Consider the following 115,470-nt stretch of genomic DNA (forward strand, 5'->3'; position numbering starts at 1 on the left):
TCACACAGAAACGTGCACAACAGAGATTGTATGCCATATGCAAACTAAGATCACTGTATGTTGCCCCCCATCTCCTTCTGCTACTCTACAAAAGCATCATCCAACCACTGCTACTCTATTGCTCCCCCTGTTTCTTCACCATACTAAATGTCACCAGCAAGAACAAACTCATTAAAATCTCACACTTAGCATCCAAGATTATACAGCTCCCCATCCCCAGCCTCACTGATGCAAATGTGACAGCCACCACACGCCTTGCACGCACCATAGCAAGCAGCCCTGACAACCCCCTGACCCTTCACCCTACTCCCATCTGGCCGCAGATACAGAGCCCTGGACTAGAAAAAAGCGCACTTTAAGAAAAGTTTTGTACCCTCAGCAATCACTGCACTTAAACTCCTGTGACAATCATCCATCCCCCCTATTCTTTTGTGTTTGTGTTGTCTGTACTGTCCACCTTTTTGCTTATTTGGTGTCGAGGAGGGAGGGAAACGTCAGGGGGTGTGTTATGTTTTATGTTATATGTATGAGGCTGTGGACATCCTGCATGGAATGTAACAATGATATGTGTGAAAAAGAATATCCTTATAGGACAATAAAGACTCTATACTATGTGAACACAGCGAGGTGAAGCACACACTAATCCTGACGCAGTGAGCTGCCTGCTACAGCGGCGCTCGGGGAGCAGTGAGGGGTTAGGTGCCTTGCTCAAGGGCACTTCAGCCGTTCCTACTGGTCGGGGTTCGAACCGGCAACCGCTATCCAGTAGGCCACGGCCTGCCCCCTCAGTGCTCTGCAGAAAACATATGTTCAACAGAGTAGGTTATTTAATATACTCTCCCAGTTGTATTGCACTTTAAACCTGATAGTTTTTTTTTTTTAATTCCATTTTTGTAGTGGGTTCATTGGCTTGAAAACAGCCTCTTAAACTTGATTATTTTCTGGTTTACTTCCTTCTTTATGACGGTAATCTGAATAGTTTTGGTGTGTGAACAAAACTCCGCATTTGAGGAAGTCATCTTAGGCTTGGGAAACACTAAATAGCATTTTTATTTTACTATTTCTGGACCATGGATAATGATTAATTGAAAAGATTTTCACAACCTATAAACATACACCATTAACCCTACAGACACTGACTTACCCTAACACTGAAACACCCTAGACGTTCTGGGAAATCTGCTCTTCCTGCTCTTTCTGGAATTCAACAAGGATGTCCACTTTCTGCACTGTAATACAAAGATGAGGATTAACTTGTGGTTTATAAATTTACATATTTATTTTATTAAACCAGCGGAAAAATAACCCCGGCCTCTTGCAACTTGTTACATATTTTTCTCATTTCTTTCCACTGTGACAATTACAACATGTCTCAAAAACATTCACACAAATGCACTTTCGCAAAGACAAGTGATTCTCTTTTATTCGGAAATATTTACAAATAATTCCACCGTGTGATTGAGCCTCGCCATTAGCCAATGAAGGGCTGGGACTGGAGGGGGTAATCATGGGACTGATGAAGGCACAAAAGTATGTTTCTCTCCCTACTGGCACACGCTTCTGTATGTTCCCTTCTCTTATTATAGAGCACGAGCAAGATAAAGTCCACTGCCAGTTTAAAGTAGTGGTTCTGAAATCGTCAAGTAAACGGCATAATGAGACCTGCGTGGTGAACAGGGGTGATGTGTATCAGCATCTGTTCTCTGGAAGTTACACTTGTGAGCCAGTGGTTTGTTTCTGAGGCGTAAGGTCAAGCTGGAGATAAATTCAGTCAGTCAGATATTCATTCAGAATTTTGATGGTTCATTTGTACACTTCATCTACAATCAATAAAAAAAGTCTGATCAAAAATAGCTGTTTGAAAATATCGCTTTAGTAATCATTTTACTTTGAGGCATCCATATTTCACCATATTTTGGTGAGTTTCTCTCAACGTTGAAAACAAACATCTCACATAACTGTTGCTGCCCTTCAGCTGCTCTGCCTGTTCGCTCAGAACAAGATTTCAAGTATGATCTTCAAAATCCCAATGAGGATGGTCCAGAAGATGGACTCTTCCTCCTCCTCAAAGTCCTCCTCTCCCCCTCCCTTAGGGTACCTGGGCTGGCTTTGGGACCCCTCTTCTGAGGGGTACGCATCCCTCTTGAAAGGGTCCTCGGACAGGGCAGTCTGGTCGTAGAACACCTTCATTTCAAACTCGCTCTCCTTGTGAGACGGGTGGCCATAGATACCGATACCCACCGGCCGGGTGAACTCCCCGGGCACCACCACCACGTCATGCCCGCACGTAACCGACTGCAGCTTGTAGGTGTCGAAGCTGGGCCGAAGCGTCTTGTCAGACACATAGAGGTCGGCGTCACCCTTAAGGCTGCGCATGTGCAGGATGATGCGCCCATCGTGGTTTAGACGCAGGTAGCTGTAGTTGCCCGCACCGATGTGGCCCTGCACCACGTGGAGCAAGACCCACTCCTTCGGCACGGCAAAGGCTGACGAGGAGTCATCATCGTCGAAGTGCAGGAAGCCTTGGGCCTGGGACAAGAGAAGCACCAGCGGTACCAGGACGCTCCAGCAACAAGGTACCATTCCGTCACGAGCAATCACAACCTGGGAGACACTGTGCCTCTACCATCCAAGGATAACCTTGGGTGGTAGGCATAAAGGACAGACCAGAATTATTATTTGCCACAAAAGGATATTCAGTGAGGGGGCCATGACTGCATCAGCATATTAAATCCAGTGAGATATGTGGACTACCACTCACTTTATCTCTACCCATATATCTATACACATAGTAAAATGACACCTCTTGGGAGGCATCATGATGACTGATGACAAACTTGCTAAATATACCTCAGTGGCTTTTGCACAGGGCTTTTCACTGGGACAGAGGCATCCGCCACTTGCAGTCAAGCAAAGTAGCCTTGCCTAACATGTAACATGTAAAATGTATAATGTTAAATGTAATTTTATGTTATTTTTGTGACACATTATCAATACCCGGTCACCAAATATCAATATTTTACAAAATTCTTCATATTCTAAATGAACTCATCCGCCAATTTATCATACCAAAGTCACTAATTCACGCATGAACATACAGTAAGCATAAACACTGAAATATGCATTTTAAAAATAAATGTTTTTGTTATGTCTTGAGAGACATATATTTTGTTCTTTAAAAAATCCTTTGTAAAATGCAATGTATATAAGTTACATCACTCCAGCTTTTTGCCTTTTTCTTCTGCTTCACTAACGTTAAACAGATGTGTACTGTAGATTCCACTTTTGCAATGTATGGAGTAGTTTGTGGGTTTCCTAATTTCACAATCAACTGAACACGTGTAAGGGGAAAAACTAAGCTAATTTTCCAAGCAAAACTACAATTTTATTATCATTTACTATGACATATCGCTAGTCATCATCTAACTTCTAGCTTGAAAATATCACACTAGAGTGACTTGACAAACCTGCTAGACAGCTGACAATTTTGTCACAATTTCGTACGGACGACCAAACAGCTTTGTGTTGCACTTTTGTCTCACATTAGCGAGGGTTAGTGCATTCAATAGCAAAGACACTTGTACTAAACCATCGTCACTGCTTTATCTGTCACCCGAACAGGTGGCCAATTGACAAACTGACATTTGACAAACTGTTAGCTTAGCAGCAACAACATGAGTCAAGTTGACTGGGCTCGCTAGCATCCTGAGGCAAAACAGGTTAGCACCTTGGACCATTATCTCACACGAAGTTTAACTTAGCTATTGAAAGATATGGACGAGTATTTAAACAATTGACAGAAATACAGTCTCGTTATGTTTAAATGATCTTTTTTAGATTTCAACTTACCTAACCATAACGTCTGAAGAGGCAAGAATAACTATTTGTTATTTTAGAGGCGACAGCATTTCTCTCACTTGGTGTTACCGCTCCTTCTGCAGTTGCCACTTGCTTATCATAGTGCCATAGCGCCCCCAGCAGAACAGGTGGACAAATTGCACAACAAATCTCGACTTTTTCATTACAAAAAATATAGCTGACCTACATTACGCAGTGTAGGAACCTTTTGTCACGTTTTACACTTTTTGTTTTGCATTTTAAAACTGGAATACTGATTGTACAGTATTAGTATGAGGCCTGTGCCTACTTTCTTTTCAGTGTACCTTCATTGTTGTGGGTCTTTAAGAATTTGAATTGATTAAATCCAAGATGTCCACTGTCATAGTTGTTTTGCGTCATAACACTCCTCACAGACATAGCAGAAGTAAATGGATTTTTAAGCATCTGCCATTTCAGTAAAAAACATAATATCTACTTATATGGCTTTGGGAGATTAATTTAGATATTATGCATGAAATTCCATGGTAAGGGGTTCACATTATTCTTGAAAGGCAAAATCTGTAGATCTCCAACAGCCAGTGGCACTACTCTGGATTGGCAACTCCCCATATTGTGCAACACTGTTGTGGTTTAGAAGGTTAATTTAAGTTCCGCTTCCAAATGAGTAATTAAGCCGCAAACAGCTACTCATTCACCCTCAGTATGTGCTCCACTGAAACAAGGACGCAGGATAACATCTAAATGAACTATTGGGAGTTTACCACACAGATGTCTTATGATTAATGCTTGACATTTGTTACTCATACAGCTATGCAAGATAGACCAATTAACACTGTCCCTGGCTCTTCTAAGCACAACATTGATTTATGATAAATGTGTGACATTAGTTATTCATAACCTTATGCAAGATCAGATGGACCCATCCACTCGGTCTTCGACTCTCATAGGTACAAACATGCCTTGAATAGTTTATGAATAGACCAATAAACTATTCTTGGGTTTCAAGTCTGTATGTAAGGAATTCATGTTTAACTGAACCTCACCACATGGTTGGTAGTGACTATGTTCTGATTGAGGGACCAAGGGTGTCTGTTAGTGCTGTAGTGTGTCTAAGTCAGAGCCAGGGGGCAGTGTGCTGCATTGTTGAACAGTAATCAGCCCAAAGAAACATTTCTCACATGGCTTTGTATCAGCATATTTTTTTTTTTATCATATATCCGCTTGGACAACAGTCAGTGCCAATTTTATCCATGCTGAATCAGACTCTATGACACGAACAAATGATGTTTGAATAGTTTTGATATTCAAATCAGATCGACAGATCCTCGACTCTTTCTGGTCGCTACCACAAAGCATAGAACATCATCAGCAGAGCTTCTGAATAAGAGCATACATGTGAAAACAAAAACAAAAACAAAAAAATCCTTTTTTTTTTTTTACTTTACAGTGTTACATCCCTTTGGGCTATTTCAACAGTACCCCAGTCTCCATCTTCAGATCAAATAAACAACATTTTCCCCCCCCCACGATAACCTACATCATATAATGTATTTATCTACAGATGTATTATATTGTTAAGTATTGTATGAACGTTTGATACAGCATTTTATTTGTACTAAATGAATCTCACCATCAATGCTGAATGGTGAATTGCTCATTGTGAATGATCATAGAAAACAATTGAACCAGATTAGCAACTGTTAACTTATATATCAAAAACTTGATTTCAGGCATGCACTTTCACACCTCACACATAAAATCAACGGTACTAATTTAACATCATTTTTTAATCATTTTTTTCTTTTTTACTTTTAATGAACACCAACTGCATTTCTTTTTTAACAAAAGCACAACAAATGTTTCTGGGAAAGACTGTCAATTGATTGAATGATCACCTTTAAGGTTCAAAGCCACATCAAATAGTAAATTCTATAGACAGATATATCTGTTCGACAAGGCTATGTGGAATCCCATGACACTTAAACACTTGGTGGAGATAGGCTACAATTAACCACTTTGAATAGTTATTGCAAACTTTTTTTTCCTCAAAACCAATTTTAAGGCCTTAAAAGTACAAGGTGTAAATAATCACTTCACTTCAATATTTCAAAATGGGCCAAAATATCACTAGATTCTCAAGTAAATTAATCCTACAGGCCCACAATTTCCCTATTTGTACTCCCGTACAATTTACACAAGATTAATCACTGAATATATACTTTATAAAAAGTTTTTCTTCAAAAAGCTTTCTTTCTGTTTACTGTGTCAGACATATATAGATGCTTGGATATGTAGTTTGCTTTGTTTGCTTTGGCCTTTTCTTTATCCTTTCTCATTCCTTTCAACCATTCTTTAGTCCCCAGATGGACTGTAGCAACAGGTTGTGTGTGGTGAGTGTAATTGGACAAGTGGTAATGTTTGTTTTTCTCTCAGGGAGTAAAAGTATACAAGAAACCATATATGAACCAGGTACATCTCTTGTCAAGATCATTCATAGAGGTGAGTGAAAGGGGAGTGGGGTGAGGGTGGGAGGGGGAGGGGTGACAAGACTCGCGTCATACAATAACATACAGTACCATGCTAGCTCTGATCGGTTGCTGCTAACCGTTATTAGCGATGGAGATCAGTGTCGTTGCCGTTAAGTCCACAATACCATCGGACGCCAAACCATCTGGCCCCATTCTGCCCGCACGCTTTTCACCTTTGTGTCATTTCCCACGTCTCCATCCTGTGTGAAGATATGCTTTACAAAACGCAACTTGTATCGGGAAGTGAGGAAAATGCAGGAAGTAACTCTGTCTGTGCAGAAAACAAACATTGAACAATAAAAACATAAAAACATCTAACCTTGGAGAAGTGCTGTGTCTCTCTTTTTTTTTTTTTAAGGATGGACTGAAGGTACAAATAGACAAAAAAAGCAATTCACATTTGTTGTACAACTGTGTGCAAGTATATAGAAATTGCATGAAAGACAAAGCCTCTATAATGCATGTGTGCAGTGTGTGCGCGTGTGCTGTGCATGTGTGCTGTGCGTGTGTGTGTGTGTGTGTGTGTGTGTGTGTGTGTGTGTGTGTGTGTGTGTGTGTGTGTGTGTGTGTGTGTGTGTGTGGTGATATTCTTAAATCAGCTGGAGAATCCAACAATTCCTTTTCAATCTCAGAAGGGCAGAATGCGGCTCACTACATTCCTCGTCAAGACTAGAGCGAATTTGGTAGGTTTTGAAGTTTATCTTGAAACACTAAAATGGAAATGGTTGCACAATTATCAATATTGATTGTTATCTTCAAGACTAGTTTTTTTTTTTTTTTTTTAATTCTTCTTTTCATCTTCTTCTTGTTGTCTGCCGCTTGGTTGATTTTACAAAAAAGAAGCCCAGTTTCTTGTTTGTATAGTTTGCTGGGCCTCCAGTGTTAGTGGATGGGCTGGCGGAGAGAGGCAGCAATCACTGCTGGGAGGTCTGAAGTGGGAGGAGCAGGATGGAGGATGGGGTCAGGGGTCAGACGGGCGGGGCCTTGCGCTGCAGAAAGTACTGGTGGATGTCCTCGGCGTCACGCTTAAGCCACGCAGCGTTCAGGAGAATGTTCTCGCAGCACTGCTGTACCGTGCGCTCTGCTGCCGGCGCGTGGTGGCTCTCAAAGAAGCTCTGGAACAAACGCACAAGGTGTCGTCATGTCATGCCCATCATGCATTCATTCATTCATTCATTCATTCATTCAATCAATCATTTAATCATTCATTCATTTAGTCATTAATTAAATCATTCATTTAGTCATTTGTTGTGTTCTCAGGAATGTTAATATTCAACCTGGGGACTGAATTGAAGTCTATAGCAGAGAGAAAGATATTGATACCATAAACACATATATACACATACTGCAATATACTGCTTGTTAATCTGGACAGTTTTAGGTTTTTTAGTTGCTTTAAAACCAGTTGAAGTAACAAACATGCACACAAAGCATGATCAATATATTTACACGTTTATTCCATTATTCCCTTGTTTTGGTGATTTAATAGATTTATTTGGGAGTTTGTTCACTCTTTCCGTAATTTATCAAAAATAGCATCTGTTTTTTACACAATAAATACATGTCACTTAAAAAACATTACTTAAAACCCCTAAGTAGTGACTGAGGGCAATTTGACACAGACCCATTTTTAGCTTGCATTAAGCCATTAGCCCAAAACTGTGCAGCAGAGTCGGAGTAGATTAATGGACAAGCAGCACTCACCTTCACCTCTGCAGCCATTTTGTCCACCGCAAATCCATCCACAGTGAGCTAGGAGAGAACATGCAGACATTTATTACAAATCCATCCACAGTGAGCTAGGAGAGAACACGCAGACATTTATGATGGCACAGGCGCTCTTGATCTGTTGTTTTGAAGGGACTCGCATGTGCCATAAACTTTTTCATTTCCACTAATCACTCTATCTGTTAGGAATGACATTCAAAATAGAGCTGGCTCGGAGTAAACAGGATGCTGACTAACACGCTGACACGCAGCATGTCCAGGTCAATTAAACATGATTGCCCCTTGTAGAGCATAGGTCAGTCCAATATAAGAATCCTCCTATTAAATACTCGTCTCACAAATAAAGGTAGCGCGTATACGACGAAAGGTCTACTTATCTGCAAAGTAACAAAGTGGCCTAATTTATCCAGCAGACAGCAGCCAGAAATAAAAGAGCTTTAGTCATTTCCATATTGTAGATAAAGGCACCGCACTGACACTCTGCTGTCTGACAGTCTTTGCGTTCAATAGAAGACTATCTTGCTGGCTCTTGTGGCATGAAAAAGAGCAGATTGTCGTATCATAATTGTCATTTCTGAAAGAAGCAGGCCTTTGAAACTCACACTCCAGACACATGCTTATGTTCCCATGAGCAGGCTCGGCCAGTACACATTTCTGTTTCACATGAGAATCATGTGTCTGAACGCCGCTCCAAGCCAGGAACAGAGGCCAGTTAAACAGCTCAATTCTGACTCACATAGTAATACAATTACGATAATCCAAACGCACAGAATTGTGCAGCGCTCAACATGAACGCGTCATGAGGGTGGTTATGACTGACTCATTACAGCAGATGCACAGCTTTGCAACGGATCTGACAAAGAAATATGGAAAAATGCTACCGTCAATGACTTACTGACAAATTGAGCCAACCCAAAAAGTGAATGTGAAAGAGCATGTGCAAAAGTTTGTGTGTGCACTCTCATGTATGGCTGAGCGTGTGTGTGCGTACAACATCCATGTACACTTAAATGATTGTGGCTGGCCATCTGCTTGTCTGTGCACGTACAAGTAGTTATACGCATGTCTCTGCATGACGGGTGTCTGTGAACTGCAGACACACATATGGCAGTTGCGCCCGCTCACCTTGATGAGTCGTGATATGAGGAAGCCGCCCTGGTACCGGTTGTGAAGCTCCTCCCAGTTGTCCTTCACGAACTTCCACGCTGCTTTCCGGCCGTGCTTGCTGCTGCCTGCCACGCCCCCGATCACAGACACCGTGTCCTGAGGACGCACCTCCTCCTACGCGGGTCACATGACATGCTTGAGGCTGCGCCCCTCCACAAACACACAACAGGAACGATTCCATACACACATGCCCCTCCCTCGTCTACAGTGGCAGGAAAAATCTTAATCTTTATTTATAGTATTAATGTATACATGTGCAATATCACATATATGCTTGAACTATCACTGTATGTATACAGGGCCTGGAAGCCGATGTACACATAGCCCTTAGGATAGACTAGAGTTGCCATAGACACGTACACATAGCCCTTAGGATAGACTAGAGTTGCCATAGACACGTGCAGTCACATTTGATGGAGTAAGTAACCTGTGTAAGTAACCAAGAGCTACCTGGCTAACCTCTCCATGGTAATGAGGAAGAACAGCGACAAAGGACTATTAAAGTGAAACTACTGGGACTGTCCACTGTCCAGTATGCACAAGTGAAGTAATGGGAGATAAAGGGGGATCATACCGAGAGGGCAAAGGTCAGGACCCTCTGGATGAGATCGGGAGCAGAGATGGCCCCCAGCACCCGCTCGATACGATTCTTCTCCTCCTGCATGTCCGCCTGCTTATGGAGCTGCAGGAGAGGGGGAGAGAGAGAGAGAGAGAGACATGAGTGAAGAGAGGGAGAGAGACAGAGGGAGAGACAGAGGGAGAGAGAGAGGTAGAATGAGAGCAATCCAGAGGCCGAGATATGGATGTATAGAGAGGGATATGATTGGGTGCAAAATACACAGGGGAGTGGGGCAAATAGACATATTGAATACAAAGAAGGGCAGAACTATTCTCTCCATAGCTTGACAACATGGAAGAAACAGCCTGGAGGTGAAATTGTCAAAGAAACAATGAGGGGGAGGGGTTAATTTACCTTAAACATTGTGTCCAGCGTTGTACTGTCTCCATGCTTAAGGACTGTAAGATATACCTGAAAGACAAACACGTTTTTCACTTTTACAGAATCAGGAACACTTTGTACATAAACTCAAAGACAGAAATGACAGGGACAAATTTCAAATAGCATTTATAAGTTGTGTTTAATGAGAACTAAATCAAATCTTTCTATTCCTACTCCTGTAAAGTCTCGCTCCCAAGTCCTCTCCATCCCCTAATCCTGTAACTCTTTGCAAGCATCAAGTCTTACATAGGACTTCCCCTTAGTTACTCAATCAGTGTTTAACAATTCACACAGTGTGAACTGCTTAAAGGCCATGAATATCAAGTTCAAGAGTGAGAGCGAGAGCGAGAGTGTGTTTGAGAGGCTGTGGTCCTGTGTGCTTGTGAGACACTGAATTTCTGTGTCTAAAGAAATTTGTATGCACTGCTTCTATAGGACTGACAGTATATGTTTCTGTGTGTATGCATGTGCATGTTTGCCTGTGGGCATGTAGCATGCGTGCCTGAACAAACTGTCAATGTGCCTGTGTGTGTGTGTGTGTGTGTGTGTGTGTGTGTGTGTGTGTGTGTGTGTGTGTGCGCACGCGCATGTTTGTGTATGTGTGTCAATCAAGTGTCCCTGGGCATAAGAGCCTCCTGGTCTCCCACCAAAATGCAAAACACAAGTGACTCCAACTACCCTGTGTTCTTCTTGCATGTAGGACCTGAATAGTAAAACTGCTTACAGGGAATCTGACTTGGTGCTAATGTTTGCATTCACATCAACATGTAACACTTGTGACAACAGCACACATTGAACACTGCTATAAATACATACTCCAACTGACTTCACCATGGGAGCCATAATCAGGCAGGTGGGGGGTGAGGGCTCTCATAGTCCCCAGTCCCCATGTAAAAGAAACATCCACGCACAGCAGGGGGCAGCCGTGGTCTACTGGTTAGGAAATCAGACTTGTGACCGAAGGATGGCCCGTTTGACCCGGCTGGTAGGAGAAATGTGGTTGAATATCGCTCTCCCTTGTCCACATCCACGGCTGAGCTCTGTGTGTGTGTGTTTGTTGTGTGTGTGTGTGTGTGTGTGTGTGTGTGTAAAAACCATGGATGGGTAAAATGCAGTCGGATAGTACCTCGGGATCAATAAATATTGATCATCAATCTGTCTAGCCAGCCCATCGTCTCACAACACTTCCTGCTAAGAGTATCTGAATCCAAAACCAGGTGAAGCCCAGCTCACTGGCTCGGCTGAGAGGATAAATAAATGATGTGGAATGAGTCACAAGACAGACAGGTGAGTGTGAGCATTTATCTGTGTCAATACACAGCTAAGAAGCTGGGCCCAGATTCAGAGTAATACCCAATAATGCTTCAGCTCCTCCACAGCCTTTCTCCAGAGCTGGCTCTGTGTTATGGCTCTGCTTCTCTCACACATGTCTATATTGCCTTATGCGTGCTTGTGCATATGTGTGTGAGTCTGTGCATGCATGTACATGTCTGTGTATGTGTGTGTGTGTGCTTATCTGTGTATACGTGTATAGGCATGTTTGTTTAAGTATATTCCTATGTATGTGCACGAATATGCCTGCACTGTGCAGGCATTTACTTGTATGTTTTTATGCATGTGTGTACATGCATAAATATGTGTGTTTATGTGTGTGCATGTATATAAATATGTATGTGTGTGTATGTGTGTTTATATGTGTGCATCATGCGTAATGTGAGAGTGTGCAGGTGTGTGTGTGTGTGTGTGTGTGGAGACGGGCTGTGCAGAGCTTACTGGGCTCCTGAGGTCTGCCGAGAGGATCTGCTTGCCCTCCACATGGTCCTTAAACCTCCGGCGGGCCTCCTCCAGCGTGGGCTTATGGCCCGCCTTCCCAAGCTTACCCAGAACCAGACCCCGCAACAGAGCATCCAGGTGGCCTACACACAGGGGAGGGGGGAGAGGAGAGAGAGAGAGAAAGAACATTAGGCAGAAATGAAAGGGCAGAGAACGAGGGAAAGGGGGAGAGATAAGGAAAAGAGGAGAAAAGCAAGTAAAGGTAGAGAGAAGGAAGGTGTGAGAAGAAAGAAAGAAAGAAAGAGATATATAGAGAGAAATCAATTAGGGGAGAAGTAAGGAGATGGAGGAAGAGAAAGAGGAGAGAAGAGTGTGAAGGAGAATGCAGAGAGAGAGAGAGAGAGAGAGAGAGAGAGAGAGAGAGAGAGAGAGAGAGAGAGAGAGAGAGAGAGAGAGAGAGAGAGAGAGAGAGAGAGAGAACATCATTAGCACTCGGTTTCACAGTTCACAGAACAAGCACCCAGGAGAATAAGGCCACATTGTCCCTGCTTCATTTGGTCCCGTCTCCACCAACAGAGCACCAACAGAGCACCCAACAGAGCACCAACAGAGCACCAACAGAGCACCAACAGAGCACCAACAGAGCACCAACAGAGCACCAACAGAGCACCAACAGAGCACCAACAGAGCACCAACAGAGCACCAACAGAGCACCAACAGAGCACCAACAGAGCACCAACAGAGCACCAACAGAGCACCAACAGAGCACCAACAGAGCACCAACAGAGCACCAACAGAGCACCAACAGAGCACCAACAGAGCACCAACAGAGCACCAACAGAGCACCAACAGAGCACCAACAGAGCACCAACAGAGCACCAACAGAGCACCAACAGAGCACCAACAGAGCACCAACAGAGCACCAACAGAGCACCAACAGAGCACCAACAGAGCACCAACAGAGCACCAACAGAGCACCAACAGAGCACCAACAGAGCACCAACAGAGCACCAACAGAGCACCAACAGAGCACCAACAGAGCACCAACAGAGCACCAACAGAGCACCAACAGAGCACCAACAGAGCACCAACAGAGCACCAACAGAGCACCAACAGAGCACCAACAGAGCACCAACAGAGCACCAACAGAGCACCAACAGAGCACCAACAGAGCACCAACAGAGCACCAACAGAGCACCAACAGAGCACCAACAGAGCACCAACAGAGCACCAACAGAGCACCAACAGAGCACCAACAGAGCACCAACAGAGCACCAACAGAGCACCAACAGAGCACCAACAGAGCACCAACAGAGCACCAACAGAGCACCAACAGAGCACCAACAGAGCACCAACAGAGCACCAACAGAGCACCAACAGAGCACCAACAGAGCACCAACAGAGCACCAACAGAGCACCAACAGAGCACCAACAGAGCACCAACAGAGCACCAACAGAGCACCAACAGAGCACCAACAGAGCACCAACAGAGCACCAACAGAGCACCAACAGAGCACCAACAGAGCACCAACAGAGCACCAACAGAGCACCAACAGAGCACCAACAGAGCACCAACAGAGCACCAACAGAGCACCCATCAGCTTCAGCACCTCCACCGTGCTGATCATGCCGGCCCGTGCCTGCAGGGGGCGACGGAGAGACGGGGGGGTAGAGGGAGCGAATATGTCATTCACAAAACGCCTCTGTTCTAGTCTTCAAAAACGAGGAACTGCAAGAGTGGGTTTGATCAGGTGCAGTTTGCCAAAAGGATTGCAACAGTACGTCATTTTTGAAAATCGGGCACATGGATCAAATACTACAGATCAGAGAGAGATAATAAAGATGAAAGACAGAGGGCAGAGAAAGCGTGAAGAGAGAGAAAGGGGAAGGGCAACAAAAAGAAAAAGAAGAAAAGGGGAGGAAAGAGTTGGAAAGAAAAACAGGACACAGGCATCATAAAAGGGGGTTGGTCAAAATAAAAGGAGTTGAAGAGTGTTATACTGCGTGCGTGTGTGTGTGTGTGGGCAAAGGTGAGGGAAGACAAAAACACAACAGAAGGTAACGTACGCCAGTCATAAATGTCACAGTGATGACACCACAGCTAGAGTCAATCATTGACACGTTTAACTACAGCTGCTTCTAATAGTGGCATGCCTCTCCTCCCTTCTTTATCTATGTTAATATGGGCAAACCAAGAGCTCTTCAGCTCTCAAGAAACAACAAGGAGGGAAGTTAAGGTTGCCATTGCAGAGATAAGAGACCTTCACCTACAGTGACAGCAGTAAAAATAAAGTGATGAAACCGCACCAAATGTACAGTAAATGAGCATGTTAATGGCTCTTGTGTGTGTGTGTGTGTGTCATGGGTGATTGTGCGGGTCCTACACGCTGACCTAGTCGTGAAGCAAAGCCTGCCACTGACCCACGTGTGAGCCAGCGCAAATACAAAAGCAACATTGCACAACTTGCCCAATGTCAGCACTCAGCAGCTAAGAGCCACGGAGAGCTAAGCTGTATTTAGATTAGCTCTACGTAGCTTAGCTTGGCTGGCCCCATTGCTAACCTTTGCTTTGTTTCTACTCCCCCGGCCCACATTCAGCTCAAGCTAATATCTGATTTATGGCCGCGGCGGTCCCTCAGCCTAGCGACGCCGCGGCTAGCCCCTCTCGGTGGCTCACCAGAGAGAAGAGGTCGTTCTGGAGGCCCAGTCGGTCCACAGGCAGCAAGGTGAGGTCTCGGACGCCCGGCAGCAGGCTCTCCAACATGGCCGAGCTGTACTGGATACGGTAGAAGCCCACTGTGCCTGGGTTAATCTGCAAGAGACAAAAAGAGACTATCGGGGTCTGGAGGGATGGACGCTAGAGTGGTCAAAATGGGGATAAAAAGAGAGAGAAAGAACAAAGCCAACTGATATATGTTTATATTATTAATTGCTGCTGTAACACCATAATTTCCCTTTAGGGATGAATAAAGTACTCTATCCATCTCTCTAAGGAGAGGGGTGTGGTGGGGGAGCCGAATTCCCTTTTAGAGACACATGGGGCTTTTGACTACTTTTAGCCACCAGGGAAAGCATTTATGAGGGGACGAGCGACTGAAATTTCCCACCAGCAAGCTGCAAAATTCAAGGACCGAGAGAGATTATGCATGCTTTGGCTCAATTAAGGGATCATGACCCAACAACAAAAAAACATTTGCAACACTCTGGACGGCATCCAATGCTTCCAGGGCACATTTCCTGTGCAGCATTTGTGAAAGGGTCTCTGCTAGCGCAAGGTTTGCAAGATGAACATGCTGATTCAAGTGTAAGTTTGTGTAAGGGTGTGTGTGTGTCCTTCTTACAAGCACTTTTGCAAGGACCAAGTATACTATACTTTACTGCTGCAAAGACAACTATACTATTTGAATCAACTGTGCGAAATGCTTACAGGCTTATCTTGATTTCATACAACCTTTTACTTTACATCAGAATAATGAAAGCATTTCCAGACTTCCCAATAAGAGATTTCATCTCATCAAATGACTCAACTGAATTGAAACATAAACAAACAAAAAACAAAGCTACTGGCCTGACCTTAACCCACTGCTCAGGGCTGATGTTGGGAACGGTGACTGTGGTTTCGGGTTGGTCCAGGAGCACTTTCATCTTGGTGCAGGCAGGGTCCTCACTCGAACAAATACTGATAGGAACCATCCAACTGGGGCAATCCTCTCCTGCAATCACAGAGCGAGCAGATAACCATCAGAACGGCTGTGTAAACCATAGATATCTATAGTGGCCATTTTAGTTGTCCCAGCATGCAATGAAAATAAATGGCACCCTGTAATTTGCCATTATGCTATTTGCCACTGCAGATGACTGGAGGACCATTATGACATAAAATGCATACACATGACATGTGCATAGAACACATTGCTTTAATATTTTTTTTTTTTGCTACATAAGTTTACTCTGCTAAAATTGCTCCTGAAATCCACAAGATGGTAGCCTGACGTAGTCATACTCAATTCTAGTCAGAATATGAGTCTGATACTGCTCTATTGGGATGTAATTATGGGGTGTATTTCAACCGATACAGGGAGGAATGCCTCTGCACTCAATTGGATAGACCTAATCAATCAGCGCAACAAAATAGCTTACCATGAGGTGTAGGAAGAAAACACACAAACCATCCTTCTTCACCTATATCCCTCCATTTTTAAAAATAATTCTGAACAGTGATATGCTACAAACATGTTAAACAGCTGGGAAAGGCTGTCGCAAATCCCTCGAACAGGTAGTCAATCAGAGATTTCAATTGGCATTGGGCAAAAGAGATTTCACAATGCAACACGCTGTTTTCCCTTGATGAAAGTGAAACCACGAGTTTTCCCACATCTCAACTTTGGCCAAAGTTTTCAGAAATAATCGTTTTCAGTGATACAACCTCATTAAATAATATGAATGTTCCATATGGGGTCTTAAAAGCCATGTATCCTTCTAGCCACAGCGTTTTTGTTTCAAACACAAGCCTAATCAAAGCGTGCTCAGATGACGTGATAGACCAGGCGCTGTTGCTCACCTGTCCATCATCGTAAAGCCTGATTTGATTGGTCCGCCCGATCTAGGGCGAGCATACCAGATGCCAGACCGAACTTCCCGACCTCAAATGTTGTGGGCAGGACTAAGTTCGGAATGGCACCCATGGCTAACAAGATGGTGCAAGACCTTGTCTATCTCTTGAGTCACATCGAATATAGGAAAGGACAAATTTACAAGAACTAATGTTGCAAGATGGCTGTAGGGACTCTCAGTGGTATACAAACCAATATATGAGATAAATAAATGTCCATGTATTGCAGAGTCAAATCGTACTACTTGTTCTATTGCAGTAACGATGTATCATGGCCCATATATTATTGTAATATTAATATAATTATAATATTGTATAGTGGACTTTGAAGCAATTCCCACACCCCTACTTCAGAGACTTTGGCAAATGACTATCTGTGCTATGCACTGCTTCCCAACCAAGGAATTCAAAGAAAAAGGAAACTGAGTCTTAGCCTCCCACTCAGCATAGCTGCCTGAAACAGTGATGTAACATGAAATACCGGTCTCAAGTCTTGACCTACAACTCCCATGAAGGCATTTGTACGTGCACACACACACACACACACACACACACAGCCCCCTCCCCCAGATCTCTCACACGATGACTGATAGAAAAAAAAGTCTTTGAACAAACACTATGTTCCCTTCAGGGTGAGTGTGACCCGTGAGTTAGTTGGGTGTGTACAGTTCACAGTGCTACTGCAAGCTCCTCTCACCGTTGTGTGGTCCACTAGCGCAGAACTTCTTCTGAGAGATCTTGAGCACACGATCCTCCCCTTGCTGAGAAAACAGAGAGCATTGCAAAAACTGATCAGCAAAATATGGGCACTCACAGAACATACTGCAAATGTCTCGCAAGAGTAACTGGCTGAATTACTGACTGTTGCACTGTTAATCAAAACAGTTCAGAAATAAACTACGTTCATTATTTTTTTAATATTCTCATGTCCAATTATTGTATAGTCCTGCTGACACAGAGAGAACACACACAGGGATAATGGCACACTGACTAGTTCTGACGAGTCCTCAATAGTATCAATAGAAAGGGCAGTTTAAAAACTCAAGTGTGTCAATAGAAAGGGACAGTTTTAGAAACCGGCTGCTGCACCTGTTCCTGGTCCACTACGATGATGGGGAAGCCCATCTGCTTGGTCCAGGAGTTCATGACCGCAGCTATGGGCTTCCCACTGGCCTGCTCCAAACAGTCCCACAGGTCCTCTGGACAGAAGGGCAAATGAGATTCAACATCCAGCAAACATCAACACTTTCAGACAGTCAAAAAACCCTGTTGTGGTTGTGGTGTAGTGCCTGAGAATTATTCAAGGTCAACTCTCCACCAAGGCAGGTAATAGTAGTACTCGAAACAAAACAAAACAACACAAAACAAAGCACATGGCCATATCCTATATTTGGCAAACTATTACCGTCTGCTTTTAAACTGATGAAGGGAACATTCATTTTAATGAAACTCATGTTGCAACTGAAGTGGGAGCTTTCTCCAGTGCCTCTGGCTCCGTAACGACGTTAAAGAGGCAAAGGGACCCTGTCCAGACCCACGTTAATGTGGTTCAAATGTCCACCGCTCCCTCCACCAGGCCTGGGGGGGCGGGGCGTTAGTCCAGGCTGATGATACAGCATTAGTCCAAGGTGCCATCCTGACAGACTGAGTTCCAGCCCAATCAAAGGCACCAGACCAAGACAGAGCCACTCGGCTCCACACTCACACACCCCGAAGGGCTTCAGATGTGTTTGAGAAGCGCTGCAGCCCTGCTACTCAGGAGGGAGGAGCCTCGAGGTAGAGGGCTGGAGTTGGCCACCAGTGGTTAGAGACCGTGTCCAGTGGTCGTTAGAGACCGTGTCCAGTGGTCGTTAGAGACCGTGTCCAGTGTTTGTTTACAAGTCTCTCACACCTTGGCCAGATAAGAGAAATGTTTAAATTCCCCCCAAAAATGTTCTTGATTTGTGAGAGGGCTGCTCAAAGAAGTGATTCAAGCTACAATCTACAAAAGCTTTTAACATTTGCAGTCAGTGCCTGAAACAACCCACTATAATAAGTTGTATCTGACAAACAAAGAAAGTTCAGGTAACAGGCAAAGATTTAAAGAGGTTGCTTTAATTTGCTCTTAACTTGTAAACATGTCATCTGGGGAGTGTTTAAAGGAACACGGCAACTTTTTGGGAAATGAGCTTATTTGCCGTCTACCCTAGAGTTAAATAAGAGGATATATGCCTCGCTCTGTGTGTGCGAATTAACTCAGTCTGAGTTACCATTAGCCTAGCTTAGCATAACTCATTGGATGTGGGTTGTTCCAGTTAGCCTATAGCTACCCTAGCCTATAGCTTAAAGGGAGCTCTACTACAACCCCATTTCCCCAAACGTTGGCGTGTTTCTTTAAGCACTTTCTCTGATGCCTTGCCATCATGAGTCATTTGATCAGTTTTGCAAACTCCCAAGACGACTGCCACAGATAATACTTATTAACACCTGCCAGACCTCAAAGCAAACAAACAAAAAAGCATGTTGGAACATGTTCAGAACGTCCACAGAAAAAAATAAAGAAAGAAAAATATCTCCAGGGCTCATTCTGTGCAAGAGAGATAGGCTTATCTATCTAGATCCATGTCCATTTGACACACGTACACACACCTTTCTCGCAACTTCTGTACCCTTGCAGAGGTTGCGAGACAACAAAGGTTAAAAATAAACACAAACTGTCTGAAGACATGTACAGATGGTGGAAGCCTGCAGCAGGAAAGCTGCTGTTTGGGTCTCTTACCACACACACATACATACACACACACACACACACACACACATTTGGCTTCATCAAACAAACTTTCCTTCTCATTCTCTTCTGTCTCTCTCATTTCCACCCACATGTGTGCGTACACGCGTACACACACACACACACACACACACACACACACACACACACACACACACACACACATCAATCTCTTAGAATCTCTTTGTCAGTGTATTGAACAAATCAACAACAGGATGTCTCAATTTTCTTCAGCTGAACAAAGAAAAAAATTATATTTGGTAAAAAGGAGGAAAGACTTAAGGCTGTGGTACGGTCCTGCGTCACATTTGCGCATGTCCAAGACATTTTTTCTGTGGACGTGAAGCATACTCCAACTTCTGCTGTCCTGAATGCGCGTTAGATTATTAAGGTTAGCGCCTGCGCACTACGGATTAACTGTGATACTCTGCCCCACCAACTGGGGGCGGTACGTCGAGCCTGAAAGTAGGACACAACCGACACAAACGACTGAAGAAAAGAAGAACGTGGGATGTGCGAGCGAAGGAAGAGCAAGTGAAGGAGTGTTCCACACGTGTGTGCAAAAGATGCGGCTGTTAGATGAGGAAAAGCACCACGAGTACTTTCGCCTGTCTGCTGGGAAGTTTGATAAGTGGGCGATTCTACCGAATTCGTGCAAATTGCTGTCCCAGACCCTAAAAATGTATTTAAAAAGCATTTATACAGAAAAATGTTACATATTTATAAAGATCTTTTTTATTATCTATTAAGAATTAAAACAATATTTGAGGTAGCATCAAGCTTAATATATATAAAATCATCATGTTTAGGGTACTTTCAATTGAGAGGTGGCTGTCCCAAATCCTAAGGCCTAAATCTCAATCATTTTTGTAATTTTTTCCACGCATGTTTTTATAAAGATCTTTTGAATACCTATGATAAAATCAATCGAAAAAATATTTATTTATTGCATATTTTTTTCAAAAATCATAAATCATTATGTAAAAAATGTTGTCCCGCATTTTTATGTCACAACCGAAACACTGTAAGGTTTAGCCCATAGGATGGTAATGATTTTAGCCACCAGCTCCATTTTGTATACACCTGTGGAAAGGGACCTGATGATACCCATGAATATAGAAACAAATTGCCAACATGTCTAAACATAAAGGAAAAAGTGGAGCAGAAAGACTGATAAAATATAGACAAATATTGAGGGATGACTCAGTGAAGTACCAAGAATATTTAAGAAAGAAAAGTGAAAGAAATCATTGTTCAACTGCATCTTTTTGCAGAAGTATTAGTTAGGAAGACTGAGGGCCCTATCTCACACTCAGGTGCGACACAATTGTTTTCCTGGTTTTAAGTCAGCACATTTTATCATTATTCCGCCAGACACCCATACTGTGTGATCCCCACGGGTGCATCGATTAAAAAAAAAAACAGGTGTGGTCAGGCATATGATCACAAATTGCTATTTTGACGTCACAAAAAATTATAACACCACTAACCAAGGAACGTGGTCTAAAGTTAAATGGGCATTATTTCAGTTATTTTGAGGGTGCACTGTCAGGAATCTAACAGCCTGGTAATAAGACCTAAGCCAGTGTTTCTTAAACTGGAGGTCGGGACTCCCAGGGGGGTTGACAAAAATATGGGAGGGGTCGCAAAATGATTGTTTTGAAGGTTTTCAGACCAACATGTTTAAAAACTGGGATATTCAGTAGACCTAGATATAGGGTTACAATTTACAATGTTTCCATAATGTTCCTCCGAATGTGGGTGCTTTGTTTTACGTAAACTCAAATCTCTACCTGCGTCTCTTGCAACGATAACTTTAAAGATGCTGCACATACGCCTACCAGTGACAGAACATTATGCAGCCTGTTCTTGCCACAGGACTGCCAGTTCTATATATTGTCAAAGGCTTGGTTTTGATGTTGACATGGCGTACTGATGAGAGAAAACATTTTCTGCCTCCAATGCCAGTCCTACAACATTTTCCAAAATGATACCAAATTTCATTGGCTGGAGAGAAGGGGGTCTCGAGACTTGGCCAATATGTTTTGGGGGTCGGCAGATAAAAACGTTTAAGAACCACTGACCTAAGCAACGAGTCCCTGGCAACGCAATTCAAAGACTGCTGGTGTGCTTGGATGAATGTCCTTAGCATTTTTAACATTCATTGGAATGTTATTGGGGTGTTAGGAAGCAAAGTACATGAGCGTAGACAGTACACAGACACAAACATACTCCATACACCTGGGGACACTGGTTTGCCTGTGTAATCTGTGTTGTGTTGGACCACGTGGCTCAGCCTGTCACTCGTCCGGACTCGAACCCGCAAACAGCAGCACCTCGGATAAGGAGTCGAGCATGCTAGCAATAGCAAAGCAAAAGCAAAGCAAATAATCAAAGCCCAGGCTGCAACACTACTCTATAGGTGTCTGCAGGGAGGTTTACCAACATACTGCACACCTACCGTTACACTCCTAATGCCCCCTAAACCTCACTCCTGATCCGGGTAATGGTCCAGAATTCCTACACAGTGGACCACCCCTACACCCTCGTTTTGTTTTCGTTGTTGTTGAACCTGGTCTTACATTTAAAAAACAAAAACTGAACTGCGGATTTGCTTAACTACTTGGGGTGTCTGAGTGAGTCAGAGTGAGTTTAGGCTGCCTATTACGAGGCAAACCGGCGTAGCCTGGTTTCAAGCATTCCAACAATAGTTCCATACATACGTTCACATTTTGTTTTGCACAAGAGTAAAAGAGTCTGCCTTCAGCAGATCCCTTCTGCAGAAATGTGTTTGCTTATCCAGATGGTGGTACTGTGCCATGGTACATGCAGTACTTGCTTCTAGGGAATGGAAGATGGCACTCTTATTGTTTTTCTCCTGATTGGTTATGGCATACCTTCCAACATTTAGCTTTCAAAAACTGGGTTTTGGGTTGCCAGGTTTTATGACAACAGGATTGAAATTGAAAGTAAGTCATTGTGTTGGCTATGTGTAGGGTGCATATCATACCGAATTAGGCAACCCAGGAAATGTCAGACTAACAGAAAAAATGAATGGATCCGTGAATTTAAAATTAAGTTTGATGGTCATGCAATTTGTCTGGGAGAAAAAACAAAACGGGTGGCCGCCGGGAGATGACCTTGAAATACGGGGGAAACCATGGAAAAATGGGAGTGTTGGCAGGTATGGGTTATACCTAACAAACATTCATGCTTAACCCTTAAAGGAGTACCGTCACACCGGTGTGACGGGAATGTTGGGAAATTAACATTCTAAAGAATATCTGGGTTCATTGAATTCAACATAGAATTTTAGAACTTTCAATTGTTGCGGAACTTAGAATGTTCAAAAACCTACACCTTTAAGGGTTAAAGGGATACTCCAGCGTAAAAACAATCAAAACAAAACAGCCTTACACTTAACTACAGATAAACAGAAGTATTGCAAACTTAAACCCTGGGTCATTTTTACTTTGAAGTAGCCCTTCAATTAAGGGGCGGGGGACATTAGAACAATCCTTTTGAACCATGCACCTGGCGTCTGATCACTTATTCTGCTGTCAAACTAGGAAAAGTGAACTAGACACTCCCTACATACACCTGAACCATATGCTTCAGATCATGCGTCTTAGATTGTCAAAAAAGGGCCCTGAAGGTAACAAATTGAACACTAAAATGAGATCTGGAGGTTATATGTGTTCTTTGAGCAATTGTTAACATGTTAGATACTTTTTAAATGTGACCATTTTTGAACACTTAATAAATCTTTCTTGAAGGATAATAAAACCAAGCATACATTTTCTATCTTGCATCCCAAACTATCCATCAGCTGTTCAGTAAAATATTAAACAGATTTCTTTAAAAAAAAAAAGAAAAATAAAAAAAAAAAAAATAATAATAATATCTATACACATGTCTGTTATGTGCTAGCTGCATTATGTGTAACATTTGACAAAATACTGACAGTCTGATGTAGTAGTCACTACCGAAACACTACCGTCACAACCGAACATGTGCCGTCACAAGCGAAACACAGGATGTTTTGTTAAAAAAAGAGTATATCTAATCATCTGACAAGATAACATGGTGGTGTTTGATTAAATATATATTTTTAGTAATACATCCTTAAATTTGAAAACGGTATGATCAACTTTATGCGTTTTACAAAGAAATATTGTTTTTAAAATGCAATTAATCTCATAAATGACACTTATTTTGTGTTAAAAATTATTATTGTTATCAGTTGAATCATGGAAATGCTTTAAGAAAATTCTAAAAAATATATTTAGAAGGTATATGTAAAGAAATTCCTAATAGGTTATCACAAAACTTCTTATTTTGTTAATTGTTATTGTGTTTCGGTAGTGACAAATTTTGGGAGAAGGAAAACATTCCAAAACTGTATAAAAAGACAATATGAAATTAAAATGTCCAATTATTAGAGATGTGTAACTTAGATGTTATACAATGTGTGTGAATTAAAAGTTTTGGGGGAAAAAAAGACACTTTTTTCAAAATGTTTCAACCTCTGAATTTGCAAGAAATACGGTAGAATGGCCCAAGTTGGCCCATCGCATCATCCACCAGAACACACACAGCACACCTGTTGGTATAGCCGAGAGACTTGCTTATAGCTTACTTGCTTATTAGGCTACGTAGCTGAGTGACTTGGTGCCGCGATACAAAGTAAAGAAATTTTTCTAAACACAGCAGTGCCATGGTAAGAAAGAGTTGTGCGTATAGATGTCCTCAATTAAATTTGTATTGAGTCTTCACACCTGCCTCATACCAAAAAGTATGAACCAAAAACCTGTAATTATGACGTGTCAATAAAAGTTTTGAAGTAGCCTAACTCTTTGTGTTCATAATGTGTTAATGTCTCACTGTGATAATGGGTGTATTTAGAGCGAGAGGTAGCCTAGGTTAATCCTTCAATTATTATTATGATAATGCATTATCCGGTGTTGACAGGCGAGTTTCGAGATTTGAATTCAGCATTGTTCAGGAGTAGGTGATAATGAATGCACCTGGGAGAGGTATGCTACATTCCCTTTATTATTATAATCATTATTGATAACGCATTATATACGGAACAGGCGAGAATGCATCTGGATCAACAAGTGTTACTAGGTTTCGCCTGAGCATTGTAGATAGATAGGCTACCTTTATATATTTTGATTTCAGCATTGTTCAGTAATAGATGCTAGGCTACGCTCAAGATGCATTTAATCCAAAGTCATGTCAGCTCTCTATGCAGGGAGTAGGGCTGTCACTTTTTATTCGAACATGACGTGAAATATCCGTATATACTATAAATAAACTATTCGGTTTTTAGTGCTGTGTAGCGCATTTCTATAGTCTATGATTAGTTTTATTTTATTGTTTGCCATCTCATTCAGGGCTCATGACCAAATCAAGCCAATATAATAGCCAGTAGCCACAATGAGCCCATGCAGCCACCCCGTTTCAACAATAAAAGATAACGCACAGAATGGCCAGCCTGAGCGGACAATTACGTCCCCAACATCTAAAATGTGGTGTCTTGAAATACTTTGGGTTCTACACCATAGATGGTAAAGTAACCGTTAAAGATAATGTTAAAGAATGTATCTGTGGATTGTGGCTTTACATCGGTCGAAGTTGACTCCATGTCGTGGTGTTTCACGTAACTCGGTAGCCAGACAAGCTGAGAACAGGTGCTCTGCTCCATCGTCGTTATGATAACCAAACAAGCCTACTTCTGTCTAGGTTTTAAGTGTTGTTCTTCTATGTGGTCCACCTACTGGAGGGGAGTGTTTACAGCAGTTCCGTTTCACACATTGACGCGCGGTCTTAAATTTCGGTCGACTCGTGACGCGCTCACCAGTGCCGCGTGCGCAGGACGCAGACGCGGGAGCGTACCATAGGCTTTAGGGTTGCCACTCTCCTTGACACAAAAGGGTTGAAAGCAAAGGATACTGTTACAAATGTTGGTGTATTAATTGACAGTGATCTACATTTCAACAGCCACATGAAAGCAATAAGTAAATCAGCTTTTTACCACCTCAAAAATAATGCCAAACTTAGAGGGCTGATGTCAAAATATGATTTTAAAAAATTCATTCAATCTCGAGCAGGGTTGATTACTGCAATGAGCTTTTCACATGCCTTCCTAAAAATACGATCAAACAGCTTCAGGTGATACAAAATGCAGCAGCTAGGGTTCTCACAAAAACTAAAAGAATTAACCAAATTACTCCAATTCCTAAGTCCCTGCACTGGCCTCTGCTTGTACATAAATCAGTAAATGGAGCAGGACCTAAATTTCTATCAGACATGCTTCAGCAGTACACACCTTCTCGACCTCTCGGGTCTCAGGAGAAAAACCTGTTTGTAAAACCTGCTGTTAGAACTAAACACGGTGAAGCAGCTTTTAGCTGCTATGCGGTTCAGCTTTGAAACCAACTTTCGGATGACATCAAAAAGGCCCAAACTGTAGCCAGTTTTAAATCTAGACTTAACACCAAACTGTTCTCAGATGCCTTCTGCTAACTGCACTTACAATGAATTAAGTTACAAATTCCAAATCTGCCTTTAAATTATTCTACCTTGTGTCTTATTTTGTCTTTTTAATTATTCTTTATATTTAAATGATTTTACCTTGTGTGTTTTATGTTTTCATTATGATCTTTACTTTTTAAACTGTTCTTTGACAATTGCCCTTTATGCTTTTATTTGCTATTACTGTTTGCTTTTGTTCATGTAAAGCACATTAAAGCAACACCAAAGAGTTTTTTGTACCTTAAAATAATGTTTCCAAAATCGTTTCAGTAGTTCATCATCTCATAACAGGGTGAATGGCACTTTCTGCATTCGCTTCGCAGCCCTCTATCGACTATAACCGCACTATGTTTGCCGGATCGGGTAGCGGATCTGTAGTTCGATGGAATGAGACATAACAGGGTATCTCCACGGCAAATAGATACATACGACAACTTACATTTTTTTTATGAAACAGTTTTTTTTTCTACTAATTTTAACCCCCACCCAATTTTGGATGTCTACAGAAGTTACGAAATATATTTTGGCTAAAGAAAAATAATTGTGTGATTTACCTTCACAGCTATAAATACCCAAATTTTAGGGTCTGGGCTGCTTGCTTTTGAAGCTGGCTGTACATATCTGGTTGTGCTTACTGGCTGAGACTGACTGTTCTTCACCTGTATCTGTAGTAGCCTATATTTCTTGCCAAAGACATGTGCACTGGACTGGATTCCCTTCAATATTTTTTTTCAAAGTTAGACTAAGCTATTTAAATATTTTAATAGGCCTACTTTATATAATTTCCTATGTGCATCTATTCCCATATGCATCATATGTCCCATATACAGCACAGCAAATTAAAGTTAATCCTTGTATCTAAACAAACCAAAGCTTGACTGAAACATTGTAAAACCATTGATTTGTTTTAAATTAATTAAGAGAGGTCCTCCTCGGATCCTGCTGAAAACTGCTGGTTTCATCTCAAGCACGCACGTATTATGAACGCACATTTTTTTTTTTTTTTTATGCAGCCAGTCGCCGACAATCAAAACAAAACTAAGTAGTACTAACTTTTGCGAAGTAGGCCTACTGGGAAAGGCTGGCAAGCAAGCTGCTGACAGATACTACAGGTATTGTAACTTAGACAGATATTTTCTTCCCTAGGCTAGGCCAGCAACACACGCTGGGAAGATGCAAACAATTGACCTTAACATATTTCCTTCTGATTGCGAAAATGCATGTCAGTCCGTGGTTCCTTCATAAATTGTGCAGCAAATTATCAGACGAGTGACAGAAGCACTGCGCATAATTTGACCAGCAGTCTTCGCGTCCATAGTTTGTGAAACCATGCTGTATCCGAGCAAAGATTCTAGATACCCAGCGCAACTCCGAAAAGGAGGACAAATGAGCGTCCGGCTTGAGGCTGCGCCGGACGCCGGACAGGGCTTTTTAAAATCCGGCCTAAATTCGAAGGTATGCCCACCCTATCGCTAACTGGCTTATCAACTTTCTCCCGCTCATTCTACCACTCACGCAGGCTACCTGCGTATCTCTCAGGCCTCGGCTACACCACGAAAACGTCAGGCATATTTGTACATATTATTACCGTTTTCACACCTTTAACCACACCCGTGAAAAACATCTTCACTCTGCAACCACTACACTTCCTCCCGTAGCCTTTTATAGTCACTTATACAATTGGGTTCGGATGGATGGAGACATTTCACTCGCTCTCTTGCGCTTGCTCACTCGCTGGCGGTCCCACACGCAAATTTAATACCTCCCTTTTGAAAATTCAAGAAATCCGACAATTTAAGACTTTTTTAGGCCTTAAAAACCGAAAGTTGTATTTAAGACTTTTTAAGGATCCGCGGGAGCCCTGCATAAGAAACTAAAATTTGACTTGCATCTGATGTCGCAATACATCATACTTTCATAAAATCATGCAACATGTTCTACCTTGTCTGTGGACATTGTTATTTGCAAAGCCGGTGCTGGATAAACAAATGGTGCGTGTGACAGAGGAAAAGTTCTTTGGTGTTGCTTTAAATTGCCTCTGTGTATGAAATGCGCTAGATAAATAAACTAGACTTGACTTCAAGTTTAAATCCAGCCCATATGATCTGACCCAGTGCAACCAAAAGCTTCAAATCAAGCCATCTGAACACTTGAGACAGCCAACGGGCTCACTTTCACACCTCTGTGGTCACTCGCATACTCCACTTGTGATGCGTGGAGATGAGCTGATAGAGCATCTGGGAAGCCTGGAGTCAGAGGCACGCCTTTAAAGCTCCTAGGCGCTCCATTAGACTTAGGGGTGTTGGCACAGACCAGGCATTCAGCATGCCCATGCAAGCCATCTCATTCTCGGTGAGTCACATTTGGGCCTTTGGGATGGCAACCGCTGGCAGGACACAAGACTGCAATACTGCAGACTTGCTTAGAAATGGACAGGGCACCCTGTGGTAGTCTTGTGGAGTACGGACTGACCAAATGCGCCCAGTTCTTTCCCACAGTCATTACAAATACTACAACTTCTATGACGTCTACATATCTTATATACATATATACAATATGCAAGGCCTACCTGTAGATGCATTTTTATGTTGAAACTTCAAAAGGTAAGCATTCATTCCTTTCCTAAAATCCTGCAAAACAAATGTCATAGAAGTGTGTTTACAAACCTGCACGGTACAAGGCGGCAAACGTTACATAACTGCAATTGGTTCTAATGACTCACTGGCTTATAAATACAAGGCCTATCAATGTGTTATCTGTGGCAGTAAAGTTTTCATAAACGTGCTGCTGATATGTGTGCCACTGGGAAGATATGAGATAATTTAGCCTAAATAAGCCTTAGTGGATCAATGAAAGCTCCAAGAACAGAAGGTGGTTGTGATAAATAAAAGTAAAGTTCAAAGTAAAAGTACATTTCCATGCCATCTATTGCTTCACCAGACTTAAAAGCTAGACACTGAAAAACAACTAAGTGTACCATTCATTAACAAAGCGAACCATGCCGAGATGGCCTCCCGAGGTGGTCTCAGTTTGGTTCGCTTTAGAGGGGTCCATTCGTTTGGAGTGCTCACATTATGCACAAAAAAATGCTGAGTCATAGATCTGAGTTTGTTTAGAGGGCTGAATGGGACCAAGTGTGTAAAAATCCATTAACTCGTTCAAAAGTGCTCCATACAAAGAATACAAATCTGCTCAATTGCAGTAACTTGGCTACTTGTGTAAACTGCAATGTGGCTCAGATGGCCTCTCAATCAGATCACAAATTGGCCCATACTCATACTGACTGACTGAAATGGACTTACAAAAAACACCAACCACCCTGATCACGTGCAGTGCTTATCTCCTCACCTCATCTCCTATGTAGTTGTGCAGCATTCTGATAACGGAAGCGCCTTTACTGTAGGATATGGCATCGAAGATCTCGTCAACCTCTGAGGGGTGCCCCACATTCACCTGCAGAGCACAGAGCACACGGAATGTCACAGCCATGATCTACTGACACAGAACATTCTAAGCCATGCTGACAATAGGACACGGAGGTATTGGATAGGGTCAACTGTGGACTTCTTCAAACTCCACTGCTTTTTTAAGAGGCCTTTTTTACTTTATTTTCCATTTAAGGAAGGTCCTCTTTTAAGGGCTTTATCCCTTGCGTACCTCTATGGGGTGGCTGTTGTCAAGTGCATCCAAGTCCAGCGCCCGCGTGTAATCAGCTGACACAAACTGCGTCCAGATGTCGTACTCTGGGAAACAGTGGTCCACGCACAGGTACTCAATCCATGACGCAAAGCCCTCATTAAGCCACAAATGGGTCCACCATTCCTGTTCAAGAGGAGCACGTTTTAAACACTGTATGCATGTACACAGATCTATTTGGCTGTACGATTACATTTGCATGCAAAATAATGCATTTGCATGCACAATGCTGACAAGCCTGACATTTTAAATTCGATGTCAAAGGAATCATAATAGGTTCTCAGTCTTTGCTACAAATCTACAATCTAAAATGACCAACAGCATCTTCACTAAACCACTTGGAGAGCGCATTACTGAGGGGTAGGAAACAGTTTTTTCTAGGGAGCAGGGGGTGTCTACACCCAGAACAGAGCCCTCTCTTTTTGGGAAAAGCAGCCTGGCCTCACCATGGTCACCAGGTTGCCGAACCACTGATGTGCCAGCTCGTGCCCCACCACCAGCGCCACCCACTGCCGTGAGGACGAACACGAGTTCTTCGGGTCAATCAGCAGAGCCGTCTCCCTGCGGGAGGAAGAGGAGAAGGGGTAGAAGGTCAAAGGCCAGCGCTCTGAAACAGCTGCACTGTACGTCCCCTTCTTCTAACAACAGCTATGAGACCCCAAACGCACAGGCACCATATGGTCCTTCTCAGACTGTGAGCTGAAATGATGAAATAAGAGAGCCCAGTCTTAGAAGTGCCTTGGCGAGTAATGTATGATCTGCCTATTAAGACGTGTGTACGTCAGCATACTGTATGCCAAATGAAGGCTACTTTCAGAGCTCTGTGTCCATAAAGCTGGCCATTCACTGACTTCTACGGCACTGATCCTATTTGTCCACTGTGACAGATGGAGGTTGTAGACCACTGTGATATCTACTGTGCAGAAATGGTTATTTAAATCAAAATACTTCATAATATATAACATAACAAATATTAAATGTGAGATTTAGGATATTAATATACCTTGGGGCTGGGGGGTCACCTGTCACATACACAATCAATCAAACAATCAAATAGGGTTCCTATATGCAGTACTAAATCAGGCAGATCTGTATGTCTTTGTATTGTCTGGCACACCATGCAAATCTGCTGATATCCTCTTCAATCACATCAGTCATCCCAGCCCACCCCAGACCTGGGACCTGTACTGCGACTCCCGCTCTGTATTTAACAAATGTCTCGTTTTAATCTGCGCTTAGGGCATCATCCATCTGATGGGCTTACCCACTTTATTTGCCGTCAAGTACCTCTCTCTCTATTGTGCTTACTGTTTCCCACTGTGGAGTGTTTGCAAAAATGTGCCGACTGGCCAGAGTGCAAAGTCTGAACGCCATGGTGAATTTTGTGCATATTTAGCCCACAAGACTCCCGTCACCTACCCACCTGTAAGTAACAAGGCCCCAGTTTTCCATGGCACCTAAATGGGAATGAAAAAAGAAATTGAGTTAGGCCACTTCCTGCTATTTACCAAATCAGAAGCAGGATAGATGTTTATGAGGAAGACGCCAGGACACTCACCAGCAGCAAAATCAGCAATAGCTATAAGATCGATTTTAGGCAACGGATAAGGAACATTGAAGTAGTCTTTGTAGAAGGGTAAAGTCTTTGTAGCAACCTAGAAAAAAACAGACATTAGTGTACAAATATTATATACTATATAATAAAATATTAACAACCAAAACCTCTAATGATTACGCAAGCAACAATGGCAACAATGAACCAAAATCTAAACATGGAATTCTCCACTAGTTTCTTGAGTATCATGCCTACTAGACACTGTTCACTTGGAACATCTTGCTCAATCCTCTGATCCACATGCACAAGAGAAGCGCTGAGGAGTCACCAGGGCATTTTCCCCTGAACTCCCCAATTCCACACTTCTCATTTCCTCTTCCTCCCCCAGGCCATTCAATTCGTCCTGCCTCCTCCCCACCGGCTCCTTGTCCGTGTCTTAACAGGTAGACCTTATCGGAGTATTATCCCAGGCTTAGGGCTGCATGCAGTGGAGCAGTGCGGCCAGTACCACAGAGCTGATGACTCAGTCCAGGAAGACACCGCTTACCTTACGAAGGTCTCAAGGTACCTGATAAGTCCCAGCTACCGAGAAGAATAAACTCGCCTACGCTCCCTTCCCGTTACATTACGTTGATATTCCGTTTTTTCAGATTACGACAGTGAGCGTGGTGCAGTCTGACATACCTCCAGTGCAAATTTCCCTTGCTCCGCCTTCCCCACAGGTGTATAGACGCGCACCATGATGCCGTCCGACGACTGGCTCTCCACAAAGTCGTACTCGCCGATGACAAACGCCACGAGGTACGTGGACATGATGGGTGTGGTGGCGAACTTCACCTCTACAAGGCTGTCATCTTCTGGATATGGCTTTCGATCAATGACATTCTGCAGAGAGGAGACATTCGAGACAAACTACGGGTTAGCCCATGAGGGCAAGGGTGCACACACACACACACTGCGCACACTGCGCGCACACGCACACTCACACTCACACTCACACAGAATCAGAAAACAAACACTGGCATTCCAGTCATAGCAGCCTTTGCCAGTGCCTTTCCAACTGCTCTTCCAAACTGAGCCTTTAATGCTTTCATTTCCTTGCCGGGCCCAAGACAGAAGGCCGACCAAAGCCACGGACAAATTCCGCTCGGTCATATGACGCCGGACTGTGGCAGTTAAGCGTCCCTGAGTTTAGAAAACGACTGAGCCACAATTATAGGAGTTCATAAAACACCAGGGAGCGCGCCTGCCAAAGCAGACACCACATCCCGAGAATTAGCCCATTTGCTAAAGCTCAACTTGCTTTTCAGCGGTATCTTCGCGTGTGTGGATCGCTGCAAAAAGAAGACGACACTGAAAAACCCACATCCACAGTTGGGACTAAAAGAACGAAAACTGGCCCGGGAACGACCGAGGCGCCCAGTAATGAGAGCGTGAAGCGCCCCATGGCTTTCCATGGGCTGACGGGCTTAAAGAGGCGGCTGCCAGGATGCTACATGTGGTGTTCTGGGCTTTTGATTTCTATCATTATGATCTCCCATGTCCCGAAGACTGCTCTCCGAGCCGAGGAAGAGAGTGACAGCTGGGCTACTTCAGCTGCAGGAGTCACAATGCCTTCTGGCCAGGTGTTACATAAGCTCTCTCTCTCTCTCTCTCTCTCTGTGTCTGTCTGGGAGAGAGGGAGGAAGGGAGGGAGGGAGAGGGGGATGAATAAACACAGATGAAGAGGGGGGGTGAGAGAGAGAGAGACAAAGAGGGAAAAAAGAAAGCATAGGAAGAGAGGGAGATAAAAGTGAAAAAAGAGAGAAAAAACAGAAACACATCATCAGACTGGGAAACACCTAGAGGGGCGGGGAAGGCAGAGCGAGAGAGACCTGGAGTAGAGTGGCGCAGGGAGGGAGGGAGAGAGAGACAAAACTGTGTGTGTGTGTAACGTGACTCAAATAGTTTTAGGGCCCTGACTCATGTAGGGGCCTGTATTCCCAGTTGCAGCCAGAGAAGCAGAGGTCAGACATGTACCATATTTGACAAGGCTACTCGGTCCTTGGGAACGATCAGGCTGATGTCGAAGGTGGCTTTGATGGCGGGTTCGTCCCAGCAGGGAAAGGCTCGGCGGGCATCCGTGGCCTAGAGAGTGAGTGGGAGAGTGAAAGAGAGAGCGAGAGAGAGAGAGAGAGAGATGCAGGGACAGAGATGAAAGTAGTTAGAGGTGACCAGAAGGAGTTCATTGGGAAAAACAGGACAACACACAGAGTACTTTAAAACAGCACATGCCTGAAGTAAGAACATGTGCCGAGCCTCTACAAAACACAGCCATACATATATGCATTGTGCATGTACACACACACATAATCACAGGCACACAGGGGGATATAGTATGTATAGTATTATTGTTGTTAATTGAATCCACTGACTGCATCTCTAGATGGAACAGCGCCCATTAACTCCCTCTATATAGATCTTCGTCCTTTCTTCCTGTTCACTCTCTACTCGCAGGAGTTAACCATTGCCAGACACTCAAGGTTTACCATTACACAGTCAGGTTTGCAATTTAGTGAGATGTTTTGAGGTCAATCCATAGTAGAGAAAGCCTTACAGCACAGCAACTGTGCAAGAGCCATGGCATGCACCGTGCACATTCTATGTAGTGTGTTTTGTCCAGGTGTCATGAGATTTGTTTGCATGTTTGTTTGTTTGTGTTTACCTCAAACTGTGTTACGGCAGCATAGCGGATTTCTCCTGACGCACTTGCATATTTACTCCTGTAGAAGCCTTTCATTTTGTCGTTGAGCTCCCCAACGAAGTCAATCTTCAATGAACCCGACCCTGGGGGCACATGGAGGAGGGCTTTATCAACACAGCCAGCTTGCACTGAGCAAAATAGAATAGCCACCGCATAACATGGACGCTTTATAACAACATGAGCCGGACAAAACAGGCACACAAAAAGAGGCATGTGTGTGTACCTACATATCAAATTGCAACCTATAAGGCTACTGCAGTTTCCTTGACAAGGCATGCATCTCTAGGAAGTACTTTCATCGTTTGGTCAAACTTCCACTTGCTGTGCAATATTATAACAGGACGGGACTGTTTGCATTGTGCACTCTGTGCTGGGTCCAGCCAGCTGGTGGTGGTTATGTGGTGAATGTGGTCTTTTGAAAGCTCACAATCGGCCGACCGCTTTACAAACTCAAACACTGAGAGACGCTCTTGTCTCGTAAATGGCCCCCTAACGAGGAAACAACTATGGCAACTGATGAGGGTGCTGTTGACATGGAGCTTGTTGCCAGCCACCATATTGAAAGGGCCTCATTCTATACGTTGACAGCTCACACAATGAAGAGGGGTGGAGGGAGAAAGGGGAAGGACGGGGGCACACAGCAGCATGTGGATGGAGAGTGGAAATTTCCGTTAAGTGAAGGTGCAAAATCTTAGATAGCCATTTGTTTTGAATGCGAGGTGGCTGCTGCTCAAGGCCTTTAATACTGGCACGATTGTTATTGTGTAAAGAGATGAGCGGCATAATAAACCCCCCACACCCACACCCCACACGCAGACTCACCTTTCTGGAGAACCCTGGGGAACGACAACGTGACTTTCTCATCCTCGTTCTGGTAGTTGAACCCTGTGGCGCTTATTTCTAGCAACGAAAAGGAAAAAAAATAAATAATTAAGTCATTGAGGCTGATGTGAGATCAAAGTGGTCAAATGAGCTCAACATTTGCCCTTTGGGTAAAACACAGAGTTTGAATGGACCAAGGAAAGAGGAGGACATTATTTTATGCTCACAGTATACTTCTGCATGAGTATATCTTAATAGAAGGTGACAGCGCTATGGCCCAGTTGAAATACATCATACCATACTTAACCAAAAAAACACCAACAAAGGCTGCTGTAAAGGCCTTTGTTATAGTTCACTGATATTCAAGATAGCATTAGCCTGTCATCTGGGACCTTCCCTAGTGTGACCTTGTATTATGTAACTGTGTCACTACTAGGAAGAGGAAGAGGAGGGGAAAGACGGACTAACGTACAAGTGACACTTCTCCCTCAAAGGCAAATCGTGGCCAATTCATTTAGCCTATTTCCAGATTGTGCAGATACTAGGCTAAGGCTAATGGGATACACATGCATAACCCTGCTAGATACATAGGAATTTCCCCTTGGGGATCAATAAAGTAAGTAAGTATGTATATATGTGTGTGTGTGTGTGTGTGTGTGTGTGTGTGTGTGTGTGTGTGTGTGTGTGTGTATCTATCTATCTATCTAATAAGATGGGGCTGATGTTTTGATGTGAGCATCTGTGTTAATGACACTCAAAGTTGTGCTGCCAACCACATTCATTTTATATGAGTTACTGATCTGCGCTGCATGCATAACAATAGCCTGTACTTCAGTGAGAGGCGGCAACTTTAGAACTGCTTTTTTTCCCAAAAGACACAAAGCATGTTTACCTTCCTGCCTGTTTGGTGATTAAAGTGAGTGTGCCAAGGACAGAATCAGTGAGATGCCTGTTAAGTGCAGGATGCTCTGAAGCACCAGCTAATGGTTTTTCCTGGCGAGTTACAGATACGCTCACCTCTTTCTATGCCCAGGGATGACAAACGGGAAAAATCACTACAGAGCTGGCGTGGTCTTTTTGTAAAAGTAAAAACAAGCTAATCCAAGGGCTGTGTAAACCTGATTAAATAAATGAAATGTTTATTACAACCAAGGCATCTATAACCAACACTCTGCCAAACACTCATAAACCTAAGAGCCTGGACAGTGTTTGTCACCGGCTGCCGTGACAACCGTTGAGTCGTCCCAGTACGCAGCTGTTTCCCCGGCTGGACTCACCTTCACCTCCTTCGGGCGCGAAAGACGCTGTGATGATGTCGATGTCTGCGCAGTTCATCACAATCTGATTTGTTCCTTGTACAACCTACGGGACGACAAGAGGGTCATCAGTCACGTCAGCGAGAGAGAGTGGAGATTTGGGGGTGGGGGTTTCAATGGTCTGCAAAATGCCAGCACTCACCACTCCTCGCTTGGTTAACTGAAGGTCAATTACGCGAATTCCAGATTAAGATCACTAATATTAATGGCGGCGCCAACTGCTGACACTGCGGCATGCCTCACTCAGCGCAGCGCACAGTTGGCACTCTGGGCCCTGGCTGCAGCTGTAGTATGTTTAGAGGGTGGGGAATGTCATGAGCGCCGGGCCAGGCCGCGCACAACAGATGTGGCAGAGAACCGGACACCTCTACGACAAGTGAATAAAGTGACCAAACTAGCCCAACGCTCTTCTGCTTTATTTCTGCCGCTGGCAGCAAAGCAAAGAAGTGAAGTGACCCAGGCTGTGAAGTGCGCTCCCACGCCGGATTTACAGCCAAAACATACAACAGTTGCCCTTAGTAATGTGCATTTCACTCCAACCCAACAACTACCAAGGCTACCAAGAAAAGGGCATCGTTGTTTAGTGTTCCTGGTAGTGTGGTCTGCAGGCTGGACGGCTGCTGCGCCTTCTCTCCGCCCGCTGCAAGGCAGATGAGTGTCAGGTCGAGCTGGCAGTGGAACAGGTGAGTCTGAACTGGTCAGCCTGGCCCCCACTACTCCCAAGTGGCTGTGTCAAACCAAAGGGCACGTAATACATGATAACAGATGGAGGTTTGTGAGATCACAGCGGACCTCTGGACACTCACCTAACTGATAGCGGAGCGAGTAGGGCTGTTTTGAAATGTATTTGATGTAAGAGTGAGACAGAGACAGATCTACATCAAAACCACTACAGCAAAGTCGGAGAGGTCTACTCGTGAGAGCAATGCACAAATTCACAAAGAACAAGGCCCTTTGTATAACAACAGTGCTGACCCACAACATCAGTACATCACTGCTCTGTATTCATCGAATGCTGAGAAAGGCCACAGCAGGTTGGGCAGGAGCATGCTGCTGCCAAATAGCCTCCATTAAAATAGCAGGTAGCACTTTACTCACAGGAAATCTATAGCGATAGACAACTTCACACGGTGGGAGAGCTTTGTGTTTTGGAAACCCGAGTCCACTCTTTGCTGGTGAGGTGAGGGCTTTCGAGTCTAAATGAGGCTTGTTGTGGCTCGATGTGACTTGGATGCAATGCGAGAGGCGCCCATGTGACCTGCACCGCTCCGGCCCAGGAGCACAGTGGCACACTGAATTTCCATGCGATGCCACCCCCCCCTCCTTCTTCATCGCTCTCTTTCTCTTTCTCTCTCGGTCTCTCTCACACTCTCTGTCTGTCTTGCTCGCTCGCTCTCTGCGTAGCCCAGTTCTGCCAGTGATATTCATAGTTTGCGGCATTGTGGGGGCTGTAGTTAATTTAACGGTTCAGTGACGACTAGCTGGCCAACCGGACATGATGGTGGTGGCGGAGAGCAAGTATGGAAGGGGCCGGGGGGCGGGGGGGTTGAGGAGGTGGCAACCGCTCCAACAGGACATTACACGTGATTTGTGGTGTCCCAAGGCAATGATTCCCAGGAACACATTAAACTGAGGTGGGCCCTCACAATCTCAGCTGTACAGTCATGGCGGGATAGATATCTGCACTGGAGAACAATAGAGAAATCAAGCTGCATCAGCAGCTTCCAAGCACATAGGACCTTCAATCATCTAAAATTCACAGGAATCAGAATCAACATTTTTGATCAAGATCACGCCTTCCCTACCCAGAACTGGTTTTGACTTCCAGATACACAAGCCAAACCTGTGGCACTGAACATACAACATTGGATTCCTGGAGAGACCATCAACTCAGTAAGAGGACTGAAGCTGCTGAATTTGGACCGATGACCACCAGGTTCTCCCCACCCTGTAAATTGCAACACTCCCCATCACCAAGCAGTCTGCAGCAGAACCCTTTTCCACTTTCTCACAGTGGACAGCCAATAAGAACCCACAGACAACTCATCTTGTGACTGGAGTTCTGATGGACAACTAGATTTGCAACGCACATCATCTGCAAGGGAACCGCATCACTGATAAGCATCAAACAGCACTAAAAGGCCTCTCAGAGTGTCCAGACCGAACAGCCTCACCCCTCCACCCAATGCAGCGTGACACATAGTATGTCAATTTCACAGAAGCATTCCAGGAAGTTGACCGTGTATAATGCTGATATCACACCTCTAAAAGACCCATGCAAATGGATCATGAGACCTAAAGAGGACACTATAGGATCCTAAAAAAGGAAATGTGAGGCACTGAGCGATACGTTGATCAACCATGTAGAAGCACAATATCACAACACCTTATAGTGTCCTGTCCAAGTATGGATTCTAAGTATGGAGTAACCATGAAGCTTCATAACATGCTCACAAACTAAACACACTACAGAACACTATTTGCAATGTTCAGTTCAGTTACTATGAGGACAAGCTTTCCAGACCACCACCTATGGCTAACCAATGTCAGCGGAAATCCTCATTTTGACCTCATGCTTCATTTTGTGACAAAATGTGACAAAATGTGTCAACAGGCCAATGTCGCCTCTTATATGGCATGAATGCAAATCTCTTTTTTGCATAAGCAATGCATGTGCACCTGCAACTTCAAATGTGATGGGGACAAGGCAAGACTTGGGGGGGCGGGGTTCAGTGTATTGACCGAAGGGAATACCAGGGAATTTGCTGTCACAACAAAACACAACAGCCAAACAAGCACATTTTCCCATGTGGCGCTCAGTGTCAAAAACTCGACATAATGGGATGACGGAACACCTTTAAAACTGCTTTGGTTGAAACAGAGAAACTACGAGTTGCAAAGGACAATGCAGGTCAATGAATATGTTTTCATTGAGAGCAATAGTACGTAGAGGTTAAAATAATACCGTAGGGTGACATTTCTCTGATTCTTCCGAAATCTGTCGACTTCGTGTGTTCATGCAATACCCTGGCCTGGCGCAATTATAATCGGCGGCTATTTCCTCAAAATCGCAGTATTGTATTTTGTTATGTTATGCATGCCTCAGAGAGCGTTCGCAGTTAAATACTCCCATTTTAAGTCGGAGGAAAACAACCAAACTTCTAAACGGGTCGCACTACGAACTTAATTACACAATTTCTTTGCTTGGTTACGGAGCTTCATCTCCGCGTGCGCCACTCAAACGATTCTGAAAATTGGCCATGCTGGACACAACATTTTTCATGTAATATCTTTAACCTAAAGTAAAACTTGTCTTGTCACTTAAAGTTATGCATTGATTAAACAATATCCGATCTTGTTCATATTCTCGTGCGTTGATACTGTAACGTTACTCAAACACTACAATTAATTCGGGTTATTCATTCGGCTGCAGTGAGCGCCCAATTTTTTCGTGACTTAAGCTCGTTCAGCTAAGTAGGATTTTCACCCAATATGAATGCCACTATCAATGAACTTCTTGCGTTCGCTAGCTGCACAACTGGTGACTGATGTGAACTTGCTACTAACCTCACCTTGGCTATGCATCGCCATTCGCAAACTACGATATTTCCCTATACGAGAGGCCAGCTAATCTAATAACAGAAGTGACCTACTGTCTAAAACAATCACACCAAACGATTGTCCTCCACAGACATCTGCTTTACCTCATAATGTAGCGTTAGATAGCAGGGACAGCTGCTAACCCAGACACATACGCTTAGCTAGAGTCATTACCAGGCTAACCGTAGGCTACCGCTCAATTGTGACACCGTTAGCTAATGTTAGCGCGTTGTAGCTAGCGACCACGGCATTTAGGCTGGGTAGTTAGCCTACTCGCTAGGTGGCTCAAAGACGTGGTCTAGGAATTCCAGAATAATATAGTACGCTGTTATAACATGTTCTGTATAACCTTAACCAAAATTCACTAATTTGCGTCTTTTATCAGTCAAACTTACCTCAATTCGCGCATCCAACTTGCCCTCGAAAGTGAAGTCGATTAAGTCGGGCTTCAAACATAACCCATAGTTGACAGGGTAGACGTCAGTGGGCAACCGTACGAAAGGCCTCCTCTCAGGCATAGTGATTATATTTTGGATGGTAGCGTTTGCAAAAACGGTGCTGAATGTCACTTTGAATTTGAATGTTCTTAAGTTAAGTGATGCAGGCTTCGAAAACAAAACCGGACTTCGGGGAATGACTTGCTTAACGAATGACAGCGAGACCTGACGGCTCAGAAGCAGCAACATAAAATCTTCTGTAATGCTGCTAGCTAACTATCCGTCCACCCCTCTCACTTCAGTTCCACCGAAACAACTAGATGTGTGTACGTGCGCGCGACTACAAGGAAATTACGTCATTGCGTTGGAGTGGCCCCTTAAATCAGGGGATCGCTCATATGGCCTGAAGGTTTTGAACTCATATTTGGCCCTTTCAGACATAAAGCTATGACCCAATTGTGTTGCACGTAAGACAAAAATGTTTACAATGGAAACACAATAATGAAAAGCATTGGCAAATCAAGAAGCATTTAAATAGATTAAACAGTGTCAGGTATTCTCCACAATTGGTCAACCAAAACCCCTCATTGACAGGAGCAAAATTAGAGTAACTGAATATTTTTGATTTGATAATGAAGACCGATGTCACTAAAAATAAAACTTAGGCTCTCAAGTAGCATGTGAGATGTGTGACATCAATTGGGTGTGAATAGATCTAATCATTCTACAATACAGCCTATGAGATCTCTGCAAAACAATATTTTTTGTCTGACTGATGAAAAAGCCTTATCACATCGAGAATATTCAATGAGCTAATAAGAATGGAATTGCCTGTTCTGAGATAAGAAATGTCCATTTGAACTCATTAGGTATTGTTTAATTTATATCAGCCTTTTCCACTGGAATATGTAGTTATATTTAGGAAGAATTCAGTCGTGTGTGTGTGTGTGTGTATATAAGTATAAGTATATATACTCTTTTGATCCCGTGAGGGAAATTTGGTCTCTGCATTTATCCCAATCCGTGAATTAGTGAAACACACACAGCGAGGTGAAGCACACACTAATCCCGGCACAGTGAGCTGCCTGCATCAACAGCGGCGCTCAGGGGAGCAGTGAGGGGTTAGGTGCGTTGCTCAAGGGCAAGTGCGTTGCTAGAGGTCTGAAGTGCTAACCAGTAGGCCACGGCCTGCCCCAACAATAACTGATGCCTATGTGAGAGTCCATTGCAAACTCTTTTACAGCCATTAGTGAAAGTGATGTGTTTTGCGTTTAAAGCTAAAAAGGCTGTCAAGGAGCAAGCTCTTGGTTTGTATTAGGCTGTTTTTTGTTATGTGCATGAATGTGGCCTGTGTGTATTCATTCCTAATAACAAATATAAACTTAAAGGAAAGGAAAACAATTAATAAAATAGTGTGTATAGTTTAGTTGCAATAATCACACATTATGCTCACATTAGGTAAAACATGGTCTTGCTTTGAGTCTTTTCAAGTTTGACGACATTGCAGTACTATTTCTGTACTGTGGGTGGTAGTAAACAGTTACAGGTGCCGTCAGCAAGACACGTTTTGGAGAAGAAGAATTGTCAAAATGGCGACTTCCATTTGTAGGACGTTGGTACCCCTTCATCGATTATCGTCTTGTGTTTCGAAGGTTGTATGCAACACATTTTGACATTATTGTTATTAATTCTGTTTATTTTTAACATTGTATTCTTTATGCATGGTGTTCTGTTCGTAAGCTTTTTCAAACAGGTATCAGTAGCTGTAGTCATCGAGCTAACGTTGGCGTTAAATAACGTGTGTGGTCATCCTCCTAAAATTGTTCGTAGCGAACTTCATACTGATATCAAATGTGTACATATTTCCAGTCATGGCAAATAATAAAGTTGCCCTGCAGTAGGCAGTAGGCTACGGGTCTTCCAGAAAGGGCAGGGAAAGAAGATGAGGGAGAGAATGTGGGGGCCTTATGTGAAAGATGGTGAAGTGTTGAGCCAGACAGCAGGTCCTGATAAATGCTCTGCTGTTGACCCTGTAAATGTATAGGCTACTCATGCTTATTAGTTCTCTCTCCTACGCACACAGACAAGTTATTTGCATAGTTGATTAAAGAATCATGGCAGGTCCAGTATGTGTGCTAAACAATATGACTTCAGTGCAGACATGGCATCTTAAATCTTACTTGAGTCTGCAGGACCATTAGGGCATAAACGCTTTTTGACCATGTGATAATATGAGTGCCTGCATTTCCACTAGTGTTTTTGGGAAAACTGATCAAATGAGCTATCCCTTGAGATTGAAGACTACAAAAGTATGTTTAGGAAATGGCTGTATCTCAAAACTACATCATATGCCTGGTACCACTGGATTTAAGAAAAGTTGAATTTTAGGATGCTGAATGTTTGCAACTTTTGTATAGGAAATGATAAATATTTGATTTAAAAAATATTTGTTTTTTTTATGTGAACTCATAACTCTGTAGGGGTTTCCTTAACATGCTTTTAAAGTCTTTAGTCTAAAGTTAAGAAGGATTTATTAGATGTATACCCTAAAGACTAGGAGTATTAAACCTTGAAAGGCTGTTTATTGCAGTGTCACTGGCCATTATGTCTGTTTGGTGTAGGCCTGCTGACCAAAACGTCAGTTTATTATTAATTTGGTTGCGCTGTGGAGCAAGCAGTGTTGCCCTTTCCTTTTCTCTTACTCGTATGATGTAGGCCTGCTGGAGAAGACATTGTAAATTAATTCCCCAATTTATTTTAAAACAGGGCGCTGAGGCAATAACACTACGAGAGACGCGATGTGCACTCCCAATGGTCGTCCCGATACGAACAAAGAAACGGTACTTTGTTCCTCCTTCGGCTCAAACCCAAACGATGTCCCAGACGGAACAGGAGGCGCGAGCTCGAGCAGCGGGAATCGTGCCAAGACAACAGTACATGGAGAGATCTATTAACATCTCATGCACTGGTAAGCTCTACTGTCACACTGAAGACGGCTTGACGCCAAAATGCGTTTGTAGTCAAGGGCATGGTGCAATAAATCCTTTATAAGTATAATACACAAGAGAGTGCGGTTTCCTCCACTTCAAGCTCTGCTGTCATACATGGAGAGATCCGTTAACGTCTCACGCACTGGTAGGCTTTACTGTACATGGAGAGATCCATTAACATCTCACTCACTGGTAGGCTCTACTGTACATGGAGAGATCCGTTAACGCACTGCCTCTAGACAAGACAACGGTACATATAGAGATCCGTTAACATATCATGTACTGGTAGGCTCTACTGTCATCATTTTGTTGAAGGTGGATTACAGCCTGCCATCTACTTAGTCAAATATCCTGAGAATTGATTCAGAATGTAATTTCTCTTTGTTGTTCCATCAGGATTCTTATTATACAAACTGTGTAGAAACATAAGGATTGTGGACATAGTAATCAAATGTATACTATATATACTGAAATGTACAATATATATGTATGTGTGTTTTGCTGGATATAGAGTAACAGGAAGTTGATCTCATGTACTACTCACTCTGTTTTGTCCACTGACAGCTGGCGTGTTTGATCCATATATCCCACCGGAGGGGGATGCTCGGCTCTCGTCCCTCTCGAAGGAAGGAATCAAGCAGCGCACAGAACAAATTAAACAGTCTGCTGCCTCACAGTTAGCGTGAGTTGAGCCCTTTTCTATTTACTTGTAACATGGGAGGATGCATCCATTGAAGAGAGTGTGCTGTCGGTGTTTTCAAATGCTGCATTTGCCATGCATTGGCATGATGAGTCAATATCTTAGTGGAGCATTTCTTTCTCAACAGGATTCGTAAAATCAAAGACTACGATCCTGATTTCAACACCAAGGACTTCGCTGGTCGAGCACAGGAGATCTTCATTGAAGCTCACCATGCACTTACAAAGTAAGGAACAGCTGTTTCTTCCCACAAATGATTTACGTTTTTGGTCTTGAAGTGGTTATAATTGAAAGGTGTTCTAACTTCTAAAATTCCTTCACTCTCTCCATGTTTACTGTGCAGTATCTGTGTTTAGTCCAAGTGACTGAATTAGTGTCCACATCAATGAAATGCTAGGATAACTGTATCAATGTTTGGAACATCAAGTGTAAGAACACAGACCTGATCGTGCAAACTCAGACTTTTTTCCTTATTCTTTCCTGTTTTTATCCCCAGCTTCAATAAGGTCAAACTCCATTCCTTGGTGACAGAAAGATGTTACCCTGTAAGTCCTACTGGTCATACCATAAAACATATCATAATATGTTTGTCATTGCAACGTTGCATAGATTGCTATTCACAGAAAAAGCCAACATACAGTGGTGAAACTGGTGTCTGGTCCAATCAATGAATATATGCTTTATCTTTGTAATATATGCCATTCAAGTCGACTGTAACTAGTTGGAGCCCAGTCAGGGACCCAGACATTTGCAGTATTTGACAGTTGGATTTTTGGACTGATGTGGACTTCAGTGAACAGGAAATCGTCCATAGCTGCATAGCATTCCCAAGCCCTGATGTCTACATAATGTTACAATCAGTGATACAGATAAAGCTGGCATGAAGAACATTGAGGAAAGTTAATGGGATGTTGCAACTGTGTCATGCCCTTGTAATCTCCCTTTTGGCGCTCCACAGGAAATGGTCAGAGGCAGCCGTTATAAAACGTTACGATGGCGCTTCATTGAGTCCCTAGAACCCCCGAGGGTGGTGCATACCCGGTGCCCAGACATGGTCAGCAAAGGCAACCTCTACGCCCAGGTGACGGTGCGCATGCACTCCAGACAGGTGAGCCGCAAGCCACGACACTGAATGACTTTCCACAACACTGTGGCCGTGTTTCTGGACACATTCATTCAAGAGTTTAAAGCTTTGTGTCTTTTGGTCAGTTTCACTGTCAGCAGGATAAATCACTACTTGCATAAATCACCAATGGACACCAATGTCCAATGTCCAATGGACACCAATGTCCAATGGACACCAATGGACACCAATGTCCAATGGACACCAATGGACACCAATGTCCAATGTCCAATGGACACCAATGGACACCAATGGACACCAATGTCCAATGTCTTTCTGGCAGTTTACTGTCTTTTCTCCATGCCATTCTTCAAAATCACATTACATTTTATTTGCCACATACAATTATACAAGGTACAATATGCAGTGAAATGCTTAGTCGTTTGACACCAATGACTGTGCATTAATGCAAAGATATATGTATGATTTAAAAAAAATAGATAGAAGATGAAAGATATGTATGCTGTGATGTGTGTACAAGTATTGTCTTTTCTTTTCTTCAGTCTCTCAGTACTGGCTTTTAGGCAGCGGTAACATTTGCACAGATGATTTTCTTTGGTCTGGTCTGACTTTTCCTGATGTAAATGTCCTGAGCTTATTATGCCTGACTTGCATATTATCCTCCTGCCCCGTCATGCTGCTTCCTGCTGTGTCAGACTCTGGCCATTTATGACCGCTTTGGGCGCCTGATGTTGGGTAACGAAGACGAGCCGAGGGACGTGCTGGAGTACCTGGTCATCGAGCGGCACCTGATCAACCCCTACGGCATGTGGAGGCTGCACGGCAAGATCGTGCCTGCCTGGGCCCCCCCTAAAGACTCCATTATTAAGGTCAGCACACGGATGTGTTCTCATGTACATTTGACATATTATATTTACTTTTAAGAGAATATTTTGGCAATGGATATAGTACAAAAAATTCCCCAACGTTCAGACAATACAATATCTCTTACTAAAAATCCATGCAGTACTAACTAATTTAGTTTGAATTAATTTGATTTGTATGTTGTTGTAATTCCCACATGATGTTTTCACAGACTCTTATGATCCCTGGGCCCACATTGAAACCAGAACAGGAGTTTGAGGACCTCCACTATGAAATTCCAAAACCCAAGGCGGTGCAGTGGCACAAGTAAACCAATGAGAGGCGCTGTGCACTAGGTCCACCAACATCCAGGCTGTACATTTCCCCCCCCTTACCCCTGGATTTTTCAAAATAAACACAATATGTGCAAACATTGTAATGTATCATTTTATTTCACAGTAACATAACCTTGTCAACTCACTTAAATGAAAGTTGATGGAAGTGAAAAGCCATTTCTGTTGTATTAAGTGTATGATTACTAAATATTAACACTAAAAAACACTATTACTATTTTTCCAAGGGTTTAAACTGCCCTGATGGAGAAGAGTTTACCTGTTTGAATTGATTCATTACTCCTGGAGAATTGTTCCTTAGATCTTGATGTAGTTGGCACTGTGCTCCACCAGCTCATCTATGTAAAAGCTTGTGTCTAAATATCCAACATTCTAAAAACAATTTTTGACACAAATGTTTCCTCAATGGTATCTTTGCAGATTTGCAAAAACCTCATTTGTGATTTGTAAAGTGAAACTGGTGTAGATGCTGGTTCAGATGACTGTGTCCAGATGGTGTCTTGACCACCCCAGCCAGATAATCAGACCACAAGGCAAGGTTGTACGTTTGATGTCAACTCTTTTAGAGCAAGCACACAACAAACTATAAGTGCAGCACAAACTGGTAATACTGTGAGGACAAACACTGAATAGTGGCAAAAATTTAAATACCTAAATATTGTCATAAAGGATGCATGTGCTGTAACGTTAACTCTTATTAGAGGTACTGAACCTCCTGATCGAAGAGCCCTTTGGCTTCATTCTTCTACCAACAAAGCCACGGACCTCATCATGAAGAAGATTAATAGCTTACTGTGAGTTAACTTGCTCAGCTTTTTCACTTAACCACATGCTTGAGATACCCCTGTGGTGGTACACATCACCATTGGACAGATGGAGGCAGTTCAGAGAAGTTTATTGTCTCCATGAATATTTCATAAACATCTCAGAAATACAAAAATAAAACATCCCTCAAACCTCTTCACTGTGGCATGGTCAGATGAGCTCTGTGACGTTTACATTGACTGCTTTTAATCCGACAGATGGTATCATACAAAAAAGGAATTACTTACAAAGGTTCATGCGAAAAACACCTCATCCATTCAAGGACCACAAAACACAACAAGTGAAATAGTAAATTGCGGTAAACATTTCAGTTCACTGAAATTAAAGGAGAATACACTTTACTGTCCATCCAATACAAAGATTGCAAAGAGGATGTGTTTTATTATCTGCATGCAAACATTTCTGCAACAACAAGCCTCAAGTTTAAAAGTAAGAATTTTAAAATAAATACTTAAATATTCACCGGGACATTAAGACAATATCATTGGGATATGAGATTTAAAAGAAGGGATTCATACAACTTATCTGATACACATACAGAAGAACTGACCACCTGTGTTCCATAGAGGATAACCTGGCCGCTACATGCCCAACATCCTCACTAACCTATAACAAAATTATCAGTATGGCACAGATGTGAACCCCCCTCCCCAAGATTGCATTGAAAATATAAATTAAAACAGTTCTACTTTTGTACTTTATATATAATTTTAAATTGCAATAAGAACAAATGTATCTAGCTGAAAGATTACTCAAAATAATTGAAACCCATAACTGACAGTTACATTATAGTGTTTATTCCTTATTTAGAGTTATTTTTTATAGAATCATATAATCATTAAATCATGTTTTTAACATTTTGTTTGATTGCAATACTTATATGGGCATGTTGCACCATTCCATGAAGGTCTAATGAAAGTTATCATTAGTGACCATTGCAAACAGTTTTCAGGGACCTTGCTGACAAACCTTTTTGTCATGACAACAATTCTGTACTATAATTTGTAACTGCGGGCATATCAAACAGTTTCAGGAGTTTACATTCTCACAGTATCTAAGATACAAGATTGAAATTATTCAGCTGACATTTTGAGATGTCTATGGACCTCTGAAAACACGACAATGTCATCATTGGAGTTCAACGCCTCTCACTTTGACCTCAGCATTTGGAGAATTTGGCTGCACAGACCAGAACATATGAAGACAGTGCTTTGAATCACTTTATGCTCTCGTTGCCATGGAATCACAAAGACAATTTATTTCAGAAGTCCTTCACCAGAGACGGCTAATAAAGTTGGTAACTAAAGAATCTTTGCCTTCACTCCTCAGTAGGATGGAATGTCCAGTGCATTCTTTTCTATAGTAGGCTATGTCACTGAGAACAACTCTCATTAAATGGTTTGGAAAAACATCTGTTAATAGCAACTGTTTTCAGGAGAAGCTTATGAGGAATTGTGACATATCAGAAAAAATATGATACACATTCTATGAGCACAACTTCCCCAGACCAATGGATATTTAGAAATCTCCGTTTAAGTATTTAGATTTTTGGCTAATGAAGCATTACATGAGCTAAGAAAGTGGGATACACTACTTCACACATAAAAGTTACATATAATATGAAGTTGAAGGGTAGAGGGAGTGTGGGGACTTGGGAGAGCCGTCTGGCCAATTATGTCCATTATGATGGTGTTCGTGAATGGGTGGGCTAAGCCACCCTGTCACAACCCTGACCTCTGAATCACAAACTGAGTGATCTATGTCTCTCATCATTGGCTTCACTGGCAGGCAGGCTGTTTGTGATGGCAAGGGTTTACAGTCAATGCTATGGCAAAATCTTAGTCCAAGTCAGGTGGGAAGACAAATGCTTCTGCTGCGCATTCAGCGTCCAGGTCCTCATCCTCCTCTGGAATGTTCTCCTCCCAGGTGAACACATCGGAGTTGTTGTCATGTTGTGACCTCTCCGTGGACCACGGGCACAGAGCGTCGCGACGCTCCAGGGGCGTGTTGCATCTCTCTGAGTCCAGCTCTTGTGAGCTTAGAGTTGGAGATTGTATATTTTCTTGTTCTGCAGCCGGTACTGCAGTTTGTTCTGCGTTCTCTTGGCCGGCGGTGGTGCCGGCGGCAGCAGTGCTGTCATCTGCCTTCGCTTCCTCAGTGCCTCCTGTCTCCCATGGACAAACATTTCCCCGAGCACTGTCTTGCCTTTTTGGTGTATCGGTTTCCCACGGACAGACGTCAGCGGCTACACTTCCTTGATGTTTGAGCTTGTCACCTGTACTTCCCTTTTCTGTGCTTTCTGTTTCCCATGGACAGACGTTAGCTTTGGCACTATCTTGTTGTGTTGACCCTTCAGGTTCCTGAGATTCCCATGGGCAGACATTCCCTCTGACGCTATCTTGTTTCGGGAATGGCTTAGCGCTAGCTTTAGATGAGGTGGACCCTTGTCTGGACGATGTCCTACTCACCTGTTTAATCTGAGTTGGTTGTGGCTCTGCGCTTTCGACCTCCCATGGGCAGACATTCCCTCTGACGCTGTCTTGTTTTGGGAATTGCTTAGCGCTAGCTTTAGATGAGGTGGACCCTTGTCTGGACGATGTCCTACTCACCTGTTTAGTTTGAGTAGGTTGTGGCTCTGCGCTTTCGACCTCCCATGGGCAGACATCCGCTGGCGGTGCAGGGAAATCCCAAGGACATGCTTCGGCTGTGTTTGTTGAATGCTTGGACAGTGTTGGGGATATTCTAGGGGCAGCTTTAACTGGACCTTTTGTTGCTTCTCCGTCCTTCGGTGTTGAGCTTTCTTCTGTTTCCCAAGGGCAGACATTTGCATGAACACTGTGTTGCTGTTGTAGTTTTGGAGTCTGTTTAGGCTCTGTTTTCGTATTTATAGACTCCTGGCTTGAATGGACCACAGCTGCCTGCTTTGACAATGGAGGTTTTGGACTATCGGCCTCCCAAGGACAAATATTTATTTTACCTGGTTCAGGTTGATCTGGGGAATCCCATGGGCAGGCTTCCACGTTAACTGTCACCTGTTTTGTCAGCTGTGGGAATTTCTTAATTACACTCTGTGATGTTTTTTTATCCTCAGCGGCGGCTGGTTCCCCTGACTCCCACGGGCACACATTCGCCTTGGCGCTGTCTTGCTTTTGCACAGGTTCCCCCGACTCCCACGGGCACACATTCGCCTTGGCGCTGTCTTGCTTTTGCACAGGTTCCCCGACTCCCACGGGCACACATTCGCCTTGGCGCTGTCTTGCTTTTGCACAGGTTCCCCCGACTCCCACGGGCACACATTCGCCTTGGCGCTGTCTTGCTTTTGCACAGGTTCCCCCGACTCCCACGGGCACACATTCGCCTTGGCGCTGTCTTGCTTTTGCACAGGTTCCCCCGACTCCCACGGGCACACCTCAGCAGGCACTGTCTCCTGTGTCTTTGGCGCTCTACCAGGCTCTGGCGTCCCCCCGGAGTGACTGACATAAATCACTCTCTCAGTTGGTTTTGGCACCCCAGTATTTGACTTGAGGGAACCTTCTCTAACCTCAGGTACAGTGGCATCTGGCGCATCCCAAGGACACACCATAGCTTCCGGGGGTTTTGGCACCTCCCAGGGACAAACATCAGCCACTATGCTTTGTTGCCTCCTGGGTGGCACTTGCAGCATGGATCTGCCCCTTCCATCAGAACCTATACTCTTCAAACTGCTCTGAGGTGTGATTACATTCTCATAGATCCTCTCTGGACCTTTGGTGTTGTTTAGCTCCAAGTCAGACTCCCAGGGACAGACGAGAACTTCAGGGTTAGGCTTTCTCCTAGGGCTCCTGTCTGCAGATTCAGTGGAGGAAAGTCTTATTGCATTCTGCTTCATAAGTAATGGTTTCAGGTCTGTTGTTGTCATGCTCCTTTTCTGGAGCTGCGGGGTTTTCTTCGCCACATCTACAGAAAGGGTCGCAGTGAGTTTGGTTTTATCAGTCGATAGGCCCCTAGCATGGAGGAGGCTTTTGGTGGTGGGGCGGAATGAAAAGACACGAATCTCCTTGCCAGTTGCCGATGGCGACACTGGAGCACTCGAGGAGATTGGAGCCTTCAGTCTAACGGAGTCGCCGTCTGAGTCCACGCTGTCGATGCTCTTTTGCTTCGTGGCCGAAGGCAGTTGCTCAACGTTCTCCCATGGGCAAATTATCAAGGTGGGTGACTTCTCGGCGGGCGCATCTTCCTCATTCTTATCGTTAGCTATAGAGATAGTAACATGTTTCTTGCTCGGTCGCCTCTCTTCCTCAACTTCCCAAGGGCAGACTTCAGCTTTGTCAAACGATTCAGCAAGAAGGGCCTGAGATGTCTGCTCTTTTATGCTGCCAACGTGTTTTAGTACTGGAGTCGTGGGGCCACTCTGTGCGGCTTCTTCCATCAGGGAGTAATAGTCTGTGCTAGTCACCACAGCACTCAGTGACTTCTTCTGCCTGCTGTCATCGGGATGAAGGAAGTTTTTGTCAACAGAAAGATTGTGTGCACTCGCCGACTTGCAGACCATTGGCGGTGCGTCCAGAGACTCCGCTTGTGAGTACTGTGAATGTTGGGAGAGTTGTGAGTATTGGGAATGTTGTGAATGTTGTGAGTACTGGGAGGCCCTCTTGTCCACTAATATTGGTGTTAAAGACCCAGCAAATGAAGGAGTTCTTGAAGGAGTCCTTGAAGGAGTATTGTCAAAAGCAGTCTGGGACTTGGGTACAATGTTTGGTGATGGCTCTTTGGAGTAATCCTCCCTGTAGGTGATGTAGGTGATTTCACTGGGCTTCTTAGAGCTGGCAGAAAACAGGCTTGGTGATGGAGAATGCGTTCCACTTCTATCCTCTCGGCTATGCTGCCGTGATATGGTCCCTGGGAAGTCGGTTATGTGCTTTATGATGGAACGCCCGATCCCCAGACGCGAGCTTCGCTTTTTAGAAATGTGGGGGTTGTTGTTCGCCATCTTTTTGGTCTTGTGGATTTCCAGCTGAGAGTACAACTTTTTCAGCTCATCCTGGTATAAAGGGAGGAACAAAGGCACAGTTGATGAAATGAAAGAAAAGAGGTTTGACAGGTTTAGAATACAGAGACACAGAATAATGTATGTGGAATGAAAAAGTGACATAAAGTGGGGCAAAATGAACATCAAGTTATAGAAATAAATAGTTAAGAAAATATATTATATTTATTTTGCTGAGTACTGTCAGCATTACACATTATTACTGGTAGTTTTCACATAATGTAGTTATGACTTCTGTTTAGGATTATTTATAGGGGTTATTACATCATGCTTTAAACTCTTGTTATTGTTTTGTGTGATTGAACAATGACTTATTTACAGAATGTTGGTGTCAAATTGGTGATGATTTCAGATACAGTATACTTATGATGTTAACTTCTGTTTAGTATCACAGTGACCACAAACACATTTTCGAAATGCACTATTATTTCAAAGCCTCCCCTTGTGAATGCAGTTATGTGTGGGCATAGCACTGGTGCACTAGCCACTAATGGGCTTTAAAGGAGTAGTAATGGGCTTTAGAGGGGTGGTAAAGTTTACCCGGATGTCCTCATGCTCCACATGATCACTCCAGGCAGAGACAAAGCTGCTGTTGAGGTAGGAACGTCGCAGGTCCACCTCATCCTCATACACCTCAGCTGCTATCACCTCCCGCCCCGGTTTGGTCACATGTAGGAACTACCACACACACACACACACACACACACACACACACACACACACACACACACACACACACACAGACAGAGAGAAACACACTCAGCACACAATGAACACACAGTGAGGTGAAGCACACACAAATCCCGATGCAGTGAGTTGCCTGCTACAGCCTGCTCGGGGAGCAGTGAGGGGTTAGGTGCCTTACTCAAGGGCACTTTAGCCGTTCCTACTGGTCGGGTTCGAACCGGCAACCCTCCGGTTACAAGTCCGAAGCGCTAACCAGTAGGCCACGGCTGCCCCTTCTGGCCTAGCTTTGAGGTATTAATTACTTGTATAATCACCCAAACAGGTGTGATGCACCTGTCGTCATCAATCTGTATGTTATGGTTTCTGACTCATGAAAATATGTTTGTTTAGCTCAATGGACTGGTAGCATGGTCTGGGCTGGAAATATGGTCCAGAATGTCACCTTTGGAACGAAGAGCAGTCCCAATGTAACAGTGATAGTGGCGTGAGTATGAGTGAACTCAAGCAGTAGGGTCCAGTCTGGATGGAGACTGTGATGGGAAAACCTGAGGATGGAGGAGACAGAAACTATGGTTCAGGTTCAGTTGTTCTCAAATATTTCACGTGTTGTCGTCACTCAAAATGAATAAAAAATGTGGTGACTTAAAATGGGGAAAGGGTATATTTGTCTTTCCAGTTTTACAGTTGTGGCCTATGACACAGTACACAATAAGATTATTCCCTCTCATAATAGAACAGTGATCAGAGTTAGTGTGGCAACTGTGGGTAACTGTGGGAGGTCTAGGATTAAGTTGGTACATTTTGAACGGTGTTCCGGCCTTACAGAAATCTCCGAAGCCTTTCACCCACCGGAGGAGATGAAACATGCAGGACAGGATCATCTCGTTGTGGATGGCGATGCTCATGTAGCGAGGCTCGTGGAAGGCCGAGGGCACTGGCTTCACTGCGCTGCACAGGAAGAGGCCCCAGCAGAGGAACAGGCGCTCCGCTGAGGCCATGAAGACGCAGTAGAGAGAAACAGAGGAGATGATGACAGGCCCTCTAGAATGAACGTTAACCTCACATCCAAAACTGGAGGGAGAGCCACTGTGTCCAGTATGTGCACAAAATTTAAATCAGTGATAAACTCTTTATGGTCTCTGGCTCTAGCTGGCCATTTCCAGACCCTGTACTTCATAAACATTCATCTGCATGACAGTCACACATAATATTGTCCTTTCTCGTTCTATTGAGTGCCAAACTCAATAGAATCACTTTCCTGTTGCCACCAAGTAAGCGCGCTCCATCTCCAGAGAATGCCCAATGAATTATATTTTCATGAGACTTCACTCACCCAAAGCCATCATATAGTCCCAGCGGTCAATGTCACACTGGTTGAAGGCCTGGCCATTCGATGTGGTGGAGGTGACCAAGAGCGGGACGTTGCGGTCGCGGTTCTGCAGGACACCGGCGGTCCATGCGCACAGGAACCAGCTCACGGTGGCCACCATGACTCCCAGCAGTCTCAGCAGGCTGGTGCTGGACATGTAAGGCACCCTCTGGGCTGTGCGCGACAGGAACACCTTCAGAACCCTGGGTGGAGTGATGACAGGACCAGAACACGTGTCATGCTGACATGCAACTGATACATTTCAGGTAAACTTAAGATGTTATTACTTAAGATGTTATTAACTTGAGATTAGTTATAGAGATGGATCAGTTTTAGAGGCAAGAGCAACGCTGTGGATGGGGAGCCCACCTGTACATCTTCAGGGTCATGGTGCCGTAAACGATGGCGAAACCCAGCAGTCGGACCCACCGAAGCAGGATACAGCGGAAAGTGCTGGGCCTGAAGAACAGGATGAAGACCTGTCCAGAGAAAGGGAAGAGGTGTTAGCAGGTCTAAAGTAAGTCTTTAGTTGTCTTTTGCATTGTATGGATAGGCTGACATACAGTCAGTGAGGAAAAGAGTGATGAAGTACAGTATATTTGTATGATAGAAAGAGAGAGGGAAAAAAAGAGAAAGACACACACGCGCACACACACACACACACACACACACACACACACACACACACACACACACACACCACAAAGATCTCCTGATCACACCAGATCAAATGTGTGTGGCTTTAGAAAGGTAGCGGCAGTCCCCTGTGGCTGGCCCGGCCAAGATGAGACAGACGGGGCCACCTGTGCCCTTTCCAGCTGGACTGTGGCCAGACTCTAAAAGGCTCCGCTCCGCCATGCAGACAGAGTGGGTGGACCGTGTTTGAATCCATCCTTTTGTAACATTTCACCCATTTTGTGTCTGATGCCTGTTACATATTTAAGCGCAGAGGTTTTCACATTCTGAAGCATTCTATTCATGTATCACCAAATTAGGTATAGTATTTCATAATCTGCCCATGTATTGTTAATATATCAGATCATGTTTGGTTTAGTCATTTTCAATATCTGTGTGATGAATCAGCTGAAGTCAAATGAATGTTTTGGTTATGGAGCAAAAACAAAGAGTAGTTACTTCTATACTCTTTGGCAAAAACTTAGATGCCTAGATATTGTATATTATAAGTAGAAACGCTTATGGATTTGTATCCACAGATTCTCCATGAGATTGAGAATATTCCTAAAAGCTTAGCCAAATATATGGTAATGCTTATTGCAATTTCAAAAACTAAAAAGTAACTGATGGATCGCAATCAATATTCTGTAATGGCACTTAGCAATTCCAGGTTATGCAATGCACCCTGCCCCCTTGCACCAGTCTAGGGCAGTCATTATAATATAATCCTAAATGCAGTGCACTAATCTGCAGAGAATGTTTTAATCTGGCACTCACTGGGAAATAGAGCAGCAGGGACCCAAACAGGATCGTCTCCAACAGCAGGAGACCCGACGCACGTATCCTCTGCAATAAGGAGAGAGAGAGAGAGAGAGAGAGAGAGAGTGGGGGCGAGTGAAAATGAGGGAGAGATGATGATGAGAAATCAAGGAGAAAATATAGAGATCATGAAATTAATGGAGGCGGAAGACTTGTGGAAATCAACAAATAATGACCACACAATTTATCATATTCCACATGTTTTCCATCCACATGGGTCTTTGCATGTGATCTTCGCAACATTCATTACACAACTCGAGAACATGAAAAATTAAAGACCGATAAGTTCCCCGGGTTATAAAGCGGGTTTGTAGAATATTTGATGAAAATACTATAATATGTACAACCACCCTCATGAATTAATAACAAAACTAATAAAAACACCAAGGCTTTGCGAGCAATTCAGCAGTAACAGGGTGATGTTCTAATGCCGTACTCCCTTTTCCCTGTCTCTATCCTGTTCGCCCAAATATCCACAGGACTTTAAAAATGCATGAAATTGCCAGATATCAAGAATTGATGGAATTGCCAAAGATACTGTATCTGCACACAGCTTATCTCGGTCCTCAGCGCACAGCATATGCAGTGGAGACTGGGTCAAAAGGGAATTGATGTTATGATATTGTGAGGATGAAACATGCTATTATGAGAGACCTGTGATGAGATTACTCCATCGTGTGATATTATATATCTGTAGCCAGATTCATAAACACCAGTGATGCGTGTGATGAGTTTGTTTACTTCGCTCATATTGCTGTCAAAGTTTGAGATTTTTAGGTCATTCTAATCAGATCTGGTCAGGTCAGATCAGATCTGTTTTCTTGAGCTTAAGGTGGCTCTGTTGATATGGAGCACATTTACATACATCACTGACTTACATGAGATGTCTAAATGCACATAGCCCATGAGATGTCTTAATGCACGTAGCCAATGAGATGTCTTAATGCAGAATCTAATTTATGGAAAGCATTGTTTCTAATGTTTCTAATGTTGTTATAAATCATCACCAAGCACAGCACCCTTCCTGTTACGTTTAGGTCAGGAATCTGATCACTACCAGAATGCCAAATGGACTGCACGCTGTCAAGGGAACAGAAAATGACGTGTACTCTCTTTCTTACTCAGCCACATTTTCATAGCCATCTCATAAAAAAAACAGGACCCGCTAAATGACATGTTTAAACTATTGAACCATGCTATCAACCACATCTTAAACAAATATGTACGTTTTCATCATCTGACACATTCATACCGAAGACAGAGAGCAGTGATGGCGGACTGATAAAATGTGTTCAGAGTGTCAGGATGGAAGTAGATAGGGTAACGCTGCAAACTCCTTGCTTTGCAGAGTGGCTTGTTTTGTCACATTGCCTCTTGGTTGCCAATCGACATGATCAAAGTTTCCGCCCACATGAGTCAGCCGGTCTACAATGTATTGCCAAGACTGAGCCTGGCGTGCTATAGGCGTTGTTGCTGGCTCTCAAGAATATTGTCGCTATACACACAACACACACAGCCTGTTTTCGTATAGAGCCACACTAGCGTGTCATTTTTCTCTCTCATTTATAGTGAGTACAAAATGTCTCCACTGAAAAGGACTTGTTTTCGGCATTGCCGATATCTGTCACAAACAAGCCATTCTATTCTGTGCTCCCATTTTATCAACACATTTAAGACCTTGATCTCATTTTGGTGGCCTGGAGAGAGGATGTTCAAACAGCCCACTGATCCAGAGTGAGTGAGTGAGCTCGTTTTTATCAAACTGGCCACATCTCATTATAAGTACACAAAGCCAGGTCAAAGCTGACGCACAGAAATGGATCCGCGTCTCAAACATTCTCACTGATATGCTCTGCAAATGTCATGCACATAATAATAAACCCTTTCACACAAAGGTGAGAAATATTGTTGTTCAGCCTGGGTCGTAATTCTCACTTGCTATATCTTTCCATCCAACCGGCCAACTATACGTTTACATCCGAGTGTGTTGTTATCATTTGCACCCAGTATCAGTGTGGGTATACACTGACTCCAGGATAGTTGTGACAAATGTCTGGCAAAGATAAGCATACATTTTTCTTATTGCTGTTAAAGCGATGAGAGCTCTTATACCCTTTCTGAATACTTCCTTTGTTGGAGCTGTGGAGGTTGCTAGTGCCAATCAGTTATGCGATATCTAACGCATCTGACAGCACAAAGTAGTTTTAGCCTTTCTCTAGGAATTTAATCTATCGTGTAGTGGCTAGAAGTGCTTCTGTCCACGCCTCTGTCCACTCTCATCCTCCAGTAATAGTGTTGATTGATGTAGTATTAATTGCTACCTAAGGTCTCCTCTGCATTGTAGCTTGAAGCTTATTCCTCATTTTTGTAAATCACTTTAGATAATAGCATCTGCTTAATGAATAAATGTAAATGTAAAGCTACTGTCAGCTGCCTGCCAGGAAGCACAAGTCTGATCTTTCTACCAGTCCTAGGCTCTCCTCAAACTGGCCTCTGTTGATCTCCCTTGATCTTGTACTGAAGAGGCAGGTAGTGTACAGGTCCAGCTGCTCTAGTATCGGAGCTACAGCTATATGGATAGATCCAGATCCAGAGCTCGACCTTCACCACCATCCCCTGCAGCTCCCCATCCCCACTTTCACCCATCCACCCATCCACCTCCACCCCTCCACTTCTCCACCGATCCACTCCTCCACCCATCCACCACTCCACTCCTCCACCACTCCACTTCTCCACCCATCCACCACTCCACTCCTCCACCACTCCACCCATCCACCCCTCCACCCCCTCCACTTCTCCACCGATCCACTCCTCCACCCATCCACCACTCCACTCCTCCACCACTCCACTTCTCCACCCATCCACCACTCCACCCTCCACCACTCCACTTCTCCACCCATCCACCACTCCACTCCTCCACCACTCCACTTCTCCACCCATCCACCCATCCACCCCTCCACTTCTCCACCCATCCACCACTCCACCCCTCCACTTCTCCACCCATCCACCACTCCACCACTCCACTTCTCCACCCATCCACCACTCCACCCCTCCACTTCTCCACCCATCCACCCATCCACCACTCCACCCCTCCACTCCTCCACCCATCCACCACTCCACCCTCCACTTCTCCACCCATCCACCCATCCACCACTCCACTTCTCCACCCATCCACCACTCCACTCCTCCACCACTCCACTTCTCCACCCATCCACCACTCCACCCCTCCACTCCTCCACCCATCCACCACCCACCCCTCCACTCTCCACCCATCCACCACTCCACCACTCCACCCTCCACTTCTCCACCCATCCACCACTCCACCCCTCCACTTCTCCACCCATCCAGCACTCCACCTCCACTCCTCCACTCCTCCACTCCTCCACCACTCCACTCCTCCACTCCTCCACCCTCCACCCTCCATCTCCACCCTCCATCCTCCACCATCCCACCCTCCATCATACCTGTCAACATTTTAGCTTTCCAAAACGGGAGATTTTTTTTGGGTCAGTGTTTATACCGGATCTGTGTTTTGCATATTTAACACGTTTCATACACGTGTTTCAACACTGCATTTGGGTCGTTGCTTTTACCTTTTACCTTACCCTTACGATGCCAGTTATGTATCCACCAGCTCCCCCTTGCAGCCTACTTCCAAAACTCCAAAGCTGCTTGCTGTCAGATTTGGTTCGAGGGAACAAGTTCAGTGTATCAACAACACTCAATAACAGTTTATGTGATGTGTTAATCAATTAAATTTCCAACAATTTCACAACAGCTAGTTCTGGAGTAGGCCATTCATCTAGCCCGCTTGCTTATGATGAGACTCAGGCTGCGCAGTTGGCACCCGCTTCCTAATTTGGGTTTTGGGTTGCCAGGTTTTAGCCTATGACAAAACAGTTGAAATTGAAACTAAGTGATCGTGTATGTGTAGGGTGTATTTCATACACAATCTTGCAACCTGAATGCATCAATGATTTTAAAATGAAGTTTGAGGGCCATGCAAATTACGGGAGTTTTCCGGGAGAAATAAGAAAACGGGAGGGTGCTGGAAGATGACCTTGAAATACGGGAGAAACCCGGGAAAAACGGGAGTGTTGACAGGTATGCCTCCACTCCTCCACCCCTCCACTCCTTCACCACTCCACCCATCCACTCCTCCACCACTCCACTCCTCCACCCCTCCACTCCTCCACCACTCCACCCATCCACTCCTCCACCACTCCACTCCTCCACCCCTCTACTCCTCCAACCCTCCACCCCTCCACCACTCCACCCCTCCACTCCTCCACCACTCCACTCCTCCACTCCTCCACCACTCCACCCTTCCACTCCTCCACCCCTCCACTCCTCCACCCCTCCACTCCTCCACCACTCCACTCCTCCACCCATCCACACCTCCACCCCTCCACTCCACCACTCCACCCCTCTACCCCTCCCCACTCCACTTCTCCACCCATCCACCCCTCCACTCCTCCACCCATCCACCACTCCACTCCTCCACCACTCCTCCACCACACTCCCAACTCCACCCTACTCCTTCTGCCCCACTCTCTCACCTTGCTCCCCCGGTTCTGGTAGGTGATGAGCATGCTGAGGAAGATCAGCACCATGAAGAGTGCCTGCACCGTCATCACGGCCCCCCGCAGCAGCCAGTCCACCCGGACCCGGCATGGAGAGCCGTCCTCGCAGTGAGCGCAGCCCGGCCAACAGGGCAGGCACACGGGCATGGAGGGGTAGCAGGCCTGGGTACCGTTGGCATGGCCACCTTTGGGGCCTAGGAGAGAGAGATGGAGAGAGAGAGAAAGAGAGAGAGAGAGAGAGAGAGAGAGATGAAGGGGAAGGTAGAAGAAAGGGAGCAAGAGATATTTTTTTTCAAACTGACACTGCTAAACAGAAGAGGCTGGCTGAGCATGTGTAGAAGGGGCCCCTTGGGATGTCAGCCTTGGGATTGTTGCTGCGAGAGAGAGAGAGAGAGAGAGATGAAGGGAAGGTACCAGAAAAGAACAAGAGATATTTTTTTCAAACTGACACTGCTAAACAGAAGAGGCTGGCTGAGCATGTGTAGAAGGGGCCCCTTGGGATGTCAGCCTTGGGATTGTTGCCGTGTAAGAAGTCATTTATAGTCTGGTTTGACACTTTTATCACATTGACATTATGATGTTCAAGAGGGTTTTATGGAACCAATAATTACTTGCACATAATTTTTTGGTACTTAAAGCCAGCGATTCCCAACTCATGTTAAAACAGATGTTCCAGCATGAATAAATTATTGATACATGGAAATAAAGAGATGAGCATTCCTGCAGCTTACTTGCTAAACACATTATACGAGAATCCCTCTGAAAATTAAAACAGGGAAACAGATGGCAGAACCATCAGGCTCTGAAAACAGAAACCTGAATTCAATTACTTTTACGATCAAAGTTCATTTTCTTAATTACGGGAGCTTGCTCATTGTTGTTGCGAAGATCCATTTAAATACCAGGCCTCTTCTTCCTCGCCTTGTCCGTGAAGTCACATATGCATAATGCATGAGAGGAGACCTGGATTGCCTTTTAATCATGTTATGCCATGCCTACCCACCTGTGGCCCGGGCAGCCTGGGCAGGGCTGTAGAATCCCTCTTTACAGCGGCAGCAGTACTGGCCCAGTCGGAACCCCTGACCAGGTATGGGCTCACACTGAGAGAGAGAGAGAGAGAGAGAGAGAGAAAGAGAGAGAGAAAAAGAAAAAAAGGAGAGAGAGAGAGATCACATTTTTTATTATCTTTGATCATGTTTTATTGGTGAGCTTATGAACTCACATCAAAGGAGAACTAAAAGTCTGGGAATGATGCATTTAGTACTGAAGTTTGATATGTTTTGGTCCCTTTGAGTTAAGAGATCTCGAAGAACAAAAGGATGTGAACACATGATGACTCGGCTCTGGGTATTTATCACCAGAGGAACCATATCTTACCCTGCTACTCATCTGAATAGTCTCCTCAGTATGTGATAATTAACTGACACTGCCCACTGACCTGGGATACATTGCAATCGAGAACTATCTCTCTGAAGCTTCCTTCTATTGAAACCATTGGTAACAACCTCAAGCGTAGTAGGAGTGAGTGGATCATAATGTTAATGAACACAGTGGCTGAATGTCTCTTTGGGGTAACCAGATTCTCTGCGGTGAAATTCTATCTATCTGTGCGCATTTACAGTCTGCTCACAGATAATTATATCAAGCCTGGACGAGGGCCGCAGACATTTTCTCTCTCTCTCTCCCAGTCTTTTCCCTCTCTCGCCCAGTCTTTCTCTCTTTTGTTTTTACTCCACTCTCTCTATTTTTCTATGTCTTTCTCTCTCTCTCTCTCTCACACACACACACGTACACACACACACACACATGCACACACTGTGTCTGTGTTAATCTATGTTAAAACGTAAATGGACCAGTAATACCTCTATTGAAAGGGCTTTATCACTCGCATCCCTGAGAAATCCCTGAGCAAAGGAACACACAAGCAAACCCGAATGCATCTATGTGTGCCAGAATAACACACATACAGTCTCAAGGCCATAAGTCATTCCCTTCCTTTCAGGAATTATGGAGATGGGAAGTCCATTTACGTGAGGCAGAAGATTACTGGCCTCCCTGATAAAAGACAACTTCATGTTCTAATAACTTGGAGGCGATCTCCTTTCCCAAGCCTTGCCATGCTTGCTGTCGTCCCGAGGGCTCTTACGAGCAGGTAGAGTTTGTACCTCTCTCTGCCACTCTGAACTGTCCGTCAAAAATAAGCCTCCCAGAAGCTTTTGGCTCTTAACCTCTCACTCCGATGTGTCCCTCTCAGACACGCACGCACATTGGATTACACAACTAGTGCAGGACATTAACATTATCAAGGTGGGTAACTCTCTCAACATGTATGGCACGTTTTGTAACATATTTACATAATATTATACATGTAATGTAAATGTAATTCATGATACATGCTCGCCAGACACAAATAGATAAACAAATTGACCCTAAAATAGAAAAATCCCTCTGCCTTTTTCACAAGACGGGGAATGTAAGGAAACATGATTTATTGGGATGAGTGTTGGACTGTTGATGTTGAGAGAGTGCAGGAGAGTGGGGGTGGGGTTTCTACTGCTCTCTTAGTCGGACAGGTCCGCCAGATGAGCATGGTGGTGGGATATGCCACCAGGGATGTCAGCAGCGCTGGATTATCTTAATCCAAACGATCGTCCCTCTGCCACCCTGTACAGATATCTTTAAACAGAAGGATGGACTGAAAGACAGGATGGGTATGTTGCAGCCAAGAGCAGGTTTGGAAATAGAGAGAGAGAGAGAGAGAGAGAGCAAAGATCTCTTGAATTCAAAGGAGGAGGAAGAGAGGGAGAGATGAAAGAAAGAAAGAGAGAGAGAGGGAGAAAACAAAAAGAGGGAAATGTATGGTCAGAGGGATGAAAGGATAGTGGATAACTGTTCCATGTTGGGCTCAAGGAAGACGTTAAAGAGATCAAGGACTTTAATACCCTGTGCAGCCTGATCTAAAGACATTATGCTCCGTTTCCTGGAAAGGGCCCGAGAGGTATATTGCATCACACAACATGCAACATTTGTTACAAAAGGCCTCCTCCATGTTTATTCAGAAGAGATAGTACGGCAAGACTGTGGAAGACACCTTGTACACTACACAGGATGGATGATGGCAATTAATGGTTGAATGTGGAACCCTGTTTTTCTTCCATCTACAATGTCATTCTCTAATTCTTTTTATAGGTGTTTGTTTGGTTTTAATCATATATCAATACTAACTCCACTAACTTAAAATATATAAAATACACTGTATGTCCAAGACAGACTGTTTTAAGTTCCCATCCAAGACACTGTGTTTTGAGTGTTTGAAATGATCATCTCAGTCATGCGTAACACTACGTGTGTCTGATGTCTGTGGTATCAACAAACGAAATATCATGTTTCAAACCTGTTGCTGATCCATAATGAGACATTAGGGAAAAGTCTGTAAAATCCATGTGTTCATTTACATATAGTTTATTAATTTAGATTAATTAGGGCTGTCAATCGATTAAAAAATGTAATCAAATTAATTACATTCTCTGTGATTAATTAATCTAAATTAATCACATATATAATTTTTGCTGTGAAAGTATTTTAAATATTTAAACTCAAATGAATCACTGAATAATCAGCATTAGTGACATTAAAGTTCAAAAACTCTTTTATTATTATTTTCACTGTTCAAATAATGGCCATAATAATCTATGATATGACCTAACATGCTAAGGAAATAAATTCAAAAGTGCTTTGGGAATAAGTTTTTTTTCCACATACAAGGCATTTCAGGCCACAGATATAACCTAGGGGACACAATGAAAACAAATTAATTCTCCGCTCTATGTCAACTCTATTTCTTAAAAGTAAAATGTTCCAATCAATGATGTAGGCAGCAAATTTTCTTCTCTCTCCTTTATTTTACAGTCTAATGGTTACTGACTAGAACGGCTCGGGGTCAAAGGTCATACAGAATCGATTAATCTGCGTTATTTTTTTAATCCGTTATTTTTTTTCAAATTAATTAATTGGCCCTTTCCTACACAGTGACAGAACAATTTAATATGGAATCATGGAATCTACATGCAAGCTCTTTACCCCAGGTTTGTTATTCCAAGTGTGACTATCTGTTTTCATACAGACCTTTTCCATATGAATAGTCTCAGCGTGTGCGTAACCCTCAGTGGAGGGGCAGAAGTGTCTTCTGATAACCCTGTGACCCCGTGAACTGCTCTCATTCTGACATTTCCTGTCATGAGACGACTCGCTGACCACTCTTGCCCTCCGCTGCCTCCCCGGGGGGGCTGCTAAGAGGAGCGGGTGGAGTGGACAGGCCTTCCCTCCGCTCGGCCTTTCATGTGGCTGTGCTCTCAGACACCCGTACAGAACAGCCCACTGCAGCCTGTGGCTTTGATTTCCCCAGAAGCCCCGTACACCAGACAGCTGCGTCTCTGCGTCGTGTTCACATACTCCGTGCCAGGCCTCTCCGTCGCATGTAGACAGATCAATTTAATTGGCAAACAGGTTTGAAGTCAATTTCACTGAAACACTGTCAGGTTGTCACAAATGCTCCCAAAAAAAAGGAAAAAAAAGAAAAATAATTTCGCTAATTGAAGCCGAGGTAGGCGCTCAGCTCTGGGGGGTTTTGATTAGTAAATTGAATGTTTGTGAATTCTCTGAGCTGGCTGGCCTGTGGTGCAATTTGTTGGATCATTTCTTCTCTCTCTCTCTCTCTCTCTCTCTCTCTCCCTGCCTGGAGGATGTGTGCCACCGAATCAAATGGAACAAGGAGTGAATGTACAAACAGCAGAGGGGGAAACCAGGTGCCACTTACCACCATGCTGGTGCGGTTGCACTGGTGAGTGTCCGCGAACCACACGTCCCCCGTGGCACACTGGTCGATATCGTAGCCCTGAACGTTGACGTCCACACGAATTACACCTCTACCACAGACATATACAGAGAGACAGGGAGGGAGACAGACCGATTAATGGAAGATGTCAACGCCTGAAGGCGAGAAATCAGAGACTTAACATGAGAAGTGACAACCCTATAAAACATTGCAGTGTAAGTAACCATCGTCAACATGAAATGGCATCATGAAAAATATAGCACAACATGATCATTGTGTCTATATTAATAGTCAGGTGTCATCAAGGCAGCAAGTAAGTGGTAAGTAAGATGTGAGCAATATGCATAAATAATGAGTAAATCATTTTAACAAATCAAATGAATGTAAATCAGCCATACCAGTGGTTTGACTTGATGATACATGGGCTCTAGGCCCCCTGACAGCTAAAAGTGTGTTTGCTCGGGCAGCTGTTAATTAGTGGTCCACTGCTGCTAATGCCTGTAATCTGTTTCTTGGTTTCATGCAGATAGATGAATTGGTGCATTGCTGGAGGAACCCACTTCAGTTTCATTCCCAATGACTGTCCATAGGCAGGCACCACCTGGCCGAGAGGCTCTAAAAGGTTTTGAAAGGAATCTGAGGCTCAAAGGGGGGGGGGGGGGGGGGGGGGGGGGGGACTAGCGGCCTGTGTGCAGATGTGCAGGAGGCAGATGTGGGGTTAGATTACTGTGAGGAGGCTGTAAGTGGTGAGACGGACAGCAGCTGTGGGCATCTGGGCCAGTTAAAATGATCCTACGTTAAGTGATGTGATCATGAAGATAGATTGCATGGACATCAACATCAACATTTCCATTGTGCAGATCATTGAAATTACATTATTTCAACAATCATTCTTATTTTAGCTGAATAAACCGGACAATAACTGGGCAGCTTATCTCCATGGGAAAGGAGAGAGACCAAAAAGAATACAGTGTCTGTAAATCGGGCCAACACAGTCCTATTCTAGCACATATGATGCACAGCTTGGGAACATTCCTGTTCTGATAACGACAGCACTGACAACACTAATGCTTTGTGCTTCTAATGCATGCACAGTGACCGGAGTAATGTTTTTTGTTACTAGTGCGTGTACATATAACATATCATTCAGACTGACAAGTGGAAACAGAGTTACCTAAACTCAGGGCTGAGGTCAGGCTTGAGGCCGTAAAACGGCATGGTGAGGGTCAGCAGCCAGCCGGGCAGGAAGCGTCCGTCCTCACACTCCAGGAAGGCTGCGTCGGCCCAGCACGCGCCGCTGCTGTTGGCCACATAGCTGTCCCCACGCGCCCACTTGGGCGTCTCCAAGGTGGTCAGGTCGTTGACGAGTGCCCGTTTGCTGAGTCCCGCGAGCACCTGTGGCGGCGCGGCGAACTTGAGCGCCGTGAACCAGCTGTCGTCGGGCGCCGGGGGCGCCGGGTGGAGGTCGTCCCAGGTGGACGTGAAGTCCTGCAGGTAGATCTCCCGCAGCGGACCGGAGGGGACGAAGGGGGGGCGGCCGCCACCGCCGCTACGGAGGCCCAGGGGCCCCTGGGAGGCGCGGAGGACCAGCTGGGGCTGCAGGGAGAGCGGGTCGGCGTCGAAGGTGAGCAGCGCGCGGCGCACCAGGCCCGGCCGGTCGCCCTCTAGCAGTGACCGCACCAGTGCGTGGTACCACTCCAGGTCCTCGCGGATGCTGGTCTCGCGCAGCTCGCTGGCCTGGAAGATCAGGTTGAGGAAGTTGGCGGCGTTGGCCAACGATGTGGTGACGGGCCGCAGCAGCGGGCCCAGGTCCGGGGGCGGCCGGCCGCGTGGCGGGGACAGGCGGTACGACCGCGGGCAGGTGGCCAGACCCAGAGCGGCAGCGTCGCCGCTGTAAAGGTACGCCTCCGCCGGAGACCAGTCCTCCTCCACCGCCTCCGTCACCACCGCCTCACCCCCGGTGCTGGTGACCAGGCTCGGACCGGCCGTGGTGTTAGAGGGAGAGCCGGTCTCAGCCACACCATCTCCCCCTGTCCCGGTGGAGGACATGGGGGAGGTGGGCAGCGGGGAGCCGGACGGTCCCGTGCCCAGAGATGGAGTGACCTGCCCCAGGTGCCCCGGCAGCTGGAGCAGCAGCAGCAGCAGTGCTAACAGCAGCTGTGTGGAGACAGGACATCCCATCCTCTCAGCAGACAGCAGTTCAGCAAAGTAGCCTCCTCTTCAGTGACCTCCAGTTATTACCCTCAGCTTGTAAATCCCGGTCAGAAAACGCCACTCTTCTCTGTCATCTCGTCGACTCTCACTCGTCTGCCCGGTCCGCGCGCTCGAGGGATCTCTCGCATGCCCCCCTCTTGTCCCGCTCTCCTTCGTCTCGTCTCTCCTCCTCCTCTCCCGCGGCTGCAGGCATGCACTCCGGCTCCTCCGACGTCCAGCAGGTGTAGTTAGCCGTGCTCACTTGTGCATGGAGGTGGCGGTCGCTTCCCCTGCGTGATGTTTTTAAAGTGACGCGCCTAATTTCCCCTTTCCCACCTCTCATCTAAAAACATCTGCATCCACACGCAGAGGACGGTAAAACAACAGCTAATCCTGAACTGACCGCTTCTCAACGGCTGTGCAGAGACTGGAGGCTGGTCCTCACTGGGTACAATTGATGGAAAACAGTGAGAAGGAACAGGAACGAGAGAGAGAGGGAGAGGGAGGGAGGGAGAGAGAGAGACAGAGAGAGACAGAGAGAGAGTGAGAGAAAGATCCGTACCGACAGTGCATCACCTGTATCAGAGCCTCCTCGCTCCTGCTCCCCTTCTCTGGTCTGTCAAATAGTCTCCCGCGGCAAACGCACCTCCACCCAGCCCCACCCCCACCCCCAGCCCACCCGTTCCGCGCTCCGATCCCCTGCGAGAGGCGAGCAGGAGGGGGTGGGTAAACGAGAGAGATTACCAATGCGGAGATCCACTGGCCGGCCCCCACCTCCTCCTCCTCCACCTCCTCCTCCTCCTCCTCTTCTTCTCCTCCTCCTCCCTTTGATGTACCATCAAAGACAAAGTACCCCAAAGTTTTCAAGCACTGCAGGTTGGGAGAGGAGAGAGAGAGAGAGTAATAGAGATAGAGAGATGGAGATGGAGAGAGAGATGAAGGGAGACAGCTAAAAAAAGCAACAGTATAAACACAGCCTCTTACTCAGCTATCACTCGTCTGCTTTTTTTCCTCACAGTCTGTCGCTCCTCTGCAAAGCTTCTCTATCTCTCTCTTTTTCTCTTCTCTATCTCTCTCTATTATTGTCTGCAGTCTCCCAGCATTTGGTGCTGACAGTCTCTCTCTCTCACTCTCTCTCTCTCTCCTTCACCCTCCCTCTCTGTCACTCACTCTCTCTTTCTCTCTCTCATCCCTCCCTCCCTCCCTCCCTCTCTGTCATTCTCGCTCATACTATGACTCTCTCTCTCTCTCTCTGCATCTCTCTCCCTGGCAATATCTGCCTCATCCCTCTTTAGCCGAGATGCTCATGTAACGGTCGTGGTGGGTGATGAAAGTGGCACATCTGTTGGCAGAGAGAAGCTGCGGCGGTGTGAGTGTGTGTGTGTGTGTGTGTGTGTGTGTGAGAGAGAGAGAGAGAGAGAGAGAGAGAGAGACAGATAGTCAGATAGACTCATAGACATATGTGACATTGATGTGGGATCTAGCACAGGCATTTGTGTGGCCATCACATAGTTCCTGTTTTTGTGTGTGTTTAAGTGCATACATGTGTGTTTATGTGTGTGTTTATTTGAGTTAGTGTGTGTGTGTGTGTGTGTGTGTGTGTGTGTGTGTTTTAGTGTGTGTTTTAGTGTGTTTTAGTGTGTGTGTGTGTGTGTGTGTGTGTGTGTATGTGTGCATGTATGCGTGCTCTGAGAGAGATAGTCACTCCCTGGATTAAGCCACCACTCTCTCCCTCTCCAGCTAGGTCAAGTAGTGCTCTTTCTGAGCATATGTGCATAAGTGTGTGTATGTATGTGTGTGTTTGTATTCATAAATGTCTATGCAGGTCTAGATGCATGTGTTGGTGATGTATACTACACATAAGTGTGTGTGTGTGTGTGTGTGTGTGTGTGTGTGTGTGTGTGTGTGTGTGTGTGTGTGTTTGTGTAGGTCTTTATACAGGCCTTTGGCATGTGTGCTAGTGGGGGATGTACACATTTATGTGTAGCCCTTTCAGCCCATTCGGAAGGCTTAAATATTACTCAAATGGCCTCCTCAGAACCCCAGCTGATTCAACACTTGCTCAGCAGAATCGACTCACGGAGGCCAGGAGATTGCAGTGGAGAGGGAAAAACACATGATCGGTCTCCCTGTAGACGCCTTAAGAATGCACCGGACTAACCGGAGAGAAAGAGAGAAGGAGGTGAGAGAAGAGAAGAGAAGAGAAGAGAAGAGAAGAGAAGAGAAGAGAAGAGAATAGGAGAAGATAAAATGCTCTAATTCCTCCCGCTCTCTCTGTCAGTGATGGAGCAGGCAACTCTGGGCGATGCAGGCGAATCCTTGTTTTGGTGCCATAGCAACAGGGCTCGGAGAACTACCCATTAATTTGTGCTACACCCCCACACACACACACACACACCCACACACCCATACAGACACCTAGGTATGTTAAGGGAGGGAGGGGTGACAGAATTGAGAGAGAGAAGAGAAAGGTAAGTGAGACCGCATGGTGAGGTGTGTGTGTGTGTGTGTGTGTGTGTGTGTGTGTGTGTTTCCACATTAATATTCTCTGTGTTTTGATGTGTGACAATGGGGCACAGTGGTTATTGTAGTGTGTGCAGTGCAAGACTGCTCACTGTAACCTGTGCAATGTCAGTATAGATTAAACAATGAATCTCTTCTTTATCACACCCATATCACCTAAGGTTGGATTTCTGGACTAAATCGATCCTTTCCACTCTGAAATCAGCCACCAGACTCAAGTGTGCCTGCTCGGCCTGTAACTTCTAATTGGTTTGGGAATCAGTAACCTATATTAAATATAATTTATTGGAGGTCACTTTTGAGTATGGGCCAACTTTTGAGTATTATTTTTCCTTATCAAACTGCACAAAAGCATATACATAGGTTACTAACAAGAAATAATATGTATATAGAAAGGCATTGTGCTAACAAGAATAGCTAGGTTTATAAAACACTCAAAATGTAATTAAACACATGCGCGCACGAGGAGCAGATGACTTTCGCCTTTTCAAGACTGGATCAAATAACCATGCATGAAGCGACGCCTGCTGGCGAGGTTACAGAAATACATTTGACGCCAGACTAGGCTATATTTATTGAAATAATAATGGAGCAAGCTTGACTAACAGAGCACAAAACTGTGAGCACTGAACCGTGACAGGTTGCTAGGCTGAACCTCCTGGCGTAGGAAGCATACACAGCCATACACAAACACAATTAAGTAGTTTAGATGGGAACCTTTATATTGCAAGGCTATGTCTAAAAATAATACAGTTGACGACTTGTGTAGGCTACATGGGTCTTGCACTGGTGTATGCCTTCATGGTAAACCCTGCAAATGTAAGAAACTTTAAAATAATATTTTAAATAAAAGTATATATAAAAATAATATAAATATAAGTATATATAAAAATAACATGACCGGTTAGAAAGACACGGTGCCCTGTGCAACAGACTCAGACTACCCATTCATTCTTATAAGCTATAGGCGAATATTAAATTTGTAGGCTAAAAGGATTCTGGCGGTACTGGGTAATTAGGATACTCATTAACCCTACGACTTGAGTGCATATTCCTCTTATTAAAAAATAAACCTGAATAAAGAATGTGTGAGATGTGTGAGCATCTCAAGTTTTATTTTAAATGCACATATTTCCACAAGATATAGGCTATCACTGGCACTGACAGGCGGTGTTTCGCTCTAGTTGTGCATGCACGCTATACCACAGAGCGCGTCGCTGGAACATCATATGGACCACTGGGTAGCAGGGAGTTGGGAAACGAACACAACGCATCGCATTTGCGGAAGTGAGGGAGCGGGTGGGGCCTCGGTGTATGCTGTAGAGGCAGTAATGTATGAGTTGAGACGTGCGAGGCTGCCATTCTCTTAAATGAAGCGTTTTATATGACCCCAGTGGGCCGTCGCGAATTTAAGAGCCTGGAAATTTCGTTTGTCTGTTCGTCGTGTGTAAGTGTGGTCGGTCAGACTCGCATCAGCAATGTCGAGAAAACGCTTTAAATAGTTTAATTTATGTGTTGGCTCGAGACAGATTGTGTATTTAGGGTAGCAAGCGGATTACACTAATGTTGCCGTAAAGACAGCCGACGAAGCGATGTGAAACCGTAATATTGGAAATTCCTTCTGCAAACTGAGGAATAATAATGAACAACGGACAAGATATGTCTCCAGATTTTGTCTTGATGCGCCTGGTGTCCGCGGCCGAGGATGACCGCTTGGATGATAAGAATGGGAATTTATCGTCTGGCGGCGGACTGGTGGCTGGGTTCGGGCAAGAGGTCTTGGGTCATACTAATTTGAAAGGTGGGTTTGAATGCTCACAAAACCATTCGGCCAACGTCGCTCGGCATAACCATCTCGCCGCGCTGAACAATGCTCAGCAACCCAGCGGAACGGAGGCACCTGACACTGGAGCGATGGCGACCAGACCGGGGATGTCTGTTCTGCCTCCTCCCCACGGTTCCACCGAGGCCCAGGGTTACGAGTTTGCCCACAGAGGGAATATGCGGCCTCAGCTGCTGGTCTTTCGGAACATAGCTAGGGACGATGACAGTATATCGGAACACAATTCAGATGAAAAACATCAAGCAAGGGCTCATGTTGGCGATGATCAGTCATCCGGGTTTGCCGACTCAAACAGTGGCATCAATAACAATACGGTTAGTGTGGATGCTCAGCAGTGTGCTAGATGGGCTTTGCTTCCCCAGATGAAATCATCCACAATTGCCTCGGATAACGAGGAAAATGAAGTGTGCCACCGACATCGTTTGATTACAGACAAACAAGACTGGTCACCTCTGGTGGACGCATCAACCCCTCTAGCAATGATTGAATCCAAATGGGGATGTACGGCCACGGACACAAACATGCAGTTCCCCGAGGGTCCTGTGTTTGAACTGGCAAAGAAATTCGGGAAGCTGAGGGTGGCTCCGGTCTCCGAATTGTTGTTCAAGGACGGGGAACTGCCGCACTGTTCGTGTCAGAGCGTGCTTGGGTCAACAGCTGCTGGAATGGGCCAGGGAGATGACCCGACCGAGACTAGCGACGCGCTACTGGTGCTGGAGGGACTTGGGTCAGAGGAGGTGAATGGCCTGGGCATCAGCGCGTGCTCACCCAGTGACTCCGAGAGCCAGGAGAAAGAAAGGGCCTTCATGTTGCAAGGGAAAACAGACCTGGTGGAGAAAATGTCAGGTGCGTTCGCTCTCAGTTGCTGCCCCGCGGCGCTCGCGGGACAGGGAGAGGCGCGCTCCGAGGGGAGTTGCTCGGCAGCTTGTCGGGACACACAGGTGTGCTGTCTACTACAAAACAGTGTCAACCCCAGACCACAGGCCAGCCCCAGCGACACAGAGCAGTCACAAGAGGCACCAACACCACCTGGACCCCCTCCTGGTGAATCTTGTCAGGACCGGCCCAGCCAGAAGTCGAGCCCCGCGCGCCGGTCTGAAAGGAGCGTCAGTGTGCCTCGGACACTTGTCAGCCGTGGGGCAAGTGTTGGCAATGAAAAACCACACGGGAAGTCCAGGAAAGGGTCACTGAAAATTCGCCTGAGTAAACTTTTCAGAACTAAAAGTTGCAGTGGATCGAACAACCTGCTGGACAAAAGACCATCGGTGACTTACTCCATATCTTCAGCTGGCAGTTTGATGGACATGTCCAGAGCAAGTGGAGGGGAGCAAGACACTAGCAGGTACAGTATGATGAAGGATCATCTGAGAAAATCTAATTCACTCCTGTAATAGAATATATTCAACTTCAGGGTTAGCCAAAATAATGAGCCACAATAATGAGCAGGCATGTGGACTGTTAATCCCAAATGATGAGGCCTTAGGCCTTTATTTTCTATAAACATGTCATGTGTATTGCAGGCGTTTTGAGGGGTTGCCTTATGAGATCCTTTTTGCTAAAAAGAGAATCAGCAGTTCTGTATCACCACTCTCTCCTGTTGTGTTGTCTGTAGTCAGCAACAGTCTGGCTCAGTCCTCCTGTGTGCTAATCAATGTTATTGAAGTCTGTGGAGCACATGTCAGTATGATAACTGCACAGTGCACTGGGTGCCCATGCTGTAATGTGTTGTGTCCTTTCAGCCAGCCCACACTGACCAGGGCCCAAAGTACATTCTCCGCTGCCTCTTTCACTCCAATTTTCACAGGTAAGGGGACATGCTTGGTAACATATCAAGGAACCAGGAAGCACACATTTTGCTGCAAAATGGGAAAAGGGTTTTGAGTTATGAGATGAGCCTTCTGTGTCCGTTTCCTGTCTTTGTCTTTTCACCTTCTCTAACTATGCTGCCTTTTTCTCCCTCTCTGCATCTCTCTTTCGTGGGCGATCCATGTCTGATTTCCCAACTGCAACCTTTTCCAGGGGAGACGGTGTCTCTGGTGGATGTGGATATCTCTCGGAGAGGGGTGAACTCCCCGCACCCCCCCACTCCGCCGCCTCCACCGCGCCGAAGTCTCAGTCTCCTAGGTACTGTCCCTGTCTGTCCCCACTTCTCCCTTTTCTCTCTGCATGTCTTCCTCCGCACACCCACATGCGCTCTCTGTCATCTCATACCTTTGTCGTGCTGGTCTCCTCTCTTTCTCTCTCTCTCTCTTTCTATCTATCTATCTCTGTGAATTCTGACTTTTATCTCACCTAAACATACGTACATGATATTTCTGTGACTCTTGCCTCTCTTTATCGTCAATCTCCCCTTAGAGTATGTTAGTATCGCAGCACGCCTTTCTTTATTCCCCCTCTTTTTTATCTCTTCTTTTCTTTTCATCTGTTTTCACTCCGACCCACTTCCATGCAGTCATTCGGAGCCATGGCAAATTGAGACTCGGTGTAACCCTGGCAACCCGTTGCTGCTCCTCCACACTTTCCCTCTCTCTCTCCAACTCCTCTTTTTTTATCCTCTCTCCTCAAAGCACAAATGATATATACATCTCCAGCGCCAGGCCACAAATCAGGAGCTATATGCACATTTTCTTTTCGGCTGACAACAGTCGGGGGCAGATTTTTTTCCGCTGGAGTCAGGGTTTTCCGGAAATTGAGTTGAAGCATGCTCATTTCAAAAATCAGATTATGGCCTGATCTGCGATGTGTTGGAGAGAGACGGCACTGAGCACATAAACTGTGTGAGATTGAGCACTTGCGGAGGGTGGGGGGGGGGGGGGAGAAGAGCATGTGGTTGACCACGAAAGAGGATTAGCTCTCTCATCTTGTGTTCTCACTTGCGAGCCAAGTGCACGTGTGACAGCAGTGGGTTTTAGTCTGGCGTGTCTGTGACTCTGATTGTGGATAGCAGGGTGAATTGACCATGGGGGTGTATGTGTGTCCAGCTTTTTTTTGTTGTTGAGGCAGGGATGCAGTGGCTGTTTTGTTTTCCCCTGCGAATGTTTGGAGATTTTGTGACGACGCAAAGGATGCTGCGGTGTATTATTTTCATCTGTGTGTTGGGGAGTTGGCTCACCTGGTGATTTGCCATTGCTGTAAGCCCCGCTAAGCCTCTCAGTAAAGCTCTGTGTGTGTGTGTGTGAATGTGAGTGAGTGAGTGACTGTGAGTGTGTGTGTGTGGGCACGTGCAGATTTGACAGCAGCTTGTGAACCAAAACACATACCTGCACTCTCCTGCAATCCTCTGCTATGCAAATCAACAAACAAAGACTTCTTCTTGAAACCTGAGGGTAGATATATGGCAAGGAGGCCTCAGAAGTGGTCTGAACGCAGGCTAGATGCAGGCTATTGCTATTGCTATTGCTAATGATCTGTCTCTGCTTATCTGCATTTGCTGCCTTTCATTTTCAATGTTGTCAGTGATTTTCACCAGCATTCACCTCCATTACCCAATGGCTTGCTCGATCAAACCATGCATTCAAGTCAGTCCTTCCTCAATGTTGCACATGCCCAGGATCAATTCACTATTGTTTCCATGGCACAATGAACGTAGATCAACGTTGAGGAGACATGGATTTTCATTTGGGTGGTTTGCGAAACACCAATTGATGCGAATGCGGCACATGATCTGGCCGCAATTAAAATCCTAACCTCACGTGAAATTGATTGGTGGCAAATTCCTGGAAAGAATCCATGTCCGACTCAACATCGAGTCACATGTCGGAACGTTGACCTGACGGGACGTGGTGTGTGCCTGGACTAAGAGAGAGACCTCTGTGGATTGTCCTGCCCTGAACCGCTGTCCCCCACCCCCTCCTCCTCCTCTCTCCCACCCCACCCCACCCCTTGCTCTGTTTCCAGATGACATAGGTGGGCCTCAGCCTGGGCCTTTCCTAGTGAGTGTGGTGGGGGCCTCCCTGCAGTCTCTCCCCCTGCCTCTTCCTCCTCCTCCTCCCTCTCACGCCACCATCCAGCACAGTCTCAGCCTCAATGGTAAGACTCCTCAACAGAGGCACCGTGGGGTGGGCAGTGAGTCTGGCCTGGGGAGGGCAGTAAGACAGGCCTGTAGTGGAGCAGTAAGACAGGCCTGAGGTGGAGCAGTAAGACAGGCCTGTAATGGAGCAGTAAGACAGGCCTGAGGTGGAGCAGTAAGACAGGCCTGAGGTGGAGCAGTAAACAGCTGTTAAACAGCTCTCTAAAGCTAATCTCGAGAGCTAAACCTTTATGTTCAGACCCCTATATATATTAGTGTAACAAGTGTGCTGTATGACTGAAGCATTTTTCACAGTTGAAACGTAACATAAGGCAGAGCCTAGGGCCAGATATACATTGGAAGAATTCTATATGTTTCCACTATCTGAGAAAGTGGAGCCTTCAATGATTCTTTTTATGCTGACAACTCAAGAAGCCATCAGAGGACCAGATTGGTCAATTGTTTTACGCATGTAATGGGTAAAAAGTATAGATGAAATTTCCATTGAAGGCATTTTACAAAGAGGCTTTTAAATTTGACTTCTATTAAACCTGTTTCAGTGCCTCCGTTTCTATGAATACCACACAGGCACAGAAAATATGTACTGTTTGCATCATATCTAATTATAGTCCACCCCATCTACCCTTCTTGACTTTTAGAGTACTTAAAATGCTCTGCATGTATATTTCCTCCGATATGTTTTTCCAGTTATCAACATCCAGTCATACAGAGGGGAACTACAGTAGTACTAGATATTAAACAGAACTGTATGCAACAGAGTGACAGCCCGTGACACTGCAAGACGTGTTGTTTTGACGAACCTGGTGGCATGTTTTCTTACCCAGTGACAGTCGTGCATATCAGTCAGGCTCAACGTGAGATGCCACCAGCCGTGTGAGTTATGGAGCCCCAGCTGTGACATAATAGCAGCACAGAGCATCCTGCTGCAGCAGAGAGGGCTGCAGTGCAATATGGTGGCTCTTTTGCCGTCTTCATCTAGTCTTGTTTTATCTGAGGCGTATATGAGTGTGCTTTACATGCAAAACTATGGTGCTACCTACCACCCAAGAAGAGGAATGTCTCTCCGTTTTGAAATGAAGTGCTCACACTTCATTTCCGCTTTGAAATGAAGTGCGCTGCTACTTTTGAGCAAAATCAGATTGAAAAAAGATATCACTGCCTGCGTGGAATGTGCCTTTGAATGTCTAGTATGAATAAAAAATAGCCTTGCTAGTTTGCCAGTGTGGTATTATATCAGTGGCACCTAACTGACATGCCTGGTCCTTCCCTCCCCCTCTTAAACAGCTCTGACAGGGAGTTATCACACAATTATCTCCATCCTTTAACAACTGTTTTCCCCCATCAGTATCACACCGGCTCACCCTCAAGTTGCCTGAGATATAATGACGGCCCCTCATCAGATTAATCTTATCTTCTCCCCCTAATCGCGTAGCTCTCTGAATCATGCCTCCAGGCCAACGCTGCGAGTGATTTAACCTGCCAGGAGATTACCGATTATTAAGTCAGGCACAGTTCAGACAAGAAGAGCAAGAACAGGGGCTGGGGGGGTTGTTTTGTTCTCATGTGTGGCTGATCTTCTGCTCCTGTTTGTCGGGTTCCTCAGACGCTTTCCTCCGGGTGCTGCCTCACGGCGCCGCCCCGCACTCGGATGCGCCCCAGCCGCCCCGTCTGCCCCCGCCCCCGCTCCTGTGCCCCCTCAGGAGGCCCGATGCCAGCAGCTTCACTGCCAGTCTGAGGGAGCTGGAGAGGGTAAGAGCGCCACACACCCACACACTGGGTTGTCATTTGGTCAGTTCAAATGTGTCTGCCTCCTCCATAGGAAGGAGGTCTGCTTGTCTTTATGACACATGACTGATCTGTAACTCACCTCTATTACCATCAAGCTGCAGTTAATCTACTTACATGGACACATGTCTACATATACCAGTAAATAGGACAAGCACAGATTGACATCCATCAAATTATCTGGGCATAAACCATCCATACCTTCTCAGTAAAATAACATTGATGATAAAGAAATAGTGCATATCACTGTATATCAATGCATGTAAACCTGCTGTGTGAAACATATGCAGTAGAGGCTCAATCCTTCGGGATGATGGCATGTGATTGGCTGTGTTTGTCCCGCCCCCAGTGTGGCTGGTACTGGGGCCCAATGAACTGGGAGGACGCGGAGCTGAAGCTGAAGGGGAAGCCGGACGGCTCCTTCCTGGTGCGGGACAGCTCCGACCCGCGCTACATCCTCAGCCTGAGCTTCCGTTCGCAGGGAGTCACACACCACACGCGCATGGAGCACTACAGAGGTGAGGACAACACACACACACACACACACACACACACACACACACACACACACACACACACACACATACACACACACACATGCGCATGGAGCACTTCAGATGAGGCACACGTATGTATTCATGTATATGTATACCCAAGCAGTCATATACTGCCTCACTGGCCCACATACATGTAGCTGTTAAAATGTATTGATATACCCACGCACTCAGATACATAGGTCAAGGAGGGAAGGCATGTACAGTATATGGGTTAATGTATAAATGTTTGTAGTGGTGTTTCTTTGTATGCTAACCTACTCCTTACATTAATGCTCATGTGCACACACACACACACACAAAGGTGTATGTGCGCCTCTGAATGTGGCAAGCAATATGAAAGCTTGTGCTTACGCTGTCTTAATGGCTAACGTGTGTCTCAGGACCTTCAGCCTGTGCTGACGCTGTCTTAATGGCTAACGTGTGTCTCAGGACCTTCAGCTTGTGCCTTTCTTTTACTGTCTATGGCTTGTGCTGACGCTGTCTTAATGGCTAATGCGTGTCTCAGGGACCTTCAGCCTGTGGTGTCATCCCAAGTTTGAGGACCGCTGCCACTCAGTGGTAGAGTTCATAGAGAGAGCCATCATGCACTCCAAGAATGGCAAGTTTCTGTACTTCCTGAGGTCAAGAGTGCCTGGTAAGATGTTTCTTTTGGTTTATTCATCTTCTTTCTGTCCTTCTATTTTACTGTTTGTTGGTTTATTTATTTATTCATTCATTAATTCTTGACAGTAACAATAAATTCTTGAATTTCCCCTTGGGGATCAATAAAGTATCTATCTATCTATCTATCTAAATGAGTGGAAGGCTCATTACAAACTAAGTTCATTATTATTAGCAGCAGTATAATATCCATTTGTGTAATCCCGGTCAAGTTCCACGGTGGTGGTGGTGTAGACTGTAGATGGTGATAATAATAATAATAATAATACGTTTATTTTATATAGCGCCTTTCTCAAACCCAAGGTCGCTTTACATAGTAGGAAGGCAGGGAAAAACAATAGCAAACAAACAAACAATACAACAGAGACAAAGGCAGGGAAATACAATAACAAACAAACAAAACAATACAACAAAGACAAGTTATCTGTAGGAGCTATGTGTTGGGTGTGGAGGAGAAGTGATCATTAAACAGAAAGGTCTTGAGATGTGCTTTGAAGAAAGGAAGAGAAGGACAGGCACGAAGGGGTTGGGGGAGGGAGTTCCAGAGTTTGGGGGCCAAGGCACTGAAGGACCTGCCACCCAGGGTGGAGAGTCTGGAGCGGGGGATAGCCAAGAGGTTTTGGTCAGAGGATCTGAGTGAGCGGGAAGGAGTGTAAGGGGTCAAGAGGTCGCAGATGTAGGGGGGAGCAAGGTTGTGGAGGGCTTTGAAGGTGAGTAGTAGTACTTTGTATTTGATCCGGGACGGAACTGGTAGCCAATGGAGTTGATGGAGAATGGGGGTGGATGGAGAATGGGGGTGTATGCAGGTGTATGCACCTGATGCAGGTGGTGGTGTAGATGGTGATGCAGGTGGTGGTGTAGATGGTGATGCAGGTGGTGGTGTAGATGGTGATGCAGATGCCCACTCTTCCCCAGGTCTCCCGCCCACTCCGGTGCAGCTGCTCTACCCAGTGTCCCGCTTCAGCAACGTCAAATCCCTGCAGCACCTCTGCCGCTTCTCCATCCGACAGATGGTCCGCATCGACCACATCCAGGAGCTCCCACTGCCCAAGTAAGCACCTACTACAGCTTTAGAAGTCAATCAAGCATACAGTATATAATTACTCATCAGCTAGCTTCAGTTCCTTTTGGGACCGTCAAATTATCAACATGTTGAACATGCAATAAGTGCTTTTCATTTTAAATTATTTCATGTTTAGTATCTGTTCACTCATGTCATGTTTATGAATTGACATAGTTATGTCATTTGAAAGTAAAGCATATGCTTATGATAGGATCCAGTATGTTTAATGTGATCTATTTGTATACATTGCTTTTGATATTTTTCTGTACTTTTAAGTCCCATGTTATGTCCACAAAGATGCCTATTCCATTCCTATACACTTCATTCTCGCCACCAGGCCACTGATTGCCTACCTGAGAAAGTTCTACTACTACGACGCTGAGGAGGAGATGTACCTGTCAATCAAGGGAATACGCCAAGCGATGGGAGTCGAACAGGAAGCGGAGCCTCAGACGTAGCCAACAGAGGGGTCCTCACCCAAGTAATTCACAGCAGTGTACGGGGGGGGGGGGGGGAGCAATTTGTTTTGTAATTCTGTGTTAAAGTGAAAAAGTACTGGGATTCTTCTTCTGGAAGAAATGCTGCTCTTCAGATTCATTTGTGATCCACATGTCCACTGATTCGTTTGTGGGCCATACGCCCATTTATGGCGCATCCGCTGAATGAATAAATGTAAATGTAAATGCACATTTCTGCTGAAGGATTCATTCCATTTTCTTCTAAATCTACGGTAAAGCTAAAGCTTGGTTTGAAATGGGAGGTAAACATAAAAATGGCGCTTTGGCTCCTTTCATCTCCCTTTTCTATTATTAGTAACAGGTTCTTACGTATTGCATCATTATGAGCAATGTAAACACAAACCTATCCATAATCACTCAGTGACAGTGAGTGCTGCTGTTCACCAGGGAGTTTGTGGTTGGATGAGGTGAAGACGCGTCTCATAGCTTCTCTTCACCCCCCTACAGGGTACTCTGTGTGTGGAGACGTGTGATGGCAGATTGCTGCCCAGTGAAGCACAGCCTGGACCCTGCCTGTTCACCAGTCTTCCTGCGTCCCACTCCTACAATTCCTTCGGGTCGGGTCTCCAAATGGCGGCCTCCTCAGGGACTCTGCAAAAGGTCCTTCCCTCTCCCTCGCCACGGCAACCAATGAAAGCGACAGGGAGAGGGAGGCCGGTGGAATGCTGGGATGTCACACAAACAGTGCAGCACACCAGGCCTAGCTGGAGAATGGGCTTCCCAGGCGAAGCCAACTGGACAAACCCTAAAACCCAACTCAACAAAACTAAAAACTTGGACTTGGACTTCTCTCAGATGTTTGTTTTTTGTTCCCCGATGATCTGTACGTTACCTAATTCCAAGATGAGCAAAATGGACCTTTTCAAGTGAGATGATCTGTTTGTAACAGCCATCCCCTCCCTCTCTCCTCTCCTCTCTAGTACAATGCTTGTCTGTGAGTGGAGCTTGAGACTGTATATGCATCTATACCTGTGACTGGATCAGACTCAGTCTGCTCTTTTCCTCAGTCACAGCTGGTCATAGGAACAGTATTTTCAGTAAAAGAGGTTTAGAAAAAAACTCTGCCTTCAGTACTAAATTTACAGTGTGTGTGTGTGTGTGTGTGTGTGTGTGTGTGTGTGTGTGTGTCTCATGAACCTTTGATCTCAACTTTATCTATCGCAGAAAAGTATGGCATGATTTTGCTTTAGACCCATGGAGGTTCTCTCTCTTTCTCTCTCTCTCTCTCTCTCACTCTCTCTCTCTCTCTCTCTCAGGACAGGAACATTTCTTTAATGCCAAAAACTGAACTTAATCTAAATCTAAATTTATTGGGGAGCAGAATCAGTAGCATAAGTTCAATCACACAATTCAATTCAAAACAATATGAGGTTTTTTTAGCATGCCTCCATGTTATTTACTGAACGCACATTTGGCAGTAACCATCACAGGTGATAGAAACATTCCAATATTATATAAAACAGTGGCATGTCATGAATGAGACATGATGTTGGAATACACACCACTGTTCAATATTACTGAACTATTGTTAAAGGTTCTCTAAGCACGGTTGGGTGACGTCACTTCTGTTGACGTCTCAAACAAAACAGAGCTAGTTTGTCCCTCCCTCCAGTGCAACTGAAACTGTCATGAGCGCGCATCTCATCGGTGATCGGCTGGAACAGTTTGTTATGTTTCATGGACCAGGCTGTTTTTTTTGCAGTTTTTGGAACCTGCGCTGTCTACAGAGACCACGTTTTTTACTGTGTATTCTGGGGACAGGCAGCTAGCGGATCGTGAGGAGATGTTTGCTGTATGTGACAAAATGTTCTCACTTAGAAACCGCGTAACAACACTTAGAGAACCTTTAATTAAAATATTATTGAAGTATTATTAATTAGTCCTATTCGGAAAATGTGAAATTCCTCTCCATTCCTCTTTGTTTTAAGTGTTTTTAATTAATTTGTTGGCTATTTACAGGTCCTGTAAATATGTAAAGTATTACTTTATAATATATATATAAAGTCTAAACAAAGATATACCTTCTCACCTTATCATTCTATTTGTCAATTCAGAGGGAAACTACTTGCACCTTCTAACTGCATAGTGACAGAAACTATTTTTATGGAAAAGGCAGTAAGGCAGTTTCCATCCAAGGCCATGTGAACACAGAGATGTCTATTTCATGTCATGAAGGAGGGATGCTGTAGAAGGAGGTCAGTAAAGACAACTGAGAATGGGGGAGAATTTTAATATACAATCTTAAAGGTGCATTGTGGCAGACTGTAAAAATGAAACCATATTGAAATAAGTATTCCTGTAGTTACTATATGCGTTCTTGGTCCAATGGCTTGTTCAGTGTGGAGGCAGGAGGTGATAGGAGGTGGTCCTACATCATTAGAGAGAATCTCAAAAGGCACAGAAGCAACTGGACTAAACTGAAACGGCATGCAATTATGCCATACGTAACAAGCTCACAGGGTGCAGGCCTTCACAAGTACACCACTAGTGCCTGAGTCAAAGGCACTAAATCAAATTACATTTTAAACACATTTCAACCCTTCACATTAAGCCCAATCACATAATTTTTACTTTGACCAAACCAACTGCTCTGACCTGTTGAAAAAAGTAGGCTTAAGTGTTGGGGCAAAGCCAGGTTCTAAAGGTACGCAATTCATAAGATGTTTACAATTTCTGCCATGATTATTATTTTTTCTTTTTCATATTTCATATTTCATATTTCTCGCTTTATCCAAAGGAGTAAACAATAAATATGATTGTTAGTTAGTTAGGCTACATTTGGCTACATACTAGATTTTGCATAGTTGTGGGTCAGCATCAGTATTCTTTGTCAGAAATGACCCATCAGTGAAGTAATATAGAATTTGAGAGAGAAAGGCTAAGGTTACTCAAGTGTGTTGCAGGAAATTATATTTCAACACAGTTTGAGCTTTTCTGGCTGTTGAAGTCTAGCTGTCATTGTCGTTTGATCATGAAACTGCACAGGCCAGCAATAGTTTGGTGTCATGATTTTACTGTGTGTAATGTTGCTGGTATTATATCAGTGTGTATGATTGCCGCTTGTCTTGTTTTCTAGGGCCTATAAAATCTGTTCTTTTCTGTCTTGACCAGATAGGCTTTATTGGACTGAGGATTCCATGCAATTACTTTTGCTAAATAGGCCTTAAAACCTCCAATCAGTAAACCTCTGCTCTTTTGGATTTTTTGACTGGTCTACTGCTTGTTAGCAGTTGGGTGTGTCTTGCAAGCCTGCACTCTGAGCTGATTAGAATATGTTAAACCGCGTTGAACATTGCACTGAAAAGATGCATGAAGTATGCCTATGGGGGGCAGTGACAGTTTCTACATGGAGGCGGTAGGAGCTAAGGGCTGATTGACCAAAATGGATGTCAAGTGGAGTTTGACTGAAATGTCTCTCTGCCCGCGGACTGGGTGTGATATATGTCAGTGAAACACAACACTCATATCATAGGCTCAGATTATATTTTACATATTCACTTTACACCCGCCTCAAAATACACTAAACCGGCAATCCATTTGTCGTGTACGTGCCTATCGTCGATTTTATGAACACCCATCTCTTTCATTGGCTAAACAGAATTTCAATCTGAAGTATGGCTCTTCTCTATTGGTTGGAACTACCATCGCTCATTGATCCATGTGCACGCGGATTGGACCAAGTGCGCAGGCGGTATCTCGTATGGGCTTGCTCTTGAAGGCTGCACGGAGAGCGAATGTCGTCATGAGCGGTGGGTAGGAATTATAACATTGGTGTTTATATTACATTGTACTTCGTAAAACAATTCATCTTCGTTAACCAGAGGGACATTTGATGTGTTATGCATTAAATACATATGTTTGAATGCGTGTAGTTGTACTTTTGCTTGCAAGCTGTGCACTTCCGGAATTGGGCTGCCTTTTCAGTATCAAAGAGTTTGACTTGCTACGCGTTAGCTAGCTAGCCAGTAAAGCAGAGTCTTGTTTGTAATTTTAGCTTGATATGCAATGCAACTGGGCCATTTTAATACATGTGGTGCAAAATACTGAACTGATGGCAAAGTGTGGTCAACAAGCAAAATACTTGTATTTAAGTGCTAGCCCGACTGGATAATGTTAGGGTAATTTAGAAGATATATGCGTATCTAGAGCTATATGGATCGCTAGCCACTCATACGGGAACCATGCTAGCCCAATATCGTCGTCTCCCAGTCAGCACAGCTAGTTCAACGTAGGTGCTTGCTAGCAGTAGCTATATTTTTGATGGCGGCGCTATTTTCAGGCCGCGCTCAAACAGTTTTTTTCACTCGTGTACAGTGTTAGCGAGTCAAGACTTAAAGAAACAGTCTGTTTCAGAAACTGTTGTGGCTAACGACAACATGGTCTTAGTCCGTGGAATAAAATTGAATGTAAAACTGAAACCTTAGCTTCTGAAACATTGCGGACATTAACTGGACCAGCAGTAGCAGCTGGGGATAAAGCTAAGTCGAAACATTAAGCACAATTAGCATATTTTGCAAAGTTTGCGGGAGATGCTAATGAAAGTGCTTGCAGACCAGCTAGCAAATTTTGCTTTGCTACGTCCACTATTTATCTCTACTTCCACGAGTTCCCAGTACTAGCTTGGCCCCAATTTTAAAAACCAAACGCCCGTCTGTGGACCTGTTCCATCGATGTCCAATGGTCGCTTGCATTGCCAGTTACAGGTATTATAACAGTTCCCTCACTGGTTCATTAATGTAGAACAGCTAATAAATTAGCAAACTGTCACTAGCACTCATGCATAAATAGAAAACGTAATTATTTCCAGTAGAGGCCATCAAGTGAACATTATGATTCTAAGTGTGATAATAGTGATCTAAAAGCCACAATCCAGGTACAAAATGTACTAGAGATTATTGCATTTGGAAATTGCGTCTAAATATAAAAAGTTTAGATTTATGCTGGCCATTTTGTTATCAATCAAGAATCTATTGACTTTTTGCAGATCAGAAGGACAGTATGGCCACTACTGTTGCTGTCAGTCCCAGCGAATACCTCCAGCCTTCTGCCACCTCCACACAAGTAAGTCTGTCCTTTTGACCTTTCACCCTTAACTCCCAGCACTATCATAGCTCCTGTGCTTGACCCAACCAGTTTCCTCCTTTTGTCTCAGTGTTGATTAACAGTGCTCATACAAAAGCTGCTGTAATACAGCACTATGGATTGTCTGATCATTGTTGTGAATTGAAGGCTTTTATTAACCTTTTCAACAATTCAGAATGCTTTGGCACTGCTAATGGGATGAGTAGTTTGTGTGTCAGGGTCATTTATGTTGATTTATGTTGCACCATGCATGTACCAAACATGCACTATGGACCAGGAAGTAGGCTAGTGATTTTGGCTCAGTGTATTGGGTACAGTGGACGTTTTACCTGATCAGAGATCAGAATCCGATTTATTTAGCCAAGTGAGTTGAGAACAAACTAGGGATTTTGTGTTACTCTAGCACCAAATACTATATACAATCTACTGAAAGACTATAAGCGACTGAGTCACAAGCAGACCACATAGTGGTAATGTTTGTCAAGTGCAGAATAATCACCTCTTCATATGGGGTGATGTTACATTTATGCGAGATGGTGCGTTCATGCCTGGTATAAATAACAAAAATATGGACATGATTTTTGATGCATTCCTTTTCCTCTGTGTTGCCTCATGTCTCTTCAGGACTCCCAGCCCTCTCCTCTGGCCCTCCTGGCCGCTACCTGCAGTAAAATCGGCCCCCCTGCCGCCCAGGCCCCTGTCAGCACTCCTCCGGCCCAGCCCACCACCCGCCGCCTGCACCCCATCAAGCCAGCGCCCATTGCGCCAGCGCCCCCCAAGAACGCCCTGGGCTTCCTCTCGGCCAAGGGCAATGTGATCCAGCTGCCGGCGGGCCTGGGCGCCTCGGGCTCCAGCCCCATCCTGCTGACCATCCAGAGCCCCACGAGGCAGGCCGCCGCCCCGGCCAACATCCAGTACCAGATGATGCCCCAGATCCAGGGGGCGCAGACCATCCAGATGGTGCCGCAGGGCAGCCAGATCCAGCTGATCCCCGGCACCAACCAGGCCATCATCACCACGCCCGTGACGCTGCCCACCGCCGCGCCCGCCCCGGCCCAACCTATCGTCACCATGGCAACGGCCGCGCCCCAGAAGACTGTGGCGATCAAGCCGTCGACGCAGAAGCGGCGGCAGAACATGGTGCGGTTGCCCAGCGGCCTCACGCTTCCCCTCAACGAGACGGGCGCCACACAGGTGGTCACGGAGACGCAGCAGGTGACTGCGCCACAGCCGCCGCCCGTTAAGACCTCCAGGAGGGGCCGTAAGAAGCAGACGCCGGTGGCCGCCGTCACCCCCACCCCCGTCGCCCCTCAGCCGGCCTCCCCCTCCCCTGTGCCCGAGCAGATGGAGACGCTCCTTATCGAAACCACAGCCGATAACATCATCCAGGTAAGACTTCTGTTGTCAGAGCAACATGGTGAGACTGCCAATACTGGGAAGGGTTAGTGCAGAGGACCAGGGCTCTATACTAGCATTTTTTTTTCAGCAGCACTTGTGCGCCCAAGTTAAAAAATGTAGGAGCACAGACAAAAATTTGGGCGCACAGTCAGTTCTGTTCTTAACTTACACATAATCTAACATTATACTGCAGCTAACAGTTAAACATGCCAGTGCACCAATTGTGAATATTAAGAATGACTGACAACATTTAGGCTACAGGAAACAGGATTTTAAAGATCAATGCCTACTTTATTTTCAGTCTGTTTTATTTTCCTACATTTTGTTAATGTAAAATAATATAATACATTGCCATATTTGCATTTAGCCTGTTTATTAAGTATCCTGCCAAATGTAGGCTAATTTATTTATTTGTGAATCCATCTATAGCTAATCCAAATATGCCCATGGTGACTTATCTGACAGCATACTGCCTAATACTACTACTAAAACAGTCAATCTTCTCTTCCACAAAACCCAACATAGGCTAATCAAGGATATATGTTTTATACTTTTAGTTTTTATTTGAAATATCTGCATTGATGGGGGCAGTAGGCAAACGTTAAGCCTACTTCCGTTTTGCACTTCAGCTTGTATTCGGTGTAAACAAACAAGCATGCATGGAGCATTACGGGAGGCTACTTTTGTGCCGGTTCGCTACAGCTATATTTTGCATATTGCAGCCAATACATCAACTGGGCTAAAAGGCATGTTAGGTTACTATTCCTTTTCTCACTGCATTCTCAGAATCTCATCCTGTTCCTCCTATATCCAATGAATTCGGTGGATAGAATAACTAATTTCTTCAATCTTTGCATCTTGGCTGTCTAGTGCAGTGGTTTTCAAAGTGGGGGCCAGGGCCCCCTGGGGTGCCGAGAGGGGGTGCCAGGGGGGCCTCAGCAAGTTGGAAGGGAAAATAAAAGCAACAAATAAATACATTTGAAAATTTTAAAATATACCTATTACTATGAGGGTTGTCATACAATGCCATTATAATAATGTGTCGCATATCTGAACATTATATTTTCCATGATAATGACTGGGAATAATAGTAGAGTGATAGCTCTCAAATAGCAGAGAGCCCCAAATACAATTTTTACACACTGTATGCTCCATCGCGAAGTGTTTGTGGATAAAATAATTATTAGGATTAGCTTAATGTATTTTTACATTTGCCGTAGTATTCTCGATGGGTTTAATAACACATCACGGGGGTCCTTGGCCAGAACCTAGTGGTATTTGGGGGGCCTTGTCGTGGAAAAGTTTGGGAACCCCTGGCCTAGTCTAACTTTCCGCTTTTTTTCTGCGCGCTCTTGGATTTGATAGAAGCGACTACTAGCGAGTCACAACACGAAACTGGTAACGTTGATGGGAGGTGTAGTTTTTATGCTGCATTCGCGACGTGATTCTATGGTTTGCACCAGTAATGTTTCTCGATGTTGCGGTGTATTTTATAGACAAACATTGATATGGTTAGAAGTCATTCTTTTCAGGCATCATTTTTCCTCGCATGTGCGAGTGAAATGGGCGCACTGTAGAGCCCTGAGGACACACCTTTTTTTTTTTTTTTTTCTGGCTGTTTCCATAGAGGAGCAAGTGGTGTTTGTCACTGCAACCTCACATTCAATTATGTATATGGGAACCAAAAACTCTTTTTACACTCTGCAAAAGGAGTTTATTATCCTTGGTAGCTCACCTGGAGAGATCTCTGTTGATTCTGGTGATCTTACCTCTCGAGGTGTTTTGCACTAGACATGATGCTAATTCATGATGCGTATCCGGGATGTGCTCTTATCCGTTCTCCAGGCGGGGAACAACCTGCTGATCGTCCAGAACCCCGGCTCTGCCCAGCAGGTGGTGCAGCAGGTGCAGCTGGTCCAGCCCAAGCAGCACGAGCAGCAGCAGCAGCAGCAGCAGCAGCAGCAGCAGATGGTCCAGATCCCCTCACAGGCCCTCAAGGTGGTCCAGGCCGCCTCTGCCACACTGCCCCAGGTGCCCCAGAAACAGCCCACCCAAAATCTGCAGATGGCACCCACCGAGCCCACACAGGTATGTACGGAGGGCAATGGTATCAACAATCGATCGTAGCGTAGTGATTAAGGAGCTGGGCTAGTATGCAGTAGCCTGAAAAGTTGTGGGTTCAATTCCCGGCTTCCACTGATGTGCCCTTGAGCATGGCACTTAACCCCAAGTTGCTACGGGGGCAATGAAATCCCTTGTAATAAAGTTGACATAGGTTAGTCACTTTGGATGAGAAGTGTCTGCTAAATGAATAAATCTAAATCTAATGTGCTCACTGGCCCCTACACAAAAGGTTTGTCCAAGCTGTGGAAATGTCTTAGTTTATTGTAGCTCAAAATATCTGTCTGTGTAGACAACTCAGAACTCAGGAACAGGAAAGAGTGCAGTAAATTGTACCAAGGAAGACAAATGTGACAGGAAAGAGAGTTGTGGTAAATAATGGAAATCCGGTGGAAAGTTGTCCAAGTGGGTTCTGTCTTAAACCTGTGTTCTGTCACATGAAGGCAGCAGTTTTGTTTTAGAGTCATAATTTTAGAACCATAGTTTTAGAAGATGTTGTGCATTAGCCAAATCTAGCCAGTAGCCTGCATTCCATGCTAATGGCGCTCTGTGTGTGTTCCGCTGCAGGTGCTGATTAAGACGGCCTCAGGTGAGTGGCAGGCGGTGCAGCTCCAGGAGACCACCGTCGCCCAGACCCAGATGGCCCCCGTCACCACCCACGCGCCCACCATCATGAACACCTCTGTTGCCACGGCTACCGCCCCCAAGCGCGCGCTGGCAGCAGGGGTGCGGAAGGAGCGTTCACTGCCAAAGATCGCCCCGGCGGGCGGGCTGATCGCGCTCAACGCCGCGCAGCTGTCTTCGGCCGTGCAGGCCGTGCAGACCATCAACATCAACGGGGTGCAGGTGCAGGGCGTGCCCGTCACCATCACCAACGCCGGAGGTCAGTCAGAGGATACCCTGGACTGAGTGAAGTCCAGACCTTGCTGCCTGCACACTGCCCCAACAAACCCCAATGTCCTCTTAGTTTGGCAGTTGTTGGTTGCAGTCTTTAGAATGTTCAAAAAACCCAACTTCCAGCTCCACACTGCCCAGAGTCATTGAAAAGACTGACTTTAGAACGTATTAAACTCAAAGAACTCCATCCAACAAAGACCAACACACACAGACTGACCCAACTGTTGGGTGTTTGTTGGCGTTTGTTGGTGCAGTGTTCAAGCACTGATGAGTGTGTCTGGATTCAACATAATGTAAAGAGTGTGTAGACGTGGTAATACTACAGTGCTAATAGATAATGGCTAGCACTTAGTTCATGAAGACTTATCACAATAACACTGACAAATCTGGTGTGCTCGAAATGAGCTCTTTGGTGTCCTTGTGCTGACCGGCTGTTGCTCCGCTGTCGCCCCTCAGGCCAGCAGCACCTGACGGTGCAGACGGTGCCCGGGGGCAGCCTGCAGCTGGGCGGGGTGGCGGGCCCGCAGGTGGAGCAGACGCTGGCGCTGGAGCTGCAGAGCCAGCCTGGCGAGAAGAAGAGACGCATGGCCTGCACCTGCCCCAACTGCAAGGACGCCGAGAAGAGGCAAGTACTCACGCAGCACCCCGCTGACGTAGGCAGGGCAGGCTGTGGTAGCCCTTAAAGGGGAAGTTACACAATTCTAACTGAATGGGTGACTAGTTCTTCTCAGTTTCAGTGAGTTGTTCCGTATGGTCCTCTAGCTTTTCTAAGCTGTGTGTGCTCTCAAAACAACTGAAACTGAATTAATCTGATTCATGGACCCCACCTTTAACATAAAAATGTGTGTTTGCAGTAGTCTACATGGGAGTTATTCAGTCTCCTCTGGGACTTGTCACCACCGCGGTAGTATGGATGCCTTAAAATATGCTTGCCTTGTCAAGTGATAATTGTCTGTTGGATTATACATGTAGCCTAACAGAAGTATGTGGTAATTGGTTAACAGCTCATCTCAGCTCTGATGCTGGTGGCCCACAAGCAGAGTTTGCTCACCTTTGTGTGGTTCACCCATCGTTATGCAAAAAATCGAAGGCATTTTCAACTTACTGCATGTGCCTCATCTGTTTGTAGATGTGTATGTCATAAGGATAGACTACTACTAGCTCTACTGTGTGTGTGTGTGTGTGTGTGTGTGTGTGCGTGTGCGTGTGTGTGTGTATGTGCGTGCGTGTGTGTGTGTGTGTGTATGCGCGTGTGTGTGTGCCTATAGTGTTGGTTGCTCAGTGTTCTGTGCTTACACGAGTGGTCTTTGTCTCAGACGTTAGGGCACCACTGGCACTGTCTGTTTGTGGCTATGACCTCATGCAAGAACACCCGTTCTCTGTTCCAAGTTGAGCTTATATGTGGTTTGGTGTTATGTGTGTTTTAGCTTGCCGTGAATGCCGTTAGGCCCCAGTAAGGCATCTATGCAAGTACGGTGAAATAGTAATAGTCTATAGTGTCACATAGATACATGGGCAGCAGTCTAGGGAGATTGAACAATGCACATTTGTGTGGGAACAGTATTCTTTGTTGAGGAGCTAGGGAAGAGATTTACTCCTCAATACAGAAAGCCCTTTAAATGGGCATATTAAGTAGATTTGTGCATAGATCCGGGGCAAATAGGGAGTTAGCTTCCACAGAACAACAAGGGCTGAACTCAAGTCCAAATTAATTTGAAGGAGTTTAAAAGATTTTAAAGAATAAAAGTATTTCCTAAAACATTTCCTCATGAAACTCCTGGAAGAGCACAAAGTAGGTGTGTACTTATACTTGTGGATGTTCAGCTTTCAACCAAATCGACCTCATTGGTGATGACTGTATGACTGCGGTGGATCTGCCACTCAGCCAGTGCCACAGTTTTGTGCCCAGTGTCATCGTCATACAGGACTAAGCCAATTAACGCAAAATGCCAGCTCACCATCTTTTGTCAAGCGCTCTAATGGAGACCAGGTCAGGGGTGGATAGTTAACAAGAGGATGGCAGGTAGTGGACTGCTGTTGGGCTGTAGTTTCTCCTGTGCATTGTCATTACTGTGAGAAACTGGGGCTTAAAGTGAGTGGGTGGACGCTTTGGTCTAAAGCAGAAAATGACAGCTGGTGTTGGGCTCTATCTGACAATAGTGGCCCAAGGGTTGACATTAGAGTTCTTTGTATTCTTGTATTCTTGTCCCAGACACCAGGTCTGTAACAGGGTGAGGGTCATTCTGTGACAAATCAGATAAAATCCAGGAAAATGGATGCCACACCTTTTTGATTTTGCTAAAAGATTTACTTTGAGCAAAATGTCAGACAGTGCATTAAAAACCTGATCTGACTTATGTCAGAAGCTACCTTAGTGTTTTGGCGGCATTGCGGGATATCTCCGGAAACATAGTGCATAGTGTTATTTTACAGGGCTGGTGTGGATTTTGCGTTTTGCTGGCACCTATACAGTTTTTGGGGGGCTGAAAAGGCATTTAATCTGCATTAATCCCCAGGGTTTGTGCAACCTACTGACCAGTCACGTACAAATATACAAGATGAACATCCTATGCTGTTTGCACTGTTCTCACCTAACCAGTCGGTCTTGGATTGGAAAGTGAAGGGGTTTACTGGTCAGCAGTAAAAAAAAAGCCAGATTTCTCCACTATATAGCAAGTGGCACCGTAATTCCACCATGCACTGGATTTGCTTTGATCCGCCTCAGAACTAATGGGAACTTTTTCTCAGATATTTTAGTGGGGTTAACATCGAGTGCCATCATCAGGTATTTTACTTGGGTTAACATTGAGTGCCATCATGGCGTAATGTGTCATGATTATAGAAGGGGGGGGGGTTCATGGTATCGTAAAGGGTTTAAAAAAAATTTGTCACATCTGTACATGTTTACTGCTTGTTATTTTCATTGGTAGGGCTTGTGTCTTGCTAGAGGTTTTGTCTCGGTGGTTGACCCTTTGAGTTGGTCTTCCTCCAGCCTGTGTGACCTGTCTGTGCTGTACTGTCCACTCATGCCTGTTGGTGGTTGGTGTGTGCAGGCCGGGCGAGCTGGGCAAAAAGAAGCACATATGTCACATCCCGGGCTGCGAGAAGACGTTCCGCAAGACCTCGCTGCTGCGGGCGCACGTGCGCCTCCACACGGGCGAGAGGCCCTTCGTCTGCAACTGGGTCTTCTGTGGCAAACGGTTCACCCGCAGCGACGAGCTGCAGCGGCACGCACGCACACACACGGGTGAGTGGAGCACATGTGAATGCACGCAGAGAAGACACACACACACACAGGAGTCATGCCTACACACGCACGCACACACACACACACACACACACACACACACACACACACACACACACACACACACACACACGCGCGCATGCACACACACAGGTGAGAGGAGCACATGTAGAGAAGACACACACAGAGGAGTCATCCCTACACACACACACACACACACACACACACACACACACACACGGAGGAATCATCCCTACACACACACACACACACAAAAGACACAGGCGTCAGTACTGCAGTGGTATGATGATTAATGTTGTGTGTGTGTGTGTGTGTGTTTGCCTCTGTCTTGACAGGAGACAAGCGTTTTGAGTGCTCACAGTGTCAGAAGCGCTTCATGAGGAGCGACCACCTGACGAAGCACTACAAAACGCACATCAACACCAAAAACTTATGAGCTGGTGCCCTCCTCCCCTCCCCCTACCGCCAGTATAGACACGCGGCCGGCCGGTCACTCTCACGCCCGGCGCGGTGCTCTGGACGCCGCTGACCGCGGAGACTGACCTACAGACACCAGCAGCAGGGAACGAGGAGTCGCTCTGACAGGGGGCGGCGCGTGGGCTGTCCGAGCGGACGGATGTCCGTCCGCTGTGCCCGGCCTCCGCCCACCCCCCCTCCCCCCTTTCCCATCCTCCTCCATGAAGGTGGTGCCACGCGGATGACCGACGGCGGTCCCCTTCCCTGGCGTGAGTTCAACTCCCGACACTGGCACAGAGAGAGATGATGATTGAGGCCAACGTACGTGCATTATGTGTTGGAACCTCGGTGTTGCCGAAGCCTCTGAGGTCTGTGTCCAGGCTATCGGGTCATTCAACTCCGCCCCAAAAAAGTAACTCATGCCCTGTGCCACGCCTCGAGTCACCTGCAAAGTGGGTGAAGAGTTGCGAAGGTGAGTTGCGAAGACCTCGTCAGGGCGTCACCAACAAATACTCCAGCCAAAATGTCCCTGCATCCTATCATTTTCTCAGTGTTTTATTTAACAGAAGAGGCATTGTTTGTTTGTTTGTATTTGTTTTGTCTGTGTTTTGTTTTCTTACATTCATATGTTGTAGTAATCCCCAGACATAACATGTTGCTTATATGTGTTCTCTGTTGTCTGTACAACCATGCATCAGTATACTCAAGTGTGAGTAGCCCAGGCCCAGATGTTGGTCATATTATCGATTTTCAAATTCAATGCCTAGTTTAAATTCTGGAAAATGTTGGCATTTTGTATTGGCTTACATTGTTAACACATGTTGTCAAAAAAGACAACATAATTCCTCTTGATTTGTACTGACCTTTTGTTCAATTTTTCTATGATGAGACAATCATGCAGGGGGAAGTTCATGCAGAGAGTGTTTTTTTCCCTAACAGTTAAAGGGCAAATAATGCTTACACCTCATCGCTGTCCGCCTAGTGGAATATATGTAGTGCCTGTTTACGTAAGGGCCACTGCCCATAGACTGTGGCGTTTGGTATAGCAGGGGTCGGACACCCCAGTAGTAGAGGAGGCCATGAATCCTCATTTCAGTTAGTTACAAAGCACATTTGTTTCTGTGCTCATTCCCCTGACTAAGGTGTATAGAAAACCCCTGAAAAACACACCTGAGACCAGTTTTCAGTTTTTATTCTTTATTTGTTTTGTTTCCTCTGTATGAATCGGAATCTCCCAATGAACCCACAAACGTTTGACACATTGTCCCTCCCCCTTATTTATGCTAAGTGATTCTCACGACAAAATGGACCATTCTGATGCTTGAATGGAACATAATGTGGTTCAGTATTCTGTAGTCAGGTGAACATGGTTAACCGCTGAGGGGGTGTAACTGGTATAGCAGTGTGCTGTGTGGCGCTTCCTGTCCGTCACACTCTGCTGAAGCACGTGCTCCTCTGGTGACCTGCCCAGGAACCTCAACAAGAGCTCGGTGGATAGGAAAGGCCCCCTGTGCATATGGATGTGTGTGCTGTAAGTCTGTATTTGTATATATTGTGTCGGATTACGATGTCTGGAAATTGGTTACGAATGAGCCTCGTATTTTGGCTGCGCAGGCCAAAGGAATCCTGAAGGAACATGGACTCTGTACAGTGTAAATGAGACAAACCCATGAAATGAAAAGGAATAACTTGTATAGCTTCATTCTTGCGCAGTGTGTCACCCCTTTTTTTTATTAACTAAGAAAATGTTGCCTTAGACCGTTGCAACCAGTATTTAATGAAATGAGATTTTCAGTCTAATTCCAGGGAACTGCATTTGTAGAGTGGCGTTAATATTATTTTTTATTATATTTTTTTTTGTCTAACTTATGTTGTACGATGCCAGTTGATGTGCACTGATTACAGCCCCAGTTTGTGTGATTTTGTTCTTTTTTTCTAAATAATAGTTTGACCATTTCAGCTTCATAGAGGTCAGACTGGTCAGACACAAAATGGCTCTGATTTCTGGGGTCAAAAACATATCCTCCCCGAGCCTAAAACTCTTCTTTGTCTAATGTGATGGACTACAGTCTAACTCCCTATTTGCTCTCTCTGATTCTCATGTCTTCATGACTCTTACTGAGGTGCTTACATTTGAGAGCTTGCTATATATTTTTTGTATAATGTCACAATCCCCGTCCCCCTCTCCCTTCCCCCAATAAAGCATTCAAACCACACATTTCCTCGTTTCCTCTGTCATTGAGAAGGTTTGTGATTTAAAACCACCCACCTCCTCTTTGGAATACGTTTTGGACATTTTGTGACAGGTCTTGAATGGTGAATATAATTGAGGGGCAAAGGTTTATGTATGTCTTGCTGTGGAGCATTGCCTAGTATAACTGGTGGAATGAAACTTTCAAAACTTGAACCTTCCATACAAGATCCACAATTAACCATTTTGACTATTTAAATACCTGAGAGCTAATGGGATGTGTCACCGTAAATACAGACCGACACCACTGGGTGGCAGTAGCTGAATCTATATTAAAGGGCTCCACTGTTGGGCTAAAGTAAAAGAAGAAGAGGTGGAAGTTGATCATTTGCAGGTAGCTTTCAGCTCTTATGTAACGAAATACATTTTCATCTAAATCTATTGCTTTTTGGATAACATGTATGTGCGCACATAAGACATGAAGTACCTGTTTATGGATTGTCATTATATGGATTAGTTCAGTGGATGTAATCTTTATCAGAGATACCAGTCTGTTTAGCTAATGTTAGCTCGCTAGTTATGGTCGTCAACATTGCAAACAAGCCTTCTAAATATACGTTACCTATCTGACGGACCAACGAGGTGGTATTTTACCTGTTTAACCTTATTGCTACCCCCCTTTCACGCATTATTGAAAACGTATGGGCGAGATTGTACGTTTTTCTTTATGTTAAACACTTTCCTATGTAGGCAGTGTTGTTATGATTGCTAACAGGCAGCTGACCAGCAGCTAGCAGGCTGTTGAGCTAACTTTATAAGTAAAGTGACACGTGGATTTTGGCAAGGCAATGTTAAAGTAGGTATATTTGGATAATTAACTAGATCAATTTAATAATTTGGTTGGCAGGTCGGTGTTCCACATCTTATTTGACTGAAGTCACCAAGACGATTCAGCTGTCAACATGGTTAGTGTCTCTTGTCTTTTGAACATGATTTAATTAAGCTCAGTATTGCAGAAGTCTATCTGTGCTGAGAATGAAGTCTATTTGCCCTCCTCCACTATAGGGTGAAAGGAAAGGAGTGAACAAGTACTACCCCCCTGATTTCGACCCAGTAAAGGTAAGAATAACAGATCACAGGAACAGGTCATAGGATGTAGTATTCTCAGATCAACATACATTTTCGTAACGTGTAAGTTGATACTAATGACTGTACTCATTTTACCCAATCAGCATGGCTCCATTAATGGATACAATAACAGCCACCCTCTCCGAGAGAGGGCAAGGAAGCTCTCCCAGGGCATCCTCATCATCAGGTGAGACACATCAGCTGCAAGTTATATTGTATTTGTTGACTTCATCTGTAGTGGTGATAGTCTGCAATATGTAACCTAAAGTAACCTAAAGCTGTACTACTGGGTCTTGTTTCCTCTTTTTCAGATTTGAGATGCCCTACAATATTTGGTGTGATGGCTGTAAGAACCACATTGGCATGGGTGTTCGATATAATGCAGAGAAGAAGAAAGTGGGGAACTACTACACCACACCCATATACAGGTGAAGAGGATATGGTTACATTATTAATAGTGTTATTATTGTATTTTTAGTATTCATTGCAGACTAATGTATCACAACATTTGTTTGGTGAAAAAGGTAACCCAAGGGGTTTGATTTTATCGGTGCTGACTTTAGTCTCATGTTTGATGGGACCATTTCTAGCCCAGAACAAGCCCAGGCTTGTGTGTGTGTTTGTGCATATGTGTGCTTGTGCGTGTGTTTGAGCATGTGTGTGTGCTCTTGTGTTTCACTGGCCACAGGTTCAGGATGAAGTGTCACCTTTGTGTGAACTACATCGAGATGCAGACGGACCCTGCCAACTGTGACTATGTGATTGTGAGCGGCGCCCAGCGCAAGGAGGAGCGCTGGGACATGGCTGAGAACGAGCAGATCCTCACCACAGGTAGCGTCCACACTCAGTCCTCACCACAGGTAGCGTCCACTCTCCCCACGCTCCGTCCTCACCACAGGTAGCGTCCACGCTTAGTCCTCACCACAGGTAGCGTCCACACTCCTCAGTCCTCACCACAGGTAGCGTCCAAGCTTAGTCCTCACCACAGGTAGCGTCCAAGCTTAGTCCTCAACACAGGTAGCGTCCACACTCCTCACACTCAGTCCAGCTACATCCACCATACACAGAACCCCACTACTTTATGAACATCTTGAGTTTTCAGCATTTGAGAAGGAATACTTGGAATTTGTTTAAAATGGTCAAAAAGGCAAAATCTCTCCAGACCATTATCAATCATGTATCCCTTTGCAGACTTGACCGTGCTCAACAGCCCAGCCCTCATTCACACATGGCAAAAGCACAGTGATGGGTTTCAGTGTTTACTGATACTGGGGTTATATCCAGCCTTACTCAATCAGTTCCTCATTCAAATGCAGTACTCTATTATATATATATATATATCGTTATATATATCTCTCGCTCTCACACTATTTGCCTGTGTTTGTCTGTGTCTCTGTAGAGCACAGCGAGAAACAGAAGCTGGAGACGGATGCCATGTATAAGCTGGACCACGGTGGGAAGGACAAGGAGAAGCTGCGAGCGGCCCTGCCCTCCCTCAACGAGCTCCAGGACCACCAGTCCGCCTGGAAGGACGACTTCCAGCTCAACAGCAGCCTCCGCAGAAAGTTCAGGGTGGGCATTTGTGTCCATTTAGTTCTCACATAATCTCCCCCCAGTTTCTTGTTGTTGTGCAAATGTTTTAAGTTTGTCTGCCTTTATTGATCGGCCATTCTGTGTCATCAGACAGACGGTGCAGCTTATCTGATTTTTCAGTGCCTTTGAAACCTTCCGTTAGGTCCATTCCGCGTGAAAAGACTCAGCAGCTGTAAATGTAAACTCCCTCTGGCATCACTGCACGGCTTCTGCTGGCTGTTGATTGTATGTCCCTCTGCCTCTGTTTTGGGCTTGGTCTGAGTCTGTCTTTCCTGTTTGTTTGTTTGTTTGTTTGTTTGTCACAGGTTGAGAAGAAGGTGATAGTGGAGCAGGAGGAGAAGGACGATGCAGTGAGGAAGAGGACCAATCTGTCCATCTCGCTGGTTCCGGAGAAGGAGGAGGACAAGAAGCTAGCAGCGCTGCTCACCTTCCAAAGCCCTGACTGTGAGGACCATTGTTATTTCTGTTTGTTTGTTTGTTTCTTTCTTTCGTTCGTTCATTCTTTCTTTCTATTTTGTTCTCTCTCTGTATTTCATTTTTATTTAGTTTTATATATTTTGCTTTGTTATTTATTTTATCTTTATTTATTGATTGGTTCTAATTACTTTATTTTATTATAATCTAATGTTTTAGGAAGGACTGGACCCTTGAGTACTTCAATGTGTCCTTGTAGTTGCCTGTATAATGAATGTTAAGTTGGATGATGCGTGACAAGTGCCTGTCTGTTTCTACATGTGTTGTCTATGAGGACTCGTTCTGCACACTAGATTTACTTATGGCTACAAATAAAGTAACCTGTACCTGAACCATGTGTTCTGTTCTTTCCCTTCTCAGCCTACGACGACCGGCAGCAGAGCAAGCGTAAGGAGATCTCCTCCCGCTCGTGGTTCACCTCCCCCGCCGCTCCACCAGGGAGCGCTGCAGGCAGCCTCCTGCAGAAGCTGAGCCAGCAGGGCAAAGGGGCGGCCGCCACCAAGGCCCTCAGCAGCTCCCCGGCCTCCAGCGCCCTGAGCCTGGTGCGCAGACGCACCGAGGAGCCCCGGCCCGAGATATCGGCGGCGGCAGCCACTACCCAGCGTCGAAGCTCAGACCCTGGGAATAGTTCTACAGCGGCTGCCTCTTGCACCACAGGAGGGAACCATTCGCACGAGACGGGGGAATCCACAGGGACAAATTTGAACGTGACACAGATTCATCTGGAAGGAAAGGAGACGTTCAGGTGTGTAAATGCAAGTGGAGAGACGACCTCAAATGGCGTGACGGGAAGATGGGCACCCGGAGGGGATTGTGGGACAGATGGAGATCACGCAAGGAGCTCCTGTCTCGTCCGGTCTCTTGTAGCGGACTACAGTGACTCTGATCCAGACAGTGACGCGAGTGAACCATAGCCATCAGAGGACATCACAATGCTCACTATTGATTGTCTCTGTAATGCTGCATTCCAAACAACTCGAACGTCGGAGGTCAGACTTCAATTCCAACCTTCAAGTTGGGGTAGATCGACTTAGACCGAGTTCAGAAGTGAGAACTCTGACACTCGACTTCTCCGTTCCAGTTTGTCTGGAATGAAATTGGGAGATTTCAACAAGGAAATATCTGACTTCCGAGTTGTCTGGGATGCTGTGCTTTTGTGTGCTGTGTCAAGTAGTACCACACGTTAAATCTGTCCGTCAGAATCAGGTGGGGGTGTGGCTGTTGATAATAAACTGATAATGTAAGCTCAGAGAGAGAAGTCTGGCTTCACAATCAAACCATATGCTGAACATTTGACTAAGGTCTAAACACACTTTTGGGGCAATTGGGGATACATGATGTCAAAATGCCACTTAATCACTCTGTGAATTTGTCTCAGTCTCTGTTCTGTTCACTCAGTACTTTAAGAGAAAGGGCTTTTTTTGTAAATATACTGTTGTCTGTTGTAAGACAAGGTACCGGTGTTGTAAGTATACAGTGATTCCAATTAAATCTCAAGCCAATACAAGATGTCCCCCTTTTGCTAGATGTCCTCCTTTAGCTAGAGAATGGCCATGTGTGATGAACATTTGATTGTCAGAATAAAGCTGTCTGTTCAGACAACGTGTTTGGAGTTTGTGTAACCAGCCAGTCTAGTCAGATCTGAGGGGAGGAGTGTGCCTTGAATGTGTCCCAATACAGATGACGGCTAGTGTGAATGACAATTGCCAGGGCAAACTCTGAGGGAAGCCCCTGGCTGAGGGTGCAGATCGGGGTGGGACTATTGCAACTGCAGTCCCAAAGCTAATGTTAGTTGAGTAAATTGATTGAGTGTTTGGTCCGGCCCAATGTTTAAAGGAGAATTCCGGTGTGCTATTGACCTAAAGTGTATTGAAACATGATACCGAGTGTGAACGTATGTATGTCTCATAGCCCATCTCGGCTTGTCCCCTGCACTCCAAAATCTGGCGCTAGTTAGCCAATGCTACCAACAGCTTTTTCAATAGTGGTGCTTCGGCATCTGGCTAGCCATGCAAATAAATCACTATGAGACATACGTTCACACTCGGTATCATGTTTCAATACACTTTAGGTCAATATCACACCGGAATTCTCCTTTAAATTAAATGGATAGGACCACAGATACTGGTTACATTTATTGTAGCCAGGCCACACCCACCTACATCTCTTCTCAGGGAGATGCTAGTCTGGAACACCATGATTCTCTTAACATTTCCATTAGAGGACAAGCCAATCAGCGACGAGAGGGGATGACGCTATCAAAACTGGCTTTGGTAAATGGTAGTAGCATCGCCTGCAAACATTGAAAATTGCTTCATTTATGTAGAGTAAAAGATCTACATACATTTTTCCTGACTGACAACCCTTTCTTATACAGTCTATGCTGACAACGTGGTTTATTGACGGTTTGTAAAGTTTAGGCAAAGTAGAAAGTAACGCTAGGAATCCCTGATCAATGTGATTGGTTAGACTGGATCAATGATTTCAAAGTTAGCCCAAAATCTACACCAGTCACAATTCTATAGTTGGGAAAATTTTCTAATCGCGAGTCCCCAGAATATATTCACTAAGTGAGTGAATCTTAAATGGCTATTATTTCTGGAAATTAATGATTTTAAATTCATGTCCATTTTCAGCAAGTCCCATTTTCAGCAACCGGTCAGTATTTAATTGTCCAACTTCACCTTCCCAGGGGGTTGCATGTTGCATGTGATGAGCAAAGCATGAACACAGTTTTTAGTAATAAAATAATTTTATTCACTAATGAGAATAGTGTAACACTTTAGTTTAGGGAACACATATTATTAATATACATAACTAATATGTGTATGTATTAGTGCTCAAGAAGGTCTGTATTAAGTATTAATTCACATTTATTCACAAGTCTTTAATGAACAATGTCTTAATCTTAATCAATTATTTATTCTAATCCTTAATAAACAGCTATTTGGTGTTGATGTAAGGTTACTGGTATACAGTATGGCTCAAAAATACAGAATTCTCTGACTCAAATAAACTCCTAATACAATGTCTGAATATGTGACTTACAATGACAGAATAGTAACATATTATGACAATGTATTAGAAGGCTATAGAGTTTCTATTTTCATCCATACTATATATCAACAACCTTAGATCAAGACCAACTAAAATAAATCACTTATTGAGTAAGAACACATTGCTGAATAAAGACTTAATAAATGTGTAGTGTTTAAGACAGACCTTATTGACCACTAATACATACACACGTTACTTATGTATTAATGGTTAATTAATGGTTCCGTAGAAATAAGGGTAATGTCAAAATGAATTCATGTTTTTAAAGTTTTTTGTTTGTTTGTTTTTTTAGTGACTTCTAGAGAGCCTCAGCGCGCCTCCCTCTGAGTCACTGGAGGATGCCCGAAATCTCAACGCCTTCCTTATCTTCTGCAGAAAGGCCTTCAGTCCCTTCTTCTTGGTGGACTTGACTCTCTCTGACAAAAGAAGTAGTTGCAGATATTAAAATGCACATGCATGTGCAAGATAAGAAATAAAATGATGTTCTATATGGATGAGGGCAACTTACCAGATGGCAGTGCTGCATGATTCTGGACATCTTTTGAGTCATTGGATGTTACTGTCATTGCTTTGTCTTGTGCACACTGAGAACAAAATTTAAATCAAGTTAATGATGATTGGTTTATGTCATAACCACAACCAAAACTACAAGGAAATTAAGCAACACATATAATTATTTTCAAAAGACCTTTTAGAATGGTATAGAACCTACCACATGATGATTCTTCTCAATGTCTTGAGCCTCATCCTCCATCTCCCAATCTGGAACTTCTGGGCACAATTCAGGTCTCGTGCACTCAGAAAGGAGAAACCCAGACGGGGGCTGTGCTGCAGGTGAGACGTCTGCAACCAGGAGCTCAGAAGGAGGCTTCACTGCTCGGACTGCAGCTGAGGCATTGGGTAAGGCAAACCCAGGAGGAGGCTTCACTGCAGGCAATGTGTCCGTTATAGTAAAACCAGGAAGTGGCTTCACTGCAGGTGAAGGGTTGGGCAGAGCAAACCCAGGAGGTGGTCGTACTGCAGGTGATGTTACAGGCAAAGGGAACCCTGGTGGGGGTTTGACTGCAGGGGATGCATCAGGTAGAGTAAAACCATGAGGTGGCTTCACTGCAGGGGATGCATCTGGAAGCAGGAACCCAGGAGGTGGCTTCACTGCAGCTGAGGTGGGAGGAGGTACAGTAAAACCTGGTGGTGGCTTCACTACAGCTGAGGAGGCAGGCAGATCAAACCCAGGAGGTGGCTTCACTGCAGGTGATATGGCAGGCTGATCAAACCGAGGAGGTGGCTTCACTACAGGTGAAGTGGCAGGAAGATCAAATCCAGGTGGTGGTCTCACGGCAGCTGAGGTGGCAGGAGGTACCGTAAAACCTGGTGGTGGCTTCACTGCAGGTGACGTGGCAGGTAGATGAAACCCTGGTGGTGGTCTCACTGCAGCTGAGGTGGCAGGAGGTACAGTAAAACCTGGTGATGGCTTCACAACAGGTGATGCATCAGGTAGATGAAACCCTGGTGGTGGTCTCACTGCAGCTGAGGTGGCAGGAGGTACAGTAAAACCTGGTGGTGGCTTCACAACAGGTGATGCATCAGGTAGAGTGAATCCAGGAGGTGCCTTCACAACAGGTGATGCATCAGGTAGAGTGAATCCAGGAGGTGGCTTCACAACAGGTGGTGCATCAGGTAGAGTGAATCCAGGAGGTGGCTGTGGTGCACTTGAGGTAGGTGCCTCCTTGTGTTCCTCACAGGAGATGTTATCAAGTAGTGTCACGTAATCCTGCAGAGTTGTTGTAATCATGGTACTGATCATATAGCTCTGATGTTTATCCATCACTAATGTGTGTAACTGGTCCTGAACGTCATACAACGGGAAGGACTCTGCGTATTGATTATAAACCATGTCACCTAGTTGTTCGATTGTATCCGATGAGAGATCTTTGAGGTGACAGGAAAGATAATTGGCTTCCTGGGACTGGAAAAGAGTCACTTTGGTGAGAAAACGAATCTGGTCCACCAGTAGAAGGCATATGATTAGGTCGTCCTTATCCGCCATCGTTACTGGGACAAGGGCATGGACAAATCTTGCCACTACACCACATATGACCTTTTCCAGGTCAGGGCAAGGTGGCAGCTCAAATGGCAGTGTCTCCATTTTCCTATTGCGGCATACCATCTCAAGTTGGACAGACACCAGACGGCCAATGTCTCTGGACACCATCCTGTTCTTATTGGATAATGCCTCCATGAGAGATTTCATGCTGCCATACATTCTGAATACATCTTTACAGATGGAGTTCACCATACAAACCACCTCATTCATGTTGAAATAACAATTGACTTTAGCTTTCTTCTTTGTGACTTTCACACCAGAGTGAGACAGTCTGTTTACCACATGCTCAATCAGTGGCCAATTATGAGCTTCGAATGTAAATCCTGTGTCTTCCTGAGAGTACATCTGCAGCAACACAAGTGTCAAAACTGAAGTCACTGCCTCAATGTGAATCACCAGCTTCTGAGCAGTAGTTGGTGAACTCTTGTAGTTACTAGCGATCATGAACAGTCTCAAGATGGAGGGTGGTTGTGAAGGCCTTTGAAAAGACATCTGAAAAAGCCTGGTAACTTTCACTGACACAAAGTCAATGACGGTGGCCATTAGAGTCTCATCGCCGGTGCACAAGAACTTCTTCATGGCATCAGCAGTATACATGGCCTTCACAAGCTTGTGATGGATGGAGTGGGTCATCCTAGCAGCCGCTGGACGGGAGTAGTGTGCTTGTAGGTTTGACATTGGTAAAGTAGAGGACAACCTCCTCAGCACTGCACGGGCAATATCCACGGACAGCTCTGTCAGCTGCATGGAGGACCCATGGTAAGGAGTGCCACTGGGATCTGTCTTCATGGTGTAGATCAGTCTGGTGACCAGGTCCGCCACCACCTCTAGCCGGGTGTGTAGACGAGAGCACTGATAATACTGGAGCTCAATCTCAAGGTCACTCAAGATTCTCCTCAGAAGATGAATCTTGAGGTCATCTGGACGCTTCTCAGGTGACTCTCTGTTGGCAAAAAGAGATTGTGTGAAATTCTGCTTTTTTCAACAACATGTCATTTTGTTAATAATAATAATACAATAATAACAATGCAGGCAGGGGAAAGATGGAGTCACATTACAGTGACTTTAAACATCATTCACATGTGGAGTGGGATACAGACCATCACAGACTATATGGAAGAGGGCTAGAGGGCTTTGTGTTTACTGTTTTGGATGTGCACACCATAATACCACTAGCCACTTTAGTTTATATTTTCTGTATCTTACTTGCACTTCAGACTGAAAATTACCATGTAATTCAGTACTGTTTTGGAATTCCATTTGAACTTACTATGCAAAGTGGAGTTGACTTACACTGATTGAGACTATTGAATTTCATATCCACTAATGATGATACTTTGCCATTATATGACAGCAAACTTAACTTGAACTTGAAACTTATAGCTAAATACACTCAAGGTGCCGTATTTCTGAGTCAATAGTTGATCACTGAATGTGACTCACAGATCAGACGGAGCTGAGGGGACATGTTGTTCACAATCCTGCAGCTCATTGCCCTCACGAGACACACTGGACAGATGTCTGACGATCAGCTCTCTCCTGACCTCCTGCTCAATGTCCTGCATCCTGAGATGGGCATTGACCTGCCAGGCCTAAAATGACACATTAATCTTTAATTATTATCAGCTCAAAAGGACTACAGATCCTGAATGTGTATTCGACAGTAGCCTATGCATAACAAGTCATATTTTTGACATGGAAAAGCTTTTCAGCCCCTGTAATGGATTAGCCTAACTAGGCTATAAAGTAGTTATCTAACTTACCAGCCAGGTTTCGTCATCACATGACTCTTTTAACTCAGGGAACCTAAACAATAATGAGAGAGGTGTCATGTTCTGTTCTTATTTATTTTTCAATGAAATTGTTTCTTTCCATTTTAAGCACTAGACCTCTGATATTACTAACCAGTCTTTGAGCATCTTCCTCTCATGGCGGAAAAACCATTCCATGACATCCTCAACTGTAATATAGACGTTCACTGAGCCCTGCTCCTGAAGATTCAAGAACAGTCTCAGGAGTACCTTCTATGAGAGAAAAGTAAAAAATGGGTAAGAAGACATAGCCAATATATTGTGTTGTTCATGTTCATGTTTTTTTTTTCCCTTAAACAGAGGAACTTTACTTTTTCGTTGTAGGACACCCTGTCCAGACAGAAGCCAGCCTTCTTCTTGTAGCACAAGCAGTACGACAGACACTAATACAGAGGAAAACCCATAATCAGACGATTTTAGTTTTTACTTTCAACATCAATGTTAGCATCATGTTCCATAGCTAAACTTTGATCCAACTTAACGTGATGACAGTAGGCCTACCACTGATAAGGGACGCAACAATATATGCTATAAACTGCACTGTAATGTTGGAAAATAAAACTAAAAGTCTAACTTGGTGGGATAGCTAATTTTTAGATTTTAAGCTAACGTTAGGCCACATTTGCGTTCAAACCTGACACAAGACCACGGAATTGGCAGATAAGTGCCAAATTACATCAATATTAATTACCTCCGGTCTGTCCTGCATACTGTGTAGCGTTTTTTTCTGACCAGACAAAAGTCCTTATGCAAAGTGAGGAGAAAAGTCGATAAATTTTTCTTCAAGAAAATCTGTATTGCCGCTCGTCGAAATTGTTTTGCTAAAGTAATGTTTTCTGCAACATTCCAAATATCAAACATTCCATTACTATAGAAACGAACAGAACAGTTTGACACGACGCGTTTTTAGAACAATTTGACGCCATGACGTCATTGACTAGCAATGTCTTTTTAGCCCACTACATGTTATGTATGGTTTAAGTTCAAGTTCATATAGCAAACTACACTATTACGGTATAGGTCATTCAATGCGCGTTGTATTCTTGGGTTGGGAGTTGGAGTAGGCCTAAATCTTAAGAGTTTAAGAGTTTAAAAGAATATTTATTTCTGGCTGAAAATATTATGGTAGACAGCTGTTTAGGGACCATTGCCAAGTCAAGTCAGTTTTATTTGTATAGCGCATTTAACGTGCACAGAGTGCAACCCAAAGCGCTCCACATGTAGGCTAAGACATTGTCATTGACACATAGACTAACAAAGACAAAATACGGACGGCGGCGTAGTCGCCAGCGTACCCGTGACACCAAGACATAGAACTACATTTAAGGAATAACAAACACAAAAGATGCCAGACGGAGCGGCGTAGTCGCCAGCGTACCCGTGACACCAAGACATACAAGACAGACAACAAATAAATTAATAAATAAAATTAAGAATAAAATTAGTCCAATTTCCAACCGGCTGAAAATGTCCAAGTGCAATGATGACTCGCGTGAAACTGCGCACAGCTGTGTCTCAACAACCGATGGCACCGAGGCTACTTACTAGGCAATGTTAAGTTATATAGTAAGAGAGGGTATTGTAATCGGGTCCCTCCGTCCGTCTGTCCACTAACATGACTTAAAAAGTACTGATCCAGTGTACTTCAGATATTTATACAAGGCAGAGAGTGAGGGTCTATCTTAGTTCTCTCAGGATCTGGCTCTGAATACAGATTCTGGAATCTGGAGATGAGGGTCTGTCTGTAGGCGCCTGAGCGCTCTTGTTTCCATATTCGTTTATTTGTGTTGCAGGTGAATATGTTTCTGGTGACAACTTTGCGTCCTGTTTGTTGTGTTTTTTTACTAAGGGCAATCCTATTAATCATTGATATCAATTGTAACACCCAGAGGAATAAAAATCAATTTTATAAAATAGGGGAATGCCGCGATCGTCGGACTTTGACCTACACACGCAGTAGCCGGCGTCACGAGACTCTAATCATGTATATAATGAGCACTGCGTTAGTCAGCGTCTCCGTGGCACACATAGAAGAGGCAGCGCTGTGTTAAATAGCACTTTAAGAATTACGTCGCCAGTTCGAATCCGGACTGATGCACCAGCCGCCCTTACGGCCGTTTCCGCGGTCTCACGATGTTTTACGCGATGTCGCCCTCTGGTCATTCCGTTGCCAATCGCCCGCGACATCTCATTAAGGCAAAATCCTGACTGTTTGTAACTGTTTGCGTCCTGTTTCTTGTGCTTCTTTACTGAGGGCAATCATATTAATCATTGATATCAATTGCAACACCCAGAGGAATAAAAATCAATTTTACAAAATAGGGGAATGCCGCGATCGTCGGACTTTGACCTACACACGCAGTAGCCGGCGTCACGCGACTCTAATCATGTATATAATGAGCACTGCATTAGTGAGCGTCTCCGTGGCACACATAGAAGAGGCAGCGCTGTGCTATATAGCACTTTAAGAATTACGTCGCCGGTTCGAATCCAGCCGCCCTTACGGCCATTTACGCGGTCTCACGTTGTTTTACACGACTCTAATCATGTCTTTAATGAGCACTGCGTTAGTCAGCGTCTCCGTGGCACACATAGAAGAGGCAGCGCTGTGTTATATAGCACTTTAAGAATTACGTCGCCCGTTCGAATCCGGCCTGATGCACCTGCCGCCATTACGGCCGTTTACGCGGTCTCACGTTGTTTTACGCGACGTCGATCTCTGGTCATCGCATTGCCGATCGCCCGCGACATCTTATGAAGCCAAGAGCCTGACTGTTTGTAACTGTTTGCGTCCTGTTTCTTGTACTTCTTTACTGAGGGCAATCATATTAATCATTGATATCAATCGCAACACCCAGAAGAATAAAAATCAATTTTACAAAATAGGGGAATGCCGCGATCTTCGGACTTTGACCTACACACGCAGTAGCCGGCGTCACGAGACTCTAATCATGTATATAATGAGCACTGCATTAGTCAGCATCTCCGTGGCACACATAGAAGAGGCAGCGCTGTGCTATATAGCACTTTAAGAATTACGTCGCCGGTTCGAATCCGGCCTGATGCACCGGGTGCCCTTACGGCCGTTTACGCGGTCTCACGTTGTTTTACGCGACGTCGCTCTCTGGTCATCGCATTGCCGATCGCCCGCGACATCTTATTAAGCCAAGAGCCTGACTGTTTGTAACTGTTTGCGTCCTGTTTCTTGTGCTTCTTTACTGAGGGCAATCATATTAATCATTGATATCAATCGCAACACCCAGAGGAATAAAAATCAATTTTACAAAATAGGGGAATGCCGCGATCAGCGGACTTTGACCTACACCGCAGTAGCCGGTGTCATGAGACTCTAATCATGTATATAATGAGCAATGCATTAGTCCGAGTCTCCGTGGCACATATAGAAAGGCAGCTGTGCTAAATAGCACTTTAAGAATTGTGTCGCTGTTTGAACCGCCTGATGCACCTGCCGCCATTACGGCCGTTTACGCGGTCTCACGTTGTTTTACGCGACGTCGATCTCTGGTCATCGCATTGCCGATCGCCCGCGACATCTTATGAAGCCAAGAGCCTGACTGTTTGTAACTGTTTGCGTCCTGTTTCTTGTACTTCTTTACTGAGGGCAATCATATTAATCATTGATATCAATCGCAACACCCAGAGGAATAAAAATCAATTTTACAAAATAGGGGAATGCCGCGATCAGCGGACTTTGACCTACACCGCAGTAGCCGGTGTCATGAGACTCTAATCATGTATATAATGAGCAATGCATTAGTCCGAGTCTCCCGCGGGCACATATAGAAAAGGCAGCGCTGTGTTAAATAGCACTTTAAGAATTGTGTCGCTGTTTCGAATCCGCCTGATGCACCGCCGCCCTTACGGCCGTTCAAAGGGGTCTCACGTTGTTTTTACGCGATGTCGCTCTCTGGTCATTCCATTGCCAACGCCTGCGACATCTCATTAAGGCAAGATCCTGACTGTTTGTAACTGTTTGCGTCCTGTTTCTTGTGCTTCTTTACTGAGGGCAATCATATTAATCATTGATATCAATTGCAACACCCAGAGGAATAAAAATCAATTTTACAAAATAGGGGAATGCTGCGATCGTCGGACTTTGACCTACACACGCAGTAGCCGGCGTCTCGAGACTCTAATCATGTATATAATGAGCACTGCATTAGTCAGCGTCTCCGTGGCACACATAGAAGAGGCAGCGCTGTGCTATATAGCACTTTAAGAATTACGTCGCCGGTTCGAATCCGGCCGTTTACCAGGTCTCACGTTGTTTTACGCGACGTCGCTCTCTGGTCATCGCATTGCCGATCGCCCGCGACATCTTATTAAGCCAAGAGCCTGACTGTTTGTAACTGTTTGCGTCCTGTTTCTTGTGCTTCTTTACTGAGGGCAATCATATTAATCATTGATATCAATTGCAACACCCAGAGCAATAAAAATCAATTTTACAAAATAGGGGAATGCCGCGATCAGCGGACTTTGACCTACACACGCAGTAGCCGGGCGTCATGAGACTCTAATCATGTATATAATGAGCAATGCATTAGTCAGCGTCTCCGCGGGCACACATAGAAGAGGCAGCGCTGTGCTAAATAGCACTTTAAGAATTACGCCGCCAGTTTGAACCGCCTGATGCACCAGCCGCTTTTACGGCCGCTTTCAGCGGTCTCACGTTGTTTTACGCGATGTAATCTCTGGTCATTCCATTGCCAATCGCCTAGCGACATCTCATTAAGGCAAGATCCTGACTGTTTGTAACTGTTTGCGTCCTGTTTCTTGTGCTTCTTTACTGAGGGCAATCATATTAATCATTGATATCAATTGCAACACCCAGAGGAATAAAAATCAATTTTACAAAATAGGGGAATGCCGCGATCTTCGGACTTTGACCTACACACGCAGTAGCCGGCGTCACGAGACTCTAATCATGTATATAATGAGCACTGCATTAGTCAGCATCTCCGGGCACACATATAGAAGAGGCAGCGCTGTGCTATATAGCACTTTAAGAATTACGCCGCCGTTTGAATCCGCCTGATGCACCGGTGCCCTTACGGCCGTTCGCACGCCGTCTCCACGTTGTTTTACGCTATATAGCGACGCCGCTCTCTGGTCATCGTGATTGCCGATCGCCCGCGACATCTTATTAAGCCAAGAGCCTGACTGTTTGTAACTGTTTGCGTCCTGTTTCTTGTGCTTCTTTACTGAGGGCAATCATATTAATCATTGATATCAATCGCAACACCCAGAGGAATAAAAATCAATTTTACAAAATAGGGGAATGCCGCGATCAGCGGACTTTGACCTACACCGCAGTAGCCGGTGTCATGAGACTCTAATCATGTATATAATGAGCAATGCATTAGTCCGAGTCTCCGTGGCACATATAGAAAAGGCAGCGCTGTGCTAAATAGCACTTTAAGAATTGTGTCGCTGTTTCGAATCCGGCCTGATGCACCTGCCGCCATTACGGCCGTTTACGCGGTCTCACGTTGTTTTACGCGACGTCGATCTCTGGTCATCGCATTGCCGATCGCCCGCGACATCTTATGAAGCCAAGAGCCTGACTGTTTGTAACTGTTTGCGTCCTGTTTCTTGTGCTTCTTTACTGAGGGCAATCATATTAATCATTGATATCAATCGCAACACCCAGAAGAATAAAAATCAATTTTACAAAATAGGGGAATGCCGCGATCAGCGGACTTTGACCTACACCGCAGTAGCCGGTGTCATGAGACTCTAATCATGTATATAATGAGCACTGCATTAGTCAGCATCTCCGTGGCACACATAGAAGAGGCAGCGCTGTGCTATATAGCACTTTAAGAATTACGTCGCCGGTTCGAATCCGGCCTGATGCACCGGGTGCCCTTACGGCCGTTTACGCGGTCTCACGTTGTTTTACGCGACGTCGCTCTCTGGTCATCGCATTGCCGATCGCCCGCGACATCTTATTAAGCCAAGAGCCTGACTGTTTGTAACTGTTTGCGTCCTGTTTCTTGTGCTTCTTTACTGAGGGCAATCATATTAATCATTGATATCAATCGCAACACCCAGAGGAATAAAAATCAATTTTACAAAATAGGGGAATGCCGCGATCAGCGGACTTTGACCTACACCGCAGTAGCCGGTGTCATGAGACTCTAATCATGTATATAATGAGCAATGCATTAGTCCGAGTCTCCGTGGCACATATAGAAAAGGCAGCGCTGTGCTAAATAGCACTTTAAGAATTGTGTCGCTGTTTCGAATCCGGCCTGATGCACCGGCCGCCCTTACGGCCGTTTCCGCGGTCTCACGTTGTTTTACGCGATGTCGCCCTCTGGTCATTCCGTTGCCAATCGCCCGCGACATCTCATTAAGGCAAGATCCTGACTGTTTGTAACTGTTTGCGTCCTGTTTCTTGTGCTTCTTTACTGAGGGCAATCATATTAATCATTGATATCAATTGCAACACCCAGAGGAATAAAAATCAATTTTACAAAATAGGGGAATGCTGCGATCGTCGGACTTTGACCTACACACGCAGTAGCCGGCGTCTCGAGACTCTAATCATGTATATAATGAGCACTGCATTAGTCAGCGTCTCCGTGGCACACATAGAAGAGGCAGCGCTGTGCTATATAGCACTTTAAGAATTACGTCGCCGGTTCGAATCCGGCCGTTTACCAGGTCTCACGTTGTTTTACGCGACGTCGATCTCTGGTCATCGCATTGCCGATCGCCCGCGACATCTTATGAAGCCAAGAGCCTGACTGTTTGTAACTGTTTTGCGCCCTGTTTCTTGTGCTTCTTTACTGGGGGCAATCATATTAATCATTGATATCAATTGCAACACCCAGAGGAATAAAAATCAATTTTACAAAATAGGGGAATGCTGCGATCGTCGGACTTTGACCTACACACGCAGTAGCCGGCGTCTCGAGACTCTAATCATGTATATAATGAGCACTGCATTAGTCAGCGTCTCCGTGGCACATATAGAAGAGGCAGCTGTGTTAAATAGCACTTTAAGAATTACGCCGCCAGTTTGAACTGACTGATGCACCAGCCGCCCTTACGGCCGTTTCGCGCGGTCTCACGATGTTTTACTGCGATGTCGCCCTCTGGTCATTCCGTTGCCAATCGCCCGCGACATCTCATTAAGGCAAAATCCTGACTGTTTGTAACTGTTTGCGTCCTGTTTCTTGTGCTTCTTTACTGAGGGCAATCATATTAATCATTGATATCAATTGCAACACCCAGAGGAATAAAAATCAATTTTACAAAATAGGGGAATGCCGCGATCGTCGGACTTTGACCTACACACGCAGTAGCCGGCGTCACGAGACTCTAATCATGTATATACTGAGCACTGCATTAGTGAGCGCCTCTGTGGCAACACATAGAAGAGGCAGCTGTGCTATATAGCAAATCTTTAAGAATTACGCCGCCGGTTCGAATCCAGCCGCCTCCACGCCATTTACACCCGTCTCCACGTTGTTTTACACGACTCTAATCATGTCTTTAATGAGCACTGCGTTAGTCAGCATCTCCGTGGCACACATAGAAGAGGCAGCGCTGTGTTATATAGCACTTTTTAAGAATTACGTCGCCCGTTCGAATCCGCCTGATGCACCTGCCGCCATTTACGGCCGCTTACGCGGTCTCACGTTGTTTTACGCGACGTCCATCTCTGGTCATCGTGATTGCCGACGCCCATGACATCTTATTAAGCCAAGAGCCTGACTGTTTGTAACTGTTTGCGTCCTGTTTCTTGTGCTTCTTTACTGAGGGCAATCATATTAATCATTGATATCAATCGCAACACCCAGAGGAATAAAATCAATTTTACAAAATAGGGGAATGCCGCGATCAGCGGACTTTGACCTACACCGCAGTAGCCGGTGTCATGAGACTCTAATCATGTATATAATGAGCAATGCATTAGTCCGAGTCTCCGTGGCACATATAGAAAAGGCAGCGCTGTGCTAAATAGCACTTTAAGAATTGTGTCGCTGTTTCGAATCCGGCCTGATGCACCGGCCGCCCTTACGGCCGTTTCCGCGGTCTCACCTTGTTTTACGCGATGTCGCCCTCTGGTCATTCGTGATTGCCAATCGCCAGCGACATCTCATTAAGGCAAGATCCTGACTGTTTGTAACTGTTTTTGCGCCCTGTTTCTTGTGCTTCTTTACTGAGGGCAATCATATTAATCATTGATATCAATCGCAACACCCAGAGGAATAAAAAAATCAATTTTACAAAATAGGGGAATGCCGCATCGCCGGACTTTGACCTACACACGCAGTAGCCGGCGCCTGAGACTCTAATCATGTATATAATGAGCACTGCATTAGTCAGCGTCTCCGTGGCACACATAGAAGAGGCAGCGCTGTGCTATATAGCACTTTAAAGAATTACAAATTCGAACCGCCTGATGCACCGGTGCCCTTACGCCGTTTACCAGGTCTCACGTTGTTTTACGCGACGCCGATCTCTGGTCATCGTGATTGCCGACGCTCGCGACATCTTATGAAGCCAAGAGCCTGACTGTTTGTAACTGTTTGCGTCCTGTTTCTTGTGCTTCTTTACTGAGGGCAATCATATTAATCATTGATATCAATCGCAACACCCAGAGGAATAAAAATCAATTTTACAAAATAGGGGAATGCCGCGATCTTCGGACTTTGACCTACACCGCAGTAGCCGGTGTCATGAGACTTAATCATGTATATAATGAGCAATGCATTAGTCCGAGTCTCCGCGGGCACATATAGAAAAGGCAGCTGTGCTAAATAGCACTTTAAGAATTGTGTCGCTGTTCGAATCCGCCTGATGCACCTGCCGCCATTACGCCGCCACGCGGTCTCACGTTGTTTTACGCGACGCCGCCCTCTGGTCATTCCGATTGCCGACGCTAAAAGAGGGACATCTTTTATGAAGCCAAGAGCCTGACTGTTTGTAACTGTTTGGCGCCCTGTTTCTTGTGCTTCTTTACTGAGGGCAATCATATTAATCATTGATATCAATCGCAACACCCAGAGGAATAAAAATCAATTTTACAAAATAGGGGAATGCGATCATCTTCGACTTTGACCTACACACGCAGTAGCCGGTGTCACGAGACTCTAATCATGTATATAATGAGCACTGCATTAGTCAGCATCTCCGTGGCACACATAGAAGAGGCAGCTGTGCTAAATAGCACTTTAAGAATTACGCCGCTGGTTCGAATCCGCCTGATGCACCGGTGCCCTTTACGGCCGTTTCCCCGTCTCACGATGTTTTACGCGATGTCGCCTCTGGTCATTCCGTTGCCAACGCTTCGCGACATCTCATTAAGGCAAAATCCTGACTGTTTGTAACTGTTTTGCGCCCTGTTTCTTGTGCTTCTTTTTACTGAGGGCAATCATATTAATCATTGATATCAATTGCAACACCCAGAGGAATAAAAATCAATTTTACAAAATAGGGGAATGCCGCCATCGTCGGACTTTGACCTACACACGCAGTAGCCGGTGCCACGAGACTCTAATCATGTATATAATGAGCACTGCATTAGTGAGCCGCCTCCGTGGCACACATAGAAGAGGCAGCGCTTGTGCTATATAGCACTTTTAAGAATTACGCCGCCGGGTTCAATCCAGCCGCCTCTTACGCCATTTACGCGGGTCTCACGTTGTTTTACACGACTCTAATCATGTCTTTAATGAGCACCGCGTTAGTCAGCGCCTCCTGCGCGGCACACATAGAAGAGGCAGCTTGTGTTATATAGCACTTAAGAATTATGATGCACCTGCCGCCAT

General features: G+C 44.9%; 8 protein-coding genes across 13 annotated transcripts; 4 read left to right on the forward strand and 4 right to left on the reverse strand.

Moving 5' to 3' along the window:
* Positions 1 to 1,396: 1,396 nt before the first annotated feature.
* c7h6orf120 (chromosome 7 C6orf120 homolog) lies at positions 1,397 to 3,961 on the reverse strand. The gene is made up of 2 exons (XM_048248918.1): positions 3,850 to 3,961; positions 1,397 to 2,640 (listed from the first exon to the last, which is right to left on the reverse strand). The coding sequence occupies exon 2, from the start codon at positions 2,581 to 2,583 to the stop codon at positions 1,993 to 1,995; it is 591 nt and encodes a 196-aa protein (XP_048104875.1). The 5' UTR covers positions 2,584 to 2,640; positions 3,850 to 3,961; the 3' UTR covers positions 1,397 to 1,992.
* Positions 3,962 to 5,121: 1,160 nt separating this feature from the next.
* npepps (aminopeptidase puromycin sensitive) lies at positions 5,122 to 40,466 on the reverse strand. The gene is made up of 23 exons (XM_048248920.1): positions 40,083 to 40,466; positions 36,049 to 36,133; positions 34,772 to 34,849; positions 33,911 to 34,032; positions 33,226 to 33,333; positions 31,891 to 32,091; positions 31,210 to 31,306; positions 31,075 to 31,108; positions 30,098 to 30,212; positions 29,613 to 29,777; positions 29,304 to 29,408; positions 28,525 to 28,585; positions 17,738 to 17,847; positions 17,346 to 17,409; positions 15,610 to 15,749; positions 14,714 to 14,848; positions 13,589 to 13,676; positions 12,037 to 12,263; positions 10,237 to 10,293; positions 9,838 to 9,945; positions 9,222 to 9,377; positions 8,073 to 8,120; positions 5,122 to 7,483 (listed from the first exon to the last, which is right to left on the reverse strand). The coding sequence occupies exons 1-23, from the start codon at positions 40,371 to 40,373 to the stop codon at positions 7,337 to 7,339; spliced, it is 2,742 nt and encodes a 913-aa protein (XP_048104877.1). The 5' UTR covers positions 40,374 to 40,466; the 3' UTR covers positions 5,122 to 7,336.
* A 1,194-nt stretch (positions 40,467 to 41,660) lies between these two features.
* mrpl45 (mitochondrial ribosomal protein L45) lies at positions 41,661 to 46,172 on the forward strand. Its single transcript, XM_048247846.1, has 8 exons — positions 41,661 to 41,776; positions 42,891 to 43,092; positions 43,679 to 43,796; positions 43,942 to 44,040; positions 44,311 to 44,359; positions 44,773 to 44,922; positions 45,594 to 45,767; positions 45,974 to 46,172. The coding sequence occupies exons 1-8, from the start codon at positions 41,714 to 41,716 to the stop codon at positions 46,070 to 46,072; spliced, it is 954 nt and encodes a 317-aa protein (XP_048103803.1). The 5' UTR covers positions 41,661 to 41,713; the 3' UTR covers positions 46,073 to 46,172.
* Positions 46,173 to 46,973: 801 nt separating this feature from the next.
* gpr179 (G protein-coupled receptor 179) lies at positions 46,974 to 67,705 on the reverse strand. The gene is given in 12 exon segments (XM_048247847.1): positions 46,974 to 50,139; positions 50,142 to 51,939; positions 52,486 to 52,623; positions 53,075 to 53,177; positions 53,482 to 53,620; positions 53,966 to 54,204; positions 54,371 to 54,480; positions 55,454 to 55,522; positions 60,055 to 60,272; positions 61,082 to 61,178; positions 64,895 to 65,003; positions 66,087 to 67,705. Coding segments are annotated over 12 exon segments (5,409 nt in total). The 5' UTR covers positions 67,094 to 67,705; the 3' UTR covers positions 46,974 to 48,757.
* A 3,216-nt stretch (positions 67,706 to 70,921) lies between these two features.
* On the forward strand, positions 70,922 to 80,869 carry socs7 (suppressor of cytokine signaling 7). 4 transcript variants are annotated; one of them, XM_048247848.1, is made up of 10 exons: positions 70,922 to 72,813; positions 73,211 to 73,275; positions 73,491 to 73,595; positions 75,369 to 75,500; positions 77,105 to 77,250; positions 77,636 to 77,804; positions 78,349 to 78,477; positions 79,419 to 79,554; positions 79,904 to 80,047; positions 80,532 to 80,869. In XM_048247848.1, the coding sequence occupies exons 1-9, from the start codon at positions 71,270 to 71,272 to the stop codon at positions 80,022 to 80,024; spliced, it is 2,547 nt and encodes an 848-aa protein (XP_048103805.1). In that variant the 5' UTR covers positions 70,922 to 71,269; the 3' UTR covers positions 80,025 to 80,047; positions 80,532 to 80,869. The 4 variants fall into 4 exon arrangements, with proteins under 4 accessions (XP_048103805.1, XP_048103807.1, XP_048103806.1 ...); XM_048247850.1 differs by lacking the exon at positions 75,369 to 75,500; XM_048247849.1 differs by lacking the exon at positions 73,491 to 73,595.
* Positions 80,870 to 83,794: 2,925 nt separating this feature from the next.
* sp2 (sp2 transcription factor) lies at positions 83,795 to 93,706 on the forward strand. Of its 3 annotated transcripts, none has more exons than XM_048248922.1 (8): positions 83,795 to 83,833; positions 85,069 to 85,145; positions 85,791 to 86,555; positions 88,410 to 88,652; positions 89,253 to 89,568; positions 90,039 to 90,207; positions 92,636 to 92,829; positions 93,186 to 93,706. In XM_048248922.1, exons 1-8 carry the CDS (start codon positions 83,827 to 83,829, stop codon positions 93,284 to 93,286), a joined length of 1,872 nt encoding a protein of 623 aa, XP_048104879.1. In that variant the 5' UTR covers positions 83,795 to 83,826; the 3' UTR covers positions 93,287 to 93,706. The 3 variants fall into 3 exon arrangements, with proteins under 3 accessions (XP_048104879.1, XP_048104881.1, XP_048104880.1); XM_048248924.1 differs by having other exon boundaries at positions 83,804 to 83,833; positions 85,074 to 85,145; XM_048248923.1 differs by lacking the exon at positions 83,795 to 83,833 and adding an exon at positions 83,846 to 84,787.
* A 2,130-nt stretch (positions 93,707 to 95,836) lies between these two features.
* yju2b (YJU2 splicing factor homolog B) lies at positions 95,837 to 100,284 on the forward strand. Its single transcript, XM_048248335.1, has 9 exons — positions 95,837 to 95,891; positions 96,405 to 96,462; positions 96,563 to 96,616; positions 96,730 to 96,812; positions 96,937 to 97,053; positions 97,314 to 97,456; positions 98,025 to 98,197; positions 98,524 to 98,662; positions 99,053 to 100,284. Exons 2-9 carry the CDS (start codon positions 96,460 to 96,462, stop codon positions 99,604 to 99,606), a joined length of 1,266 nt encoding a protein of 421 aa, XP_048104292.1. The 5' UTR covers positions 95,837 to 95,891; positions 96,405 to 96,459; the 3' UTR covers positions 99,607 to 100,284.
* A 1,252-nt stretch (positions 100,285 to 101,536) lies between these two features.
* Positions 101,537 to 106,576, reverse strand: LOC125297018. The gene is made up of 8 exons (XM_048247149.1): positions 106,356 to 106,576; positions 105,976 to 106,047; positions 105,759 to 105,877; positions 105,617 to 105,659; positions 105,297 to 105,445; positions 102,462 to 104,796; positions 102,258 to 102,333; positions 101,537 to 102,165 (listed from the first exon to the last, which is right to left on the reverse strand). Exons 1-8 carry the CDS (start codon positions 106,371 to 106,373, stop codon positions 102,038 to 102,040), a joined length of 2,940 nt encoding a protein of 979 aa, XP_048103106.1. The 5' UTR covers positions 106,374 to 106,576; the 3' UTR covers positions 101,537 to 102,037.
* Between the last annotated feature and the right edge of the window lie 8,894 nt (positions 106,577 to 115,470).

The sequence above is a fragment of the Alosa alosa genome, chromosome 7, assembly GCF_017589495.1.
Source record: "Alosa alosa isolate M-15738 ecotype Scorff River chromosome 7, AALO_Geno_1.1, whole genome shotgun sequence".
In the NCBI taxonomy this organism is placed as follows: domain Eukaryota; kingdom Metazoa; phylum Chordata; class Actinopteri; order Clupeiformes; family Clupeidae; genus Alosa; species Alosa alosa.

Coding starts and splice junctions, on each gene's coding strand:
- c7h6orf120 (XM_048248918.1), bottom strand. CDS start 2,583: ATGGTACCTTGTTGCTGGAGCGTCCTGGTACCGCTGGTGCTTCTCTTG.
- npepps (XM_048248920.1), bottom strand. CDS start 40,373: ATGTTGCTGCTTCTGAGCCGTCAGGTCTCGCTGTCATTCGTTAAGCAA. Junction 17,410..17,737: donor TCGTAGTGGACCAGGAACAG/GTGCAGCAGCCG, acceptor CTGTTTTCTCAG/CAAGGGGAGGATCGTGTGCT. Junction 7,484..8,072: donor AAATGGCTGCAGAGGTGAAG/GTGAGTGCTGCT, acceptor CGTTTGTTCCAG/AGCTTCTTTGAGAGCCACCA.
- mrpl45 (XM_048247846.1), top strand. CDS start 41,714: ATGGCGACTTCCATTTGTAGGACGTTGGTACCCCTTCATCGATTATCG. Junction 44,360..44,772: donor TGACAGAAAGATGTTACCCT/GTAAGTCCTACT, acceptor GGCGCTCCACAG/GAAATGGTCAGAGGCAGCCG. Junction 44,923..45,593: donor TGCGCATGCACTCCAGACAG/GTGAGCCGCAAG, acceptor CTGCTGTGTCAG/ACTCTGGCCATTTATGACCG.
- socs7 (XM_048247848.1), top strand. CDS start 71,270: ATGAACAACGGACAAGATATGTCTCCAGATTTTGTCTTGATGCGCCTG. Junction 72,814..73,210: donor GGGGAGCAAGACACTAGCAG/GTACAGTATGAT, acceptor GTGTCCTTTCAG/CCAGCCCACACTGACCAGGG. Junction 73,276..73,490: donor TTTCACTCCAATTTTCACAG/GTAAGGGGACAT, acceptor AACCTTTTCCAG/GGGAGACGGTGTCTCTGGTG.
- sp2 (XM_048248922.1), top strand. Junction 86,556..88,409: donor CAGCCGATAACATCATCCAG/GTAAGACTTCTG, acceptor TCCGTTCTCCAG/GCGGGGAACAACCTGCTGAT. Junction 90,208..92,635: donor TGCAAGGACGCCGAGAAGAG/GCAAGTACTCAC, acceptor TGGTGTGTGCAG/GCCGGGCGAGCTGGGCAAAA.
- yju2b (XM_048248335.1), top strand. Junction 97,054..97,313: donor TACACCACACCCATATACAG/GTGAAGAGGATA, acceptor CACTGGCCACAG/GTTCAGGATGAAGTGTCACC. Junction 97,457..98,024: donor CGAGCAGATCCTCACCACAG/GTAGCGTCCACA, acceptor GTGTCTCTGTAG/AGCACAGCGAGAAACAGAAG.
- LOC125297018 (XM_048247149.1), bottom strand. Junction 105,878..105,975: donor GGGTGTCCTACAACGAAAAA/GTAAAGTTCCTC, acceptor TTTCTCTCATAG/AAGGTACTCCTGAGACTGTT. Junction 105,660..105,758: donor AGGAAGATGCTCAAAGACTG/GTTAGTAATATC, acceptor ATTATTGTTTAG/GTTCCCTGAGTTAAAAGAGT.